The 144,179-nt window shown below is 39.2% G+C and overlaps 1 protein-coding gene across 2 annotated transcripts; it reads left to right on the plus strand.

Moving 5' to 3' along the window:
* The first annotated feature begins 15,237 nt into the window (after window positions 1-15,237).
* Window positions 15,238-111,370, plus strand: LOC150091260 (uncharacterized). Of its 2 annotated transcripts, none has more exons than XM_090382997.1 (3): window positions 15,238-15,517; window positions 35,243-36,683; window positions 111,219-111,370. In XM_090382997.1, the coding sequence occupies exons 1-2, from the start codon at window positions 15,488-15,490 to the stop codon at window positions 36,368-36,370; spliced, it is 1,158 nt and encodes a 385-aa protein (XP_090239123.1). In that variant the 5' UTR covers window positions 15,238-15,487; the 3' UTR covers window positions 36,371-36,683; window positions 111,219-111,370. The 2 variants fall into 2 exon arrangements, with proteins under 2 accessions (XP_090239123.1, XP_090239128.1); XM_090383002.1 differs by lacking the exon at window positions 111,219-111,370 and adding an exon at window positions 71,676-71,793.
* The last annotated feature ends 32,809 nt before the right edge of the window (window positions 111,371-144,179 follow it).

Consider the following 144,179-nt stretch of genomic DNA (forward strand, 5'->3'; position numbering starts at 1 on the left):
ATAGGAAAATGAAAGTTAATTTTCAAAGGAGTCAACATAGGAGTGCCTGTGAGTACGTCCATCATCCTCGAGGCGCTTATTGGGGTGGGTTTTCATGATGGCAGAGCTGCTGTTCACGAGCCTCACATCACACTAAATGTCCTTTGCAGTGGTGTGTGTGTGTCCCATTTTTTTGGACTATGAAACAGCGAAACGGATCCTACTGGGCAACGAGTCACACCATCTTCACATCGGGTGGAGGTGCCGAATTATTAGGGAATGTTATCTACCTCAATACATTGTGCCCACAATGAGGTCTGAAGAAGGTATGGTTGTGGTTTAGTGCTGCTTTTCCTCGCAGGGACTCGGACCATTGGTTGTTAAGGCCAAAAAACAATAATGTCAATTTGTACACTGTCGACTTGGACAATTCTGGGGTGCCTACCTTCTACCAATTCTATAGAAACGAGCCCAGCATATTCCTGCATATCAATGCTCCGTCCCATACAGTAAGAGTATAAAAATGCTTTTAGAGAAACGAAAACCAACAGCTCGCTTGGCTGCCCAGAAGCCAGACTCGAATCAGATCGATTCCGAAACGCCGGATAAAGGCGTGACCAACTTATGGTTTCGGTACAATCTGAACAAAATTTTCAGTGTGTATACTGTCAATAGAATTGTAACTATGATCCGTGTATAGCTTGCGAATTTATAATCCGATACAAACCAGAAATACAGTATACAGAAGAAGAGTATCCTGCACTCTGAATGTGAGATACGTTTATTTGGAACCACCGTGATATGTACCATACCCCTGCAAACGTAGCTTTATTGCAATTATGGACTGCCATCCGGCGAAGCTGACGTTTTAGAATTTATAAAACTCGATGGATATTCAACGAAAGAGTGTCACAACCAAAACGAGAATAGATCCTTGGGAATGATTGCTTCTTTCTTACCGAAAAGTAACAGAAATTTATTAGCCGTCGATGAAGGCAAATTTACAAAAGACATTTCAAACTAAACCGAAGAGTTTATTTGCATGAATTCATTAATGGCAGCCTATTTGCATGCTTATGAATACGTTAAAGGATTTTTTAATTGAGATATCCAAAGAATGCAATTGATTAAAGCCTTCTGGAATTGTAATGCATGCCTCGTAAGCCTTGAACCTTGTGAACTTTAAAATTACTTCAGTTCATCGATTAAGACATTTTTAAGGTGTAAGAAAGATGTACAGTATAGTGGAAAAGACTTCGGTTGGATTCCTGTCTTCAGCAATTTAATGGCAATGGGAAGTTACCATTAAAAATATATTTTCGTATGTTAGCTTACTTGTTTTTGTATCAATCGTGTTAATAAACTAATATTTTATTTAAAATGACAGAATAATTTCAAACATTGATTTCCCATGATTGCTTGCTGCATTCTTCTTGAGAATTGTGGGTGTTTGAACCAAACCTAGTTAAAGCTGAACTTTTCCATCATCAGAATCTCCTTTATAGCAAGATCAAAGGCCTCAACAGATGACTATCTTGATTTATTTAGGATGAGCGCCACTTGTTTAGGGTGAGGGCAACTAAAGCCATGAGTTGTCGATTTGGAGTGTCCTGTGATTCGTATGTCTATTTTGAGCAATGCCCTCGTGGGGTAGCACAGTTGGTAGGATCGCTGTCCTTCCCACACCGGGTGGAAAAGACCTGAGTTCGAATCCCGTCGATGCTGGGAGGAATTTTTATGTTTTTTTTTTTTTTTTTTTTTACAAACGTGGCCGAGTTAGTCGGTCTCAGGCGAGGGTAGCGTGGTTTTTTCTCCAAGAAACTCGGGTTGTTTTTTTTGTCCCGCAAACAGAAAATCGACCTCAGAACACACGCAATTTACGGACAGCATACACGGAGCAGCACAGCCTTAGTTGTCGATGCTCCTAAAATCTAACAACAACCAACTAACCAATTTTTAGGAAAAAAATGTCATGCAATATTCTCCCGAGAAATAATTAACGGACTAATTTAAACACAATGTGAAAAAAATTAAATAAAATAATCCCCCCGCTTCAAAATCAAACTGTGAAACTTTCCATATGGTATCAAAGGAGAATAATCGTAACCATTTTGCAATTTAACGCCAACTGCAATGCTTCTAATAATTTTTCTAGGTAGGATGAAAATCTCTTCACGGGAAATCTGGTCACCGTTTCCTCAGGAATGTTTCTCCCCGTGTGGTGCTGTTAACAGGTGGTTCTTTAACATTTAATATGCTCGTGCAATATCTGGACGTTAGTTGTGCGCAAAAAGGTCCCGGTGTTTACCGTTCTGGTAGTTACTAGTCCTTCTCTCAAGGTCAGCAGCATCGCACCGGTGCCGTACCGACTATACAAATGGCAGGGCACTTCTGAAAGGACTAAACAGGCTGTTTCCTGTTTCCGGCATAGACATACTTGACGCTACAAGGCTGATAAGGTCAGGGTGCGCAAAGAGCTTTGGTCTCATAGAGGTGTGCTTCCGCTGTCTGACACTATGTTGATAATCTGTACCGTCCCCTTCGTACACAAACTATCCACCTGTTAGGATAACAGGTCAATTAAAATCGTTCGCCCGAGTCCGCTTACAAATCACAGTACCTGTATCATGTGACTTCTGGTTTATTGCGTCACGCTCTTCACTGCAAACACAATGAAGGTTGAGAGGGAGAGTCCATCAATATCTTTGAGTCGATGTTAATGTAAGATGGAGGACGGAGAAGAGAAAAATAAATTTCGCAAAGGAAACTCATAAACATTCTTTAGACTAATAAACTGATTCACCTACTATGATGCCGGATTCTATGCAGAATAGGTGACATACTTGAAACTGGTCCTACTGACTTAATTCATGGGGCAATCGGGTCGTGATGGAGGGATCATTCTAAGATTGGTCAAGCGGGTCTTCCGATTTGGAAACGGAAGAGGACGTTATCAAAAGAGGCGGTGGGAATGTTTATCCTTTGCAGACAAAGATGCTAGACTTACAAGGAGAATGATAATCCCTACTGTATTCGGTAGGCTCCCCCGATCCACAACTCCATTATCACGACTAGCGTTGGTCGGCTTTGTTTAGTATATCGGCCCCATAAATTACTAGAACAGGTTAATGATAATTAACCCGTTCTGGTAATCAAACTGATAATGAAAGTTCAACCATTCTTCTAGGTTAAACTGTACATTTCGGAGGGCAATCCGGTCTAAATCACTCTATATATGGCTGTAGAAATTCCATCCTATGCTCTATTCAGTTTTATCACATAATCATGGCATTCCATTACAGCTCAGGTGTTCTGTATGCTATGTAACCAACAACGTCCTAAAACTAACAGCACTCGGAAAATTAGAAATAATTATAAAAACACATTGTTCTGTTTATCTGAAAGTGAATATCAACGTCGTGTTTAGATTTATTTTCCACTGATTTCCACCATATTCTGTTTACTTCAAATTGTGTGTCAGAGTCTCTTTTGAGATGCTACGCGCCTTATGGGACTGGCTTACCTTTCCGTGGTATGGACGAGTACCCAGAATCATCTCTCCAGATGACTGAAGCTTCTGGGTAGCCAAATGTCCAGAACATAACAACAGAACATGCACACAATACACACCGACCTACACTACTCACACATCTGGCCCTTTTACAGTTTACTGTTCTTCCCAGATATACGAGGCGAAGTTGAACTGACGTTCTAGGAGCCGCCCCTTACAAAAACACATGTCCATGTCCCTCTTCCGAATGGAACAGGGGGAGAGTTGTTATAAAGAATTCCAGAACCAGGGGAAGAGGGTTAGACTAAATTGTAGGAGGTTTTCTTTTAGCCAGCGAGTTGTTGACTACTGGAACAGGTTGCCTCCGCAAGTGATTGAGGCTGGCAATTTAAAGGTCAACTGGATAGTTACCTAGATGAGGAGAAAAGTGCATAATTTGTATTTTTTTATTATTTGCCTATTTTTTTGGCGGTGCAGCAGAAGCCTGTGGCTTCCTTGCACTCTATGGCTATACTAATACTATACCCTTCCCCACGAAGAACCACTCAACAGGTCTTTCCTAGCCACTAAGTTTGCCTCAGTTGTTAGGGGATGAGTCAGGAGTAGCCTTCGTCGAATCAATAAAGCTTTGGCGTAATCTCGAAAATAATGGAACACGGTAGGATCTTCAATGAACTCGTGCTCCTGACCTTTTGGAGAATTGCTAACAAAACAGTTGGCCGCCTGTAAGATCTCGGTTCAGATGTAGAAGTTCCAGGCTTTAGAAGTAGTTTTAAAAGTGCTGACTTCCAATATGTGGGAAATCCTGCCTTTTGTTTGCATTTTTTTTTTAAATAATAAAGTAAGACAAAGAAATATCTGGTGAAATTTTATTATAAATTCTCCATCCAACATATCTGACCCCGGATATTTCTTTAATTTTATTTTTCAGATGGCGAAATCGACCATGGGAAAATGTCATTGTACTAATTCGAGATTTCTGTTCAGTTGGCATGTTTTTCGATGAGTAACAGAATCAGTAGCAACACCATCTTGTGGGAATATGAATTCCAGAATATTATTTTCAATTTCTGTCAAAGTTTTTGTTTCTTCTCCGTTTGTTATGCTTCTGTTGGAAATGTCAGGTAGATTTAACTTATATCCAAGTAGCTTATAAATGGGTTCCTCTTTCCTGTTTCAACTAAACTGCTCAACAAAATTAAAGAACACGTAGAAAACGGGGTGTAACTCGTGCAGCTTGCGATGAAGCAGCACAAAAATTGGTACAACCGTGTACAGTAGAATAACGATGAAATAAGGAGACAGCGAGAAACTTCGGACTGGTATAAGGGACATTTACAGGGCTTAAGAATTACCTAAAAAAATCACATTACAGAAGTCGGTACACGACTCTCGAATAGTCACATGATATCAGTGCGACGTATGATACCCCCCTCTTCAACAGCTAAACAGGCCTGACGGTGGTGAACCATACTCGATATAAGGATGTCTGTAAGATTCTGGGAGACAAATCCTATTCTTCTACCAGCTCAAAACTTACCTTACCAAGTAAGAGTTGGCTGTCGGCGTGTAATGCGACTCCCAAGGGCGTCCCACACGTGTTCGATCGGATTTAAGTCTGCTGATTGTGCTGGCCACGGCAGTCGTTTGATATCTTCAGTTTCAAGGTGTTCCTCCACCATTTGAGCTCTGTGTGCAATGGCGTTGTCGTGCATGAAAAGAAAATCTGGGCCAAATGCACTCTTAAAATGTCGCACATAGGGTTCGAGGATCTGTTCTCGGTACCTCTGCGCATGTACGGTATCCTTATCAAAAACACGAAGAGGGGTGCAGCCGTTGATCATTATTCCGCCCCACACGAGAACACCACCTCCACCGTATGTGTCCCTTTCTTTGATTTAATGGTCTTCAATACCTGATCATGTTGATGGCATGGTAAGGGTATTGAAGACTATTTAATGTCATTAGAAGGTGAACAATAAATTGAAATTATATAGATTTTGCCAAAGTTCCTGTAAGAAGAACACAGGTTGCAAATTGCATGCAGAGACTTGTGAGAACAGGGACATCCAGCCCTTTATTATAGATGATTATGACAGTGCGGGGATCATCGTGATTAGTTTGTACTAGTCAAAAAGCTAGATGGTAGCCTGTGATTTTTCTCTTTCAACTAATACGGCTCTTAAAGGATAAGCACATCCATGCATTTTTCTTGCGTGATCTGGCAAAGTTCGTTTGCCACGTCTCTTGCGTCTGCAGTTAAAAATGCGGGTGCTTGATCTTTATTGGGGCAATCGGCAAAGATATGTGGATACACTAAGAAGAGTCGGCAAGCAGTTATGCATCGTGTGCTGGTACTCCAGAAGCATTGCACGACGATTGTAAATGACTTCCACTTGTCATCTGTGCATCCAGCATAGATCCGTTCTTATGTTTTTATAATGCTGTAAATTTTCGGCGTGAATCCGATTGCCCAATTTAATGAATTTCTCGTACAAGTGTAAGTGCCAAGCCTAAAATTAACTTCATATTTAAATTCTCCCAGGAGAAATCATAATCGTTAAAGTTCTTGAGAGATAACTTCTAATTTCTGTTGTTTTGTTAGGGTTTTATCAGTGTTATATATCATAACTGTGGAATTCAGTAACTTAGGATGGAAAGATCTTATCCCTTTCTGGTTTAATGCAGTAGAGGAGGCAATCAATTTTATTTCTTCCTTGGAAGCTGTCTCGAGGACAACGCCTGTATGCTTAATAAGTCTGATCGATTTTATTCTGATCTCATTGAGATCTTATTTCAGTATTTTCGCTATTACGTCATTAACTTTGGAAACTAGAATTATACTGACTTTTATCACTTGCTTTTGAAATTTACAAATGTTTCCTACCTGGACTGTGAGAATGATCTGTTGTTACTGGTAAATTGCTGATGGCTGAGAGAATATGGTTAAGTGCTTCCGTTTGTGATGCTATGAGGGTACTGTTGTGACTGGCTCAACAACGGTTGAACAACCAGCCAAAGGTCCCGAGTGGGACAGCCAGGTATGGTAAACGCCCGTGGTGGGCGTCGTAGGTCTTGTCTTGTAATACAGCAGCCATGCAGCACAGAGGCTCAGCTAACCATTCAGTCCAACATAGGAACAGCAAAACCAATACCCACATAGACTACGCACCAGACATTAGTTTGTATAGGCTAAGCAGTCCATTGCCGTCAGGGGTACATGTGCTCATTGAGACACACAAATCGCTGCACCTTTTGGGCACATCAGCACCAACACTGGACCACCGACATGTGGAAATCTGGCGTCTGGTCTCATGAATCCCGTTTCCAACTCCCATGCCAATGAGCGTATGTGCATTTGGAGAAAGCAACGTGAGACCTGGCACCTAGATGTTATGTTGGTGTTGGGCAGGCTGGAAGCGGTGTTATGGTTTGGGAGGCTCTTTTCATGGTATGCCCTGAGTCCCCTGATCACTGTTAATCACTATTCAGCGGGAACGCCTAAGTTTCTATTGTTGCCGTACGAAGAACACTCATTTATGATGAGTGTATGCAGACAACTCCGGTATCTATCAACAAGACAACGCGACATGCCACAATATCCGGCAGATTGCTAACTGGTTTCAGGAACAACGAATTCTCCGACCTCTCTGGCAGCCCAATTCAGCCGATCTCAACTCAACTGATCATGTTTGGGACCTACTGGAAAAGGACATTCGATGCTACGACCATCCACCAGATAATATGCGGCGATTACTGGGCATATTGTGCAACGCATGGGTTGTACTACCACAAGACACCATACATCACTTTGCGGAGTCCATGCCATGACATGTTTGGACAAAAGGTCGCCTCACAAGGTATTAAGTAGAGGTGTTGCTAATGCAAAGACATTTCAGTGTATTTATGGCCTGGAAAAGTGTTTGCTGATCTTCGAGATTCTGTTTGCGAGATTCTGATAAGTTATACTGATGTCTTAAGGTTGAGTTTCCTGGGCATTTCCTTTCACATTAAACAGTTCAACCGTATAGCCAGGGATTTGGATGTGGCCATGCTAACAGCGTTTCGTTTTTCATGAAAAGGTCAATGGAGATCGGAAGTCGGAGTTTACGGCTTCAATGATTTTGATTCGCCAAAGATTTAAGGATTCCTTTGTGTAGAACTGTGTTTTTCAATGTTATCCCCTCCCACTTTTCTTTTCTTTTTACAGGAAAAAAAAAAAAAAAAAGGAAAACCCTGTCAGCTTTTGGTCGTTGTTTAAATAAAGAATTGTTACTACGTGCCCAGTTAAGTTTCTGTTTTGTTAGAGCTGTCTAAATTCATCCATGAATGCACAGATTGAATCCAGATCTTCATTACATCAAAGCATCAACTAAAACTTGCTTTACTGCTCCTGCTTGTTCTAATTCTACAAATACTCCAAATAAAATTAAAAAGAAATAAAAAATTAATTCTACCGACATGTTTTTTACCTCATCCTCAACGTCTGGCGAGACAAAAATCAGTGAACCGATAATGGTGACCTCCGATCACCCCCGACCTCTTCGTCAAAGGCAGAAGGCGCTATTAGGTAATGAGACGTCCAGGTATCCGGGGGTTTAGGCTGGATGAAGTGGTACAATCATCCACCGCACTGTATTTAGCGTTTTACCTGAATGAACAAACGATACTCTTAATGATCTCAGACTGTTCTGCTTGGCGCAAATAAAGTCATTAGCGAGGTCACATAGTCCTTCATCAAATTCGGCGGGTTCGTGTCATTGTAAATCATTCGGTGAACTTTCTTACTGTCGTCGGAGCGGAGGACAATACAACTCCCCAATCGCACTATAGGGAAACAGTGCAGCGCCCCTGTATGAGATAATTATAGGGACATCCCCCTTCCTCATCTTTTCTTCTTTCTTTCCGTCCTTTTCCCGGATGAGGCCACGTACTCCGAGTGCTTTGATTACCTCTTTTCTTGTAAGGAGAGGGCTCTCACACTATTTGAAGGGAAAACTCGTGATCATCCCGATTACGTCAATAGAATAGGCAAAGGTCACCTTCGTAAATCGAACTTTGACCTGGGTATAGTGGCCGTCAGATTTCCAGGACTGTTCAATTAAAACAAGCTTAATTTTTTTTTTTTTTTTTAATATATATATCGATTCTTTCTGTGTGTTCAGGGCCGCTTACTCTGGATTAAAGTTGGCATTAAATCTGGATTAAAGCTGGCGATCGATAATGATCAATTAAAAAATATGGCTGTTAAAGAAAATGATTATTGTCATTTTTCCTGTAAATCGAACTTTTTTTGACGCACACTACTGTAACAAAGAGCAGAAGAAACAAAGCAGACTTTGTTATAAATGAGCATGCCAATTTGTTAGTTTTAGCGAAAGTGCTTCCATTTTCTTTACCTTTCAGAGAACTGGCCATACGTCGAATATTTTTTAACTAAACAATCCTCGTATTCTGATAATAATAACAATGTCATCATTTTATTTAAGTTTATATTAATTTAAATAAATGAAATACAAGAAAAGCATCAATATTTTCCAGCCTAACAACCAAAACAATTTTACGAAAACTGGCTGTTGTTGTTTAACCAAATTTTATTTTGTTTTCTGTTAATAAATGGGCGTACGAAAAGTAATGCTTCTTAGTTTATAACTGTAGCGCTAAATGGTGCACCAAGTTCTTTCTATATTCTTTATAATATTAGCTAATATTTTCTAATTACTACGTGCCCAGTTAAGTTTCTGTTTTGTTAGAGCTGTCTAAATTCATCCATGATTACTGGCCATGGGTAAAAATGAGACCGTTGAGTTAGTTTTACGAGTCAAAGGTAGTTAGGTTGGCTATTGTCAAAGGGGATGGAGTCATTCTATGAGCGTTACCAGAGCGAATTTTTGTAAAAAATGACCGCGGTTCAGTCCACAAAATTGAATAATCATTGGAGATGATCGCATTATTGAATCTTGCGCAAAAATTACGAGTCACATAAGCCAACTTGCTCTAGGATTGCCTCAATTTAAATACCAACAATCCTAAGGAAAAGTTAACGTGACTGATAATCGCACAAGACATTGCCAAAGACATTACAACTATTGATGAATTCAGTCCATTAGCTGATAACAGAGCAAGGGCAATGCCAATTCGCGGTAGAGTTGCTAAAGTAAGCTCTCTCTCAAACGTATCTCAAAAAATTACACGCCAAAAGCTGCGAGTTAATGCGGCATTTAAGGTCAGTTACGTTTTCAGCAAATTAATATATTCAGCAGCGGTCCCAGAACATCGGACAAAGCAAAGAAACCGCACACGCACGCACTCCTCCCTACTGGAACGCCGACAGTTTCGGAAGAAGCGAATAAAATAGCAAAAGAACAGCGTGTAATTCTCACTATTAATGTTTCGATAACTTTCCCCGCGTTGCACAATGCGCGGAAATTAAAAAAAAAAAACACAGAAAGAAACAAAAAAATAATAGAAAAACGCCGCCTGATAGAAAGCCGATTCGTACTTTAACTTAGCGTTCCAGCGCGAGGCCAATCGCGAGATGTACGTGTTGTGCACGACCGTATCTCCCCTTTTTGCGGTGTCCCGCAGTCCGCGAGCGGCTAAGCGTGAAGAAGGCCTGTTTCCGCTCGTTACCGCGAGAAAGAGAGAGAGCTCAAACATATTTGTCGGCCATCCTTTCAGCGGTCTCATTGAACAGAGGCGGTCTGGTTACCTTTGTCACCTATACTAAGCTGTTGTACACAAAAGTTAGCGGTCGCCCCTCAATTTATTGTTAACGGTTTATAATGAAATGATTTACACTTCATTTGTGAATAATCAATGTTAAAAAGTTTCCTAAACTTTTTCAGTAACGTGTAACAGTAAGTGGTCACTGGCATGGTCCGTTTTCTACACTTACAGCGCTTTTCATCGTCTGCTAATACCAATCATTACCCAAATTGCCCTTTGCGACTGCGCTACGTTACAGATGCATTTATTTACGCCAAGAAAAGGTAGATTTTTATTCACAAACAGGAAATGTCATAAATACGCCCACACAAGACCAGTCTTTCAAGAAGAATGTTGGAATACGAGTAGTTTATTCGTCCATTAACTTTCCACTAAAAGCCTCTATTTATTTCAAACGCTCATTGTTTTTGTAATAAATAAAAGACTTTCTTGAATTACCCTGCGTTACTTTTGACTTGACGAGATAAAGGTCTAATGCCTCACCGACGTCCCACAAGAACAAGGAGGGATCAAAGGAAAGGCATTTGGAGAGAAGCAGCGCCATCGGAATGGTTTCATACCACACATAAACCTAATGACTTCATTTTGAGGCGATTTCAAACGTTTTTTCACGGTGTGACACCTAATGGATGCTGACAGGGTTAGCAAACACACCTGGATACAAAAGGCGCGTGACCTGAATTCTTTCCGAAGCAGGAACACTTTTGTTCGAAGGTGACAAAAGGTATTTGGTATCTCTTTTCTGCTAGTTGTGGTCGGTGATGGGGAGAAATTAGCCGGGAATATCTCCTATTGTTCAACAGTTTTCCTGACGCCATTATGAATTCTACTGGAATGGACTGGACGGGAAATTCCAACAGAAACACAGTTTCCTACATTTTTTCTTTATGTAAACAGAAGTTGCAGATACATAAGTGGTGTTCTTAATGATGTCGAAAGAGGCTAATGATTTCAGAAGCTGAAGAATAATAATTAAAATGTTTCTTAGACAATGAGCAACAGGATGAGTGAGAAATAATTCACTTAAGGAATGTGAATCGAGTTCTCACTAAGAAGTAGCGAGTATTAGATGAAAAAGAAGTAGAGCAGAGATTGGAAAGCTTCTTTTAGATGACTCCCGAAAAACAAAATCAGGTAGACTATCTAAGTACGCTATGTTACAAATTTCTAGCTCTTTAAATACTCCAGAGGACACTGCTATAGCACAGACGTAAAAGTGAAGCTACAGAGATGTCTTTATAATCGACAAGCCATGACGAAATGAATTCAGCGAATTTGAACTTTAACAGATGGTGGGCTGATGCAGGCAGGACTTATTGCAAAGCGGAATTTTAAATTTCTCAGCATTTCGATGTCCGCCATTTGGATCATTATACGCAAGTGGTGATCAGTTGGACACTGACCTAATGGACTACTTATTTTAACAACAGCACATCTACTAACCATCATTTGCGCTTTGATGGAAAACCGCGCCCAAAGTTACCAAAGAATGAAGCATTTTTCAGTTCGTTGAATCAACAGGTGTTCCACGGACGAGCTGCCTTCTTTAAATATTTCATCTTGAAAGTTTGAGCACAGAAACGGGTGCGTTGGTGAAACTGTCTTTGAGACACATTGTTATAGAAACTGTTTTGGAAGAGTGAAAAGGATTCTCTTTGCTAAGAATCCTGATATATACGCTGGCCTCATCAGATGGAAGAAGTTGGGCATAGCGAAAACCCAGAAAACGTTTTTAAATTGACTTTATCATGACTTCTCCAATTAAGCTGCTGGAAATCTAGTGGTTTGGACTTGCTTTTCTTCGGGCAGTGTTGGACCGAGGCTTTTGTGTGGAACTTTGCAAATGGTGCGATATCCTAATATTCTCGATAAAGCTGTTCTTCCGACAGGAATGCAATTTTACAGTATCTTGGGTTCTTTAAAGGGACGATTTTACCACTGATGGAGTGACCCACTCACAGCTCTGATCCGAATCCAATAAAACGACTGTGACACAAACCGGAAAGACGCGTGAGGGTTTCTCCACGGAGATCACATTACTTATCCAATTAAAAATACAGAAGAACCTAATAAATCCTGCACCCTTCGGTCATAAGCACAATGCTGGATTTTTGAAAATTTCAGTCCTTTTGTAAGTTACACATAGAGCCTAAATATTCAGAGGCTATTCGTATTATATGTCATTTATATTCGGCAAGCTAAGAGAAAGATATTATGCCATAATTTAATGCAGTCACATAAATCCGCCACCTGCTGTGCGTTTTTTTTAAATCTAGACAGCCTGTTTCCTCTCTACTATTGTACGGTCGACTACCCTCGCAGAAATATTCAAATATTCCATTTAATATCTAAACTTACCCAACCCTACAGTTGACACCATGAAATTAGTCTATTTGCGAGTCGAGTCTACTTGTTTTTGCAAATTAAGAACTGATTCAGGACCGATTCAACAAATCTATCCTCATCATCACATGGCAATAAACCATCTCCTAATACATGTACCGATGGATCCATTAATCCAATTTGGATTGAGGAATGTTTCGATTCAGTACCATCGACATTCTCAAGAGATTCTAAATTTGCTGTGAACAGTTATGAACAAAAAGGTCCTATCTTTATAAGGTTAGCTGCTGTTTAAATTGTTTCTGAGTGAATGCGAACAGTATCTCAGAATGAGGTGTTAGAAATTGTATTTGCGTGTCTTATAAAGCCGCTTTTTCTCTGAATAGTACAAAGACATGGAGAAAATCAGGAAATATCCTACACTTGAGACAGGCCAATTAAATCCTGGCAATATCACACAAGAGGACACTCATCCTCTTGTATGGACGTGGTTCGTCCTAATGTGGAAATAGGTGGTCACACCTGTAGACTGTTAATAAGCGGTCATCCGGCCATCCAAGGGCAGTGAATGAATTTAATTTGCCTATTCATTAACGTTCTGGTGTTAATGAGCTTCTAGAAGGATTACCTACTAACAAAGCCTGCTAATTGTTCCAGTTATTCAACTTTCAAAAGAAAGATGTTTATTCAACACTAGAAACTCGAATAGGTTTAAAATGAGAATATTAATAAGCATTCACGTCCACAAAATAATCAAGTAAATACTGAGTGAGCATGTCTGTTAGTATTAGCTGTCCTTTTTCGTATCATTTTAAACTATGAAAACATATAACTGACAATCACATGGACAAACATCAAGGCAATTTGGATAGTAGTAGACAACACGGTAATTCGACATAAGAACAAAGAGTGGTGAAAATATTTGAAAGGATCTTTTACGATTCATTTTCTTATTCCAACCAGGAATTGCTTAAAGATGATAATATAAATGTAAACGTACTTATGATGAATTCTTTAAAAGCAGTCATCAAGGAGATCTTTTAAAGACTATTTCAAATTTCGCGTTCAGAGACATGTTCAGATATGTTTCAACAACAATATTCATCCATGGAGTTCACAAGGACAGCAATTATTTTTGCGGAATTTATAACTGGCTATGAAATATGTGAGGTTGAAACTGATCAGAAATAGAATTTCTTCGGGAACTATTCAATCCTTGAAAGAAAAGAAATCACGCATATCAAAATCAGAGGCGAATGCAATGTTGATTTATTTCTTCGATGTGAAAATCTTTGTTATGAATTCATTCCTGAGGGCCAAAGAATTCTTCTTATTAGGATTTATTCCATTATTACAACGGTTCTCAACCTAACATCGAAAAGTCATTCCTTTATTCTTTTTTTCCATTTTCTTCTATCTTCGCAATCTTCGTCCGCAAGTCTTCTTCTATTCATGGTTCTTAAGTTGAGAAAGTCAGAGAATGGAAAATGTCAATCCAACTCCTCAAAAAGGAGGTGAAATTAACAAACAAATTTCAAAAATATGGATTACTGCCCAAGTCCGAAACGTATTGATTCTTATTCAATATTATATACAACAGAATGTGAAATGTTTATTTTTAAGCATATTTATTTAAACATTTACGTGTTTAATATTAAATCACTGAAATAATTGTTAAAAATTAATTAATCATCTGCAGAGACAGTTTCTCAAATTCAAGTCAAATAAGCGTAAAATACAAATATTGGACATTCTCGTGCTGCACATTTGAAAGTACAATATCAGCTCCACGTGCTATATTAAAAAAAAATGATAATAAATAAAAAAAATCCAACCCAAGATCACTACTTTTTATTTTAAAACAGATCTCTGTCAATTGGTAAAAATAAGCTCAATACATTCCCATAATGTATTGAGCTTATTTCTATTGTAGGGCGAAATAAAACCGGGCAAAATTAGGTTTATAATGTGCGATTTTACCTAATTAATTAATCATTACATTATCTAAATGATGCGCCTAAATTTTTCGGTTACTAGGCAACTCCAGAAAATAATTGCCACGCAACTATTTGAAATACAAACTATGCTATATTAAATAATAATAAACAATTTTTGAACTTCGAAAATAGAATTATTTAAAAAATTTCTATTCTCGGTTAAAGGGATCATTTTCATTTTGATTAAAATCGTCCCTTTAAACAATTTCATTTAAGATTTGCAGTGTTTCCAAGAATCATCAGACTCCAAACTTCTGAGCCACTTAAAGTGGTAATGAAGGAAACCCGATCGAGGAAACAGAAACACTTTCACACTTCGCTCGCTGCACTTACCTGGCGGGCCCTGTTAGTGGCACGTGTCTCCTGCGTGGATGGCTTCCCCGCACGTTTTGCCTCTACCTCTCCAACAACTTACCTGCCGGTAAAACGAAGCAGTTGGCTTGTTGCCTGAAGCCATGCGTGCAGGCTGGTCTGTTGCCAAGCGCGTGCCCTCTGGCCCCTCCTCGCCCATCCTGATTGGAGCGCCGACAACGCCGCTTCGCGCGTGTGGCTTCTTCCCTCCGCAAAGACGGCCTTTTTTCGACGAAGGGGAGGGAACCAATGAAAGTGGAGAAACGGACACATCGACAGTCAGTTGCACAGGTGAGAGCTCGACCGGCCGTCAGCACGCGCGGGCACCTGTGAGTTCGCACAAAAGTGACGGTGCCTCCTCCGTTCAAAGTGAGACTCCAGGTATTTTTTTTCCGTCACCGCAGTGATACGCACGTATACGACGCCACGCTCAAGGGGCAAAGACAGTGACTCTCCTTTTACGGACGCCCAGAAACAAGTCGTCGACAACGGTGACGGTGTCCCATGTCGACGGGTACGGCCGTCCTGACGTCGTTACCCGCCGGATCGACCAGCCCTGGGAAGCCGAATCACCAGCATGGCAGCAGAAATGGCCGACTTCCATGATGTAAGTCTCTCTTTGATTCATTCAATAAATCAGCGCTTGATTTTAACATTATCGCTGGAAAGGGGGGCGTCAAATAAATATTACCTTTAGATGGGGCAGAGGGGGCTGTAGTTGCTTTAAAAGTGAGGTACTATTTTAGAACAGCGTTTACATTAGCACAAAAAGTAAAATAAAGCTATGATATAGCAGACGTTATAAATTGCGCGTTCTTTAAGGTCTGTTCGTCTGATAAAGTTTAAATATGTTCGTCTGACAGAATTTAAATATGTTCGTCTGATAAAGTTTAAATATGTTCGTCTGACAGAGTTTAAATATGTTCGTCTGATAAAGTTTAAAAAATTAAACTCGCAATTTTTTTTTATGGTCAAACTTTTTATTATCGTTGCGAAAGACTAAATCATTGAGTGAAGCTCTTAGAAAAATTCCTGGAGCCAGCGACGAAATTTGAATCTTATCAATTGTCAGAGCTACTGATAGTCTTTCGCTTCTCGTGTGGTCATTTTCAAAGTTCCCAAACCTCCAAAAGCAAACAAACGAAAAAGACGGGAGCCAGGTTCATCCTCTCACTTCACATTTAAAATTTTAACAGATAGTACTCCTCTGAAACTCGTCACGCCCCCTAGGAGGAGGAAATAAATGCGAAAATATCGTGTCTAACTAACACGTTTTTGATTTTTAATTTAGAGGGTTTGTTTTTATTAAATATCTATTTCAGGCGTTTTCATTGGTCCTGTCAATGCGCTGTTATGCAAATAGACTTCATCATAAAACTTTAATGAGATTTTCTTATATGACAATCGGGTTTTATTCATTTAACCATTATTGGCAGCAAAGTAAATCCATAATTTTAACTAAATATTAAAATTATTTTGTTAGGAAAAGTCTCAAAAAGTAGACAAATCGTTTTATATGAAATGCGCAAAGAAATCAATCTAATTGGCCAATTTTTAATTTCTGACAAAGACCTCTGGTTGTTTTTAAAGGAACCATCGCAGATGGGTTCGTTTTTTATTGGAGTGTTAGAAAGTATGGCAGAAGATAGCTGCGGATGAGATATCCTTCTCAGAGATTCCGAGTCCGTGGCCAAGAGCAAAACGCCCCAATCAGAAGGGGATGGGGGACAAGAGAAGTGCTCTTGAGTAATTTTAGATTTGTATGACTCCGGACATTGAAATACTAGAACATAAACAACCCACACCTCAATACCAAACCTTATTATGATATTTTATCAACAACCCTCATATTCCTACAAACTATGGATTAATCTGTAAAGTCCAGTAGCCAGATATGCTTAATATTTTGCATTATTATTTGAAGAAATATATTATTGTTTTGATTATTGACTCCTTGGTCTTGACGATGATGAAACATCTCTGCTAGCAGTACACACGTTTACCAACGCATGCGCGTATGCTGTATAACAATTAAGATAGATATGCTATAATGCACATATCACGTGCTGTATATTAATGCGCCGCAATAAAAATGTATTGAGTTTGCAAGTAATAAAAGTACTGGTGCAAAACTGCATGTGTGATTCGAAACACGTATTCACCATTACCACGCCACGCCATGTTTGCTTTTTCTGTATCTGCCAATAATTCAATACGTATCGGTTAAGAGTAGACGACTGTTAACATCACGTGCGCACCCTGAAAGGTATTGTATTTATGAAGTTGTTATCAACCTATCTTTTTGGAGTTCACTTCGCATCAAAAATCAAAGTTAAATTGTTATTGTGGATTGTTATAACAATCCACAATGGTGTCTTGGTATATCTTACCAGCGCGAGTATTGCTACAAGCGTCTTTAAAAGGGAAGGTCAAGGATTAGAAAAATTCCATTTAGATCAATTAATTCGATAAAGAATATCTACTCCTAAGAGATTCCACGTGAATGCAGTTGACTCCAAGGGTCCTGTTGCTACTTGAAAATCACAACGGACCATATTAGCAAGAAAGACGTCTGTAGTAATGGAAACTGTTGACTTCCTCCATGGTCTTGTTCCTCCATGGTGTAATATAAATGTATTTTTATTCAGAAGATATTTTAGATCCCTTACTTATGACCCAAACCAAATAGATCTCATGGTCGCCCCTCTTATTTGACCTTGACCATACCAATAATAATCAAAATGGATAAATAAATAAATTTTCTGTTTATACTCCGGGACATCCCGGAGTATAAATCTTAGTCCTTTAATCTTAATCCTCTGAATTAAGATCAAGGAATCTCCTGCCAGTAAAACTGGCGCTATGCGTCCGAAGAATTGGGTTAGTCAATATCCGTGGGGCATTAAAGCTATTAGACAGTGTTCTTATAAGATTTTATTGAAGTTGCATCCAGCATACGGAAAAGCACGAAATAAATCCACGATATACGTGCAGTCTGTATTATTTCTGACATCCCTACTGTCTTGCATTTCTTTCGAAAGACAATTATGATATTACGATTCTAAGGATGATGATTCTAAGGCTGATAAAAAGCTTTTTGATTGTCAATTGCGCTATTTCTTATGATAATGATCGAGACTGACAACTGGAAGCCGATTTATTTTGTCTTATTTATTTCAGATTTTCTCCCTTTCTTTGTAGGTGTGTTTGGAGTTTGACTCTGAGCCTATCAGTGGTGAGAGCGTGGTGACGTATAATTAAAAGGGTGTGGTAAAGGTTGATGGATTTTAGAAATTAAAGAAAACATCAGGACTTTTGAGAGACAATTTGGTCAGTTCGAAATGTCTGAAAATGTGTTGCCTTTCTGATTCGCATTTCATGCAGATTAAGAGTAAATTTCTGGCAGTTTGAATGGTGGTGCATATCTAACGTGAAGGTGAGGCCATTTTATCTTTCAAAAGAAAAGTGTAAAATAATTTCCTTGTTGTTTGCTTCGTTTAGGACTAATGCCATTTCAGTCGACACACTGTACCATACACCTGATTGTAATCTGCGTATAGGTCCTTGACAGGGTGATTGGAAAGTTTATTGCGGTTTTCGCAGTTTGGTTGACTAGCTCATTCTCTATTGTCTCATAGGTGACCAAGAATCTAGCAGTGGCCATTTCTTGTTTACTTTTTGTAAGGTTACTTAGCGTTTTCAGAATCTGGGTGAGAATATACTTTAATATTTTTTGCTTGGCAACACTTAATGAATCACTCCAATCATGCTTTTTCGATAGATTGTATTTTGGGGATGAAGTACTTGTATTGCAAAGAGTTCAGCTGTCTATGGACAGTTTCTGATTTTACTCCATTTATGTATATTTGGCATATATTTTTAAAAATGGTAAAGATGAGCTGCATATACCATAATTCTTCATTTTAAAATGCCTTTTCCGACTAGAAAGGATATTTTTGTTCCAGCTTTCAAAGGGCAAAGCACAAGATAGACTTGGAATAACTCTTAATAAAAAGGAATATGTCTTTGGGTGAGTTATAAGATTGTATGATACAATTGTGCTTTATATCTCTGCATCCTGTTCATATCAGATTTATTTTCATTTGTGTAAAGAAAACTGCTTCCCAGGTAGGATGTTTTGGTGTAGAACTTATCTTTCAGGCAGTGGCGTATCCAGGTATCATCGTAAGGGGAGGGGGGGAGGCTGGCGACCAGGCTTTCGAGTTTTTCTTTAGAACGCCTCCTGCGTTCTTTTTCTTTAATTTCAAATTTTTCGTTAATGGGGGGGCATATGCCCTCTCCGCCCACCCTTGAAAACGCCTCTGCTTTCAGAAGTTACTTAGTACAAGTAGTTTTGAAGGATCAGAGCTGGTTCGTGGGTCTAAACATAAAGGCTTACTACAGCGGACGTTCAATTTCTGTACGTAAGGCGTTGTGGTAGATTGGATCCAGCCACTGTAGTCCACTTTTACATATGGATTTATAGATGGTTGTGTTGCAGCCGTCCCTCAGGATATGGAAGTGTATTGCATCTGTAATTATTCTTCGGACAATTTACAGGAGGCAATATCCGAGTTTCCAGTGTATAAAATTATGCAACCCCCCTCCCGACTCAGACTAAATCGTCTAAGATGGAAGGGAAAATGCAAAAAAATGGTTTATTTTCTGTTTATTGAGGAACAACCATGCCTTCCGCGTCTTAGACTCACGAACTCAGCCACGGTTGTGAAAAAGGCCATTGGAATTCCTCGCGTCATTGATGGGATTCGAACTTAGGACTTCTCCACCAGGTGTGGGGAGGACGGTGATTATACCAACCGTGCTGCCCACGACGGCAGCAGAAAAATTATATTCCTGTGCGCGTCTCATTATTTTGCTGATAATATTCTAAATATATGAGTTGCATTTTTTGTGTATTTGGCTTATGATTTATAAAGGTCATTTTTTTATTTTTATAAAACAGTAGGTCTAGGAAGGACTTTTGCCGCAAACTGCGTTTGCGGCAAAAGTGCACAGAGATTACTTTTTTTTTTCTGTCTAGACAATCCTAAACTTCAACACTGTCAAAGGTCCAATTGCTAATGGCATGCTACACTTGTCTTTCAATTGTCCTCATGTTCTATGGTGAATGGTTAGAAAATGCTAAATTCATCTGCATGCGAATATCGTCAGTGGTAACTCACTTATTTTGTAATGGAATTACAAAATAAGTAATTTACTTATTAAGTAAATTACATTTTGATTGCATGAGAGTTCTGTCCATTGCAGCAGTAATGGACAGAACTCTGATGTATTTCCTCTTCTTGATGAGACTCTAGATAGTGTGCTCGTATTTTGACCAAAAAAGTTTGATTCTTCAGAAAAATTTCTGTACGTACGCAAGAAGGTGCCCTCGAAGTCCAATGTAATGAATGTTCCTCATAAACAATATCTCCAAGAGCTGCCATGAATTGACAAATACGGTTACTAACTGCTGTAATCAGATTAAGACATTACCAACTAGTTTCAATTCGACTGGATTCGTCAAGTATTGATCTGTTTGTTGAAAACCAGAGTTAAGGAGCACGTCGTATTCTTCCAAACACCATATGAGGTATTTGTTGACAATTTTCCCTAGTACTTTGTCAATGTAGCTAGAAAGAGTATTTCTGTAGGTCTGATCTTTTCCTAATTTTGAAAAACCAAAATATTGCACAATTCCATCCACTTAGAGACTTAGAGATTAGAATATTGGTCGTACATTTGGGGAGGGCCTCAAACTGATACCCTCGCGAGTAATGCAGTTGTTATAATTACCGTCCTCCCACACCGGGAAGAAAATACCTAGGTTCGAATACCATCACGGACGTGAGGAACTTTTACAGAAAGTTTTTCTTCACGGAATTCATTGCATGATTTTTTCTCCTGGAAATTTGGGTTTTTCATCTAGCAAACCAACCGAACACTACACGCAATTTATACACAACATAATGACGCCTCATACCCTTAATTGCTTTGGCGCTTCACACACGCTTAACCTCCTACTGATTTTTTTTATTAAAGTATTTTATCATTTCTTAATGTCTTGCACAGGAGAGTGCTCTATATAATTCATTTATTGTAAAGGGTTGATTGTACCGTTGATTATATGATTCTTGTTCTTCATTAAACAAGTTCCCGACTGCATCTATTTCCTTTCCACTTGCGTATCGCAGATGGATGATTTTGATATTTGCCTGTCATTTTCCAGACTTTGTTTAATAGTCCTTGTTTTAATATAGTTCGGAATTGAGTAAACTGGAGGCTAGCGGCTGGCAGCAGCCTCTGTATGGCCAGAGGATGGGTTCTGGTAAGGTTACTTAATGTTTAGTGATTTAGTTAATAGCTAAATAAACTATCTTAATATTCAAGTGGTATAAGAGTGGTCATTATAGAAATCTAGACTCTTTGTTTTATCGTGAATTTACTTATTATGGATAGAAACCATGGTGTTTTCTTGGTTTATTTGCTTGGCTTCAGAACGTAGACAAATACTTTAATAAGATTTTCGGTCATTAGGTATCGAAAGGGGTTCCAAGCCCTAATATGCTGTTCCAGCACTTAAGTTGTGGCGGAAAGTGGATTGAAGTTTTCGGGATGATTTGTGCGACAGCTTTTATTATTATTATCTTCTTGACATGTTAGTACCGTATGAAACAGATCATTTTTCATGATTTTTGGATCTAATATTGCTGAAGACCTCGCGGGTAACACATAGCGTATACGTACCGTTCTCCACAATGTGAAAACAGCACCAGTTTAAATCCCGTCAATGAACAAAGAATTTTTATGGGCTGTTTCATAACCTGGCCAGGTTAGTCGGTCTCAGGGAAGTAGCATGGTTTTCATTCGGGAAACTCGGGTTTTTCGTCCAACCAACAAGCAAATCGACCACAATATAATGTGCAATATGGTCTAAGTTTCTGATGCGCCTAGACCACTACAAAACATCTAATATTGCTTCTGTACGATATTCTTCCCATTTGGTGATTTTTGTTTTCCAGATTGGAATTCGTTTGGACCAAAATTTGAGATTCTAAGTAAAAGTAGCAATCATAGGGAAATGGTCGCTGCCCGGGCTGTGTTTCATTTACATCCCAGGTCAAGTGCCAAAAGACGACTAGACAACAAATTGTAAGATCTGTTACTAAAGTGGATCTTTATTTTTTCTCTATATTATAAGAATAGCCCTACTATTGAGGAACGTTAAATTATGGAGTTCTAGAGAATCCCTCTGTGATTTGACCACTATGATTTGTACTGGTAGTTCTCCATAAGCTGCTGAGACCATTCAAGTCTTGTATTCATAGGACACATACAACAAACTCGGTGGTAGGTATACAGAACACAGTAATTATATCTCTCAATGCTGCCACTACATCTCTCCATCTCTTCCTCTGCAAAAATTTCCAATTCTTCCTCTGTTTTTCTGTTTCATTTGTTCAAGTTGGTTAATTTCTGGGTCAGCCTTTAGCTACATTATCTAACTCTCGTTGTATTCATATTAAATAATCTTTATTATTGTTCCAAAATGCGTATACAACAGAAACAATACAACTTATAATTAAAAAATATATTAACTATGCTTAATTTCAGAAAAATATTGGTATTATAAAATAGAAACATAAAACTATTAATCTCTGGCAATTTAGAAATTATTCAATTTATTCCCAAGGTTCTTGTGGCATTCGCATGAAAATTCTGCATGACTCAAATATAAAAATTTACAGCAATACGTTGTTTGGGATACCAATCTGTTAAAGCAACCATTTTGAATTCTCTTATGAATATTTTCTTCGCATATTACCATCTGCGTGCGTATTGTTACTAAGACAGCAAAGTGATACGTGCTAAATTCATTAAGGAATTAAAAATCGTGCGCTACAATTGATATCAGCTTGAACACTCTACGCTGGTTCATGATGACTCTTCCAAATTTGTTAATTGGTCTGTTGACAGTGTGTTCGAGATTCTGTTACTGTTTTGTTGACTAAGCTTCTAGTGTATGTGGGAAAAATAGGCTGAAGGACGTGACTTAAGCTAAGGATAATTTCCCTCGAGTTATTAGTTGTATTGCTTTATTTGCTCTCACTTTTGGCACGCGCTTGAATATGCAGGATGCTCTTTACAATTTGGACATCTTGGGCAGAGCAAGGTCTTTAAAATGGTCGATCCTAAGGCATATTTTGGTAGTTCCTGGTGCATGAAAGTGATTTTCCCTTATGGTGCGAAAGATTTCCAGTTCAGGATGAGCAAATACTTCTGCAAGCATCAGTGAATGTAATTTTTGGTAACAATTTCTTTTATTGGTGACTGTGGTGTATTGAATGAATTAGATTTTTTTGTGGGCATACCGCCTTTTTTTTCGAGAGAGATCCATTTATTTTTTGTTGTTCCTTGATTTCGAAGTTTATCAGTGATCCCTTCTTCTTCGATTATACCAAAAGTATAAGAGAAGTTCTGTTCAGAAATTCTCCCTTTTGAGGAATTTAGTGTATTTCTCCAATGCATAATTTTTAAAAGCTTCTCGGAATGTTTTTGGTTTTATTATTTCGACTACAATATATCTTTCCAGGTCTGAGGTGTCTTACCGTTTTTGAGCATCCTGTTTTGACGGGATTATAAATAGGGACAATTCTCCTATTGTTTTTTTCTCCTGTCGGATGTGTAATCAAAAAAGATGCTGGAGGGATCCATTTTCCGATTGGCCGACTTTCGTTTTTGCGGGCCTGTTCTACAGACTCAAAAAGGGAAAAGCAGACTCGCTGCTGATGTTATACTCTTTTGGCTTCATGAGAATTAATTTTTCAGAGTTTCCATAGAGGCTGCCATGTAGAGGAAAGAGCGATGAAAAATTTGGGATTCAGTTGTAGAAAATAAGATTGAGAAGTGGCTTTCCTTTTTGTGTTAAAACTCTATATAACTTTGTCAAAAAAATTAAAACTTATCAAGAAAGTGTTTACAGTTTGAACACTAAAAAATCACTGTCCCACATGGGGCCATTCTGGGCTTCATCTGATACTGGTTCATTTCATCAATGCCTATTCTTCATCCTTCGCCAACCTTTCAACAATCCATCCATTACATCAATTCCTATTCAAATTTTGTTATTTCTTGCAACTAGTTCTATAGCCATATAAGATAAATAAATATTCTGTTAATTCTCTGAGGCTGCCACGTAGAGTCAAGAGACTTTACTAGATAAAGATTTTTAATTATTATGTTAATGGCTCCCGAGCATAAAACTATCAACAATATGAACAAAAAAGTCAGGAAAACCTTAAAAATACAATTAATTAATCTAAATTGATCTACATTAATACGATATACAAAGAGAGAAGAAGTAAAAACCAACTTGGTCTTATGCACACAGTTAAAGAAACTGGATATCACTAAAGAAACTATTCAACGTGACCATGACCAACATACTGTAATTGTATGTAATCTCCATTATGTTCTTTATCAATATAAATCATGTCGTTATGTCGTGTATTATTAAATTCGAGCTGTCTCAATTAATAATATAATTATCGTTGACGATTAGCTATTATGCTAATTATTAATGATAGCATCGGTCCTTGCTGTTATAAAAGCAGTACGCATTCAGTGAAAGAATAGTCCTTCATTTTCCCTTCTTCTTAAACGCTAAGAAGAGGACCCTTATTCTCGATGTACCCAATCGTATGGTGTTTATGCGAACTGCTATAACATTTGTGTCGTCTCACTTCACCACTCGGCTACACGCAGGTATTAGATTAATTACATAACCATTGGTTCTCAACAAGAAGTTACCACTGCCTTGTGAACATCATAAGAATCTTGGGGGAAGTGTTGGGGGGATGGATACACAGATATATAAATGTAAAGCGCTAAAACAATTTCGGAATTGATGCTAAATGGGGATATTCCACTAGACGTTGGAACCACTGATATAAATAATAAAAAATGAATAGCGGATGGTAATTCCCAACTCAATGAACAGAATATTCACCCTACGGTGAATATTCTGTTCATTGAGTTGGGAATTACCAGCGGGAGACTCCAGCTATCGCAGTCCTAAGCCGAAAATCACGAGGGGATCGCACGATAAGATCTCCCTTTATCTTCCAGTTGGACATTGAAATGAAACGTAAAATGCGTCCGCGTTGCGGACACATTTCATCACTTTTCTTAAGTCTACGTCCCCCAACGCTACAGACACTTTTTTTCGATTTTCTTCATCTTTCTTAAAGCATTAGCTGTTAATGTTTTTTACTGCTTTGGGTGGTTAGCCTCTTAAAGCAAAAGTTTAATCTCTAAAGAACTGATTTGTCCAAAACCAACACAAAATTGAAGATTGATTTATACATTTCGCGATGCATTTAAATAAATGGAAATTTAAACATTTTAAAAGTTAATTAAAACAATTTAAAATGACCGCTTTTTTTGATTAAATACGTTTAAGTTACCGCTGGATATTAGTTGGATTAGTTGATGGTCGAGCTACCGCAGTATATAACATCATAAAGCAAATCTTAGTGGTAGGTGAATTAAAGTCTCGAGGAAGTGAGTGGACACGACAAGGGCCTTCTGTTCTTTTTGACAGCGAATTAAGGTACGGTTTTGTCGTAATTAGATGGCAGGATACGGTCGGGCTTTACCTTGGAGATAAATCGACGGTACAGTAAGTATCAGACACCTGTGGCAGCGGTGTTCATTTGAATTAGAGATACTCCGGAAACTGGAGTAATACATTTGTTGAATTAAACAACTTCCCTTAATACGGTTGCAAAATCCAGCTGTTGTCAAACGCAAAGGTGCAAAATGTATGCCGCGAAACAGTTGTGTATGATGCATTTGTAAAACGTACATCGCATGCATGCTGTCTCATAACGATCCGCTGTCTACATTCCATTCATCTTCGTGGCAGGACTTGATGTATTCCTTCCTGGCATGAATTGCCAAAAATAACGCGACAGTTAATTTACCTTTTCCAGTGATCCCTTTGTCTTTTTGTTAGTACTAAGCAGTTGACGATAGCGCGTTCTGAATACCACGGGCTGCTTATCTCAGAAGGATTCCGAAGCACCTGGAGATAAAACAACCACATCGACTAAAACCTAATGATGGACAACACTGGCTGAAGTAAAATCGTTGGTAAGAAAACTCATTTAAAACAAATCATCATTAAACTAAGTCCTTGTCACGATGATCTTAAAGGAACTTTGGCAACCGTTATTATCACGATCATTCCAAATGAATCCAGCGGTTAACAACAATGACGTAATAAATTTCCAAACTATACTTATTTAAGTCAGATTACATATTCCTTGCACTGCTTGTTGAGTTCAGACTGACTTGCCAATAGATGGCACTCCCACTTAAATCAAATGCAGCCATATGAAAAAGCCTTCGACACGTTTGTCATACTAATTAGGTTTATAGCTTCCAAAGGTTAATCAAGATAACGGATTGCATGTATCTTTTCACACCACTCGCATACAACTGACTTCTAAACATGGGAATTGATTTTTAGATGTTGCTCTCTACGATTTGAATTACAATTAGCAACGTATATTTCTAATCTTAGCTGGACCAGTGGAATGTTCCTAAATCTAAATCATAATCTTAGATGCTTTTTACACAAATATAAATCTGTCCACGGAAATATAAATAACAGCGCTGAATTTATAAGACTGTCTTGTTCTAAATTCTGGCAAGTGATTAATTTCTAACATCTTTTATATTAATACTGCACGTCTGTGCAAGTCATCCAGCTAACTGTAAATGAGCTAAGAGTTATTTCTTACTTCCTTTTATTACGACACACATTAGTGATTGTATTTTAAGCAGCCATCACTCCATTAATTCTTCTAATGAATATCTGTGCATGCGTGAACCAGAATGCAAATAGGAGGCCGACATCTTGTTGGGACATTGCATCGAATAAATTAAGATGAGTTAAATGTTTCATTTTTAACTATATATTCTCCTTGTTGATGATCGATGTCTAAAAAAGATAATAACAGAATTGATAAAACGCCGAACCACTGGAATTCAACTACATAGGAACTGGCACCTCTGCTTCCACAAATATTAACCTTGGGAATCTGCCATAAAATCTTTTGCTAGTGAAAGAACTGTAAAAGATGAGCGAACGCACGCGACCGTTACGGACCTGTGAACCCCTCTCCCCAAAAAGTCGTCCGTGTTAGCTGCTCCTCTATCTGTCTTTCCGAGGCTGCCTTCCCACGGGACCTTGTTCCACATTGTTTAAAAGGCTCCCATTGTGGAATGCCGGTCTTAACCCCCCCCACCCCGTGATCATCTTAATTTCACAGGCACCAACCCTTATGGAGACGATTGATGTTGGTGTTAATAGGGTCAAAGGTCATTTTACAGAGACTTCAACCTTACGGTTACTCTTCATGTTTTTTATCGAAAGGAAAAATAATGATAGTAGTAATCCATGATGTTCGTTCTATATTAAATTCTGGGATCTTCGTCTATAGTACAGACAAAGACCCCCAGCTTTGCGCCGTAATTTGGGGACCCCCTTGTCTATACTGTAGATGATAAGTTTCAACCCCAGTTTAACGCACTGATGTAAGATTACATTACCTTTTACCTTTGTTGGAAACACCAGCATTTTGACTGGAGTATCTGAATACGCTAGAAAGATTTAACAGAAAGTAACGTCTTGGAGTCATGCCGATAAAGGATGACGTGAAGAACAAAAATCAACCATCCGACTCTGTCATTTATCAGCGAGAAGATTCAGATATTAAAACCTACCACGCATGTTCTTCTGAGATTATAATGCTTCTTCGAATCTATTCAGACTCGAAGAACCATTATAATCTTAATGTCTAAATTCTCTTTAAGAACTTAGGCATTGAGAAATTTTACGGAAATGCGCACCCTTGTCTGTACGTGTTACTGATTAAAAATTGATGGATGAGTAATCAATGAATTTGTCAGTGAACTGACTGTTCTCTAGAGATGAGAAGAGTGCTTGTTATCAGTCTGTGATCAGTCAATTCGTTGGTTAGTTGACAGGAAAGGGAAATTCTCCATAGAGCACATTTCGAAAAGACATCACAAGGAGTAAATATTCACGATGGAAGAGTGGAAGCAAGAGTAAATATTCATGGCTTGTTTGTAAGATTCTTCAACTATCTGATAATTGTTTTAAAATGAGTAGCGATTTTGTCATTGGTCATCTTAGCTTAAATATCGACACCCAAATGCATGAAAGCTTAGTTAATCCAATATTTGATAATAGAACCGTTGGTTGTTTGAATATAATCGATATTTAGAACGGGAGTATTTGTAATTCGAAGTTGCAGTCCCGAGAAAACATCGATTTATTCATATAATTCCAAGTCAGTGCTATGGCGTGAAAATACAAGGTTTGCCAAGTTTCAGAACGAAGTCAATTTTAGAAAACCAAGATGTTATAAATGAAAAAAAGCTTTAAAAATGTTTAAAAGTATTGTAATTGTCTTCATTGGCTAGAACTTGTAAGATCACTCGTATAACTGTTGGGAGCAATTTTTAAGCACATTTGAACTGATAGCCTCCAATTTTTATGTCGCATTTCTTTTAAAGTCTTCTCCACCGCAAATTGTCATCCCTTCGGCACGGATTTGATCTTCAGGAACAAGAAGTAGCCTAGGAGATTATAAATCAAGGGAAAGGGGGGTTCTCCACAATCGTAACTTTACAAAAGCTCTTTGATAAGGAGAAGAGAATGCAGCTTAGAGCTGCAACAGAAACCAGATCCATTTTATTAGAAACAGACTTTACTCGGTGAATTGTTTTAACCAAAACTTGCGCATAGAACTTCTTATTCACTATGCTATCTCATGGAACAAATTCTTTACGAATGAATCCCTTGTTTTTAAAGAAAAGATCACTCCGGTTTTGATTTTTTCTATTGTGGATTGTATACAAAGCACCAAGACTCGTTACCTGTTAAGATTGAATCCAGCAAGGACGGATCAATACCAACAGCTTGACTGAGCTGTTCGCATGGTGGTGAGTGAAGGCAGCTTTTGTTCACCTGTAAAAAAAATGCGAAGACACTTGTTTTAACAATTCGCAAGTTTCAGCCCCACTTTTCTCTAACTTAGACAAAATTTAATAATTTTGTTCTATCAGTTAACGCAATGGCAACGCTTCGAACAACATGACAGCTATAGAACAACTGCGCGTGAACGACTTACGTTACGCAAATGGCCGTGTAGAGGAAAGCAATCACGGAGGTCAGCTGCCATGACGGCTGCATATCGGTGGTACATGCTTTGACATGCGTGCCGTGGGTGCAGTCCTGGATCTTGATTGTCAGACCTTACATTACAGCACTTTTTCTGTTGACTCACACTTCTCTCACCTCTTGCGCAATCCGACATTGGTCACCTTTAATCTTTTACGACACACTGTAAGTAACAACAACGGGAAGAACGTTTATAGCCCTTTTTTTTATTTCGTTATAAAATTAGTCTACCTCTGGTAGTTCTTGTTGTAGGGTTTTAGGAGCATCAGCGACTAAGGTCATATTGCTTCGTGGCTCCATGTATATTGTCTGCAAATTTCGTGTTTGCTGTGGTCAATTTTCTGTTTTATTGATGATAAACCCGAGTTTCCGGGAGAAAAACCATGCCACCATTGCCTGACAACGACTAACTCAGCCACGTTGTGGAAAAAGCCCATAAAACTTCTGGCAGAGGCTGCATTGAAAATCCAGAAACGCCATTTTTTAATCCAGCAAGTGGAAAACATACACTGTGTTGCCGCTTTATTAGGTACACCTACCTAGTAGCGTGTTGAGCCCACTTTAGCCTTCAAAACAGCCTGAATTCGTCTAGACATGGATTGAACAAGATGCTGAAAACGTTGTGCAGGAACAGAGTACCGTGCAGACATGAGTGTGTCACACGCAGTTCCTTGATATTCGACGGTGGTGTAGGTATGCAGCGAACAGCCCTTTCCAGCTCATCCCAAAAATGTTTAATAGGACTGATATCCAGGGACTGAGCAGCCCACTGCAGCAAAGAAAAGTCATTGTCATGTTCCTGGAACCATTCCATACTGATTCGGGCTTTGTGCACTGGCACATTATCCTGCTGGAAGTAACCATCTGATTGAGGATAAACTGTCAACATGAACGGATGCACTTGGTCAGCAACGATGTTTAGGTACGATGTGGCATTCAGACGTGAATCTATGAGTATCAATGCACCCAAGGTGTGCCAAGAAAACATTCCCCACAACATAACACTTCCCCGACTACCTTCCACAGTAATCGTCAGACATGACGGGTTCATGTTGTTTTCGCCAAATTCAGAATCTTCCATCAACATGGTGCACCAGGAACTTCGACTCGTCAGACCAATGAACTATTTTCCAATCCTAGATAGTCCAGTGCTGGTGTTGCTGTGCCCACACGAGGCGTGCTCTCTTGTTCTTCATTGATAACAAAGGTACGCGATGTGGCCGTCGGCTGTTGTAGCCCATTCGTGACAATGTGCGACTAGTGGTCCGTTGCGATATTTTGTTCTGCGCACCAAGGTTGTATTCTGATGTAATGTGCGACATTGTGGTGGCCCGTCTGTTTGCTTGCACAATTCTAGCCATCCTCCTCTGACCTCTCTCATCAACAAGCGATTTTCTTCCAGAGGAGTGCCGTTGAGAGGATGTTTTCTGTTCGTTGCACCATTCTCGATACACACTTGAAACTGTGGTGCGTGAAAAGTTCAGGAGAACTGCCGTTTCAGAGATGCTTTGTCCAGCACGCCTTGCACCTGCTACTGTGCCACGTTCGAAGTCCGTTAGATCACTCCTTTTCCCCATTCTTGCTATGGTTTGTACGCTTAACTGATACTAGAAAGGTTGTTCTGCTGCATTTATATCCACAACTGTGGTCATGTGACTTGCAACGTTGTGGAACAAAACATTTGTGTGCACCGTAGGGGTGTATCTAATAAAGTGGCAGCACAGTGTATATATTCCAAATATACACAGTATTAATACATACCATACAAAATACACCCCACGCAATGCCTCCCGTGATCTTCCGACAAAAGTAGAATTCTGAATAATGTGTCCAGATGACATTTCTACTTGTTCACAAAACCTGTGCCTCTCAGCTTTCTACTTTCTGTAGAATTTTTTACACTTTCTTATACCACTGGCATTTTTCCTTTTGCTTTTATCCGGCCAGTTCCTAAAAACGGTAAAAAATCCCTCCCATTCAATTATCTTCCCACGTTTACCTCTACCCTTTCCAAAGTAGTGGAGAACTTCACCAACCACCAACTCTTAAACTATTTCAAAACCTTCCATGTGATCAATGATCGCCAATATACACTGCCCTACCATCAATATCCGGACACCTGCCTTTAGACAAAAAAGAGCTTTTATTGTATCATTTAATATTTTGTGCTGAAACGTTTTGTTTTCATGACGATCTTCAATCTTCGCGGCATACTCTCAACCAGCTTTTTATAAATGTCAGGTGATATGTTCTTCCGCTCGGCCTTTAACGCAGCCACCAGTTCGGCCTTGTTCTTTGGGCCATCTCGACGTGCTCGTACCGACAATCCAATACATCCCAAAGATGCTCGATAGGGTTCAGATGAGGACTCTGAGCTGGCCAATCCAACTTTTCCACGCCCATGTCCTCAAGCCACGAGCCGAGCAGTAGTACGGCATGGCGCGTTGTCTTGCTAATACAGGTATGGACCTTCCCCGAAGTACTGCCATAACATTGGACATGCATAATTGTCCAGGCCGTCCTGGTATTGCACAGCATTCATGGTTTTGTCGATAGCGACTAATGGGCCCGTGCCAAAACATGAAAGGATCCTCGAACCATGACACTGCCTCCACCAAACTTCATTATTGGGAGGATACAATCAGGAAGGAACTGTTCCCCTGGCATTTGCCACACCCAGGAACGGTCATCAGACTGTTAGAGTGCGAAAATCGTCTGTCCATAGCACTGTTTTCCACTGCTCTACAGTCCAGGATTCGCGCTCCTCACACCATGTTTATCAGCGTCTAGTATTTGTTGAGGTGATCAATTTCTGTTGAACCGTTGAGGTAATTCTGTTGAACGTGTCATCTTGCGTGCCCACTTTTGCAATTGTCTGTTCCAGTGTGAATATTTATAGCAGGTTCTGTGGCGTGTTGCATGTATAGGACATGTTTCCACATCCATGGAGGGGTGTCGGGATATTAATGGTAGGGCAGTGTAGATTCAATCAGTGTCCATCCAGTCATAATATATTGACTCATGTTGCTCATCCTTGGACAAATTCGATGGAAAAGTTGGATGAAACTGAAGCAGTTGCTCTCCAAGGCTTTTGGTCCTGTTTCACATAAAGTTCTGTTAAGCAAGTTCTCATCTTATCGATTTCTGTCTGTTTTTTTTTTTTTTTTTTGCAACTAGATACCCAGTTTTTGCTCTGACTGCTCACTGATGGTCATGATAGACGGCTCTCTCTTTGCTAAGTTCTGCTCTAGTGCATCTCAGGGTTCAGTTCTTTCTCCGACTTTTCCTCCGTATATTAATGACCTTGTTCCACTGACTGGAAACCCTATCCATAGTTTTTCTGATGACAGCACCTTACAATTTGAGAAAACTTGTATTGCACAAATAGCCTCAACTTGTCCAATATCCACCGCATCAACCAAAGTTTCTCAAATGCTGATCTCCAGATAACTCTCCAGTGGTGGTGAAGAAAACATAGTTGCCTTCATGTATTCTAATAGTCAGTCTGTCTTATTTTCACTAAAAAAAGATCTACTGCTCCGTTTGCTCATCTTATATTACCCTGATAATTTTTACTGCGATAATCACATCTTAAATATTGTTTCTTCCCAGTCAAAGAAAAACTACACTTTCTTTTTCGCTCTCGGCGATATAAAGTACAAATCTGAAATCCTCCCTATCATAGAATATTGCTCCCATATCTTGGGATGGTGACCCAAAAACCACCTCGAGCTCCTAGACTATACCAAAAGAGGACAGTGCATAAATTTATAACCGCCTCTTACGAAGATTTTCCAATGGATGGATGCTTTTCTATAGATACTTTGATGGACATAGTTACTGCTCTTCTGAATTGGCATCTGTAATTCCACCGCTCCCTTCCAAATTACTCCTAACTCATGCTTGAATTAGTCAACAACAACTTGAAACTCATAGAACCAACTGTTCATCTTCCTCATTCATTCCCTTCTTTAATGTAATTACGTTCTATATTGCTTTGCTTCGAAATGTTTCTATTTGATCTATATATGTTCCATTGTGGGTAGCACAGTTGGTAGAATCACCGTCCTCCCCACACCGGATGGAAAAGACCTGAATTTTTATGGGCTTTTTCACGACGTGGTCTCAAGCCGTTGGTCTCAAGCGATAGTAGCATGGTTTTTTTCTCCCAAGGATCCAGCAAAACAGATTTTCTGTTTTGCTGGATCCTTGAGGAACACCATTGTTGAATATGAATGAATAAGATTTTTGTCCCAAAATTATTACTCCATATTCAGGTGATTATAAATATATTTTTAGCCAATTCAGTAGAAGGCCTGGATACAATAAGCGTGCAGTTTTAACAAGAGGAGCTCGTGATTTACAGAATCAAAAGCCCTGGAGAAGTCGGTGTAAATAACATCCACTGCATTCCCTGCCAACTGCTGTGGTAACACGTTGCAAAAGGAACACTGGTTTGTTATCACCGATCCTTCCGGTCTAAACCCGTGCTCTGCATTACAATATACTGTTTAAGATACTTTGTTTAGCTTCTGTGATATTATGGAATCAAATCATTTAAATAAAGAATTTGAAAGAACTATAGGACAAAAGTTTTCTATTCCATTTCTCGATGTTGTTGTTTTTTTAATGATAGATTGCAAAATATTTCGTCCGGCTCTACTTATTCATTTCAATATGGGAGAAAAATGTTTCAGTCGAATATTTTGCTTTCCATAAGCTGCAGGTCCATCCCTCATTCCGAGGAGTTGCACTAAGGTAAAGCAGAATCAAGAAATTGCTTTTTTTTCCAAGCAGATCTGTTAATTGTCCTTATGACAAATCGTAAACTACGCTTGTGTTAACAAGAGCCGTTGCGCGCGCGATAAATTCGTAGTATACACTTTGAGAATAACATCAACAGACACCTCGTAAATTAGCCAAAAGGGCTGTCCCAACAAGACCAGACATAGTTAAATAAAAACTGATAAGAGTCCAGCAATAAAGCTGCTCACTGGTAGCTGTAGAGGTCACTCAATGGCAGATAAATATTGGCTTCAATCCGGTCCTGTCTCGAGTGGGCAAGAACAAACGTTGTTTTCTCTGGAGATCTCTGATAACAGAAAGCCCTACGAAGACTCCCATTATGTAATCCGCAAATGTTTTGCAAACAGGTGGCCATCCCTGATTCAGTGTGACACTGGTACGCCCTTCGTTTTTAAGTGCTCACAAATTAGACACTCAGGACGTTCGTTAAATGGTAAAAATCCTAATGTAGACCTATTACGAAATCTCTACAACGCGTAGGAACTTTGCTCAATTCAGTGGTGGCTTCTGGTCTTGTCGGGGATTCAGAATTATTCTTGTTCTTGTCAAATAAATGGAGTAGCCGTTCCAGAGGTGCATTTTGCTTTTGAATGGTTGGTCGAGAGACAGTTAAGATTATCGAAAAGGGGGAGGGTGTTGTGGGGGACACATTTAAATGGGAAAAATTCTTATAGAGGCAAATTCGTATACATAAATGATTGCTGAAATCTTTCTTCATCGGGGTATGTTGACAATATCGATGAAAGGATTCGAAGTCAGTTATGAATTGGAACAGAAATTTTGAAATGGAGCTGGAGCAGGTTTCCACAGTTAACTTAAGCTCCGCTAGTAGCATTATTTTTATTATTATAACGCCATTAAGGAATATCGACTTTTTTTTTTTTTAATATTCTACGTTATTTTTTTAAGATGTCTCGAACGCCTTCTTCAAGGCTAACAAGTTCTGAGTTTTGAATGAGCGGTTGTTATTAATTTAAAAAAGGCCCGAAGCACTGTCTCGCCTACTATCATTTCATCTTTTTAAAAAAATCCTTTCCTGCTTCTCCAGCGTTTTTTTTTTATCCTTGTATAACTTCACGAAAATGGAACAGAAATTAGTAGATCCATCTAGCGAGAAAATGAGCCAGGTCTTTTCTTTCATTCGCGCAAAACAAGTCAAAAATAAAAATAAAACTTTTATATGAAGAAAGTCCGTGTTGATTATTTGACATCGTTTTGTTTCATTTAAATCCTTTCTCTTTTGTGTTCCAGATGTGGCAAGATATCGAGAGTGTCCTACTGGGTGATGCAGTTCATCCCGATGCAAGAGGTCCTTATCATCAAGGCGCGATAGTCAACAGCAATCCGGATATTCCGACACCGAACATGCGGGGAAATGCCACTTCGCACTCGAACCCTTCAGCCACTCCGGGTCTCCATCATTTTCCCCACCACGGTTCCAGCGGCAGAGAAAACGCAGCTCCGGATGGAAACAACAACAGCGTATTCAACAGCTTCAGGGCATGCTGTAAGCGCGAGTTCATGAACGGCTACAATCACCACCACTTCACTGCCAGAAACTCGACGGAGTTCTCAGCGTCGGGTTACAACAACGGATACAGCGGTCACTACTTACACTCGTCATGTAACACCGACAATAAGATGACCTTTCCCTCCGCAGGCACGCCGGGCATGACGCACTCTGCTAACTCTGCTGTGACTTCCAATTACGTGGCCCACTGGAACGGATACAGCGGACCTTTGCCGGCGCTTCACTCCCACATGTCGCCGCCGGCCTCGCCAGAAACCTCCGCCCAGGGGTACTCCCAGCCATCCGGCATCACCACCATGGAGATGTATCCACCCGTGACCTCGCACATCACCGTAACGCACTCCAGGCCGGCTGGGCCATCAGCGCCTCACCCTTATCCAGCTACCTCCTTGCCACAAGCCCCTCACCTGCGCATGGTAACGCCACCTTCGTCGCCGCATCTCGCCGACCTCTTGTCCGGCAGTTCCGCAGCCTACGGAGTCCGGGCACCGCCTTCGGTTACCGTTTGCATGCCCGGCCCGCCACCTCCACCGCCGACAAAACCCCGTCGTGGTCGTCGCAGCTGCGGACGGAAGAAGGTCACAGTGCATACCTGTTCTCACCCCGGTTGCTCTAAAACGTACACGAAGAGTTCCCACCTGAAAGCTCACCTGCGGACCCACACGGGGGAGAAGCCGTACCAGTGTAACTGGAAGGGATGTGGTTGGAAATTCGCCCGCTCTGACGAACTGACACGACACTATCGTAAGCACACTGGCGACCGTCCCTTTCAATGTCGGCTCTGCGAGCGCGCTTTTTCTAGGTCCGATCATCTGAGTCTGCACATGAAGAGGCATGCGTCTGTTTAGCCTTTGACGAATCCCCCTCAACTTCCTTCCGTCTCCTGTCGGCCATCACAGACTAACATCTAACATTTACTTACGTGCAGGGCCCAAAAACCCAAATGACCGTCTAGTCAGTGTGCGGAACCTGCCCCAGGGTACCGCAGTGACCTCTCTCTCTCTCTCTCTACCGCATACACGCCCCCAAGACTGCTGAACTGTGTAAGAAAAGACTTCAAGGGAAGAGAAATGGAGATAGCAGCTGTGGTAACAACATCCCTGACGCCTGGAATAAGGTGCAGCAAATACCTGGACTCCACTGAAGACCCCAGGGTGACAGGTAAGTGTTGGCTTTCATTATTTAGTCGTTCGGGTCATTGTCAAAAGGTCTCGTTGAAATATTCGCAAATGATAGTAATAATACCGGCAGATGTCAATTTCTGAATTTAAAAGCAATAATTTGCAATACGAATTATTTAAATTCTAGACAAATGTAAATAATATTACCCGGTGGTCCCTCGATGTTTTATTTCCTTGAGAATTGCTTAAATTTTTCTTCCTGTCTGCTTTTTTATTCATTAACGCACAAGCGTACAGATAAACTTCTGTAATGTGGAGCCCAACAGCTGTGACTTGCACTTATCTAACCCAACCTATTCTCGTCTATATTAGGGACCTGGAATTAGCCTTCCCCTCATTAAAAACAAAAACCAAAATCCAGTCAATGACAGCATAAGCGTTTAGTTGCCAGGTGGTTAGGATACGACCCTGTGATGTACAATCGGTATGCACAAGTTATCCACTAAATTATGGAGTTCCTCTTTGTTGCGAAACATTTCATTAGATTTCAAAACAGTCCTAGCGTGAAACACGATCATTTTGATTATGAGTAGAAGTAACAGAGTACAGGTCCACAATACCGTTTCACACCATCGATTCGATTATTTATAATGTTTTCCGGTAAGAGTTGCAAATATCCCTCGTGGATAGAACAGTGGTTATAATCACTGTTCACCCTCATCCAGTGGAAAAGGCCTGATTTCGAATCCCGTTGCATCGTGGCCGAGTTAATCACTCTCAGTTTAGCAAATACATGTTGTTGTTTTTACAAAATTCGGATTGTCACCCAGGAAAACACAAACAAATCACATAGAACACGCGCCAATTTACAGATACCATACAATGCCACCTCATTAGCCACAGTTGCTTTGGCAGGCAATACAACAAAGCAATTTGGAGCTTAACACACCTAACCTGGATGGATTATGAAGGTTAGTTCCAACAATCTCTTCGGCTGAAAGCAAATTTCCGCATATCTATCCTACAGTCATCCTTTTTCAGTTTATGTGTCTTCTTGTTGTATTTCCTAGAAAGAGTAAGGATGCCATGAGGCATTTAGTTTACTCAATCCATTTAAAGTTTCAAACACTTCAATCAGGTGTCCTCATAAGTGCCTACTTTCCTAATAAAGTCTCTGCAATTTTCAGTTTATCCTTTTGTTAATCTGACTAATCTTATTGCTCTCCTTTACTCTAATTACAATAGATTCTATATCCTTCCTAAAATGAGGCCTCCTGACCTGTTAATGATGCTCAAGATGAGGCTTAACCATTCCTTACACAAATTAAAAATGACCACACTCCAGGAGAAGACACAGTGTTCTTTGAAACCAAATGTGATGTTCAGGTGGAGGGTAGATTGCGGAAAAAATACCAAAGGACCATCACGTAGACGGCATAAGACATCATAAAGACTGGAAGTGTCTCACCGCTAAGATCCAAGAGTGCATGCAAAAGTGCCAAGATGTGGAATGGATCGAAGAATCATTTGGAATCTACCATTCACGGTTACACGTGAGTAGTAGATTCCACATTCAACAGTGCATAAAGTGCTACTGTTGAACGTAGAATCTACACAGGAGCTTGAGACTGCATGCATTCAGGATTCAACTTGTACAGACTGGCAAGTCCAATAATTGTCTACAGCACTCTGCATTCGCCAAGGACATGATGAAAAGGCTGGATGAGGACAAAGGATTCGATTCGTGTGATGTTCATTGATGAAGCTACCTTCCATGTTTTAGGGAGAGTCATTCCCCACAACATTATGATCTAGAACTCCGAAAATCCTCAAAGTCGTAAAATGAGGTTCGATATTATCTTTATGCAACATTTCAAGGTCGCTGGATCAACAGAGGGAATTCAATCATTTGGTATTCCCGCTCTCCTAACATAACTCAGCTTGATCACTTCCTCTGGAGCTATTTCATTTCATTTACATGGTCGAGCGAAGCTTGATATCCTCCGGTGGACAAGTGAGGCTCATATCTAAGTGGACTAAACTGTAGGACATCTGCTGTCCAATATAGCCAACCCTATTGAAATCCGTGTTATCGTTCCCTATTCACAATGATTCAAAGTTGTAAAAGTTCCATTTGAGTACCCTGTATATGGAAGTAAACACATACGTGCATACCACGGAGGGCACTCGATAATTAATAAAACATTACCGCGTCATTTCTGAAGGGTTGTTCGTTCAAACGAAACGGGTCATTTCTAACATAGGAAACAGCCAAAAATCACAGCAATAGAAAACATTCCAGTATATGATTTACAAGCAATAACCTTAAATTTTATGATCTTTGGACTTCCTCAACTAATATTTCATTTGCAATAATTGAGCATTTATTTCATTTTTTTTTTTTTTAAATTTGTTAATAATTTTACATCTCTCAGTTTTATGTCAGAAACATGTCTCGCTAGACTTCACCCTTTGAATGGTAAACCGAAGGGCCTATACATGGAAGAACGAGCTTGTTTATATTTGATTTACTACCATTCCGCTCCCGTCCTGTCATCCATTAATAGGAAGCTTGTTTTGAATACAATTTATCGCGCGGTACTTCGTAATGCTACAATTTATTCCCTCTGTTTTACAAGGATTACTTTTCTGTTTACATAAATAGACTAAAGATGCTTTAAAGGACATTCCAATTGAAAACACGCGTGGTAGAATGTAATACTCATTTTATGCACAGTATTTTATTAACTCGATCTTAAACAGACCGAGACTGAAGAGGAAAGATGAGGTCAACCTCCTAGTAACAGGCTGTCCATAGGATCATCTCTTTCATTAATAAATAAATAAATAATTATTTAAATACCACTAGCGCACTTCTAATTGAAGAGGAAATTCATATGGGTGTAATACTTTGGTGGGTGAGGAGTATATTGATTTATAAAGCCTTTTGGAAAATGGTTTCAATAACTTATAAATTAATTTCTATTAGAGAGGATTGTTGGGATAATGCGTTTAGTTTTAAAACATTTTTCATCAATCTTCTAAATGAATGAGGATTTCATGGAAACTCTGAAGCGAATGCAACCAAATATTATTCTCTGTGCAGTGCAGTGAATTCGAATTTTATAAATTGGTATATATTTACTGTTGTAATAACCAAATGCTGTGGACTTTTCTACGTGTTCAAATAAATAATTTTTATTACCTCAAATGAGATATTTGAAAATCTGTTTCGAGCATGTATCCATAGTTTCCGTTCAAATGTTCAACAAGGCAACTTTCTATGTTTAATATGAAGGAGGGTCGAGAAATAAAATTACACATATATGTACAGTTATTACAGTGCTGTAAATCAACACTGAACTCTCTCTTCCAGTGGCATGCTTCATTTGTAATAAATTTGTAGTCTAAAATTTGTAAACTTGGTCTTTCAAGGAGCTCCATACCACGAAATGAATCTTGCTTTTCCACAGCACGTTAACTAGCCTGTTTAGATTTTCATCTAATCTTGATGAACAGATGCAAAAAACTTCACGGACTAAACTAATTGGACAGGTTTGGCCTTTGTACATATATGCCTCGTGAATTGTAACGTTTAAAACCGTCCTGCGTGGGAGTAAGGCGACATCCCTGGAACTTGAAATGCCTAAACTTAATGCAATTTTAAAGAGATTTCTTGAACAATTTTACAAATATTCCAAAGTGTTCAATAAATTAAAAAATCTGGGCTATTTCTTAAGCTTGAATTTTTTTTTCACGAGGGATTGTCGTTCTATAAGATTTTAGAAACCAAGGCCATATTGCATCGTATACATTGTCTGCAAATTGTATATGTTCTGTTGTCAATTTTCTGCTTGCTAGATGAAAAACCACAGTTTTCGGGAGACAGAACCATGCCTGTCCTCGCCTGAGACCGATTAACTCAAACAGGCTGTGAAAAAGACATGAAAACTCCTCACATCATTGACAGGATTTTAACTCAAGTCTTTTCCACCAGACTTGGGGAGGACGGTGATTCTACCAACTCTGCTACCCACAACGGCTCACCAGGAAGAGTGAGTGGTTTAATTTATAATGGAGCAGAACCCTTTCTCAATCGCTGTTTTTGTTTTATTTATAAACCCCCTACGTAAAATTTTCAATTCACAAATTGTTGCTCGATGATCAACTGATGTCAAGTTAAAGAGGAAATTATTTTATGCTCGCCCCGTAAAGTTTAGATTTCCCACAGGCTCACAAGTTTTTCTTGAAAGTGTATTAAGTAACTTGCGAATGTTTTATCTGCAGGAATATCGGTCAATCGCGTCCTCCTTGACAGTATGATGATTTCCCCACTTGTCTCTTGTTTAGAAAGGTCTCGTTTCGATTCTCGTCGGAGATCTTGGGAATTCTGAAAGCCCCTTTAAGTTCATAGAGGCGGATCTAGACTGTTTTGATTGGGGGGGGATGTAATTATCAAATTTTTGTATAAATAACAGTAACTGAAAACTATTTGATGGTCAATCGAATCTAATAAAATTCAAGAAATTCTTAGTCATTTACATATCACTGGAAATCTGATAACCCTTGTTGGTGAGAATTTAATTTTTGAAAAACACAAAACAAAATACTGAAAAAAATTGAATTGTTAAATCTTGTTAAGAGATCGCCTCCTGACTGGAGTTCCGAACACAAAGAACACAAAAGAGAGTGTTATCTGAGGTGGGAGAAGGAAAATGAAATCAGACGCACAAAGTACTTCCGCTCGTAAGTCTTCACTGTATAAAGTGAAAATCGTAGACTTATTTGACAGACAGTTTTCAAATCGGAAGAATTTTTAACCACTCTTCAGGCAACTCCAAAGTTGTAATTGTAAAAACCCGTATATACATTTAAATAAAAAAAGTTCGCTTCCTTGCATCATTTGGCTTAAAAAAGCACTATAGTAACCCATATGGACCCCATGACGGTGGATCGCTACTGTGGCTTGTGATCTCCTTCCAACGCTTCACCTAAATCAACCAACCAACTTAACAAGTTTTGTGTCCCATTGGCAAAGAAACAATCAGTTCATCGAGGTGATTCTGAGCATTGCCACTTCGCGCTGAGGATATTCTCCAGTCACAGGAGAACGTGTTCCCATGCATCCCACTATGTCTAATTGATTCATAATACCCCACTTGGGTTTAATTGAGGTCCGAAGAGCGAACTTTTCATATTATGCAATAGATATCTTCCTTATTGCATAATAAGAAAATCTCGCCTCTTCGGAATTAGAATCCCTCCCATCGAGACGGGATTCGAACGCCCACGTTCCAATCTTTGATGGGAAGAAGGCGAAGGTTTTTTAATCACGGTAGCCCAATTAATTGGTCTGTTTTATGGCTTGTTTTTCTCCTGAAAGCTTTCTTTTTTTTTTCATCCATCAAAACAAGCAAATCAGAAGTAGCATAATTTAAATATTGAGTTACTACAGTTTCATGGCCTTAGTCACTTCCTTGCAAATCAAAACAATTCGACTGAACTCATGAGGTGGATTATTTATCTATCACCTATGAATAAGAACCACCGTTCCCCAATTACTAAGCCGTACGAAAAAAACTATACATCTCAGAATCTCCTCTTAATATTCTGTTAATGATTCTTTTCTGGTGGCATAAATGCAGTTACTGCCAACACTAATGACGTCTAAGACAAAATTCCACCATACCATGAATCCGTATTAAAACATCAGTCGATATGCAGTTGGTTGTTGTAGGATTTTACACGTATTAGCCACTTAAACCATATTGCACCGCATGCAATGTGTCTATAAATTGCAAGCGTTCTGTGGTAGATTTTCTGTTTGCTGGATGAAAACCCCGAGTTTCCAGGAGAAAAATCCGTGCCACCCTCGCCTGAGACCGGCTAACTCAATCACGTTGGAAAAAAAAAGTCCATAAAAATTCTTCGCTTCATTGACAGGATTCGCTCAGGTTTTTTCCACCTGCTGTGGGGAGAACGGCGATTCTATTAACTGTGCTACTCACAAGGGGTAGATAAGCAATCAGGAATACTCTGTATTCTAGGCTAGCCTAGTGTCTACGATCCTTATTTATGCACACCGTGTGGAATAGACCAGTGTTGGGGTCCCATCAAAAGGAAAGGAATTTTTATACGTTCAGCTACAGTGTAAAAAAAAAACTTTTTTTTACATTGTAGCTGAATCAATCCGTATCGGAAGTGGATTGCCGGATTTCTCCCCTAAAAACTAGGGCTTTGAGTACAAGATTACAAATTGCAGGATTACTTTGATTACAAACATTGAGTACAGGGTTTTTTTCAAAAATTTATATTTTGGAATTAAAGTAGAACGAATGAAGAAAGAGGGTTAGATGCGAAGATTACATGGGCTTGATTATATATACAATTAATGAATATCGTTGGGACCAACAGGAGCGGTTTGTGACTAGGAACAATATTTAAGATCGGCTTTGTTTCCATGCTTGTTTTAAGACCAGTAATCTTTAACGCCTGGGCAAAAACAGGATGTATAAACTGTTCTTCGAAAACTGCTCTGGCCATCCATGTTTCGTCATTTTTCTCAATGTAACAGGAAGTTTGTCCTTGGCATAACTTTAAGAGTCCTTATTTAAAGTGGTTCGCAACGAACGATTCATCTTAAAGTCGTTCGTTGCATTTCTACCAATAAACAACACCGGGCACTTCATAAGTGATTTAAAGGTTGGACAAATTTTTCAACCCTTGACGATGTCCAAGAAGACATCGTCGTCTTCTAAAACAAATACCTAATCCGTGTTGTACGCTTCTCAAGGCTTCTCCTCAAACTTGATGGTTTAGTAAAAGTTTAAGTTGCCTAATCATCAGCAATTTTAGCTACGCTATCTTTAGCGCGCACTCTTTTAATATATCTTAAACCATCTCCTGTTAGCCTGAAGTTCCTCCACCAATAAAAATGTCATCATCTTCTCGCTCCTTTGAATGGTCACCAAACATGTGTAACTTGATTAAGATTTTTTAATTTGACTTACTTTAACTTTTAAAAATGAATGTGATGACCTTGGGGACACCATTACAAGGCTACCCAAAAAAGCAAATACCATTAAAGAGTTCGATGGCAGCGTACTGCCCAACGCCAAAGGATGTTAAGGTAGTGACCAACGAATTTGACTGGAACTGTTCCAGGAAATATCTGTAAGGTGTTGTCGAAGATCTTATAAAGAACAATGAATCTTTGAGAGGGAACTGCCAGATGAGTATGTTGGATTTAGGAAAAGGAGCGGTATACGAAATTAGATATCAGCAAATTGCATGTGATCTCAAATCGGATTACTTGTTTTGCTTGATCAAAATCCCATGTTTCTTGGGAAAAAATATTGCTGTCCTCTCCTGAGGCTAACTATCTCAGCAACAGAGTGAAAAAAGAAGGAAATAAAAGTTCTCATTGTCATTAACGGGTTTCGAATCTAGGGCTTTTCCATTCGATATGCTGAAGACAATAATTATAAATTGGGCAACCTACGAATACTCCATCAGAAAGATAATGATGAGAGAAAGAAAGGCAATGTCTTATGAAATTTTACTTGTATTTAATAGACTATAGCGTTGCTTTCCCCTACATGGATGGACACTGGGATGTATTGAAGAAAATAGGTATCGGAACCTATGCAGAGACTATACACAGGGCAATGGGCTACGGTGAGGCAGAATGGCTAAGTAGAGGAAGAGTGAAAAAGCACTATCTCTTGACCACATATATTAGAACTTACGCAGCTAATAAACATTCCTCGACAAAATTAACAGAACAAAATATTTTTCATGAATATTTTATTGTGAACAGTGTCGCCAAAAGTGAATATTTGATGTAATAGGCATCCTGGCATATAAATCCCGAGTATCCAAAAGAAATTGATATACCACAATTTACACAGCCGCTCATTATGCAAATTATTCATGCCTATAAAAACACGAGTTGCGACCACATCATTTCATTCCCATTTTTTGGCTTGCTCAGTGGGATAGCTACATCTCCAGTACTCAGGATGGCAAGTCATCATCGTTTAAACTATTCATTAGAGTCACTCGGAAAGTTATTGAATCTACACATGTGTATTGTGTCTGTAAATTGCGTGTGTTCTCTGGCAATCAATTTGCCTACTTTTTCTGGACGAAAAACCTTGCAATATGCGCCTGAATCCGACTTCATTATCGTTTAGATGATTCTTTGAGATGACCGTTGGACAATTTGAAACCAAGCAGTCTCCAGAGGAGGTGGCACGTTGGCTTAAGTGTCAAGCAGTGACACTTAATCTCGGCACTATGGAAGCAGTTTCAGAAGAGAGGAACCAATTCCAGAAGTGCTGGCCAATGTTGCCCGAGGGCTAGGTCACCCAGAACAGACCCCTATCAGGCTCTAACAGCAAGATGGAATCCTACGATGTCCTGTAATCAACTGTCTCTTGAGGTTGCTTCGGCAACAGGTGAAAATATTTCCAAGCGAACTGTATTAAGAAGGCTCAATTCAAGTGGACTGGACTCTACTCAAGGAAGCCAGTGGTTTATATCCCATTAACCCTAAACCAGAGCTCGTCGAAGCTGGTGTCATGAACATATGACTTGAAACCCTGACACATGGGGGTACAGTTCTGTTCTCTGATGAGTCCTATTTTAGCCTACAAACAGATTCTAGATGTTGTTTCATCTGGATGGAACGAGAAATGCAGTACTATCCTTGCAACATGAGAGAAAGGGACCTTTACGGTGGAGGCGGTGTTCATGTTTTGGATAGTGGTACAGTAACTGCGCAGCGGTACCGTGAACAGAACCTCGAACCATATATGTGACTTTTTAGTGGTGCGGTTGGCCCAGACTTTATTTTCATTCATGACAACGTCACTGCACATGGAACTCAAGTGGTGGAGGAATATCTTGAAACTGAAGATATCCAACGACCGCCGTAGCCAGCACGATCACCGGACTTAAATCCAATTGAACATATGCGAGACGCCCTTGGGCATCGCATTTCACGGCCACTGCCAACTCCTCGATCACTTCGTAAGCTGAGGTAAGGTGTAAGGTATATTGATGTCATGCGGCACCAGGGGTTTCCCCCATCTCCGCGTTGCTTTCATTGTGGGTGTACCAGCTTGCTGGGAATGCCAGAGATTTAAAAGTGTGTGGGTATTGTACATGTGTAATGTCGTGTACCGTTGTTCATCTGGTCATTTAGCCGCTGGGCCCCTGTTGGAGCCCAACGTTGCCCCACCTTCGCCCCGTGGAGGCAGACCAGGAACCCAGTAGACTTAGTTACTCTGGCAGGTCCTGCCGCTTAGTTTCCTGAGATTTCGGCGGCTAGGACCTTTTAAAAAAAAAAAAAAAAAAAATCATAATATGTATGTATATGCACATGTATATACTCATTTCACTTGTCTGCATACACCATATGTTGTATGCCTATACACACCGCTGGGGGTTTGATATTACATAGATGGATAGGCCGAAACTGGGCGAAGATTATTTTGAGTGTTGTTAAATTTAGTGTGTGGGGCGTTCGCATTGTATATAGATAGAGTAGGAGGGGAGACAGAAGACTGGGGGGTAAAGATAGAAATATGGGAGCGATAGAGAAGATGCCCCCAGTTGGTCAGTGAGGCATGCCCATGCCTCACCAGAGAGGAAAGGGGGGGGGGGTTCGGCGAGGGGACACAAGGAGTCTCCGCCCCGCCGTGGTAGGTTTGGAAAGGAATCGAGTCAGGTGCTCGATTCTGGTCCCCAACGAGTCTTGATGGCAGTGAAGCTGCATGGTTCAGGTCCATGTGGGCTTTTACAGATTCAGGGTTCAGTCAGTCGCAGAGTTGTAGGCCATGTCCTTTTATTCTCATTGGAGGTATTGAATTTGTTGTGGGAATGGCTTGTCCCATTTAGTTTCCAGTTGTGTTGTTATTTGCTTGTTGGGCTAGTGTGGCTCGGCGTCTGTTAAACAGTTTCTGTGCAAATTCGGTGAATGCCATGTATGGTCCTTTATCGTCCAGAATGAATTGCTCCTGATTCTTGGGTGAATGTTGTAGTCTTGTCACCAGCTGGCAGCGGATGTCGTCGTATTGATGGCAGTCATACATTAGATGCGACCAAGTTTCTGGAATGCCACAAGTGCAGTTTGGATTTTCAATTATTCCCAGAGTTGTTAGTTTGGCGTTTAAGGCACCATGTCCTGTGAGTAGGTACGTCACAAACAGACCAGGTGCATACCAGGTTGGTAATTTAGGTTGGAATCTATGTATATTTGGAAAGAATTTATTTGTAATCCGACCTTTAATGGAGACATCCCATCGTGCCTGCCACGCCTGCAGCAAGTGGGTCTGGAGTCTTCTTTTTTCCGCAATGCGGTTATTTCCTGGATCTCCGTTGAAGTCAAGGTGTGTACAAGCATTGCCTTTAGCGAGCTCATGGAGGATGCCTCTTCTCACTACCTCTAGGTCTAAGGGGAGGGTTCCTGCGATGACTTGCAGAGCGTGTGTGCTCACTGTGCTGCAGGCACGAGTAGCAGTGAATAGCATGATTCTATGTATGGAATCAAGTATTCTTAGGTTTGCAGCTGTGCTGGCCTTTTTGTACCAGGCACCAGCTGCGTATGTTGCGATTGGTAAGAAGGCTGCTTTATAATAAAACATCATCGTTCTTTGTTTCAATCCCCAGTCTCTTCGGGCAATTCTGTTTATTAAGGCAGTGCAGTTTCTTATTTTTCTTCTTACGTAGTTTAGGTGCGGTTTGAAGGATAAGCGGGTATCCAAGATGACGCCCAAATATTTGAGCTCTGTGCTGAGCCTTATTGTTCTAGTGCCAATTTTAATTTGGGGTGGTCTGTGGATGTTCAGTGTTCCCTTTAAGAGTATGGAGTTGGTCTTCGTCGGTGAGATTTGTAGTAAATGGTGTGTGGCCCAGTCTTGGAGAATTTGCACAGCGCGGTTTGCCAGTATTTCCAGTTGTGCCCTGGAATTAGCTTCTATTGTTAAGATGAGGTCGTCCGCGAAGGCTTGTGAGCGGACCCCTTCCAGATCCTTGTTTAGAAACTGGTCCATCAGGAGGTTCCACATTGTTGGTCCAAGTACTGACCCCTGTGGGCACCCTCTATATATTTTTCTTTCTATTTCTTTGTAGGGAGCTTTTATCTTGATTGCTCTGTCGGTGAGATAGCTTTTAAGCACATTGAAGAGGTTGCCAGGAACCCCTGCCTCCCGGAGCCGACCCAGGACGCTCGGCCACCATAGGGTGTCGAACGCCCCGGCAAAATCAATTGAGATAGCTAGCACGTATTTTTTCTCAGATTCTTGTGCTTGGGCAATTAGGCTTTGGAGTGCATCTACTGTAGATCGACCTGGTTTGAATCCGTACTGGTTTGGTGAGGATAGGTTTGCCTGTTGGTAGTGGTGATTTATTCTGGATAACAGTAGCCTTTCAAAAAGTTTACTTAGTACTGTGAGTAGTGTGATCGGTCTGTAGGAAGATGGCTGTTCTGGTGGTTTGTTTGGATTCTTAATTATTAGTCTAACATTGGCCATTTTCCAATCTTGCGGGTATGCTCCCACTGTGAGGCATAGGTTAAAGAGCTGGAGCAAGAGTTCCGGTTCTATTTCTACTACTTTTTTGATTATTTCCGGCTCCAAGAGGTCTGGACCTGGGCATTTTTTCGCTGCTATACGTGAAGCCGCCAGGATGAGCTCATCCGTAGTGAATCGCGGTTCTGCATTATCTGTTCCGTACTTATCATTTTCCCTACAGGTCTGGATCTGCTCCTCCGTTTGTGGGTCTTTGTGGGGATGAAAGGTGAGATCTAATATATTGTTTATTGATGCCTCCCAGGAACAGGTTTCTTCTCCTTGGGGCGTGACAGTGGTTGTAAGCACTTCACCTCTGGGGAGCTTTTTTGTGACAACCTTGTACACAACACCCCAGGGGTCAGTGTTCCCTGAGTTTGCTACTAGTCTCTCCCAAGTTTCCTTTTTATTTTTCCTTATGAGGGCGGTATAAGCATTTCGTGCTTCTCTATACAGATTTCTGAGCGCGTCCACCTCCTGCTCAGGCCAAGTTCTTCTTGCCTTTTGGAAGTTTGTCCTTTTGGTCTGGACGTCCTTGCGAAGCTGTTGAAGTTCTTGGTTCCACCAAGGTACAGCACCAGGTTTGGGCCGTCTCCGTTTGATTGAGGTGTTTGCAGCCACTGTTATAATTTCGGTGATGGTCTTCTGGAGTTCATCAGGGTTCTCAGCTGTGTTGATTTCTTGCATCTTTCTGTTTTTGTTGTCTGAGAGGGTTTTCTGGAACAGGTCCCAGTTTGCAGTTTGCAATGCATAGCGTTGGGGCATTCTTTCTGCTGGCGGTTGTCGATTTAGGTTCCTGTTGAGTTGGAATGTCAGGGCCCTATGGTCTGAAGTGGTCCAGGCATCCTGGACCATCCAGTCTGTGATGTTTCCTGCTATGTTTCGAGTGGCAAGAGAGACATCTATTGTAGCCTCCCAACGGAGGTTGCAAAAAGTTGGCAGCTGGTTTGGTTTATTGAGGACTACGATAGATGAACTCGTAATAAATTCCTCCAGTCTCTGGCCATTCCTAGTACCTTGCCTGTCGGGGGTATGGCTGTGCCAGGCTGGTGATCTACAATTTGCATCCATTCCGATGACAATTCTTTCCCCTCTTAGTAAGTTGGTAGCATGTTGGAGGTATCTGGTGGCTGTGGTTATGTCTTCACCAGGTCTGCAATATAGCGAGATTATGTATAGGGCACCTAGCGCGGTGATAATTTGGGCGCAGGCCGCCCAGTCCGTGCACAGGTGGGAGACTTTGGTTGCAGTGATGTCGGGATTTCTAATTAGGATTGCAGCCCACGGGGTAGTATCATCTGCTTGTATTAGTTTGTACTTGAGGGGGTATCCTCTGACTAGTTTGGAGTGGGTATACGGTTCTTGTAATATGATTACATCTGCATTAATTTCATCGGCCTTGAGCCTGACTTGGTCAGCTACGGCCCTTGCCCGTTGTGCATTCAGTTGGATGAATTTGATTTTTGTGGTATTATAGTGGTTATGGTGTGCTGCCATAATTGATTCTGGCTTGGTTTAAACTCTTGTTTTTGACGTAAATAGGACATTTGTTGTCACGAACTGAGTGTGAAGCGTCCAACTTCTGACTCTTACAGTTGGCACATGTTGGTTCCTCATCTTTCTTTGGGCAGTCCTTGTAGTCATGGCCTTTGTCGGCGCAGTGGCCACAGGTTGGAATGTTTTGGCTGCAAGTGTGGGTAGTGTGGCCAAACTTGCAGCATCTGTAACATTTTGGAACTACTATATGTTCGTGGAATCTGTGGCTGCTCCAGTTGATGAAGATCCGCGTTTGTTTTGCTAGGATCTGCCATGCTGCGGGACTGAGCTCGACAACCCAGTTCCTTGTGTTTCCTGTCGCCGGTTTTATGGCGAATCTAGGCATTATTTGCTCTTTGATGTCGGTTTCCGGTAGGGATCTCTGTAGGTTCCTGGCGTATATTTCTGAGGCTAGGTTTTCTTGTGTCATACTGGCATCCAGGCCATAGATTTTTATGGAGGGTCCTTTCCTTTTTGGTTCCTCCGCTTTTAACCCTATGTTAGTTATCTTGGGGTTGGTTATTATTTCGGTAGCTTCCTCTTTGGTTTCGGTCTCCACGACTATGCCCGGGTTCCTGGTTTTCCTTATTGTTTTAATTCTTGTTGTCTTTAAATCATTAGCTAGTTCCTGAATGAATTGTGTCTTGATACTTTCGCTGGAGGTATCATTATTTGTGGTAAGCGGTCTCAGGACAACAATGTTGGGGGTAGGTAGCAGGGTTTTCCTTGAGGCTGATTGGCATTTTATTTGTGGATTTTCCGTTGTATTTGGTTGTTTCCTCAGCGTTTCCCCGTATGTGGGCGCACGCTGTAGCATTTTGTTTGCCCCACACTCCATGTAGGCTTGAAGTTTAGCCGTCGCTTTCTCGCTGTTGAGATAGGTTTCTGTCAGTAACGCTTCTAATTTATTAAATATGGTAACGATATGGGACCGAACTCCACTCGATACTCTATTGGGGTAGTCTTTAAATATAGTTTCTAGTGCCGTTTTGAGGTACACTGTTTTTGCCTGTAGCGTACCTTCTGGTAGGGTGGGGTCCAAAGGTTGATCCTGTGGTCTTTGCTCGTTGGGGTTCTTTTGAGTTGGTTGTGGTATAGATTTACCTGAAATACCTTTGGTATTCATTTTATGCGCCGTAGTATATAGCTGAGTAGCCTGAGCATAAGATGATGTAGGCACAGCTGGCATGGGTTGAATGTCTTCTGATTTACCAGAATTTTGTAAAAGTTTGTCCATTTGAGAATCTTTTTCTTCCAGTTTTGCCTTGAGGCGTTCATTCTCCATAATTACATTAGATAGAATCTGTTCCATGGCAGACCAGATGTTTTGGATTTCTGTGGTTACTTGCTTGGTGAGTCTACCACCATCGGATATAATGCCAGATAGAGCAAACCTGAGAGTAAAAACTTGATGCATGTGGACACTAATAACAGGATTTGTCAAAGATTGGTCTGTAACTTCAGACAAAGCCTCCATAGAAACAACATCCTGATCCACAGGAGGAAGTGGAGGAATCTTCTCCTTAGATGACATCGGATCAAGCCTAGAAGTTTGTATCCTGGTTTCTTTACTTATAGCACTTATTCTATTAATAGAGTCTCTATCCTCATTAACTTGAGAGGAAGAAGGCAACGTAGGAAAAGTATCCAACGACTCATTCGGTCGATCCGAATTCATTATGGTCTTAAAGATTTTAAATTTATATGAATTTTGAGATGTTTTGTAGATTTTTAGTCGAATTCTATGGAAAGTTATGAATTTTAAAAACTAATTAGGCTTAGCGATCAGAGAATCCTGTGGGAGACTTAAGTTTTAAGCATTCTTCAAATTAGTCAATTCAAACAGGAGTACTGAAACGGTGCAGTTTGGTTGACGCCGATCACGAGATTTTATAGTTATTTCGGTGTGGGAGCACGGAAGAAAAGTTGTAGCTCGCCCATGCAATGACTATTGGTAGGGGGAGAACTTACTTATTTACTTCACTGTGTTGTTTACAAGGTCATAGAGTGAAGGAGCACAATCCCACGCTACAGCAGCACACAGGGGGGCACTAATCCCCAGTCTATAAGTGTGATTCAGGCGTGGTGACAGTATGTTGTCACGTGGTCACTCTCTCCAATTCTAAGACAATGGCGCTTTTAACGGCAGACCCATTGTCGTTAGCGTTGGATAAATAACGCAAACAGAATCTCACTTCTTCCCAAAGAAAGTTAAAACAAAACTCACCGAGGTGTTCCAGTTCCTTAATGGCTTTGATCCAACACAAATCCAGAGTTTGGCGCTAACTTTAAACTAGTAAACCAGGTCACAATTTACGGAGCTGTCACACACACGTGCACGCTTGGAAGCGGCCATTTTCACGTAAGCTGAGGTCTGAGCTGGTAGAAGAAGGGATTTGTTGGAATGGATTTGTTACCACAGAATCTTATAGACACCCTTATATCGAACATGGTTCACCGCTGTCAGGCCTGTTTAGTCGTTAGAGGGGATCATATGCCGTAGTGATACAATGTGACTATATTTTCGAGTAACTACTATCGACTTTTGTAAGGTGACCTTTTTGGAAATTCTTATATAACTCCTATAAATGTCTCTTATATCTGTCCGAAGTTTCTTGCTCCTCATTTTATCATTATTCTATGGTACACCACCATACCAAATTTTGCCCTGCTTCATCGCAAGTTGCGCGAGTTACACCACGTTTTCTACTTGTTCTGTTAATTTTGTCGAGCAGTGTATTATGAGAATGGATGAGGAGACAGCCGGAATCAAGAATTGGTTGTTTGTTTTTGTAGAGTTTTAGGCACATCAACAATTAAGATCATACTGCTCTAGGAGTAAAGATTTACTCTGGGATGTAAAGCGATAGAAGCTTGGCAAAATCATGAAGGATAAAAATGTATCGATAAGAACTATGATCGAAATAGTGCGAACGGTAGTTCTTTTGTACTGATAATTTAAAGGTGTGCAAGCCTGCTACAGAGAGAGAGAGAGAGAGAGAGAGAGAGAGAGAGAGAGAGAGAGAGAGAGAGAGAGAGAGAGAATTGGCTCCAAGTTCTGGGAGAGCTACTATTGATGACGGACTTCGAGAAAAACCTATTATTCATTCCTGTAGGAAATGCCTGGATTTCCTTTGAGGCCATGATAATGAAGAAATACCTAACAGAAATTCTGATGTGCATGGTGGAACTTGGCTTAACTACCTCTGTCGCCCGATTGAAACTCGTGTGGCTGTTTCCTATGGAGGCTATCCCAAAAATGAGGTATTAAAAACCAATCCTATCACTGTTTCTTGGTAAGAGACAATACATCAAGCTATATTTCCGATCTCCACTGAAACTTTGCAAGCTGCATTTTTGAACTCCGTTATTACTATTTGCTTTTATACTTCGGACACGTGATATGTGCAGACAGTGCACTGGAACAGGACGATTATATATGGCAAGATGGTGGTAGGGAGTTGAAACAGAGTGCAGAGTGTATTTAGTGTCAAACGGCACCAGGGGTTCCCCCCATCGACACGTACTATACATGGTGGGTGTGAAACAGAACACTGTCAATGCCAGAGGTTTAAAGATGTATGGATTTTGTACATGTGTAGTGTCGTGTGCGTTGTTCCTCTGGTCATTTAGCCGCTGGGCCCCTAATGGGACCCAACGTTTTCCACACTCGAAGATAATGGAAAGATGGATGGGATCAAGGAACTACTGAGCTGTAGGTCCTGGTTATAATCACTGTGCTTTCCCATAGCAAGACGAAAAGGACGGGTTCGAATCCGGCCAATGGCGCGAGGAACATTTATGGTCTTTTTCATTGCGCGGATGAGTAAGCCGGTCTCAAGAGAGGATAATAAGGTTTCCCTCCCAAAAACGGGGGTCTCTTTTCAACAAAGCAGTCAAAACAACAAAAGAAGGAATGCAATTTATGAATATATATTACATAATAGTGAATAAGGTTGTTCACGGATAACTCTAGCATGGCAGTTTTATCGTATTCCATTCCTGGTGGTCATCGTCATCATCATCATCAGTCATTTTCAATCCACTGCAGGATGAAGGCCTCTCCAGCAACTTTCCAGTTCCTTCTGTTTTGTGCAATGGCCATCCATTTGCTACCCACAAACTCATGAATTTCATCTGTCCATCTCCGTTGTTCTCTTCCAGGTTTTCTTCTAGCTCCTCTTGGGTACCATTCAGTTATTTTCTTAATTCATCTGTCATCACGTCTTCGAGCTATGTGTCCTGCACAAGACCATTTTAGTTCTTTAGTTTTGATAAGAATGTCCTTTACTTGAGTTTGCTACCTAATCCATGTGTTTCTCTTCTTACCTAAAAGTCTGATTCCCAATATAATTCGTTCCATTCTTCGCTGTGTAATTCTCAGCTTCTCTTCCATTCTTTTGGTGAGTGCCCAAGTTTCACTTCCATAAATCATGGCGGGGAGTATACATTGGTTCATTATTTTGCGTTTCAGACAAATTGGAATTCTGCTCCTCAGTATGTGACTATATTTCCTGAATGCTATCCATCCAAAATTTATTCTTCTCTTGACTTCCAGCCCTTCATCATTATTACAGCTAATAACTTGTCCCAGATAAGTATATGACTCCACCTTTTCAATTACTGCTCCTTCATTCATAATTTTCCTTTCTGTGGCATACTTGTTCATCATTACTTTTGTTTTAGCCATATTCATCTTTAGTCCAAAATCCTTACTAACTGCGCATAACTGATTAAGATTTTCCTCTAATTCTTTGGGATCGTGGCTTATGACCACAATGTCATCTGCAAATGGTAAATGGTTTAGGTACTCTCCGTTCACATTGACTCCTTTCTGCGACCAGTCTAATCTTCTGAAAGCTTCCTCAAGGGCAGCAGTAAACAGCTTCGGAGGTGTCTCCTTGTCGAACTCCTTTCTCGATTTTAAATTTGCTACTGTCTTTGTCTAGTCTAATAAAGGAGGTAGCACTCTCATATATTTTCTTCAAAATCATAATATATGGGGTATCTTTGCCTTGTCTTTCCAGTGCCCGAAAGATTGCCTTATGCTGTATGGAGTCAAATGCCTTTTCATAATCCACAAATGCCAGGCATAATGGTGTTTTATATTCATTTGCTTTCTCCATTAGCTGTGATATTACATGAAGGTGATCCATAGTTGAGAATCCTGTCCTAAAGCCAGCTTGCTCTTTCGGTTGATTCTCATCAAGTATTCTTTCTAATCTGTTAGTAATGACCCTTGTGAACAACTTGTAGATGTGGGATAACAAGCTAATTGGTCTATAATTTCCAATTTCTGATTTATCTCCTTTCTTATGCAGCAAAACTATGATTGCATTATTCCACTGCTTAGGCGTCACACCTTTTCTAATGCACTTTGTGAAGAGCCTTGCCAGTTTTTGTGTTATGTCTCTTCCTCCCAATTTTAACAAATCTACAGTAACTTCTTCTTCCCCCGGGGCTTTCTGATTCTTCATTTTCTACAATGCATGTTCTACCTCATAAGGAAGGATACCGGGTATGTCGTATGTGAGGCAAATTTGTGATTCTTCTTCCCCATTGCTGGCATCATTCTCTCACTCCTTATATAATACTTTATAGTAGTGTTTTGCTATTTGAATTATGTCTTCGCTGCTATTTATAAGTACACCATCGCTATTCTTCAGTTTCAGTATCATTTGTCTTTCTGTATTACTGCTCATGGCTGCTGGTTTAAGTCCTTTGTTTTCCCTTAATGCTTGTTCTACTTTTCTTGTGTTTAATTTTCTTATGTCCTCTCTGAGTCTCTTTCTAATGACTTTGCATAACTCAGTATACTTAATTTTCTCCTGGTCAATGTTTATCTTGCTCTTCATTTGTCGTCTTCGATTCATCATGACAAGTGTTTCTTGACTAATTTTTTCTTCTTTGGATTTCTTTTTACTTATAGATTTCTTTGGCTTTATCACTTTCAGAAAGTTGTAATATTCTTTGTCGATATCTTGGTCTTGAGCAGTCTGCAGGAGCTCAAACTTGTTAAGTTCCAGTACATACTGCTTTTTCTCCTCCTCTATTAGCTCAAAGACCTTCGTATTATTTACTCCAGTCAGCTTTTTCCTTTCTTTTCTTACATCTATATCAAGTGTGCATCTCACCAATCTGTGAGCACTTCCAACATTTACCTTGTTCGGGACGATAACATCATTCGATATCTCCTGTTAGTGAGGATGAAGTCGATTTCATTAGTTGTTAATCCATTTGGACTCTTCCATGTCCACTTTCTGTTCACTCTTTTCTTGAAAAAAAAGGAATGTCTCGAGAAATGTCAGTAATGACATTCCTCGAGAATCTGCAAATTCCACAAGCCTTTTACCTCTTTCATTTCTTTCAACAATTCGAAAATTTCCTATAGTTTCTCTTTCTGCGCTGTTTTGTCTCTTTCCAACCTTAGCATTGAAGTCCCCCATAATGATAGTGTAGTGGGTTTTCTACTCAATTTTGGTGTACATTTCTTCAACCTCTTCATCATCATGGCTCGATGTTGGTGCATAAATCATTATAACCTTTAGCTTGTACCTCTTAGAAATCCTGAGTAGTCTTGACACCCTTGGTGATGTACTTTTTAATTCCAAAATGTTGTTTTTTATATCTTCATGGATCAGAAAGCCAACTCCACCTTCGCTCCTTTCACTGTTTCCATTGGTGTACAGCAGATTTCCACTTGATAAACTTATAAGTGATTCATTTCTTCTTCTTGTTTCAGCCAAACGGATGGCTGAAACAAGATGACCTTTTCCAGCTCCTGGTGATTATTTAGTCCAAACATCTACCAGGAATCGGAACCGATTTGATGGAACATAAATCTCAGAAAGCAGTGAAGCCCCTAAATGAAACTGTGTTCGATGGACAGTAGTGGGTAATGCAGTAGGATTCTGCTCCTGCCCAAAAGTCGAAAATCCCTGAATGATTCGAAAAAAAAATTATATATTCATCAAGACCTCAAATTGGCTAAGTAGAAGCTCGATTATGAACCCATTGGAATATTAATTGTGGATGAACTTAATGTGCATCAGTATTTTTTGATACTGAAAAACTAAAACTATGAATCATAACCATTCGCCATTCTCAGAGATATTGTACGTGTTCTCAGAGATATTGTACGTGTTCTCTTTGATGATTAGCTCACTCGTTCGAAGGTTTATATAAGAAAGCGAAGAGGACAAAATGTACTAATTCCCCTTTTTTTCTAAATCTTTGTCATTCTCGTATAGCTACTCAAATGCCAGATAAAATCCTTTGGACAGCTGTGTCCAAAATGCATACTTTTAACAATCCTAACCATTTGAATTAGCCAAGGTCTAACAATATAGATTTTATGGGCGTGAGAGAGTTAAACTCTCTCAGTCCAAACGTTTCAATATAAAATAACTTTTGATTCTTTAAGTAGCTTGTCAATAGTGAAACGCAAATTTATTTTCTCAAGTTTAAAATTATTAAGACAAGTTTTTAAATTATTTTTTAAAATTATACAAGCTGAGAAAAGTAAAGTAACATATCGTAGCTAATTCAACACCGTTTCATGGAATCTTTACACTCAAAAATGAGCACATCTGTAACGGTCATGTGACAACGCAAATGATAGCGCATCTTGGGGAATAAGTGGGGCGAGAAAAGCACTGATTAACAACCTATTAGTTGAAACAGCTAGGACACTTGATAAAATAAAACAGGTTAACAACCCTCGTGAATTATTATCAAAATTACTCATATGCCAACGGACCTGACATCCAATTATTTATGAGACCAGTTCCAGTGACTTGCAAAAAGAAGCAAGTGACATCTCCAACCTCATTATTAATTTCTTTCTAAAACCCTTTAAAGTAAGTTGGCTATTCATTACAAAAGGGAATCTCGTTCCCAACGAGACATTGGCTAATCACGAGCAACCCACTAAAAATAATGTCTCCTAATGATAAATTGCAGTCATGTACATGCATGCTTGCGCACGTTCTAATTCTGATGAGTTCCATGATCAGAGCTTTTCGTACAATTTTAGGGAAAGCGGTCAATATTAAAAACAAAATTCTGACGGCTTTTTATTGGGCTCAACGATTTCAAACAATGACCATGTCTGCTATGCCCAGTTCATAGAGGGTTACCACAAGAGTTTCATCTTTCTATCATTGATCTTGTCATCTAGTTTTCAATCCACCGTACCATCTTTAACCTCACTTACCACAGGAATAATACGATATTATTTGTATTCGTCGAACCATTATAGCGAGACCTTTCCCTAATCTTAGAATTAAAAGCCTCTATATACACATTAATAATTTATACTGGCAACTTTTGAACTTCAAACCTTACACCATTTCAACTCCAAACCTCATGCCTGCTAAAAGTGTGCAGAAGAAAGGTTTTATCGTGAAAAAGTACAACAGAAACGGAAATTCTGTGATCATGGTACGGAGAAAATTCCGTGAAGAGTTCTGTTTATATAATGCACCAACAAATAATACTGCTTGGAATTTTGTTACCTTGAAGAAACTGGTTGGCTTCTTGAATAGGAGAAAGGACGTGCTTGGCATCGATACTCAGACCAACATGATGAACAGTTCTAAGGAAAGTCTTTGCAAAGTCTTTAGCAAAACATGAATATGAGCAATAGTATAGCTTGAAAAATCTACTGGTCTGACTAACTCTTACAAGATGCACTTATTCCAACTTTTAATTGAAATCGGTAAATAGAAGCATTACAAAGAGATTTCAACGAGTTTCCCAAAGTTCGTTTCCTGTGAAAACAAAGAAAATCCTCGTATTTCTTGCCAATCTCTTGTACTGACACTTATTATTGACAATCTCTTGTATTCTGAGAGAGCTCAATGTAATGTGTGTCCTTTTCAGGAGAGATATCTCTTGTCCTGTGTTCACTGAAGGTATAGTCGCTTTTGAAATTTATCCGGATTTTTTTACGAATTCCATTATTCTGTTTCTTAGGGTTTAGGGGTTGATATCACTGGAACCTGGGTTTAACAATATGACACCAAACCTCATGCAGGGGACATATTGTGCTGGGAATCTGAATGAAATATTTGGGAACAGAATAGTCTTAAAATAGAATAGCCAAGTAGAGTAGTCTTAAAATAGTCTTGGTTTCCGGAATTCGTTCATGGTGAAGCTTAGCTTGGACTTCCCCACATTCATTAAAGATTCTGAACAAATTAAAATCGATTGAGCGGGAGTCAATTTTTCTCTACCACCATCTCAGCCATGAACTGAGTCGCTCCTGAGTCTTAGATTGATCTCATTAGAAGAGTTGTAAGGAAAATAAGAATCTGCAAAAAGGCCAGACCCAAATAAATCATTTTTTATCTCTAAGAAGAAGACCAGAAAATGGCAACAATCAAGGTCTCCATATCGAGAAACCTTCGTGGAATATAAAGAAACAAATCGCAATCTTTCTCTGTACATTTTATACACTGCTGGACAAAATTAACGGAGAACATAGAAAACGTGGTGTAATTCGTGCACTTTGCAATGAGGTGCGACAAAATTTGGTATGGTGGTGTACCACGAAATAACGATGAAATGAGAGCACAGCGAAAAACTTCGGATACGTATAAGGGATATTTATAGGGGTTGTATAAGAATTACCAAAAAAGGTCACATTACAGAAGTCAATAAAAGATGCTCGAAAATATGATCACATGATATCAGTACGACGTATGATCCCCTCAAACGGCTAAACAGGCCTGACAACGGTGAACTATGCTCGATATAACGAGCATAGTTCATATAGGTGTCTATAGGATTCTGTGGCAACAAATCCCATTCTTCGACCAGCACTGACCTTAGCTCATCGACCGAGGAGTTGACTGTAGGCGTGCAATGCGACACCCAAGGGCGTCCTACACATGTTCGATCGGATTTAAGTCTGCTGATCGGCGAGCCACGGCAGTCGTTGGATATCTTTCAAGATATTACTCCACCACTTGAGCTCTATGTGCAGTGGCATTGTCGTGCTTGAAAAGGAAAGCCTGACCAACCGCACCCCTAAAAAGTCGCACATAGGGTTCGAGGATCTGTTCTCGGTACTTCTGTGCAGTTACGGTACCCCTATCAAAAGCATGGAAAAGGGTGAGGCCGTTGATCATTATTTCGCCCCAAGGTACACTAACGGTGGAGGACACCGCCTCCACCTTTCTGTGATGTTGGAGGGATGGTACCGCATTCCTCGTTGTCTCCAGATGAAATAAAGTCTATAGTTTGTTTGAAGGTTAAAACGGGACTCACCACAAACAGAACTCTGATATTTCCTCCATTTGTCAGAGCTCAAAGTCACATGTTCATGGTGAGCTCTTTGTTTTGATGAGCTCTGTGGTGGTTTGAGCCTTCTTAACACAGTCCGGTTGGAAATGTTTTCAACTATGGCTGCGGCAACTTCAAGAGACAGTTGATGACAGGGTTTCGACTTGCCGTTAGAGCCAGATGGCGGTCTGCGCTCGTTGACATAGCCCTCGGGCGACTTTAGCCAGCTCTTCGTGTAATGGTTACTGTTTCCCGAAACTGTTTCCATAGTGCCGAGACGACACTGCGTGACACATTAAGCCAACGTGCCACCTCCGCATGCGACTGCCCGGTTTCACGTCATTCAACGGCAAACCATCGCAAAGAATCATGTAAACGAAGATGACTTGCCATCCTGAGTACGGAAGATGTGATTATCCTACTGTGCAAGCCAAAAAAAAAGGGGGGGGGGGAAATGAAGTGATTTGGTCGCAACCCGTGTTTTTATAGGCATGAATAATTTGCATTCTGTGCGGCTCTTTAAAGTGGTAGATCGAGTTCTAGTGGGAACTCCGAATTTGCATTCCAGGATGCCTATTTTAACAAATATTCTTCTTCGGCGACACTGTTCACAATAAAATATTCAAGAAAAACAATTTTGTTCTGTTAATTTTGTCGAGCAGTGTAGAATCTTGGAAACCGCCAATTTCCTCCACAATGGAAGCAATATTTCATTAAGACGATCCTCAAAAATAATAATCGTAAATCTTGGAAAGACTATAAGCCAATTTCTGTGGAATGTAACTTGTTAAAAATCCATTACTAGGTATATCCACAGCCAATGCTCTCGCCATCACTAAACCTACGCACACTCATTAATCAACAACAGGCCAACAATCACAAATCTTATTGGAAGAACACAAAAATAGCGCTAAACAGTAAAGATCCGGTAGACAAAACCTTTTTCGACATCAAAGCCACCTTTGAGAAAATCATGACTGGATCCCTTCTTTGCTCCTTAAAGATGCATAGCTGATTATGAAACCCCATAAACAATACATTCCTCCACAAGTAAGACGATCCAAATGACAGTACAGATGGAACTTCCAACTGTACTCATTTCATAAACAGCAGTAGGCTTGCAATTTCCGCCGAACTGTAAATGGCGTCATTTCATCCTCAAATTTCTGGGATTTCTGCACTCGACTAGCCCCTGCGCAATGCTTGAGATCAATGCTGCTTAAAATTACTTAGACTTAAACTAAGATACAGGTTCACATCTGCATAGTCACTACCAGCCATTCAAAAACTGGAATACAATGAAATGGATATAGATGAATTTCAAACCCAACCCACTTATAGACGCTGAATCGCAGAGAGCGAGAGCTCCGGCCATACTCAGACCTCAATATCAAGCCTTGGAGGCTGCGAGTTATCACAAGATTTTTTTTGTGACGCTTGCTCCACTTCTCACCGGGAATCTAGCTGCACCAAAGATCGACAACTTAATTTTATTACTACATCCCAGTGAGAGGCTCTTCAAACTTCACTCAACATACTCGACACTCTTCGGCGATGCTTCTTAGCAAACAAGTTCAATATATTTAATTCACTGAAGATTGAAGCCCAAAGACTTTGGGAAGATACCGCATGCTAAAGACAAGTGTGTGGGGACTCTTTTCCTCTCGCTCAATTGTGAAGAAAATCTCCAAATTGGTGGTCGTTGTTCAGTAGCTCTATATATGCAAGTACAACAGGCTTTGTGTGTCTGCAGAATATTTCAAGCTATCGCAAACTAAACTCTAGGAAGAGCCTAAACTCTTTCTATTGAAAGCAGGTTTTCGCTCAAGTTTAATGGTGTCCATATCGATAAAGACTGTTGTATAATGTTGGCTGTCTTGTATATTGTGTATATGTAACCCCATCTGCATGTGGTAATCCATCATTTAATGAGAACACTAGTGGTCTCTCATGCTAACCCCCGATCCTAGTGATGGCACCCAATCCGCGTTGAAACAGTGATCACCAAAATGCGGTGTTTAGAGGTACCAAGCAGGCTGTAAAACTGTTGCCGGCCAAACTGAGTGTCTTTATGCTTTTCTTCCGTCCATAGTGGTACAAGTCGTTATATTAGAAACTCAATGACTGACAATGACTGCAACATCTAGTTTGTATTTTAAATGGATAATCTTGACTTGTTGTGGTATGTGCAAGTGGTTAACTGTTTCGAGAATTATGATTGTGCAATTGGAATTGAGTTTGTATATATATTTGCAATTATATGTGATCTTAAAGTAAATGGTTAACATTTTATACTTTGATTATAATTTATCTTTCACTTCTTTCACTTTTTTTTAGAAATTGTTAACCTGTTTAGATTACACCTAACTTTTCATTATCATAATTGTTATCATAACCCACCAATTTCCTTACTGTTATGTCACCAACATTGATCGACTTTTAAATTTTCAAACTTTATAGCCATGTAGGCTGTAATGGGTATTTATTATCCCATTGTGTGGTAATAAAAAGATTGTTTATTTATTTGAATGTACCAGAGTATATTTTATATGGTGTATTGCCAAGTTGCAATATTTCGGGCTCGGTGAAAAATCCAGAATAATATTCAAGATATAAACTCAAAGGGGTGGGACTTCTACTCCTTCCTCCTGATATGGGCTAACTACAACCTCGACTGAAAAGGACTTTAGAGATTCTTCCATCAACACGAATCGATAACGGGCTTCTCATAACGAAGAGAAAAAGGCGAAGTAACGAGCCAATTAAGCTGCCATGGCATATCCATAAATAAAGTAGTAGAAAATTGTCCAACATATCAAATCAGGAAATGACTCTCAAAGTTCTTTGACCAACGGCTCTTGTTAAAACTACAAACTGTATCCATAAACCATGAAGCCTTCTCTGAATTCCATATACAAATTCAGTAAATAGCTTTCCCCAAATTCGAGCTCAGATATTCGACTTGAGCAGTTGGTAGAACTTTGCTAAATGGATTCCGCTTCCTACCAGAGCTCAAGAACGACAGCTAACGCACAGTTCCAAGCAAGGTGTAGGGTTACATAAATATTAGGCTTGTGGACAGTTGATCTATCATAAAAACTCAAGGCTGTTCAACTCATACGTATAATAGACGTGGTTACCGCTATTCTTGCTGATGCCCGGACCTCGGATCTCATTGACTGAGGAGACGAAAGCATAGCCATCGTCTTCAAGGATCGTCGGTCCCTCTCCGTAAGAAGGTTTGGCCTACCAAATCGTGTACCACCTCGTTCTTCCATGTTTTCACAATGTCCGCTGACATTTTGAAAACATCGAAGAACGAGGGCTTTGGACAGTTCGAGTGAACTATAGTAGCTCTTCCAAAATGGATGCTACGATAACTAGCAATCAAACCTTTTTGAAACTGCGCATTATTTTACCATTCCAACACATTTTTTTCTGAACTTAAGAATTAACTTTAAAAGCAATATAATTTATTTGCATCTATTTAAAACTTTCGAGAATCATCTGGGGTTATGTACGACCATTAGAACAGGTCTAATTTATTCGAACGCTGACCATCGTGTCAGAAACAATTCAGCGCAATGTTTGGCACGAATTAATTCTTAAAAGTATTCTAAGACAGGATCCTTGCCCACATTTTCTTTATATAACCATTGTTTTAGCAGCTGTTGTCTTTTGAATTATATGAGTTGGTGCACTCTCAAAATTCGGTGGTGTTCGTTAATTATCGAGGTTCCGAGCGTGCATGTCTAATGAGCCAATGCCCCCAACAACCAAAACAGAGGATCTTTATCCACCATAGATTACACGGCGATGACCGATTAATGTATAATGCACAAAGTCACGACCGTAGTGTACTTTCCTCAGCGTTAAAAAAAGTAACAGGAAGAAAACATCATCAATTACGTCAGGGTTATAAAGGGCGCTAATCACACATCACGAAAACAATGGTAAAAAATTATAAATTAATATTAAGCAGACAAATAACTTAATGGAGCGCCACATTACTAATTCCAAGTAATTTGAGTCCGGTATTACAGGACGTTATACGCATCCAATCGGCCACGATTAAGGGTCATAACTACTACAAAACATCTTATTTTCTACTTAAATCTTTCCTTCAAAAAGTTCCAAGTGTATTGTTTCCTAATCTGTCATCATGTGAGGATACCCTACATCCTTAAGTTTTAATTCAGCAAAAGATCACTCCATCTAGCTACCTTATCGGTTGACTACCTTCCCAAATGAGAAGTAACTGGGTAGGGAAGGGGTTGGGACTTTCTATCATCACGTTATCAATTTCAAATTTCTCCTCTTTATTTTTCTTTTTCTCCTGAGATGACCCTGTAGCTTTAGACGACTGAAGTCGATATCCTGTCGTAATTACTCCGTATTTATGTGTATTTCAAGGCCGTCCCTAATGAACTAGGAACGTTCTTCGACGGAGTGAATATCAAAGTAAAAAAAATAGCACGACTTATATACAGTTGTCGTGCACCTCTTTGTCCATCAAACCAGGCCAAGGCATCGAGTCCCTGTTAGAAATGATAAATTATTCTGTGAAAACGACAACTGCCACAAACGGAGTACCAATGACACGCTATTTACAAATGTAAATAGCCAAGTAGTTTCGATGAACAAATCTATTTTATTACTTCAGCGCAATCTGCTGTGGTACAGGAGTATAACTAAATCGAAATAACTGCTATTAAGCTGTAATTTTAAAAATACAGAGATGCAAACGATGCTTCACGTGCACCAGGCAACCAGCTGGTACTGGTCTTCACCCCACCTATCCCTGATCGGAGGCGTAAAAGTTGGTATTGCAAAGACCAGCAGAAGAGCTATTATGAAAGTCATAATGGCGTGTTTATAGACATACCTTTCATCGTTTCTTTAGCAAAAGAAACAGTTAATGTTTCTGTTGAAGAGCCAAGGCATCCTCCCTTACGTACGCAGCGAAGTCAACGGCATCATTCCTTAAGACAGGTCAGTAGGGTGGCCGGCCCCTATTGCGACTAGTTCTCACGCCATCACGAGAATAACATCAGAGTAGTTCATTCTGATAATGTTGCCTTAACTGGTTTGGAAACTGTAATAGTGGAGTGAAGCTACTTCGCCTTGTTATACATTCTTAAAGATTATTTTACCAGGATCTTCACTCACTTCATTAGGCTTGGAATTCCTCAACGGTTGATCATAATCAAAACAAAAGGGGGAAGGGGATAAACTCGCGTCTATATGCATTTCAATGTGGCGCAGCAATTTAAACCTTCAAGTCAGCGCGACGTGCAACACGAGCTTCTGGAATTTTGGTCACACCTTTTGATCTTAACCACTGTGGAAGTTATGCAACGCCTTCCATACGTACTGTATGAATAAGAACCGAAATAATCTCTGTCTTACTGAAACAATTTCTGCCTGTAAACAAAACCGAAATAGTTGGAGAAATGTGACTTGGAGCATTGTAAGCAGACTGCGTAACCGCTTCCAAACTCTCAAACTGTCTCTCGAAGACCTGTCAGAGACTGTCCAATTGCACAAAATGACTATTATCTGGCCATAACTTCGGGGAGTCATCGAAATTCCAACAGAACGGGAACTTGCTTCAGAACTTTCTGAATCCACAGAAGGTGGTATCCAGGCGTACCACCATAGAAGGTTTCATGACGGTGGTCTTTATTCACGAATACCAACTGTTCGTTTTCCTTTGACCCTAACTGACGTGGACAGTATGTTTACTGGGCTCAGGAACAATGGACCGTGGTGCTCTTCAGTGATCAGTCAAATTTTAATAGATTTGGCTGAAGTCTTTGTAAAATCAATATGAATTTTCCTGTGTGTAATAACGTTTCTTAAAGTTAAAAAGGTAAACTGCAGTCGTTATCAATCCACTGCAGAATGGAAGACTCCTCAACGAATCATGTTGAGGGAAATGGACCATAATCTGCCATGCTGGTCCAGTGCAGATCGACCGTATTTAGCCGTTAAGGAGCTTGAGCTCCGTTCTATTCAAAGAGCATGTGCTACTGCACACCCGCTCCTCACCACTCGGTCTCTTTCTTAAAGTTAGGTTGCCTAAAATAGTGGTGAGATTTTAATTAAGCAGTAGCCGAGTGGTCAGGAGCGGGAGTGCAGTAGCACACGCTCTTTGAGTAGACCGGGGTTCAAGCCCCTGACTGCTGAATACGGTCGATCTGCCAACCCGCACTGGACCAGCGTGGCAGATTATGATCCATTTCCCTCAGCATGAATTGTTGAGGAGGCTTCCATCCTGCAGTGGGTTGATAATGGCTGCACTGTACCTTTACCTATTAAGTAAATCAAGGTTTTAAGGAAAGGACTTACAAATCCTTATCAATGCAGCTTCATTTCTGCAATGATGCTTTGATTGGCAGCAGTTATCAGCAGAAACCAATTATTGACAAACATTATTCAGTGAGATTGTCAAGCTATTGACTAATTCAATGAAAGCTACGGGAAAGTTGTTGATAGCGTTTTCCATTTTCACCTGCTTATATTTTTCCATATTTTCTTAAGCGTTTCTTAAACTTTGCAGGATTTTGAATATATCTACTTGTTTTATATGAACTACAACTTGAAAATGTTTATATATAACTATAATTGGACTTTTCGCCCACTAATTCTGATAACTCCTTTCTTCTATTAGCCAGGTGTATTGATATTTTGATTTATGTGTTTATAAATATTAAACAATAATAATCTTCAATAATAATATAACTACGATTGTAGTATTGCAGAAGACAGTGATGATGCATTTTTAGAAACGATATTGAATTTTCATATTAATAATGCTATTAATGTTACCTAAGTATCTATTTCGTTGAACTTCAGTGACACTGCTTTGTCAAAAGTGCACTCTGAAATTACTCAGTCATTTGGAATTGCACACCCTGATTTATAAATCAAAACAAAAAGAAAATAATCATATGGTGTATTGTTGTAAAATATTGATCTCAACAATGATCTCATCAATGATCAAGAATTGATCACAACAATGATCTCAACAATAATCTCATCAATGATCTCAACAATTGATCACAACAATGATCACAACAATAATATCAGGAATAGATCTCATCAATGATCTCAACAATTGATCACAACAATGATCTCAAGAATTGATCTCAACAATTGATCACAACAATTATCTCAAGAATTGATCACAACAATTATCTCAAGAATTGATCACAACAATTATCTCAAGAATTGATCACAACAATTATCTCAAGAATTGATCACAACAATGATCTCAAGAATTGATCTCAACAATTATCTCAAGAATCTATTATCGCTTCATTGTTGCGATACATCAGTCGATATCAAGTGCGTATGTGATTTTTACCACCTCATTTTTATATTTCACAATGAGGCAGTAAAAAGAGCAAAAATTATAAAAAAAAAACAAACTGTTTTTGTTTTTATTCTGAATAAGTCCTTATACAGAATTCAAACGTCACCCTACCTGCAGTAACACGTCTTCGAAAATAATTCAGGCAAACACGAAAAGCCAAATGTCAACTCTTACTGTATGCATCACCGATAATAGCTTATTCTCTTTTCGTTCATAATACCACCTCCCTATAACAAGCAAACGAGACAATTCCTTCCTTCCTCCCTTCCCAGGCAAAGTCATAAGAATAGTGATGAATTATTCAGCGTGCTCGCATAAATAATTAATTAGCATTCCTGCCAGAAATGCTGTTAACGTTCCAGAATTTTGATTTTGGAATTTTTTTTTTGTTATATTTAGGAAGTTGTAATGAGTTAATATCATCAATCAATCACAAATAGAATAGTGGCGGCCCGAGTAAAAGATGCTACACGACAGCTGTTTTGTAGAGGGCCGGCATATCAGCAAAATAAAAGCTCTTAATCTCTTTATCCATGTACTTAATTAGATGCCCGGGCTAGCTTGGGGGAGATTACTTGTAATACTCCATTGGCCTAATAAATAAGTTTCCATAGGGACCAATTAAAGTTAGTTAGATTTAGGGTTGGGACTTTATGAGATGTCTAAACTTCTAAAATCCATCGATGTAGCAATGACTTACCGTGGAAGATTAATTTATTGGCAGGTCACGTGACCGCTTAGAAGTGGCCACGCCTGCAAGTTGCCGAGAAGCTGGCCAGGAAGCGACGTGGACTATTCTTAGTTGCCCGATTTTCTGTTAACTGCTGCGCCAAAATAAACTTACGTGCGGGTATTCCTCAGAGATGGACGCGTTTTCATTTCACGATTATGACGTCATAACTTATAAACCCCCCTCAACGGGTGGACGTCATAACAGGTTTTAATTTTACAACAGCAGATGCTGCGCTTGACAATCATAATTCTTGTCGTGTGGAATTAAACACCTATTATTATTAAAGTATTAAAATTATTTATTACTTACTAATAATTAGTTAATAATTACACGCAAATTATTTATTTAATATAAACTGTCTAATTTTCCAAAACACAGTTCCGGATAGTTCTGGTCATTTATGGCCATAATGGAACTATCCGGAACTGTGGTAGGAAACTTTTATCTTCTTTTTAACTTTTATTAAATACTATTCAAACTTTAGCTTCAACCGAAAGACTAATTATGTTTTGGGACGCTACTGCTAATAGTCGAGCCAGCAAAAATTAAAATGTGTAGGAAATATTGTTGAATATTTCTGCACCCGACTGTTTCCAATGGATGGCTGACTCATTAGGACACTGGTTGCAGCCTATTTGTACTGACTTGGATTGTTCAACGCACATACAGGGGCAACTAAGACCATAAAGGCATATTGTTTGTGAATTCTGCGTATTCTAGACGCGTTTCACATGCAGGAACCTTCCCTCGTCTTATCCACAAGAACAGTCATAATGTACGAGTACTTTGTTTTCCACTCCAAAGAAAGAGTTCTAAGAATGTTTGGTATCGTGAAACATTTTTCTAAACGAAAACTTTTCTGCTGATACCTTTTTGATTTCAGCCAGAACACCCGGCCATGTTCTGCTACCTGTCGCTATTGACACAGAACCGGTATACACGCCTTATGGATCTTTACGTTTATTAAGGGCAATTTTCCGTTATCGCTGTAGGGCGGATCTGCATTCTTGAAACTGTGGTAATGGTAGCAGCAACCTTCTTCAACCTTCTGAGGCCATTTGCTTCCGTTATTCAATGTGTAGTTAACTGGTCAGCGTTGGAACTCCGTAAGAAGCAAACAAATACGTGTATTATTCCATTTCCCATTAAATTAAATTTGTTCTTTAAATACACGAAACATTTCAATTAAAATGGGTTTCACACCCTTTCACAGACTCTTTTAAACTCTTTTGTTAACACTCGTAAATGTAATAATTCGTTAGGTTTTAAACATTATTGAAAACTGAAAATTTCTCCCGTCAGTTGATATCTCTTATCTTGCAATTTACATCGATACTGAGTTGTCAGTTGCACTGGTGAGATGCTTGATCACCCTCCGAAATTGCAATAACCATGGAAACAAATATCAGAAGCAACTTATATTACATAAAAATGGCAATTATTTGCCCGATAATGAAGCTGCTAATTATTTATAGCCCAATACTCATGGCGACAGAATCGCATTTAAGAGACTGATCTCTGGTACTTCGTAATCGTTACTCATTGGGATCTTCCAGTGCTGTCTGGCTCATGGATCACCTCGTAGGTAGCACAGTTAATATAGCCACAGTCCTCCCCACACCGGGTGGAAAAGTCCTGAGTTCGAAACCCGTCAATGACGAGAGGAATTTTCATGGGTCTTTTTTCACAATGTGGATAAGTTAGCTTCATGCGAGTATAGCATGTTTTTTTTTTTTCTTCTGGACACTCGGATCTTTCGTCCAGGACAAAATGACCACACAATACGGCGCAATATGGTTTAAGTTGCCGATTCGCCTAAAACTCTACAACAACAACTTCTTGTACCAGCCTGGCAAGTCGCAGAGCTTCCCCGATAGTACAGGACATAAAAAATAAGATTTGTGATGAGGTTGATCAGCAGTCAAAGGGACAACAATCAATCTATGTCAATATTATCAAAGGGACCTCAAAGATTCACAATGTCCGGTGGAGCTAGCACCATATAAAGGAAGCCTTGAATTGCATTACTTGATTTTAAACTTCGGATGATTCAGGAAAACGCCATCTTTTTCCTAATTGATTTTTTTTTTTTTTTTTTTTGTTATGAACTTCATATTCGGGAGAATCTCTGAATACAATCTTGTTTCATTGGTCAAAAAATTCCTGTCGAGTCAGTAATAAGTAAACGTGTCATGATCTCCGTGCCCAGCAACAGAGAATACGTCCAGGCTGTGACATCACACATAAATTGTTATAAAGAAATTGGTTTGAGATTTGATCAGCCTATTCATTGCTTATTATCCCTCATTTGCTTTTCAAATTCATGATTTAGCATCCACTTTTATGAATAGAAATGTCATTAATAAGCTTCAAACAGAAGTGGACGTCCGTTCGACCTAATGCGTGGGACTATCGAAACCTTGACATCAATAAAGACAGTAAAATGGGTTGATAAATAACAGTCACATACTGGACAAATTAACGTAATGGAGAGCGTGTAACTGTTATTTGTGTGTTGATTTATTCGGTTCTTTCTTATTTATTGGTTAAGTAGTGATTGCCTCATCGAAATCACAAAGCACCTGTTTATAACGCCCACTTTGAATCCGATACGTTGTAACAACTCCCTATCAGCACCCGTCCAAAAAAAATGTACTTTTAATGGATGAAAAATTCCATCGCTTAGAGAACCTAAAAGAAAAAGACTCTTAAATTATGGTATCGCTGTCTGAAAAACTGCATATTAAAACACGCAAGCAAGACCAGTATCCTTCATCAGTATTCCGTTCAGCACCTCGTAAAAATCCCGGACGTTATCTCTATAAATAGATGTGACCTCGAAAAGTAATTTCCTATAATTTACTCTTTCGCTATCCAGATCATCGAAAAATCTACATATCTTACTTTATGCACTTTATACGTTCTTGCATGCAGTGATCAAGCAAGGCCATCACCACAGATCAAAATGAAAATGGTGCTTAGAACAGACAAAAAAAAACTGAAAGTGAGAGAGAACCAACTGAACCAGATAAAATCTCTAAAAACATGTCATTTGTTCGCAGTTATCTGGTTTATTGCCATCTTCCTTGGTCACGGACATAACAAGATTATTCCAATGCTACAGGAAATTTAAATAAGCTCTGACTCTACCTATTAGTTAGTTTCATTACATTTCATTCATCTCCTTTGGCAAAATAACTCTACTTTTTTTTCTCTCTCTCTCTCTCTTACTACTATATTTCGTACAGTATTTTGGCCCACTGGGATTCAGTTTACTGAAACTTGCACAGCTCCAGGCCACAAAATATACACACAGTGTATATTTTGTGGATTCTGTGCACTAAGGCCGGTTTGTCTGAAACTGGATTGAAAATTGATCTTTCCAAATGCTGAAGACTAACATAACTCCTAACCAACAATATTCTTGTCACTAATGAATGCCAGCCAGAAGCAGCTACATTGAGTAGCAGCTTCTGGCTGAACCCTTTCATGCGTATAAAACGTTATCCTTTTCTTTTATAACAGAAATCTGCGTGAAGCATATCAGCGGAAGAGCCCAAAATGAAGCAAGTGCGTATGAGCGGTGTTGGTGGCTGCAGGAAGTGCATCCCGACATGCAACAGATGCCGGGAAGTTCTGCTCCAGCGTATTCGACTGTTAATAAGTGGTGTGTTGAATTAAAACGTGGGAGAGCTTCGTAAGTAAATGCCTACCAGTCCGATCACCCATCGCCATCTGTTTCTGCGGAAACCGGGTACTGTTTCTAGGAAAATACGTGACCCAATCACCAGAGGTCATCAATTGACAGTCAGGTGTATTCTGAGTCTTTTGCTATTTCAATCACTGCCCTTTATGCCGTAAAGGGATAAAGGGCAGTGATTGAAATAGCAAACCATAAGGAACCCATACTCTCAACTCCTAGATCGAAGAAGAATTCCTTCCATCTCCGACAGGATTTAAACCAAGACATTGCCACAAACGAACGAATTACTGTGTCACTCACAGAGAACTTACATCTACATCGATTACTGTTAAAAAATGAACAATTAATTTAGTGACGTCATACAGAACCGAAAACAAAATCAAGTGATCAATTACGATTAGATCCTGAAGGTTTTACTATTCCTCAAACAGCACAATAAGCGATCACAGTATGAGTTTATTTATCATGCATGTACAATTTGAGTTTAGCATGATGTACAATTTTATAAGAGAGAGACAGGTGTGACAGAAGGGGAGGAGGCGTTCTGCTTTTAATTGCGGAGCGCACAGATTCGAGTGGAACGTATCCAATAGATGGGAAGCGTCAAGATAATATTGTCAGTTTGGTGTGACACAAGGGATGGGAATACAAAAGAGACATAGATTAAATCGGTGATGAACATGAAGACAATTTAAGCAGACATATCGAGTGGGAAAGCAGATGTATTATTATGAAGGGCTTTAATTTTCTAAAGATGGCCTGAAGCTGTTGTCTGTTATTGTTGTTGTTTTATGTTAACGCCAAAAAACGAAGGCTATGAGGCGTTAGCATATTGTATCTGTAAATATTGAGCAATGTGTGGTCGGTTTGTATGATATCTCGACGAAAAAACCCAACTTTGAGATGAATAGGCATGTGTCCCTTGCCCAATTCCGTCGGTGTGGAAGGACAGCAATCATAATCAAGTTCAAAGCGACCACAGAACACACACAAACATAAGACACTAACACCCCATAGCCTTACTTTCTTTGGCTAAAAACAAAAGGACAACAGCAAAGGAGAAAATTATCCTTTACCCCTTTTTTTATTATGGATTCGTCTAACGTTCAGAAATTTCTTTTAAGGAAGAAACCATTAGAAATTAGGGATCACAGTATACTGATATGGTATATAACTAAAGAAATAACTGGTTACAGAGCAAAAGGAAGAGGCTTCATTTGTGAAGGTCAGAAAATTTTATTTTTTTATATTCTGTATGGCCTCAATAAATTACTTATTCAATTGTGATGATCTGAGGTGTCTCTGGAGTTCAATTCAATTAGAATGGTTGGTAAATCTAATCTATAGATTGTAGATGTGAAAATGTCTCTCCAACTGACATTCCAAGAGCAAAATGGACAGCACAGACCTCATAATTTAACTTCTATCACAGATAAAATCACGGAATCCATAATTACGAGTGCACTGAAAGCGTTACACAAAAATAGCATGCATATTTTCAAGGGAAATCATATCTAACCAGTCTAACAAGCTAATAGAGATAGTCACAAAAGAACTGGATGCAAAGACTTATTCTGATGCAGCACATTTGGAATCGGAAATTGACAAAATTTGTCTTTGGTGGAAAGGTAGTGCAATGCAGTGCATAAAAGGATGTTTAAACAATTGTTGAGGGACTTGAGTGGAGGTTATACAGGCAAGACCGACCGAATTTAACAAAGGTTAAAAAAGAGAATAGAAATCACCCAGATCATCCTATTTTGCACCTTGCAATGCTAAACGACAAAAGGATGAGAATGGCCATGGTACATGCTCCAGTGAAGAGGAGAGCGTCATCAAGTTGTGACCATTAGTAACAGCTATAACTTCAGCATCTGTACTAGTAGAGTCCGTACAACTGGGAAATTGAAACCGACTGGATAGATCATTGAAATCACCAAGGAAAATTTCCTCAGTGTTATGGAAATTATAAAAAGTGGAGAAAGAAGGTTCAAAAAAAGGAATTCGAAAATTTCGAGTGATTTGGCGAATTAGGAGAACGACAGGGGTAACATGGGTGAGTGGCAGTTCAGGCAACCGAAAATGTGTGACTAGACAGATTGTAAGTGGAAATCGATATCATTGAGATTGGAACCGAAACCACGTATATTTACGAAATTAATGTGAAAGTTTTCAGTAGGTTTAGTTTCTTTCCAGTGAAGTTTGTTCCATTAGTTTGAAAGTTCATGATGTATAGACATCAATGAGGTAAAAGTTTGGAGGGTTTGGGCATGTTTTATGGATTGTTGAAATTTTTAGATACGTCGTACAAACGCAAGAGATTCTGGGACTGCCGCCAGTCACTATCTGGCAGAAAGATTACACACTAGCTAAGTACTCCACAAAGGCTTTATAAAAAATTTCTCTTTGTCTGCAATGGAAACCGCACTTTTTACAAATAGCTAGTGGCATTGCGTGTCCACTGTTCTACCACAGAGGCCACTAAATTCTGATGGAGGCGAACTCACAAGTAGCGAATTTATTCAATCTCTAGACCTGTATACGGTATTTTAGACTGAAGTCGTTTAAGATTCTCAGCTACGTCTATTCTTGCTTTTTCGAAAGTTTCGACCTGAAACAAAAATTGCAAATGTATGGAGATTACTTTCTAGCCAACGTAACAATCACTCTTATAACGTATCCTCCAACTGAAAGTTGTAGATGCTCCAGGGATCACTAGATCCAGCTGACCTACATTTTATAATCTAAAAATTACTGGTATTCAACAGTTTTTAGAATTATAAAATGATGTACGAGGGCAGCCTGAACAAACCTTCGTTATCGACTGGTATTTGACGTACCGGTTGTTCAGAAGATTCAAAATTGACTTGTATTTACAAAACTAAACTGTTAAAGCTCTCGCCAAATTTGAGGAAGTCTTAACTACCATAACTACGAAAGTAGCACTTTTTTTATTTGTTTTAATACTTCCTGATTCTGAGGTAATCAGGTTACGTCTCGATACTTTTAAATTCTGCAATTTAGAACTCCAATTTTGGTAATATCGAACTTTCCATCAAGTGTGTATTTCTGTATACCAAAGAACAAGATAAACACTCAGGTTAATTTATGTATCTCTGTCACTTCAGCCTTCCTCCGCTTTTCTAATGATTGACAAAATATACAGTAAATCGATATAATCTCCTTCCTCCCCACTTCGGGATATTTCCTTCATCATTAAAGCTTCCTGGAGGTTGAGTGGAGGGCATAGAAAAGGATAAATTTGTATGCAAGAAAGCGAAATTTTAATTCTACAGAACCTGCAGCAAAGCTATTCGATTTTTATTTTTAAATTATTATTTATTTAACCGCACTTCGTATCAGACGTCCGTCAGTCATTTTCCAATTAAAATGCAAAACATCGTCCATGCTATTGAGGACAAGAGGGTTTTGGGTTCGTTTCCGACTGGCAATTTATCTTGTTAAGGAAAATTAAAAAGAAAAATAGCAAATTAAGGAAATACCTTATAAAACAAAGACATTTGAGGCATATCCTTTTCTTCTAAATCTGTGCTTCTGAAGTGTAATTCAGGTTGGTCAATATGCGAGTCCTGATTGGATCAAATCTTTCGAAGATGCCTTGATAAATAAGATATACTGCGCTTTAACTTAAATCAATTCTACGCGAAGTGTTTTTGTTCACGCATTCCCCCTCCCTTCTAAAATAAACAGCAAAATCCAGACTGTAGAAGATTCTGTTTATTGGTTTACACGTTCTGTTTATCTCAAGATAGAAAACGAAGATTCAAAACTGACATTAATTAAAATTTAAAGTCAAACACCTAGGTAGTGGGTAAAGTTGTTTGGCGAGGTCATCCCTGTCGATGTATGAGGGCAGTCTGAGCAAACGACGCTGTCTGTGACGATGGGTTGTACCTGTACAGTAATGACAAGCCACCGCGAATACGCCTGTCTTGAGAGAAAAACAGGCAGTACTGAATGAATTGCTGATGAAATGATAAGGCAGGACGGCAGACAGGGAAGTGGTAGGCAAAGATTTAAAACTCTAACCTCACACACATCATTCGACCGTATGCACGTGTTCTATACCTGCAGGGTATTGTCTGTCCGAACTATGTGACCCGGGGTGTTCGTCCTTCCATTGTTAGGGTCCCTCGGCAGTCCCTACACGTTTTCTTTTTCTCTTTTCGTCCAGTGTCTTTCTTACACAGCCAAACTGACGTAACCTTAATTCAGCGGCGAGTATAACCACGAGGCAATTGATTACTGTGATTAGTTAACGGCTGAATAACAATGACTGAACAGATGGACAAAGGGACAACCAATGAAACAGCACTCTGATCATCTGAGCTGAACCGTACGTGGGAAGAGATAGCACGCGCTGTGGTTTGAGCATGAAATATTCGAACGACTTCGTTGTTTACAATCGAATCGCAGCCTAAGAGAAGTCAGATTCTTTTTTTTTTACTGGACTCAATCCGATTTCTGGGCTCTTCGTAGAAGAAGGCGACATTATACAAACCCGTTAAAGAAATACGTGGAATCACACATTTAGTTTACAAAAAAAAACACATCGACATTTTGGAAGTAATTCGCGCGTGTTGACTCCATAGAAATGGTCAAACACGTATTCCCTCGAGTTACCGTGTCCCCATCGACCAATCCAAAATCGCGGCGTAAAAACCACACAGTAATAACTTTTCCATCATGGAGAGGAGCTTCAACGTAACCATGTGGATAGAGGATTCTCCTTTGCCCAAATAACACAACTGTGGGTGTTCACAGTGCCAAGAAGATAGAGATGAACCTCGCCTATCCACAACTCATTAGCTAGCTAGTCTGCGTTTTCATCTAATCTTGATAAACAATGTTAGCCAAATCCCTCCTACTAGCATGATCATTGAGTTATTGATTGAACATATTTGGGAGGTGGGGAGAATTAGTTAGCCGATCTCAGATGGTGATGTAGGATCTCTTATGCGTTTTTCATCCTGCAATTTGCAAAACCGTATGCTTATAGACGTAGACCTGCACTTGAAATTATCTGATCTTTCTAGATTTAAATAAATAAAACAAGTACTGCTTAAAATATTTATGAAGAAATAATTTTTAAAAAACCGAATTTATTTCTACGTTTATATGCATCAAGGGAAAAAATCGACGGGCGCTGGTAGTTGGGTATGACTTTAATTTCAATGTTAAAATCCACACTGAGATTACAAAATGGGATCGTAAAGAAATACGTAGTGACATTTTTTTTATAAAATGTATGAATGTTGTCGATAACATTAACTGTTCCATTATCTTGATACTTCTTTATAATGAATTCGAAGTATCCATCGGAATGACCGATCATATAAGATACACTTCTCGACAAAATTAACAGAACACGAGCATCAAGATTATACGAAAACACAGAACAAAACTCGGCAAAATTATCAGAACACCACACAGAAAACGTGGTGTGACTCGTACAGTTTGAGATGAAGCGAGATAAAATTTGGTATGGCAGTGTACCTTAGAATAACGATGAAATGAGTAGAGAACAATAAACTTCGGACATGTATAAGGAACATTTATAGGGGTTGTATAAGAATTACCAAAAAAGGTCACATTACGGAAGTCGATACAAGATGCTCGAAAATATGGTCACATGACATCAGTACGGCGTATGATCCCTCTAACGGCTAAACAAGCTTGGAAACCAAGAACCATGCTGGATATAAAGGTACCTATAAGATTCTGTGGCAACAAATCCCATTCTTCCACCAGCGGAGACCTTAACTGACCAAGTGACCGAGGAGTTGGCTGTCGAAGTGCAATGCGAAGCCCAAGGGCATCCCACACATCGGATTTAAGTCTGTGATCGTGCTTACCACGGAAGTCGTTGGATACCTTCAGTTTTAAGATATTGCTCCGCCACTTGAGCCCTATGTACAATGGCGTTGCCGTGCATGAAAAGAAAATTTGGGCCAACCGCACCCCTAAAAGTCGCACATAAGGTTCGAGGATCAGTTCTCGGTACCTCTGCGCAGTTACCCCAGTTGCCCTATCAAAAACATGAAGAGGGCTGCAGCCATTGATCATTGTTCCTCCCCACAAGAGAACACCGCCTCCACTGTAAGTGTCCCTTTCTCTGATGTTGAAGGTGGTAACGCATTTCTCGCTGTCTGATGAAATTATGTCTAGAACAGTAGGCTAAAATGGGACTTATCAGACAACTGAACTGTAACCTATTTTTCAGGGCTTCAAGTTACATGTTCATGGCACCAGTTTCGATTAGCTCTGCGTTGGTTTATGGTTAATGGAATTCAAACCACTGGCTTCCTTGCGTACAGTCCACTTGAATTGAGCCTTCTTAACACCGTCCGGTTGGAAATGTTTTCACCTGTGGCCGTAGCAGCCTCATGAGACAGGACATCGTAGGGTTCTGTCTTGCGGTTAGAGCCAAATAGCTGTCTGTTCTGGTTGACGCAGCTCTCGGGTTACCTTGGCCAGATCTTCTTGTAATGGTTTCCACATATTAGTCCGAGAATGCATATTGGCTTAATGCCTGCGACTTCCCAGCTTCAAGTTGTTCAATCGTCCACCATCTCAAAGAATCATCTAGACGATGACTTACCATCCTGAGTACCGGAGATGTGGCTATCCCACTTTGCAAGCAAAGAAACGGGAATGTAGTGCGTTGTGGTCGCAATCAGTGTTTTTATAGGCATGAATAATTTACATAATGTGCGGCTCTGTAAGGTTGAGTTGTATTGGATAATCGGAATTTGCCTGTCTACTGTATCAAATATTCGGCTTGGCGACACTGTTCACAATAAAATATTCGTGAAAAACATTTTGTTCTGTTAATTTTGTCGAGAAGTGTACTACGAGAGTACACAACTCCCCCCCCCCCCATCCCCTAAATTCAAAGTAAATCCATATTTTGGATTTGGGTTCAAAGTATTTTAAATCTATATTTTGAATTCAAAGTAAATCCATATTTTGGATTTTCTTTGAATTTAGGAGAAGGGGGAACAGTAATTTCGCTATTACCATTCAAAATTAAGGGGGAGCCGAATTATCACATCTAAGGCACGATGAAAGGAAGTAACACATCTTACCTCAATACATTCTCTTGGTTGCAAAGTATTTTAAAGTTAATTAATCAATAAAAAATGGCGCTATATTTTTTGAAAGAAGGTGCATATAATCAAGGGATTATATGATAATGGAATATAGAAAGAAGAATCAGATATTCTTTGTTTTTTTTACCTTCCCCCTCTTTTCCCTAAAAATCCTGCATAGCAGCTAGAAATGGGATAAACAGGACCGAAGAAGAACATTGCTAAACACGTGCGGTGGTGGTCAGCTCTGTGTGAAGGGATTGCAAGATCAACAAAAGGAAACAGGAACAATGCTGACAAGCATTACGAAACGGAAAAGGTCGCAGTGAACCTAGGAGCCAGTTCAACGACAACTGCCAGGAATCAACGGTGCACGTGAAGTTTCTGTAATTGTAATTAAACATGGACATCTAAAGGAAGTGGGATAACCAGACAAGTTGACACGGACAATGGAACTTTGACCCGTGCGCCCTAGATATGCTCAAGCAACACTTGACAATGCGAAGTTAGTTGTATATTCTTGTGAACTAGTAAGGCAGAGGCATGCTTTCCTCTGTTTTGTATACTCGCAGGTTCGGGTATGAGAACTGGTACAGTACAGTATTGACATTTGTAGCTTTTTAATCTTAGTGTTTTATTGAACCAAATCTTAATCTTATTTCCATCTCAAAGACACGTCATTACAGGGTTGCATACCCTTCTACTTCTTTAGCTGTCTCGGCAACGAAGAGGAATGGGGGTTCCAAGTAATAATGCGTGCATACGTTCTGCTGGAATTTGACCAGAATTATAAATTTATATTTAATATGTTCTTTTAGAAAGGGCTCATTCTGAATTGTAATAAATCATGTCTGTTCTTTTTTTTTAATGACTAGGATCACTTTTCATTTGAGAAATATTCATTAAAACCACCCGCCTATTGTTATCCAGCTTTTAATATCGACGTCCGTTACGGTTTGATGGATTCGTAATTCATTTCGACAGGTTTGGATTCAAATCCTACCGATTACTGGAGAATCTTGTTTTTTTTTCCTCGCTTTCTTTATTTTCTGGTGAGATATTCCTGGTTCTTCAACCAGCAATACATTGAAACAGGTCCCTCTTGAATACGTTTTACTAGCATTTTCTTCTGGAGTGTGCCAGAGAAATGACTTGTCGAACAAGCCATTTTTAATTACAACCCCCTTCCCACATTCCTTCAACAACGGAAGAAAACGTACAGTGCTCGTCTGCTTTATCCTATCCTCAGAACTAAAATCATATAACATCCAACGCCTCACACTTTTTCGAATACTCCGTGGGACACAGAGGACATGTACCATAGCTAGTGAATTCACGATGGTTGTTTTAGTTGTGTAAAAATTTTCGAAGATGGAAAATTGACTTCAATGTATGGTCCATATCCTGTTTCAGGGGATGAAAAACCATTCATGTCCTCCTACCAGAAACCGGATAACTTGGTCACTCTTTGGAAAAAGCCCTTATGCTGAAATTAAGTGACGGAACTATCATGCCACCAGGCGCGCCAACAATTTATTTCCTCCTGCGCCTTCAATCTAGCTGAGGAGGAAATAAATTAGGTTCGATTCTGCTCAAATGCAATGCTGCTTTTTTCTGTTTGCCTGTTTTTCCAAGCAGCATGGCAGCAAAACGATCGCAGCATGTTACAAGCTGGGAGGGTACGTCATCAGACCAGAATACTGCGAACTTTTGCCTTTGGGAAAAGTGGAAGGTTCACATCTCAATGCTTTTCAATTTTATTTTGACATCGGTACCAATTTGCAAATCTAAATCTTCCGCGGAATTCTAATATCTTTAAAAAGAGTAATCATTAGCAAATAAAAAACACTAATACATGTATACATATTAAATAACTCCAGTGGCTAAAAAATTAATGTAACATTTACAGAACCTCTAGATCCTTAAAAGACACACTTTGAAACCTATTGCTCTAAATAGTTCTGAACTTGTACCTTGTACATTTCTTAATTGGTGAGTAATATAGTGTATATTTATCTCAAAAATGCTTATTCCGCTCTTATTTCTATTCCTCTTTGATTAAAAAGACTTAGTCAAATGGTCAGAAGCTCGAGTGCAGTATAAAACGCTCTTTGAGTGGATCGTGGTCTAGTTGAGTGCTAAATACGATTAAAGAATTGTATTCATGATTTATTGTAAACTCCTTTGACCTGATGGTCGTGTCAGAGTATAAACAAGAAAAACATAACAAAAAATCGTAAAACCATCTCTCTCTGTCATGCAAAATTTCACAGTACCACCTTGAGTTCGATGGAATTCAGTTTTAAACCCGTGGTTTACAACAACGAAGTAGTTTTTCTTGGTTTTTAGGCACATCAGCAACACACGGGCCATATTGCACCATTGCACAACATGTCTGTATAAGTATGTGTATGTTCACGGGCCGATTTTCATGTTGTGCGGGCTGAAAAACTTAGAATAAGTCACAAAATAACCCTACTTCCTCTACCAGAGATGGGATAACTACCAACAGATTGAGGAATCCTTTAGAAGTTCCTCCAGTCTTTGATGGGGATCGAACCCAGTCCTCTAAACACGAATGACAACTGGCGAAACAACTATAGAGAGGACTTAAAAGGCCACTTAAGTCTGGGCTGCAGTTAACCAATCTCAACCACGAATTATTCTGGATATTTCAACCCAAACAACATGCAAATCGGCCCTTGAATACAAACTTGTACATCATACACACAACGCAATATTGCCTGAGATGTGGCCCTAAAAGTAGTAAGGCACCAATTATGTTAATCAACTGACCTTTTCTCCTTTAGGAGAAGGATCCAAGTTACATCTGTTTGAATCCAAACTTTTGACACATTTCGATGCGTCAAAATTTATGCTAGATATTTTAAAGCGATTATAGAGACTATATAGTAAACGCCTCAACTGTACTTAATACCGCAATAAACTGATCTTACGCGTCACAAAAAACGTGTAAAAAATTTTACCCGCGTGCTCACTTACTGTTAAGGGTACCTCGCGTAGCAGGCAATTACAACCCTAAGAGGATGAGATAGAAAAGCTAGAAAATCATGTCTACAGGAAATAAGTCGATTTCCGATACGGGAAACGGAAACAAAGCATGCGATAAATCTTTGTAATGTGCTCGTGCATTGATCGGACCTGTCCCTACAGTTTCCTGTTGATCCTTTGGTGGCATGTTACTGACCTCTTTTCCCACACTAATCTTAATAAAGACCCCAAGTCAATCATTGGCACAAAAGTAGAAAAAAAAATGTATTTCTCTTTAATTATCCAAGCCCTGTTTATTTATTTATTTTTTTCTTTTTGTTGCGAAAAACGTGATGTTTTTGAATACACGTACAGTTGATACTGTAACACCTTTGCACCACATTAAATTTCTTATTAATTACAGTAATAAAGAATGACCGAAAACATGATGCAGCAAAATAAGTACAAAATCATTGTTTTTCTATTTCTGTCATAGACACCACCATCAATTGTTAGATTACTTTACAGATCATAACTGCTGTAACATAAAACTAATAAATAAAATGAAATTATTACAAATCTTAAGTTGAATACGCGGTATTTTTATACATAAACAATCACGATTTAAATTTTTTTACATTATATTCCTACCTCTCTAAATATAATGTATAATTTTATGAAAAGTTTACATAATTACGTGAATAAAAAGTTAAAAATATCTCTAAACAAGAGGAAATGCAAAAGATGTCTATTTAATTTAGTGGACGAGAAACATGGGTTTTGGAAAGACTGCTATAATAAATAGTGCTCTTGTAAAGATATTAAGATGCTAATTTCTAACGTGAAAGAAAATCCGTCCAAAGAGTAAAGATTCTGATATCATTCAATATGAATTTTCAATGGAGGACCAAATAGTAGATCTACACTACTAGAGGCTACACTACTGAGGCTTAATATCAAACACATTTGTCCTGTTGTCGTAGGAACCGGATAAAAAACAAAAAAGTCCATGAAAGTTCCTCGCGTCATTGACGGGATTCGAATCCTGTCCCTTCCACCCGGTGTGAGGAGGATGGTAATTATAACCACAATGATATTCGCGAAGACAATAGGAACCATGTAGTAGGACTACAAGGTACCAGAAAAAGGAGAGTCGTTGTGGTTTGCTGGTTTCAGGAGCATTAACGACTTATACAACATTGTGCAGCTGCGCATTATATCTATGCAAATGTGCATAGATATAATGCGCAGGGGATGAAAAACCTGGAAAAAAACAACTCACTGGAGAAATCTTACTTCCTCCTCCTTAGATCGGCTAAATACAGCCCCAGATTGAAGGGATCCTTAAAAATTCCTCCGGTTATCGATTGGTGCGGGGAGAGATTCGAACCCAGATCTCTCCGAACGCGACAAGTTGCGACACCACTCTATCTGTCACGAAGGTCAGGAAGCCAAGGACAATTATAAAATCGATGAAACCCAACCTAACATTATTGACAACATTAGACTAACCATAATAACACTTTTTACTACCAAAGCTTCAAATCGAACTCATTCACGGATTCGTGAACTTCTCTATCTTAACCATTCCTCGTTAATAAACACACACATCGCTAAGATTAATGGCCCGTGTTGGGAAACAACGAGTATGCCACCGCCTAGTGAAATATGTTTCCATATATTATCCTCGTACCAATATTGATTTACCGATCAATCTTTTCCATTACAACATCCCTTCTCTGCAAACGCTTCAGAAAGCGCATGTAAGTAATAAATATGCAGCGTCATGCGCTCTTTGAAGAAAGAAAAACAAAACAAAAAAGAAAGTTCGCCATTATTGTGTGCCTATACAATTCCGTTGTATGTGTAGTACGCACGTACTAAACATGTCGCTGTAGTGCAAATAATTATGTCATGTAGCCTACTTCGATATTCGCTGCTGCTGAAAAGCAAATGCAGTTAACTTTTGTTTAAACCACAGTTTTATTACGGAAACTGAAAACATGCCATACTGTTATTGAGTATGTGTCTTTGTCACGCTAAATTTCTAGCACTTGTCTGGTAATCGGTGAAAACAAATTAATGGACGTATTAAATACATTTCCATGTTAAAAAGACGATATTTTTAACCCGTCTAAAGACTTCCGGATCTTTATCGCATTTCAACAGAGAAAGTCCATCTACGATGAGCTGTTTTAAATTAAATTGGCAACTTGGGCCATGCGGCATCACTGTTTTTGTCTCTTCATTTGACGCTCTAAAGCTGGTTTGTCTCTCTTTTGGGATGAAAAACTCAGAGAGAGAGAAAAGAAACCATTTAAAGTCAGAGGAAAGGCAAGTCCCTCCCCCTCTTGTTCTTCGACTGCACTTAAGAAAATATCTTAAAGTGAATGGGTCTCTATGGCTAGCTCTTTTTATCAGCTCTTTTCATACGTGGCCGAAGGTTTGTCTCGGGAAGGATTGCACCATTCCTCACTGTTCCTGAAACTTGGGTTTTCGTCTCCAAACAAGCAAATCAATCGAACAATGCACACAGACACTATATACTGAGGCCTAGTGGCTTTAGTTGCCTTGGCGCTTAACTCACACAACGGCTCTCTGTTCGTTCACAATGCTCACCATACCATGAATGAAGAACACAACAACAGAGGATCCTTAAGAGTGGAAAAAAAAAAAGTAGGTTCTTTTCTGTGGAGACTTCTCGTTTATTCATCTATCTAATGAGTTCATTGACCCGTTCAACCTCTTTCTTCTTTAAACACATTCGCAAAAACTGCCTTATCATGCAATAGACAAATCTTTCGCTACGGGTTCGTGTTTTCTGTTAAGCACACTCCTTAAATTGTATTGATTATTTGAATTAATCGCTACTAGAAAATTGCTGCAAATCCAAATGTTCATTTGAACATTTGGATTATTTAAAACATTTTATTTTATTGGTTAAAGAAAGAAAAGTTTTACTGTTAGGTACGCATTAAAACTAATCTCGTTTAGAAAATTCGAAACCGTATAAATTTATTTTTAAATTATATAGTTTTATTATAAATACCGCATAAATTCAAAACCACCGGATATCAATAGAGCTCCATTAGGAGAAACCTGTTAATTTTCAGTACGGGCTATAGATTTATTATTCGAATCTATGCGATTCAACATCCGAGTTGCATGTAACGCGATATCCTTTGAAGGAAATAAGTGTAATACTGTAGCATGCCACACTGATAAAACAGCTAGAGACATTCCAGAGTAATATGCATCCAATGCTCTGTAACCAACTGCATTCTAATTATCATCAATAAAAAACGAGGTCACTCTTTCTGTCGTATATACAAAATACCACCCCAACTCAAGATGCTGACTGTTGACTCTGTAGCTGCAAGCTGACCTTAAGTGAACCTAAATAGGGTGGTAAACACTCTCCGATCTCACCTTAATACCAGGTTTATTAACTTGCTGTGAGGATAACGCCAGTCCTTTGCACTGCGCATGACAGCTTTGAACGTTTGTTTCAGTTAGGGATGCGTACTTGCTGTCTCAGGCATCAAAGAGTTTGAAAGATGTGAAAGGTTAACAGGTTCCTCAGCATTTCGGCACGTCATAAGGGTACGGTGAACGTGTCGACATTATCTTCCATTGAAATACACCAAAATGTACAAAACTACATTTTCCTGGATACAGTTCCTCTCTGGATTTCAACATGCTCCTAAAATTTATATTAAACCTTCTAAGGGTCCAATAAAATCCATACGGTTAAGAATTATGAAGGATAAAATCATTTATAGTTAAAGAGTGAAATGTAGTTTGATGCTACTAAATCGTATTTGATATTTGCATAATAAATTATGCAATAATTTATGTAAATTATGTAAATATTTTATGACGAACCTCACTTAACGAAAAACTTATTTGAATACCCTGTACGACAAGAATACAAGAAAATAAAAATAATAATAATAATAATATTCAATAGAAGACAAATTTGTAAGTAAGCCTGCGCATTTTAATAAGTTTCAAACTGCGTGTCATGTGGCAATGTTATGGATGATAGCTGGGCGTGGTCTCATTGGAATAAACTGAATGGCACGCGATATGCTGCTTCAGCTAAAGTATTTTTTTTATTCTTCTTTTCTTTTTTACCCTCTGTACAGTTGTTTTTTTATCGTTCAATATGCTAATTTCATCAAAAGTTTAATGTATTCCTGTCTGGATGTAAAACCTCTATTATTTTAAGAGATACGAAAAATAGCTACTATGTAATGCTCTGTCGCTGGTAGAAAAACTAGTTTTGAATGACAAATTTAAAATTACTTTTCAGGTTTTCTTCTTAAGCTGTTTATTATAGTGTGATAATTTTTTTTAAAAGTAGTAATGAAAGCAAGAATAGCAGTGTCACAACTACACAAAATGATATAGGCGAAGAGAGGTGTTTTAAGGGACTGATATATCGATTGGAATGTGATGTGATGGAAAGAAACCTGTTATTGTGCAGTTTTTGTATAAATATCGTCAAGATTACATATAGTAAAAAAAGAAATGGCTGTTTTAATTAACAAAAAAAAGCCTATGGAATTTTTTTAATTGAAAGAAATAAAAAATTATAAAATAATAATCAGAAATACACCTATTAAAATGTTTATTCATATTTATTTTTATATTTTTACCATTAAAACTCCATAGCCATTTGTTTTTAAAATTAACAAACAGTATATCTTAACTGTTTATACGAACTTACTCCAAAAATTTTATGGGACAATTGACAAAACACCCTATAAATTCAAATTGTTATTTTAACGGTAACAGAAGTTGTCGCTCACACCCATATATATGTATTTTGTCTGAAGCAGTGTATGTAGTCACGTGCCAATATTTTATTGTACGAAGGATGAAAAATTAATTCTTCCACCTGAGATCGACAACCTACAGCGTCGATTAAAGAAGACGTCACAATTTTTTCCAGTCATCGACAGGAATCGAACCCAGACCTCTCTACACAAGTGGCACACGGCGGCTTATGGTGCCGAATAAGCTATCATGGAGGACAAACATCTTGTACATTTTTTCTGGGGGGGGTGAGAAGAAACCTTGCTGTCCTCGCCTGAGATCGGCTAACTCAGTCATAGTGTGAAAAAAGGTCTATAAAAGTTCCTCGTGTCATTGATGGATTTAGAACACAGCCCTCTTCTACGCGGTGTAGTGGGGGGACAGTGATTATAGTTACCAATGGATAGCGCGATTCAGTATACCTAAATCTATAAATAAATATAGCCATCCGATTCTGATTGCAATATACCACACTATGAATTTGGGAAAAAAATACACTGATGTTTTCTCAGAAAAGGGTATTTCTGAATCATTTTCCAATGCTGAATTCAAATATCACTTCTGTTTGTTTCCATCACGTCAGGTTCCTTCAAAAATCACGAAATAATTTTAATTTTGAGCAGAATTTGTGCACTGCAACTATAACAAAATGCTGGGTACCAGACTTTTATATTTAACTACATGTTGAAAACACTATTATAAAGGGCAGAGTGGTAAAAAGTCCACTAAACACTCACCTCTGATTTTAAAAACTTATCTACGATGGCTCAAATTTTATAGAAAATTTGACCCATTGCAGACCACTTAAAAATACTATACAAAACATTTTATTTGGACTCAATAATATGCCAAAAGCATTCTGGTTATAACATTGGGAGAGGTTCCCCTTACTATTTCATGGTTAAGAAGAGGGTAGCAGAATTTCAACGAGTGAGGGATAGCCTGGAAGCTATCCATTTGATTTTCTTGCAGATCCTTTTATTTTACATTCCCTCTTTAGCATCCAGCAATAGTCAGCCATGATGTTGACATTCCCCCTCCACTGGTACCTCACCTCCATGTGTTTAATGTCCTAGTGAAACCTGTCACCGTGTTCTTCACTAATAATTTCTAGATTTTCTGGGAAATAGTCGATGTTGGAATGTAAAAAATGTACCTTGATACCCATGTTGCAACCCAGCTTCTTGAAATTGGCCAACATATTTCCAATTATATTCTTGTAGTCTGGATCCTTGTTGTTACCTAAGAAATTTTCAGCAATAGACCTAAAACTAACCCTTGCCTATTTTTCTCTTTTATTCATAGTTCCTTCAAAATCACGGTCCCTCATCAATTTGCGAATTTGAGGTCCAACAAAAATACCTTGTTTTAGCTTCTCTTGGGTGATCGATGGGAATTTACTTTCCTGGACTTCTTGACATAACGCTTTCACAAACTGTTTCATCAAACCCAGTTTGATGTTCAAGGGTAGAAAGAGGACAGTTTTGGGGTCGACCAGTGGTTCATGAACTATGTTCTTTGATCCAGGAAAAAAAAAGTTCCCCTCTTTGGCCAGGCCTTGACATACCAGTCCCACTCATATAAAAAGCAAAGCATTTCTGTGTAGCCAGATTTCTGTTCGAGTAACATGCCTATCACTTTAAAATCAGCACAGACCAACCAACCACATTCTTCATATTTAATATTTGTCAATGTTTTCAAGTTCCCATATATTTCTTTCAAATGCACAGAGTGGGCTACTGAAATTGACCTATATTTATTTCCATTGTGGAGCAACACACCTTTGAAACTCCTTAAAGTCAATAAAATGTCTCCATTGTGTAGGATTGTAATTAATTCCTAAATAGTTTATTAAGTCCTCAGAAAAGTAGAGGACTAGTTTTCGTTCTCTGTGTCTGTACCATGAGAAAAACCTTTCAAGCGCTAGAAGATTTTTTGACTCAATTCTAGAACAAAGGAGTTCTGCAGATTCCTTTGGTAAATTTAAATCTCTTACCAGATCATTGAGTTCGTGCCGTGAAAACAGTCGAGGGCTGGACTCAATGTCTCCAGGCGTATAGACTTCAGTTTCATACTTCAGAAACTTTACTTTCAGCACTCTCTTCTGCTACATTCTCCAATATAAGTGAGGGCATGGAATTGGCAGGTTATCTCCATATGGGATTAGTCTAATGGTCACGATACCCTTTTTACTCTTTGCATTGTATCCCTTTATATTAATTAAGCAAAAGTAGCAGTCATCACAGTGGTTCGTAGGCTCCCGTTAAATCATTGGAAATTGAAAAAGAGCATAACCTTTACCATCTTTCCACAATCTCTTCGCCAAACGTATGTTATAACAATTTATTAGCCAACTGGCAGTAACGCAACTAGCTCTAGGGCTAAAATAAATCAAAGTTGGTCGTAGTTCGAGTTTATTTGACTACTAAATACTCTTACTGATTATATTCTCGTCGAATTGATTAGTTGTAAACTTCTCTGGCTTATGTGGTCCTCCCAGAGGAGTATGAACAGAACATTTATCTATGAACGGAATGTGGTATTTAAAGAAAACAGTTGATTGTGGGATTGTTACAATTTTGTAGCAGGTCCACATGCAATGGAATGCTAAATAACTTGAATACTTTGAGTTTACTGCGTGAGTTCGGAACTTGTAGTGGAGATTACTTGGTTCATACAGATGAACTAAACATTGCCTCCATTGATCAAAAGATGATTACAGCCAATTAAATTCACAGTTATTATAAGCAAAATTTAAAAAAGTAATTATCTATATTTTGCCTGTCCCTATAGACATTCTAAATACGCAACCGACAATAGGGAGGTACTACTTTTTGTCATATGAGTGGCGTGGTGTATCTCATCACTCTCAGAGAATGCGACGCTAAACATGTAGGTCAAATGTCGATTAATTAAGCGCTTTGAATTTCTCAAGCTTCAAGAAGCTATGGAAAGCAATAATTCAAATATATTAGAATTGGGAGATTTTTTATTTCGTGTAATTAATGAACATGTGCATTAATTCAGTGGAAATTAATTCAGTTTTGTAAATCACGTGAATGATCACACTTAAGTCATTTTAGAATTAGCGATAAGGCCTCCTAATCAAATCTGGTCAATAATAAATATTGACCAGATTTGATTAGGATTCGGCCATCAGGGGTACTCATTTTAAGCGATCTTCTTAACAGAAGATCGCTTAAAATCTTCTGTTAAGCCAAGAGTCGAATACAAGATTCCAACACAAGGACCCCAATATTAATCCACTGTGGATATCCTCGTGAAACATTTCTGGAGACCTGTATAGAGCCACTCTTGATGTTCTGCCATAGCCTATACGAACTAATGTCCATTGCATAGTCCATGTGGATATTGGTTTTGCTATTCCTATATCTTCCGTCGCTGCTGTGTCAGAAGACGAGACACACGACACTCACCAAGGGCGTCGACCACACGTGGCTGTTCCATGTGTGATGCTTGGCTGATTTTACGACCGCTGTTGAGCTATTCACGGTGGACTCGTAACAAGGGATGTAGAAGGGGAGCACCTACCATGTTGACTGTTGTCGAGATGTTGTCATCTGTACTGTCTTGTCCCCACAATCAATTCACGTTTATAGTCGGAAGGATCTCGATGCCGATCCATTAAGAATGGATCGGCGTCGTGTGCGAACGACAATCTTATGACAGCTGTTCCCGACTTTGAGCATTCACCAGCATCACAAACCCGTCCATTCCTACACAAAGGGGTGTTGCTAATGCAAAGTCACTGCTGTTTCGGGTTCAAAGTCATAGAATGACTTAAACTCTTCGTATTTAAATAAATATAAATAAAATTAATAAAATAAATAACTGAAATCGCGAATAAATAGATGTACAACGTTGTAATTTTGTAAAATTTAAATTTTCGGAGTCACAAGCGCAATTGCAAAAACCGTTAAGTACGAGGGGATTTGAAAAGTTCGTGCTCTGAGTATGAAAAGTTACTACTACAGAGGTAAAAATATCTACACTTATTGTATAACACTTCAAATAATGACCCATCAGCTTCAATACATTCTTGTTCTAATTACAGGTCCCGAAATCAACAATGAAGAAAGATGGGCAAAACCAGTCACCGGGAAGTGATCCAATATTTGGGGAAAAAAAATAGGCTAAAGTCAAAGGCAATTCATAAGGATGTGGTTACAACATTGGGAGAGGATTCCGCCTTCCTATTTCATGGTTAAGAAATGGGAAGCAGAATTTAAATGAGGGAGGAAGAGCCAGGAAGATGGCTCACGTCTTTCACATCATGGAAAATAAGAATGGTCTGATGGTCATGAGCGACAGTTCGGTACCTTACTAGCGTCTTTAACATCTCATCTGAACGTGTGTGCCACATAATAACAGAGATTCTCGTTATGAAAAAAGTCTCAGTACGATGTGTTCCAATGTTTTTGACAATGGGTCAGAAAGACAGAATAGTGAAATTTGCATCGTTTTCAAGCAGATACACAAATTTCCTTGCAATGTTTGTGACCATAAGTGAGATGTGGGACTGTCAGAGACAAAGGAGCAGCACAAACACTATAAACAGCTCTTCTCCCCCTCCCTCCCCCACTTTAAAGAAAGCCAAGTCAATTCCCTCTGCTTGTAAGATAATGGAATCGGATTTTTTTTTTTTTTTTTTTTTTTTGGGATGCTGACGGAGGGTTGCCAGTGGCCATACAGTCACAGGGGCATATTACGCAAACCTTATGAGGTGTTTGTATGGAAATATCGACGACTAATGCCGAGGAAAACCAGCAAATGGCTCTTCTTCTTCTACCAGTTCAGCGCGCCTACTCACAAAGCTGTCATTACAATGACTGCACTGCACGAGTGCGGCTTTGAAATCTAGCACATCGGCCTTTCACCTATTTCTCAATTTGAAAAAATACCTAACTGGTATCTATTTTCCCACCGACAGTCACGTCCTTGCTGCCGTGGATTCATTCCTGGAGGCCCAAGAGAAAACTTTCTTCGCAGCTGGAATCAACCTCATTGCAGCTTTAGTGGCAAAAGTATGTTGACTCCAAAGCGGACTATGTTGAAAAGTAACATGTTACCATACTCAATTACATACACCATTCATAGTCAGGCCACGAAGCCCTTGCGTTTAGCACATGTAATCCCGTGAATGAAATGAGGGATTTTTATGGGTCTTTTTCACAACGTGGCTGAGTTAGGCGAGGGTATTATGATTTTTTCACCTCAAAACTCGGATTTTTCATCCAGAAAAAAACCGACCACAGAATATATATAATTTACAGACATATTATATACAGCGAAATATGACTTGAGTTGCTGATGCACCTAAAACCCAATAACAACAACAGCAAGCCACGAACTTTTCAAGCAACCCTGGTAGATGTGCAGCGTTGTAAATTCGTGTTACATAAATGTTTTTCTATATGTTTTTTTTATTTAAATGTTCTATGCCATTTTATTGTAATTTTACCACCCATTAAACAATGTATACCCTACCAGCAACTCTGCTGCTTAAAGGAAAAAACATTTAATTAAATAAACTGAATAACTTCCTTTTTTTAGACTATAAGTATTTAAGGGCAAAGGCCTCATGCTACGAGGTAGCATGACTGTGTAGGTTAGTGCAAATGCATCATTTTAACATAGTTATCTACCAAAGTAGTTAAATTAATTAATTAAACTGGCATCGTTTTGGTTATATCTCATATTGTGATTGCCTTCACAAAGAGTTGCCATGATATTGTACTACCTCGAATAAATAACACTTCACCAGTGGAGAAGACTAAAACCTACATATTAGTCATTCTACCTCGTAGCATGAGGCCTTTGCCCTTAAATACTTTATAGTCTATATAACTACGCACCATCAGGCATCTCTCATATTGTGAAGTTATACTTCATAACTGGGTTGTCACTATTGCAACACCAGGATACCTGCCCACCCACCGAAGAGAAGCCAACAAGCTTTGAAATGGTACCGTCTGGGTGGTGGTATCCGCTGAGAATAAATAACAATAGTCTTCTCCAATGGTGAAGTGTTATTTATTCGATGTAGTACAATACCATGGCAACTCGTTGTGAAGGCATTCACAATATGAGATATAACCAAAACGATGCCAATTTAATTAATTAATTTAACTACTGTGGTAGACAGCTATGTTAAAATTATGCATTTGCACTAACCTACATATTAGTCTTCCTTTTTTTTATTAAATAACACAACACCCGTCTCATTTGGTTTCATTATTTCATGTAAAAACAGCTGTTTTTACATGAAATAATTTAGAAAAAATGTACTGTGTGGAGGATCTGATTAATCAATGCTTATTCAACAACTCTGTCCATGATGGTTTAGTTCTGCATGTTCAAAGTTGGGGGACAGCCTGTAGTTAGATAAGTAGCGAATTCGTACGTACACCATTTGGGGAAAAAATGATAATATAATTTTTTTTTATCGTTACAGCGACATCGAAGTCGGTATTAATACATGTCATTGAGATTTTGATTAGCAATTTTACGTGAACTGACTTGTTTTTCATCTTAATTATTCCGTCATCAGGATTCTAGATTTCTTTTCTTTATTTTACATTACTTGTATTCACCATACTTATATATTATGTTCCAATTATGTCATGCAGGTGGCAGGACTAGGATATGTCCAATAATCATAAACATGTTGAATGTAATAATGGGAAACAGAGCTTCTTGATGCCATGAACTTATGCTCAGTTTTACGCCAGTCAGATAGTATAAAAGCGCGAGGCATAATTTGTTGGGAGACACTGGGTCCTCTAACATCCCATGGAGTAACACCTGACTGGTAGCACCTACATAAACATCGTCGCCGAAAAGTTAACCGTTATGTATGAACCTGTAGATGCTGATCAAGTTCACTCGCACCTGATACATCCATCTTAAATTACAATATTCCAACTCGAGAAATTTCCTCCGGTAGGTAAGATAACGTTACAGAACAGACCTCCTTGTAAGGCATTCACTGCTCACAGTTCGGGGAATTTGCTATTCGTGAACTCTTCAGGACCATTATCCCCTGCTCCCCTCCGCAAACTGAAAGATACTACTCAATAATATTTCTTAAATTTTTTCCTTGTTTAATTTTGATGACCGCCTATCCATCAGTGATCAATACGAAGATAAGGGCCACTAATTATATTCTTAATGACCAGTAACTGGTAATTGATGCTGCAATATTACAATTTTATGTTATAAAAAAAATAAAGTTTATAATGAATAAGCAGATAAAAAATAACCCTGTTTATTCATACCAGTTTGCAAGTTTAATGATATATTACTGCGGTGGTAAAACATATTTCCATTTTTTAAGTGGTACTTGAACATTTATTTATTTATTTATTAACACACAACTGTATATACATTCTCAAGTTATCTTAATCAATTTACATACAATATTAATCAATTTATATACAATATTTATATACAGATTTATATACATGCTCTTATATATACTGTAGTCTTTCTGTACATTGATTGTGTGTGTCCTGATATGAAGGGTGGCTCCTAGACACAAGCCCATCTCCACCTTTTACTCCTGAGAAAGCTCAGAACGTCTGCAAAACAGGCCTGAAAAAAAGAGCATTATGTCAGGCCATTTCGCCACCAGGGATTAACTAACACCTGGATCCACCATTCTCTATGTGTGCTGTAATGCACAAATCCTGCACCTACCGGAAGTAGTGCTATACTGGTAGGTGCCAGCAATCCCGCCCCCAAGGCTGCCCAAACTTGGAGGCCAGCGAAAAAAAAAAAAAAAAAAAAAAAAATTAATAAATAAAAATAAAAATAAAATAAAAAATAAAAATAAAAAATAAGAATAAAAATTTTCCAACTAAGAACAATGTACACTTGTTGAAAAAAAAAAAAAGCAACATTATACGATTATTTACATGCAAATAGCAAATACATACACTTACATTAACTTAACACTTAGAAACATTAACATTATCTCCATTTTAGAGTCCATCCACAAATGCAAGCCTGAATTGGGTGTCCAGGAGCAGAAGATCATCTCGCTGTAGACAAGAAACATCCTATAAAGATGACATTACACGAAGTGTTCTGTCGTCAAATGTGCAGCACTTCCCTTAATTGGTATCCTGCAATAGATTTCTTAGCTCCTGTCTTCTTTTAAAAACTTTGGCCGAGAATTCCTGAAGCAAAGCAAAGATGTCCCACCTCTGAACCAAGAGAGGTAAATTATTCTCCGTGAGGTTTGGCAACCTATTTAGTAATTCCTGCCTGTCTGAAGTATACAGTCCGCATTCAAGGATGACATGTCTCCAAGATTCCACCTCACCGCACGAACAGTAGGGGTCAGGTTCTAATCCTCTTTCAAATAGTTTGGCCCTTAAGCCATGTCCAGTGATTAAGTAACTCGTTGTCATGGTGGGAGCAAACCAAGACGACACCCTCCTGTCCATTGCAAAGCTTACGGCTGGAATGAAGCCTCTTGTAATGGTTCCATACTCACTCAAATCCCAACGTTGCTGCCAGCAATTCACAAGCTCGCCCCAAATTCTACGCTTTTCCTCCTTTATGTTGTTATTTGGATTAGAGGTGATATTCAATATTTGTAACGCCCTTCCCTTCTTTAAGTTATATACAATACCTCGGAAAATAATGTGTAAATCCAAGGGGATGGTACCTGCAATAACCTGTAAGGCATTTGTCGACACTGTCCTTGGAGCGCGTATAACTGTAAGCAACATTGTACGTTGCAGGGACAGAAGCTTGGCTTTAGTTGTAACCTTGGTAGCAGCCGCAAACCAAATACCAGCACCATAATCTACAATGGGAAGAAATATCGTCTTGTAGTACAATACCAGAGTTTTTTTGGATAAACCCCATTCCTTGCGGGAAATTCTAACAACTGCAGCTACGAACTTTTTGATTTTTTCATTGATTTTAGTGACATGTACATGAAACCTGAGACGATCATCTAAAGTTAAACCCAGATATTTGGTGTTCTGTACATATGGAATTTGAGTACCATATAGGGTTACCTTTGGCGGCCTTCCATAATCGAAGTGGTGTTTAAACACCATGAAATTGGTCTTGGTGACAGAAATCTTTAGTTTATTCAAACCCGCCCATGCCACTAAATTATTCAAAACTGACTGAATTTTTTGTTCGAGAATTTGTCTTGATCCTCCCTGCACCGCCACCACCAAGTCATCTGCATATGCAACTTTGATGAACTCATCGCTATCCTTCGTGAGCCACTGGTCTAGCACTGCATTCCAAAAGAGAGGTCCCAAGACTGAACCTTGAGGGCATCCTCTTGAAACGGTAGTCGTGTATGATAAATGCTTTGCACATACTCTAATTTGTCGATCCTTAAAGTAAGATCTGAGGACTCTGAACAGGTAGTCATCACACTTTGCCAGTTGCAGTGACCTGAGAGCACTCTCCCACCAAAGGGAATCGAAAGCGCCCTCAAAGTCAATAAAAACAGCAAGAACATATTTGCTGTTTGCCTCCTGAATGTAAGTCAGCAGGGTTGAGATTGCGTCCTCAGTGGAACGTCCTTTTTTGAATCCAAACTGGCAATCAGAGGAGAGATTATGTTCTGTAAATAATTTAAAAATCCTTGGGGCAATCATCCTTTCAAATAATTTGCCAAGATTTGCCAATAAAGAGATTGGCCTGTATGCTCTGGGGTTTGTTTTTGGCTTTCCCGGTTTATGCAAGATTTTTAAGAGCGCAAGCTTCCATTCGAGAGGGAAAAGCCCTTCTAGCAGGCATTTATTAAATAAGTTTAATAAAATCTCAGGGAAGAATTCATAAAATTTTCCAATTACTTGATTCTCAATGAGGTCAATGCCAGGACATTTTTTATGGTTCAATTTAGCTACTGCAGCACCTAGCTCAAGCATATTAAAAATGGCAGTTTCGGTTGTCCCCTTATATTCACGATTAATGCGTCTAATTTCCGCTTGATCAGGGCTGTCCATAAACGGCAAATCTTCCGGAAATAGGCTACTCACTATCCCTTCGACTGTAGATTCCCAGTCCGAAGTTTCTTGATTCTCTCTAATTATCGTGTTGTAAATTTCACCACACAAAAGTTTATTTCTTGAAAGCTTATAGATTATACCCCAAGGGTCAGCATTTCCTGTTTCCTTCACCAGACGTTGCCAACAATTTTGCCTGCTATCAGCAATTGCTTTATGGTACCTCTTCCTCAAGTCTCTGTAATCATTTTTCAAAGCCTGAGTGTCTGCGTCCGATAGATGCCTATTCCTTTGGTATGCTTTTCGTGCTTGTTGAGTTTGTTGTCTCAATTCAGCTAGTGTCGAAGACCACCATGGGACAGAAGTTCTTCCTGTCTGTTTTCTTTTCGTCGAGTAGGCCATCGCTTGATATAAATGATATTGAACCAGAAAAACATATTCTTTTGCTGTTAAGGTGTTAATGATTACTTTGTTATCTCCATTAAAAATTGTATTCAGATATTCACGAAACTTGGTCCAGTTCACCCTGTCCATCCGAAAACGCCTTAAATCCCTTATTGTTATATTCACTTGCCTATCCTCCGGTAAAATCGAGAAGGTGATTGCTCGATGGTCACTATTAATTAGATACGGATTGACGTCCCAATTTTGCACCCTATCCACCAGATTAATGGAGGTTAAAGTAGCATCTATATTAGATTCACCATTTGTCGTCGAGAATGTATATGGTTTATTTGGCAAGTTCTTTACACAGAGATTATGATCCAAGATCAGATCCACCAACTGCTCGCCTCGAGCATCAGAAAAGCCGCTGTTCCAAAGTGTAGACTTAGCGTTGAAATCTGCTGTAATTAGTAGGTTTTTAGCTGAAAATCTGCTACATACCCTGTCAAGTCTGTGTAAGGCTGGCTGAATATCTTCTGAGGGAGGAAAATACTGGGAAACCAGATAAAACGACTGGTCCCTGGAGGAAACCAGGATACAAACTGTGGTAGCAGAACATTCACTTGATATAGTTGTTATTACTAGTTCACTGTTAAAGATAATTATGGCGGCCTTGGGTCGATCGTCACTTGAGGCAATAATCCTTGCCGAAATTGGATATCCTATAACTTTATACGCTGAACCCCCTACCTGAGAAGAGTAATACGGTTCCTGCAAGCATACAATATCAAACCCCAGATCATCAACAGCTTTCCTAATCTCGTCCGCCGCTGCACGAGATCTTTGCCCATTAATCTGAAGAATTTTTATTTCGCCGTATTGCAGGTTAACACTTGTTGAATCAATTACCGTTGTATTATTCATGTCTGGTTCTTCGGTCTGTCAATTCAACAGCTTTAAGATACTCAGGGCATTTATTATCCCTGACCGAGTGATTACAATCCCTACCTCTACGTTTACAATTAACACACTGTGGTGGTTTCTCCTTGTGAATACAGTCAGAAAAAACATGGCCTCCACCCCCGCAGTGGCCACAAGATACAGCTTTATGGGAACAGAACTGCGCACTGTGACCATATCCTAGACATCTGAAGCATTTGCTTACAAGTGTAAACTTACGAAATCTATGTGACGTGAAACCTAGATAAATTTTGTCACTCTGAATCACGTGTCCCATAAGGCGTGGGCTGAAACCAATAACCCAATTGGTCACTCTGGTTCCGGTGCCAGAGTTAAATCTGAATGTAATCTCATTCTTAACTTCCTCCTGGCTAAAACCAAAGTCTTTTAAATTTTTATTAATTAAATCCTCCAAAATATCCTCCTTAGAATATTCCTTCGGGACACCGTAGATCAAAATTGTAGGATCGGACAATCTGGGTTTTTCTATTGATAATCCTGCTTTTTTTAATGCAGAAGCACTTGAGATCTTCTTGGCATCATCAGGATTTGTTGTCTCTAACAACACACCTTTATTTCTCAAAAGACGTACACCCTTGATTTTCATGTCCTTGTGATCTTTTTTAATCACTTCAGTAACTGCCTTCCTGATATCCTGGCTAGACGCCAGGGAAGATTCTGCTGAGGGCCTAAGTATTAGTATGTTTTCGGAATCAGAGATCCCACTTCCGGAATCCATCCTATCTTCACCAGCAATTGGTCTGCCCGAAGAAGCTGCCACCTCCACTGAAGACGTTAGCAGAGGAATCTCTGTTATTTCAGGAGTCTGTCTATTTCGCTTTGTCCCACCACGAACAACTTCCGTAAAAGTCTTATGAGGATGTAGATCACGTTGGATCTGTATCATCTTGTCCAAAAGACCTGCTCTGATTTCCAATTCAGATGCTTTGGTCTTAAGTCGTTCATTGTCAATTAAGATTGCGGTGGTAACTGCCTCTAGATCCGCCCATAGACTATGAATGCGGTTAGAGGCAGACTTAGTTATCTTGCTAGAATCCTTTGATAGAAACTCTCCCAGAGCTTTCCTGATTTTGGCAACCGTCGCATATACAATTGAAGCATTCAAAGACCCACCCAGGTCCAATCCCTCTGTTAGAGAAAGATCTTCAGAAGATTCTGTTGGAATCGAGTTACTATCGACAATGACCATCGGCGGCTCAGAAGCCAACGAAACAGAGGGACTCTCCACCACAATGTTTTTATCTCCTCGAGCTTGAGTAATTCTAGGAGTTTTGGGAGTTTTCTTCCCCCTGCATCCCTTTTTTTTCTTAGATGAATCCGTAGACTCTGATCCAGAAGAATTCTCAATGTCAATATCTTGTGTCAGTATCCTAACTTGGTCATGGTCCAAGTCAGTATCCATGTCAGATAAGTGTAGGCAAAAAAAAAAAAAAAAAAAAAAAAACCACACGACTATTGTCTATCCTCTTGTTCTAAACTTGTCTTCTCAATCCTAATAGGATACTCATTAGTACCCTAAAGACAGAGTTATATCAATAGGTCCATGTTTAATATGTATTTCACTTATCCAGCTGGATGGAAAGTGGAAGGGAAGTTCTGAAATCTTCGAAAAGCAGTGTCTAGATCTCAGTCCCTAATAGCCTGAGGGCGCCAGAAAAATTCTTGAAATTAAGTATTTTTATAAGATCCTCACCTACCAATAACGGGGTCCCAAGGACCAATAGATGAGGAGAAATATCAACTTTAAGATTGAGAAATGATAGCCCAAACAAGCCCACAATGTTATCCAGCAGAAGGCTTAAGTAAACTAATGAACAAACGATATTAAGTCAAAATACTGCGATGGCGCTAGTAAATGTTTTCCGTCTCCATGACTAATTTCAAAAAAAGGAATATTTCAAGTCGCCATTATCATCCATACAAAGTCTATGGGATAATGGTATCTCTATGGGAGATTTCAGTGATATATGTATAAGCACTATGAAATCAATTACTCAGTTTGTAATATAATCTCATGCAAATAATTCCACAACCCCACGGTCCCAACAACCAAAAAATCACCTATGAACTCACCACAACTTTAACTTCTAGGAAAACATATTTACACATAAGGGGGTTGTCAATGAACGCATTAAATATCTCAAAAAGCAGGAGCACATTCAGAACACATGAGCCACACTGGACGATACAGCGCCCTCTCCTCTCAAGTGGTACTTGAACAGAAAAAAAAAGGGTCCAGAACCCATACACTAGGATAATGTTTCTAAGCTGCGTTTCTCTCCCTATTATGAATTTTGTTGTGACGCCATTTTTTATTTGTGTTAATAAGTGACGTAATCTTTTCTTAATGAGTAAATAAATCTATGAGTGACTTTAGATGGAATCATAAAGATTTACGAAAGTCAGCAGTCGTGAGAAATTCTAAAGGAATTAATTATAGGATTGCTGATTACTTACACAAGTAGCAAAATCCATTTCATTATTTCTTAATTTTGGCACTTATAACAGATATCACTATCATCTTTTTTTTCTTCCTTTCTTTCTTTCTTTCTGGAGTTTTTAAAAAGATCCAAGAAAGATCTCAAAAAGACCCAGAATGGAAACGTTTTAAAAATATCCAATTCTTTTTAAAAGATCTGAATCGGTTTAGTAACCCTTTAGCCACAGAAAAGATCGAGAGCAGAAATGGATTCTCTACTGCTGCTCACTTACAAAAGAGAATATTTAAAATTTATGACGTCTCGTACCAAACCATCTCATCAAAAGATGCACGGCTAAATCCCATGGTAGACCACGCTCTTACAGAATCAAGAGAGAGAGAGAGAGATATATATAAAATGCACGAAGGTTGCCATTGAAATAATCTTATTCTAAATTACATATTTCAATAATTTAATATTTCTCGTATATACTAATATTAATAAGCTCTATTTCTGTATATTTGACAACTTCCGTTCCTCACTATTACTGTACTTCATTCGCGTGTATTACATTATTAAAACAGACTGGTTTATCTATATGCTATAATTGCTTAATTTCCCTGTTTCTATGCCCAGAATATACAGTATATGTCTGGTGGTTAATAGAGTTTGCCTGTATGTCACTTTGTACCTACATAAATAAATTTGACCAGTTCGAAAACCAGCTATTTATTATTTTCAGAAAAACTTCGATTCTCAGAAAGATGCTTTGAAGAATTCCGAAAAGTGATTTGCTGTAAAAATAAAATGGCTTTGTGATTTTTGCGTAAATTTGTAGCATTTATCTAATAAACGTTATAAATTTCCACATTAGCAGGTAAAAAACCACAATTTCTCCTCCTGCTCAGTACGCAGATGCACGTGTGTCAACTGCCATGTTGAGATCCAGTGGGCTCTTAACGATTCATGGACCTCCTCAGAGTAATTGGTGCCTGGCGCACCTGCCACCAATTACTGTCATTATTCCCTTTTTCTCCAACTGCGACAAAATACTGGCGATCTGCGATCCATTGTGGCGGCAACAACGCCGTTGAAATCAACGGAAGTTCTTTAAATATTGCAACAGCACCCTAATAACAAATCAGTTATATAATATAACAATTAATGATCGAAAAAATATTAATACTATCATAACAAGTTAGTTAATGTACTCAGTGCGTTTCATTTCAGGCGCGTTTGATTTTTTCTTAAATTAAATGTTCTTTTTTTTTTTCTTTTTATACAATTAACAGAATGAAAATAGTAGTAATAGAGGCATTTGATGCAAGAAAGCAAGCTTATGTAGCAACAGCCAAAAAAAAAAAAAAAAACATTTCACACATTCATTAAGTAACTCCTTGAATTTATCTAAGCTATGAACTTCCACAACGACAGAAGAAAGTTTGAACCACCCGCTGGCTAAAAGCAAACTTCCACACATCTATTCTACAACTGTCTTTCCTCGATTTGACTTTATGCCCCCTTAGGTTCATAATGTGAGCAAGAGGAAGAATCCCATCAGAATTGAAACACACCTCAATCAGATCACCTCGCAGGTGATCTGATTGAGGTGTATAAGGTCTCCAGACGCTGAAATTTGCAGAACTTAAGCCTTTCTTGGTAAGACCACCCTTTCGTTTCCCCTCACCAATCTCGTTGCCCTTCTTTGTACTCATTCTAGCAACTCTACATCTTTCCTAAAATGGGGCCTCCAGACCTGTACGCAGTACTCAAGGTGTGGCCTGACCATTGCCTTATACAAAGGGATAATCACCTCCGTTTCCCTAGCAAAATTACTGTAGTTATTAATGTAACTATAGGAATTACTGCAAAATTAATGTAGTTACCTCCTTATCAATTAATTATAAGATAAATTTTGGGAATATTTAATAAAATTGTATAGTTCTACGTTCTCTAAACTTAGCCGTTCAGTTTAATTGCAACTACATACAGTAATATGCATCTGTGCACGAGAGACACCACATTCACGATATTTAAAAAAGAATACGCGTGAAGCGTGCACGGACTGTCTAAAGTTAACAATATTCCATTAAAACTACATTTAATCCTGTTATTTTTCTGAGATTAGAGCAATGTGCTTCTTAACCCATTAAATAAAAAACGCTTCTTTACTTAACAAAATTAAAAACATTCCTCTAACGACGAAAACCATGTTTTCGAGATACAGTAATTGGGGAAAAAATAAACTGAACTCCATCAAATATTCTTAAATTTGTATTAAATGCGACGTCTTGAGTGTTTAGACAGAGAAATATAGAAAATATCCAGAGAAATACAAAAAATTACGCGATACATTATAGGAGAGAAAATACCGCTTTTAACACACTAAAATATAATCGAGTAATTATTGTATTGACACTAACGCCCAAGTTAATATCCCTTGCAAATGTTCCAGTTTACAATATCCATTGCAGATATTCCACCTCCCTTAGCAACATACTCATACGTATTTGCATTCTTTCTAATGCAATTTCTAATGATTCTGATGACCACTGCGACTTTTAAAATAAGGTTCGTGAGGTCTCGTTCCTTTACCATCTCCAATAACCAAAATTCTTAAGCGGGGTCAGATCCTCTTGATGTGCATGTGAACACACGTGTGGTGTCTTATGTAGAACGGCACCGGAACACCGGACTTTGACGTTAATACACCGAGTTGATTCAGTGCTTCTTCCTGATAGCAAAATGGCCAGAAATAAGTGTAATGTTGTGTTGTTTAGTTGTTTCTGGCCACTTTGCTACCAGGAAGCAGCGATCACCAACGCTCATCAGTTTCCGTCCAAAGGGAGGAAAAGAGAGAAGGGAAATAGGGCAAATAGAGGCTCCTGCTGTCCCACCCTAAAGAGAATAAAAAGAGAGGAGGGGATTATAATAATAGTCCTGCAGGAGGAACATAATCCTCTGAAGTCCTGTACCACAAGGAAAGAAGGGATTGAAGCTCAGGCAGAGCATGTTAGGAATGCAAGATAGTTCAAGATTCATGAGGAGCTGTTGTGGTGTCAAGGGCCCTGCGAAGGAGCTTTCTTCAAATGAAAGCTTTGCTTGCAATCTCTTTGAGAAGGTGAAAGTGGTCATTAGTTTCAAAAAGTTTATCCTCAAGTCCTGGGGAGAAATCTTCGAAATCCTCCAATGTAAGAGGAGGGAGTTTGAGATTATCACAAATGTGACACGAATAGAGGACGTGAGCCTAGTCCTCATGATCTCCACACTAAAAAAAGGTCGGAATCTGAGCTCCCAAGACTGTGAAGTTTGACTTCGACTGAACCTTGCGCTCAGGAACAAATAGTTAGAGAGGTAACTATTTGTTCTGAAATCAGACTGGTGATGTGAAATAAACAACAGGCGCTTGTCTGATCCCGTCATTCTAGTCCCTTTAAGGGCCACAGTCCTTAAATGGCAAGCCACAACCAATCTTTTTGGTAACAGCTTTATTAAGTAATATCTGGCTGCAACACGTGTCTAACAAATCTAATTTAGAATTTTTGAGTAGATATCAATGTGTCCAATATTTGTAAGTTAGGCCTAATGGTTATTTCAGAATAGCCTGTATAATGATAAGGAACGCGTTAAAAATATAAAGCACGCTTGATATAAGTAATATCAACGATTCAATAATTTTAGCTCATCTGCGAAGACTGCTATGGGTTTAAAGCGTGATATTTCCAGTATTATAGAATTATTATCACATAAAATGTATCTAAAATGTAATCCCATTTATAATAATTGATAAAGCAAAGAATGGGCATACTTCGAAATAGTTTGATTAGCATTCCCGACTTTCCAATCCAGACACGTGGATCAGGACTGGACATCGAGAATCGAGCATCCTATTTTGTTTTCGATTATCCTATGAATGTTAAAAGCTTCAGCAGGAGTACTGAACAGCCCTCTTCAATTCAAGAGACTAATTCACAACAGATTGTGAATTAGTCTCTATTCAAGGTACCCGGATCTTGTCGTCTTCACTAATGGTTCAACAGGCTACTGTGTCGCCTCAATCAGCACACATTAGCCTACCAAAATTGTACGGCAATTCGTTTAACATATTTTCCAGTCGTATGAAAGACAGCTTCAATGGTTAACCTAACAGAGAAGACCGGAGCTCGCTATCACGACTTGTTCATCACCCCAAAATCACAGCTTTCAAACGCAGGCAGGACAGAGGTTTCTCTCGACACGAAAATCACGTATGGGTAACACTTCAAAGAACTGACGAGACAGCTCTCATCACTTCGTAAAAACAGAGACCCACTGTCAAGCCAGTCACGGTCTTGCAATACATCAGGCCATAGAACGCTTGACATTGAGTGGGCAGATAAATGGCTCGTGCTTTTCCACCTAATCCATAAAAACCATCATAATATGGGGATCGTTAAAAGGCGTACTGACATCATACATAAGTACAGGGTCTGTAGCCTACAAAGTTCCCTTATGAACTAGGTTAATGTTAATATGTTAAAAGAGAGGTCATGTTTGTCACGAGCTGATCCTTTGAGGGCAATGCGTCTTTGCTTTTTTTGTGGTCATTTCAAGCTTCCATTTTTATTATTTCCTGGATTGACGATGACCGCTTACATCCTGATTTCCAAGCACGCTTTTTCGGCAGAGAACAGTCTGCAACCTTTTACTCTTTTGGCCATAGCAATGTCTATATATTTTATTTTCGTCCCTAGGTATTTTAACTGAACTGCTTTTGTTTCTCTTAGCCTAAATGATTCCTGTTTTCTTAATAATATAACATTTTATTCCCTTAAGAGATTTGAATCTTACAAATAGAAACATTTAATAGAGAGTGCATAAGTTCATGTGCTTTGGGTGACAGGGGTTCAAGCCGGTGACTGCTAAATACGATGCTGTTTCTCGTAATCTCTGTATCTTGTGAACTCCTCTGACACCGTGGTTGTCCTGGAGTATTAACAGAAAATTGATTAAGATGATAGCATCATAACTCCTAGGATTTTCTGCACATCTCGAACCGTATATCTTCAATTTGATGAAATTCGTTTGGATGTCAAAGTTTCTCTTCTTCATTGGTGAACATCCGAAGAAGCTGCCACAGCTTGCATAATCGGACATCAGTCCCATTGAGAGTTTGTTGAATCATCTGAAACGGGATTCAGTAAACAGCAAATCTGATGTATCTAAAGGGAAATGAAATATGTATCCAGAAGGAATTAAACGGAAATGGAGGTACAGTGACACCTGTGGACGTCTAGTCAAAATCTTAGCCATTCAAGACTGCCACTTGCATCATCATAAGGGTAATCCTACATTCTATTAAGCAAGTTGTCTAATATTTTGATAAGGCAGTGTACATAAAGGTCAAAATGCATGTATTTCTCCTCCTCCTGATTGCAGCAGTACCAAAAAACATATCCTTTGTTGAGTTGTAGAAACTGCATTGACCAACAACAATAGAAGGTGGTATTTAAACTGTACGTAGCCCATTATGAGAGTGTAATAATTTTATCGTGCTCTTTTTGCATTTAGGGTTATCTTGGGTGGATAACTGCTACTGTTTGTGATTTGGGTCCTTCCACAGACGTACTTCTAGTTGATTGGTTCATAAACCTTACTTTATAGAACAGAGGGCATAAATGTAGTAACTATTTCATCGTTTTGCAACATTACTATATTGTTTATGCTTGAATAAGACGATAATTTTTTTAATGTTAGGTGTTTTGCGCGTTGCAAGTTATGGTTCGCCTATTTTCTTTATCTGCCCTTTAGCGATCTAATTTGTTTCTTTCTCTCCACTTTGTACAAAAATTCAAGGCAAAAAATCTCCGAATTCTAGACGTACAGTAATTGAATTATTTACCCTTTTCAGAAACCTGTCCACTACTTTTTTTTTTTGCTCTCTCCTTCTTTAGCCTGTATTCTTCAAAAGCGAGAAGAGCAATGCGTATGGCTGTGAATATCAATTAGACTTCATTTTGTATTTCAACTTTCGCAAAGTTCAACAAACCCCAGTCTGAAGAAAACATTCCATTTAGCTCAATATTTGTTTTTTTTTTATTTTTTCTTAAAACATTCCTCCATAAATCGTGAGTAAATCCGCGGGGTTCATCTCGCAAGATATCGAAGAAAGCTCCAGCTGATAATATAGTATTTTACGATGAGGTATCTTGTAAGGTTTTCATCTTAATAAAAAATAAGGAAAAAGCGATCGCAGAGCGACAGGGACAACAACACCCGTCAAAGCAGGTGCGCAGAATCCTAGAATATTCATGCATCTCACTGATTTATTTACAGTACCTTAAGGAAAGAAACGCAACAGAGAATGACAGACCTCAAGCACGAGATTTCCTTCCACCCACTTATAAGTCGTGGCAGTGAATGCGAATTGTCTGCTACAGCCACAACTACTTAAGGTATTTACTTCTATAAACTCCTCAACGTCCCGTTTGGACAGCGGCGTTCCGTCAACTGCAGAGGGCGCTTTATAATAATCCTGGAATCTGCTTACCAATTCTATATACGTATCTACTTTATTTCATTGCAACCCTCTCGATTTTTCTTTCTTTCCTTCACCATCCATCACCATGGGACCGTTCCATCCGACGTGAATCTGAATGTGGGTTTAATTTCCATGACAATGCGATCCTATTGTTTCATCCAGTTTGTTTTTCGCAATAGGTGGATGTATACCTAATTGTCATCCACCATTGAGGCTTTCTTATTTGCTTAAAACTGTGACCTTTGATACGGTCAGCCCCGGTGGGGGATTTCATTAAGATTACCATAAGGTGTTGTTTATGTCTTCAAGCCACGTGATCTGAATTAACCGTAGGAGCTGGGGAAGGGGGTTAGGAAGGATAATAGCCATGAATGGCGCGAGCTTCATTACCAATATGGCCATGTAATTACCAAACCCACGATACATAAAACCGGGTGCAGATGGGAACATAATGACACCCTGCAATATTATTCGCCTTCATCTCTGCAGTCTGTGGAAATTTGTCACGCTTTGTAGGTCCCAGATTTAAATCTTAGGAGCAGGCTTGTGCCTGATGATTTCCGGTCGCTGGACTCATAGTCACTTGGAATATAAAAATGAGAACTAAAAATACTATAATCAAGAAGATACCACTGTGCTTTACAACTTTAAATTTATTTTCTGTTTTTTTTTACGGTTTCACATTAAGTATAAATAACAGGGCAGAAGGGTGGCAATAAAGCAAAGTTAGATGCAATGACGAATTCGCAGAAAGTCTAGACAAATGATCCATTAGCTCAAAGTTCCATCCCATAGACCCATCCGGTTCCATCAAACCAAAACAGTAGCTATTATCAATCAGCCACAAAATGTGATATTACTTTGACACGATACGATCTAACAAATGGATATATTAAGTTATAACGATTTTATTGCACTTAATAAATCTCACGCATGACTGTTTTTGAAAATTTTCGAAAAATTATTGACAAAAATGATCAGCGTAAATCTCAGAACGACATATATGGACATAGATAGAGGTGTCGAACAACTGTCGTAGATCCCTTCTGGCTTGGCACGTGTAATGACTACAGAGAGTAGAGCAATAAGAAATCAGTACCATCAAACTGCTGGATTTCCATAATAAATGAGGCCTGACCTTTACGCGTAACATATACTAATTAAGAATTAATCGTAATGTTAGAAAGTCAGTAACCGCTGCTTGTAATACACAATGTAAAGTAGGAACTATCTCTCCACCCCCTGAGGGATAATCGCCATACATAAAGAGTTCATCTGTTTATGTACACAAAATTCCAAGTATCTTTTTTATTCAAATGGAACAAAGTTAGCTGAATTAATGGTTACGATTATGCAACTTGGAAAATTTAATAACAGGTTGTATTTAATGGAAAATAAAAACAAAAAGGTCTTCTGTAGCAGCGCCAACGGGGGTTAAAAGACCCGTGAGCAAAAATGGGTCATTTGTATGCGTATATAATGAAAAGTAGTAAATTGTTTGGAAAAGAGCGACCTCTTTTACGTATAGGAAAAGGTCTTTATTATCATTAAAAATAAAATCTACTAAACTGTTTATTATCCTGAATTCTATAACGGTTCACTTCTTAGTACATTTAAATAAATTTTCTGTTTATACTCAGGGATGACCACATAAGGTCAGAGGAGTTCGCAAGATGGAGAAAATTGAAGGACATCACCGTATTTAGCAGTCATGCGAGCTTGAACCACGATTAGTTCAAGCCAGTGTACAAATGTACCCTTGCGTTTAAAGACTGTTTATTTTATGGTTATACTCCTGGACGGCAATATAACGTTACAGAAATGTACAGGAAGGTAGAGCGTACAAGAACATTACGCATTTTGTAGTATTACGTGTAGAGGTTGGACATTTTGCGAAATGATGCTACGTAGCTTTCTCTGAATTGAAAAACAAATTACAGTATGGTCATCTGCATACCAAACTAAGCTCTTGTTCGCGAAAAACAGTTTCATCATACTCTCATAAATGTTGTCTGTCTTATTTACGCAGTTCCAGCTCAATACAATGAAGTAGGGAAGAACAGAAGAGAATTAAAGTAGTCAACCCAAAGGAACACATTGAAGTTACTAAAATGGAGCATCGAGCCATCAGAAGATTTTTGACAAAAAGATGGGAATGGACCAAAAGGTTGTATATTGTGATGCTTTCCCTTTTGAATACCAGATAAAATATTAGTCTAAGCAGCTTAAATAAGGTCAAGAATCCATAGAAAATGAACTCCACGCGAGATAACCAACGGAAATGACAACTCCATAAATGTGGCAAAAAACTGAATACGTGATTATGCAGGGATAGAAGTATTAAGGTGTGATATTGCCAGAGGATGTAATATTTCGAGTGATCCGCTGATCATACTCCATGAGCACGTGGCCATGTCAAAAGTCATCCACCCCTCGCGAATAGCACAACTGGTACAATCGCCGTTCTCTCCACACCGGATGGAAAAGGCTTGAGTTCAAATACTGTCGATGACATGCAGGAATTTTTATGGGTCTTTTCCCAACGTGGTTGAGTTAGTCAATCTCAGGTTAGGGTATCGCGGTTTTTTTCCCTCAAGGAAACAGTTTTTGGCCCAGCAAACTGGCAAATTGACCACAGGAATTAACTGACATAATATGTACAGTACAATATGGTCTAAGTCGCTGATGTACCTAAAACCTTACTACAACAATAATAACAAAAGTCAACTCTCACTGGGTGCCAAGGATGCTCATACCTCTTCAGAAACAGCGCAGGTCTCAAATTTGTGAGGAAAATTTATGGATGTATGATTCACAAAGGGATTCTTTCAAGAATGGTAACTGGTAATGAAACGTGGATTCGTCGGTGGGATCCGGAAATAAACCAGAAGACCACGCAATGGATACATCACGGATCACTACTATTCAAAAACATGCAGTACTCAATTCTACGTCGAAGATCGGCCACCATTTTTTGAGATAAAGAAGGAACTCTTTGACATATTACATGCCTCATAAGAAAAAAATCACTGGGGATGCCTGTGATGCTGTTTTCAAAAATTTAAAAAGTGCCATAAAGGAATAGAGATGAGGGAAATTGACACCAGATGTCTTCTTCTTGATAACAATGCTCTACAAAATTCGCATAAAGCAATTGCTGCTCTGAAAGATTGAAATTAAGGAGTTAAACCACCTGCCACCCTAATGTTCTGATCTCGCTTCCATTCGTTCTTTTCTCTAAAGGGACCTGAAGAAATAAATACCTGCGTGGACATCAACTTTCAAGTGATGACAATCCCAAGGACGCCGTAAATGGCTTTTCAGGGAAAAAACAAAGTTCCCTTCGAAATGGAGGTCATATATTGAACTCGAGATGATATATATATATATATATACTGTCGATCTCTTTGGAATGACTATAAGTAGGAGGGTCGATAGCCGAAGCAGTGGTTGTTTTTCTTTTTAAGATTGCTTTAAGTGGTTAGAGTATGAATAATAAAATTAAATTAATTGACAAATGGCTTTTAAAATAAAAGTCCTTAGTGGCAGCGTTGTTCGCACAATACATCGCCATCTTCCACGCATGTGAAGAGGACTGAGTTCGATTCCCGTCAGCGACTGGGGGAATTTTTAAAGTCCTCTTCAATAGACGCTGTAGTTAGCCGATCTCAGGCAGAGAAAGCGGCGTACCCAGTGAGTTATTCCAGATTTTTCAGCCACCATAACATGGAAGTTGACTCTTAAACACAAGCTTCTACAAACAAACACACATATGTGAGTATGCGCAACAAATTCCAGTGCTTTTAAAATAATGATTTAAATTTTGAAAAATTTGTTAAGTAAAAAAATTTCTGTAGCACGTGTCAGAAAACTTATCGAGATTCCTCTGAATCTCATCAGATCTACAAAAGGATACAAACTTCGTTGGTATTAGAAAATATTCGAATTTAAGAGCATTTTATTTCACAGTACATTTTTAAAATGAATAACCAAGTGGTTTTTTTTTTTTTTTTTGAATTTTTAACATCTGTTAAAAAAGAAAGAAAACTGCTTTCTACTAATGAATGTTATTATTATTTTTTAAATATTAATTTCTATTTAATTAACTAAAAATATTTAATTTTCTCTGCAGGTCACTGAAAATAAAATTACAGTAGCCAATTACAAGTATCTGAACGGCACGCCATTTCTTCCCAGCCTCTCCAAAAGGAATGATGATCGTTGCCAAAACTGATGTAGCGTATCAGCAATGAGACGAATTGTATCCAAAAAATATCACGAAAGGAAACGGAAGTTCCAGATTTCTGATTCGCATTTTGTGGAGTTAAACTTTGAAAAGAATGGCGATACTTCGATGAAAGTTATTTGAATTAAAAAAATAATAATAAAACTGTCTTCACGAAAGAAGAAGAATGTGCCGTGCACGTTCACCAATGTATATTTACTGCTGTTTTCTACAGCAATTGTAAAAATAGTTTTTTTTATTTAAAGTACTGTAAATAATAATCATTTAGGATTAGTCTGTTTTAAAATGCTAACTAAAAATAATTCTTGTTTATATTTTGTAATCATCCAGTGCTTGCTTATTTGGGATATAAAAATGGTAAATTTTTCAGTTTTAATTTATTTGTTTTCTTTATCCACACAACAGAAATAAAATAAAATAAAAAAAAAAAGACTGAAACAATAAAGAAATAAAAGATTAAAAATATATATTATATGAATTAAAATTACTTTGAAATTAGAGTAATAAGCATCGTCTCTCATCAAAACAATAGACATTATATTAAAGCTAATTTAAATTTATTCTAATACACTAACGTTTCAAGGCTAATTGCTCGTCTTCATCTTCAGAGTGACAGTTAACTGATCATGAACACAAAAATATGCAACAATTGGTTTTGTTGTTGTTTTTTTCAGCGAGAGCAGATTTAAAAAATCGGTATCGAATTTATAACAATGTAAAGCTCGAATGAAAAACAAAAGTTTGTCTATTTTTTTTTTTTAATTAAAATAATTCAGCTCCATATACCCTAAGATGACATAATTTAAAATTACACATTAATATGGTTAAAAACGTCTGAACATCTTATAGAATAAAAGCAAAAATGTTAGTTGTTAAAATGTTAGCTTTTTCATGTTAGTTGCCCACAATTCCCATCATAATGCAGAATTGGACTTTAAGTAACTGCTTTACTCCACTTCCCACCTCCTTCAGATCTTAGGGAGAAGTCAGCAAGGAGGAAAGAAAGATTTATTCTTTATTAGTGTAAATATATCCATTAATGAAAATTCATGCATGGTTAAAATAGAAACGAAATTGTATAGTTCAAAAAATTAAAGAAGCATCTGTCATGATTACAAGAGTTTTCTTACTGAATCTATTTGAACCTGTCAACAAATAAACTTTTACGAATAATTCAGTCCAGTTTCTGCCTTGTTTGAAAATGCAACTACCTTTACTCTTTCCTTCCAAGGATGCAGTTCAGACTGCGGCGGCTCGAAGGTCAGTCACGAAGAAAAACGAAACATCCAGAATATCAAGCTACAGCGCATTCCCACGTCATAACACCAGAGAAACATGTCACTGTATCTCGACAGCAGCTCAGTCGCCAGGTGTTACACATTTAATGCCAGAGATGTTTGCATTTCAAAGACACGCAAATTGTACACAGAATTAATCGACAAGGTGGATACAGAATTTCAAATGACAACTGCGTCTATTTAAGAACGCAGAAGCCGTGCTTCCGTATTTTGCCAGCGACATCAAGGCTTTAGTTTGCACGCCCGAGACAGCTGTTTCCAGAATTCAAAATGTGTTTTTCCAGCATTTAATTATGCTGGAACTTCGCTGTTATGATGACCAGGGTGGATCTTTTCCAGTGAGAAACAGCGTTATTGTTCTAGTGTCCAGTAAAACACTGAATACAACTTCATTCTCGAGACAGGGAGGGCAATGCACTTGATATTGATGGTGACAGCTTCCAAAACATTCTACGGAAGGGCATTGCTGAAGTACAAAGTTCTGATACGCACATAGCTTGGCATCCTCATTTTTTTGCACTCATACCAGGCGATCCCTCGCTAATGCAAATGCCAATCATCGGCACGAGCTATATATTATTTCCTTTCTTACGAAGGGCCACTTTCAACGCCACCAGAACATAATCTTCAAACAGAAAACGTGCGAAGTCTTGGAGCATTTCTGTTCTGTCTTTCCTTGCCAACAGGTGCAGATCCGAGACGAAATCTTGTGTTAGCAGCGCTCCCCTGCAGAGTCGACGTAATTACTTTCGCCGGTTCAATTTGTCCCATCTGGGGAAAGGGGGGGGGGGTTGTACGCGCACGTGTGAAGTAGGAATGCGCCGACGCCGTGCGCGTTGGCTACAGGAAGCATTTATCAGCCGGCGGCAAGAGGCTGTGAAACTCATAAGATACCTTTTAGTGGTCACACAGAGGCCGGCCTTGACCGCATACCTCCCGATCCCAGGAGCCATCAGTCTCGTCGACGAGCAACAAGGCACAAGAGACGACGACTTTCGGGACGTGGGCAACAAGTGCATGCGAGCGCGTGGTTGTCAGACTTCCAGTTGGATGCCCATGATGCAAGAACAAGGGAAATTCTTAATTTCTTTAAATGGATTCTTCGGGTGGTATAAATGGCTCGAAAGGCTTTTAAAGCGTCCCACCCCCTAGTAATTTCGTCAGATGAGTCTCACGTTTCTTCCCTCGAAACTGGTTAGCTACAAGGATTCTTCACCACACACAAATGCATCAGAACATAAATCCAACGTAAAAGGGAACTTTTGCTATCCATTGACCCACGAGTTTTAAGGTTAATGAACTTGTTTCATTTAAGTACCGTGGAGGGGTAAGAAGCGGGGGGAGACAAATCATATAGGCAATTTTCCGAGAATAAACATGCAAGATTATGGCTGAAAACAGAAATGAAAGGGAAAAGTTAGTTTAAAGTTGAACATTGAAAGACTTATAGTGATACAAGGTCACAGTTAGCCCAATTGCTTTTCTCTATAGGTAGAGCATTTTTCCCCGAAAGATTTTAGAGCAGTGATGAAACAACTAGCTTAGTTCCCAGGGTTGTCACAGCAGGAAAACGATACAATTTAATATGGTTGTTAATGGACAAGGGTGCGTTCTAAAATCTCACGGGGACACTCAGCTGTTGCTCTTCTGCTTTAGAGGTACCGTTGCAGACTATGATAAAAATACAGTTTTAACTGCATCGGGACAGCCTAGATTGAAGAGGGCGTTAAAGATTCCTCTAATCTTCCACGGCAATGGAGGACAACTGGGAAGAAAGATTACGCGTCGTTTCCTGGAAGCTGATGAAGCTATAGATGCCACTTTTATGACAAAGATTCGAGTAACAGAACCTTCAACTAATACCAAGGCAACTCGGCCATGAGGTGCTATACTGGGAATAATGGATTAATAAGAAGTATGTATATGGTTATGTCGAGATAATTTAAAATAAAACGATTATTAGTTAGAAGACTAAAACATTTAATCCGTTGATATATTAATCCTCGAAGTTGCATTAATTCATTGCCTTAAAATGAGCAGAATTACAAGATGGCGCTAAAAAAAAAAAAACTGCATGGTTCAGTCTTTAATGCGTCCAATATTTATCTGGGCGTATTGTGACTCTCGTGATCAAGTTGCGCATTAATTGTCTACTAACACGCTGCGAATATGCGCGAGTATTTTTTTTTTTTTTTTTTCTTTCTTTGCTGTTGTGCAAATATGAGGCGTGTATCCAACCAGTGACATTTTTATATATCTGCTGCACGCGCGTCACCACTCACCCTGCAACGATGGTAAATGGGATGGAATGAGCTACTAGCTGTAAGCCTGTAATCTCACGTCCTCGAGAGGCGTGTCAATCACACGGCGTTGACAAGTGTTTAACAAACGTGTCATTTGCGATCATTTAGAACGCAGATTTTCCTTTCTTCTTGTCGATAGGCGTACTCTGTGACAGGAAGGCGGGGTTTAAGGCTGCCGGCAACAGCTCAAGGGATTATCATTGCCAGTGTGGGTCTTTAGAGGTAGAAGGATTTGCTCCACTCCTAAGTGAACTTTGCGCTACAAAACGAGGTCATGTGGAATTGCAAATCATCCCTGCTTGAACATGCTCACACACACACCCATGCAGTGTCCACATTTTAGATTCATACCTGACCCTTATATTCAAATAAATACAAACATTTGTGGCTTCATTTTGCCCGAATGCAAGTTACTCATTAAGTGAACCGATTTGCTGAATGTTGTATTTAAACAAAAACATTGTTGTAAAACATCACTCTACTTAGACAAATGGGAATTCTGTGTACGAGTATATTATACTGTATTTTTAAAATTCTGCGCCTTCTCACTTAGGGAATTTCAGAAAAAATTATATTGCTGGGTCAAAGACGTTGTACATGCTGTTATCATGGGTCATGGTTTCAGACTACCTGACGTGGAAGGCTGTGCATTGAGATGACAAGATACTCGTAGCAAAGGGTGGACCAACCTAATTCCAACTTGTATGAAATGCAGGAGCATCTCTACTGTACATCTCTTTAGGTCATCCCCCTTCCCCATTATGCTTCACCCGCAATTTAACATATTCTTCTACGAAGGCCCAAACAATTTTCGCTAGCAGAACTTCGAACAGTCTTAGTGACAATCTGGCAAAATAATATAACCATTAAGAACTGTGCTAGTTTTTATTAAAATCCTCATCCACAAAGAACAAACCCTACTGAATTTTTTCAGAGTTTGCCGGAAAAGATTCAGTTGGGCTTGTTCATTATACCTTGGCGGCTATCACTTGTAATTGGGCCAAATTAAATGACTCGATTTAACTTATTTTTATATGAAATGCTTGGAAAATGCTTCATCATTTCGAAAGCTTTAAAACTTGATCAAAGTACTTTGCTGGACCGCTGTTTATATCCCTGTAAGCAAGGAAGGGGATTTTAAAGTAACCATGGATTTAAAATTTTATGTACAATATAGCGTCAACCTGGATGAAAGAGTTGGTCAAGGCTCACTTTGGTTACACTGTTCATCTGAACAAAAAAGACACAAACTTGGTTTGATTTATAAGCTATATTTTAGATTCTAGGTCTCGATACAAGAACCTCTTTGTAGATACAAGAAAATGGCAAAAACCATATTTAAGAATCACGTGCATTAGAACCACGATCAACTCAAACGCGAGTGGTATCGCATTCTCCCCCGTACCACTTAGCTACGGTCTGTAATAATGATGATATTCACGGCCCTACCAAAAGTATCAGGACACAATTATGTTTGGAAAAACATGAATTTTAATGAACAAATTAATAAGGTATAAGCATGCCTTTGATCCCAAAGACAGCAAGTCTGTTGTGGAACACTTGCGATCAGTTCCTTTCACCAGGAATTTGTGTCCATTACTCCTTCAGTGAAATCTCAGTTCAACAGTAGAAAAAAAGTGCATTAGCCATGGTCTTCCCAAACTTGTCCAATCGGATTCAGGTCAATTTCTGATCTGTTAGATATTCGACTGAATTAGGACTGAATTCAAATATGATTATTTGGAAGACTGTTGATAGCATCTAGAAGATATTCTTAGGTTGTAGAAATAGGCGAAAGCATCTGCCCAGGCTATTTCATATTTAAGTTAGATGTCTTGGGTCAGGTGGAGGTTAGTTCAAAGGCAGAGATATCGTCCCGAAATACCTTTCTTTGCATGTGGAATTGGTCGTTGCATTTTCTTATCCGAATACCATCAGGGTACCGCAGACATTGGGCATTTGTTCCTGGACAGTAACCAGGAACAAATGGCGTAAGTATAAGAAAGCTACGAAAACAACCACCGCTGCAACTCATCGTATTCTGGTCTCATAAAAATCATTTTGTTAAATCAATCACCCCACGGCATGGGCATTAATAATGTGGCAATTAACTTAAGTAAGACACGTAATTTACAGACACAATATGCTGACCTTTTAATGTCCTTTACTGATTTGGGACAAAATCCTAAACAACCAGCCGAACAAGCTTTACAAGACTAACGCTATTCTCACTGCCTTCAAAAAAAGCGAGGACATGATGCACTTAAACAAGTGGTTCTCCTTTAGTGTGTCAACGTCTGTAGCAGACATTGTCCTTTTCTAAAAAAGCTGTAATTTTCTTCTTCAGGGATAAACACCTCAGTCATCAGATCAAAGTCAGAGCGTTCCAAGACGAGGCATTACCAGTCTTCTGTTTACAGCCATTTTCGTCCCATTCTCTAAAAACCGTATCTCATTTGCTTTGCAGATGACCTTAAACTGCTCACCAACATCGCCCTACGAAATGACAGCTTCTTAATGAGTGATGAAATCAGTCGAAAGCATGTCCTCCTATTTATTTACTTGTTGCAGTTTTGGAAAGATATATAGAGGGCGTCTCTAATCTTCAGCATATTGTAGGCTGCAATGTTTGCGTTAAAATAGCGCAGGTGTTAAGTTGCTAAAAAATTTCAAATATACCCCAAAAGTCTTAATTTACCAGTTCAGAGACTCCAAAGATTATGAAAATACTTTATATATGAATAAAATGGCTCGATGAATAAAGAAGGAAATCGTGGCCAAGTTAGTCGGTCTCGGGACTGATGGAGCGTTTATTCATAGGTGCATACCAGGAAGCTCTAATATTTGGAAACTCTAAACCGTTGACGTATACATCCAAACACAACATTTTATCAGCATTGACCACAATATCATGGTTTGCTTAGATCACTCGGGGTACTAAAGCGCTATAGAATTTTATGGTCAATGCTGAAAAAAAGTTGTGGCAAAGGCTGCATGCTTTTGGGCTGTTTCCCTGGAAACCGGAGCATATTCATCCTTGTGTGGAATGCTTCGAATTGTTCGAAAACTATCGGAGTGCTCTACTAACGGGATAGCGTTAAGAGCCTTGAGATATTTCACAACAGAAATATAGTTGATTTAAATCGGCAGAGCGTTCAGGTTATGCTGTTGGTCCACCCCTACCAATGCAATGGACAGGATACTAATTACCGAGAAAGTCTCGAGCAGTGAGGCTAAAATGTGTTGAACTGCCATCATGCATGAACTACATTTGATGGCGTATTTGCAATGGAACTTCGTCCAGCAATGCAGATAATTCTTCCTTCAAGAAAAAAATTCCTAATTTTGGATGTTAGGCGTAGCAGGAAAAATGGACTAATCAGGTGGTCATCAATGATACCAGCCGAAATGTTAACGTGAGGATTTTCCCCTACTCATTGATGCCCCCCATCGGTATTTAACAACCTCTGGTGAGTGCAGGATTTGTGCATTCTAGCAAGTACAGTGCATTGTACACCCAAGTCGGCTCCTCGTGCCTAGGGACGGGCACCAGGCAGCAACTGCGCAGGTGTTGGCTGCTCCCTGTGGGAAGTGGCCTAGCACTAACAACATGTGGACATGTGTTTTTGTAAAGGGTGGCTCCTAGAACGTCTGTTCAACTCCGCCTGGTATCTCTGTGAAGAACAGTATCACTACAAATGGGCCAGATATGTGTGTGACGTACGTTTGTGTGTATTATGTGTGTGTTCTGTTGTTATGTTCTGGCCTCTTGGCTACCCAGAAGCATCAGTCACCTGGACAGATGATTCTGGGTACTCGTCCACACCACGGGAAAGTGGGCCAGTCCCAGTAAAACACGTACCGTCTCAAAAGAGACTCTGATCACCTGACGTTGTCAAAAGGTGGACCAGGTTCCTCTGGAGACCTGTTCCAGAGGAAGAGAGAAAAAAAAAAATCCCGTGGTGTAATTAAAAAAAGAAAGAGAGAGAGAGAGAGAGAGAGAGAGAGAGAGAGAGAGAGAGAGAGAAAAGCAGCTACACTAGTGGAAAGCGGGGGGTGAGGAATGAGGGAAAAAAAAGTACGCTAGTGCAGAGCGCGAAGAGAAATGAGAAAAAAAATAAAAAATAATAATAAACAAAATAAATTTAAAAACATAATAAAAATAAAAAAATAAAAATAATTAATAAATAAAAACAAATATAGATAATTAAAAATTTTAGATTAGTAAAAAAAAATTTAAGCTGCAGTCTGGGGATCCCCATTCGTAGCCTGCGTTATTCTGCAGGAAGCTTTCCTGCGCGTGAATACTTGCGTCGAGAAGTTCTGGAAGGCAGCAAGGTTCTGTGGTGTCTGTAACAGAATGTCCAGTTGATTTTCAGTGAGAGTAATGGTATTTGCTAGGTCCTGCCTCAGGTCCTCGTAGAGAGCGCACTCGAAGAGAAGGTGGAACCAATTCTCCTTGGCCCCGCAGTAGCAAACGTCTATGGGTATTAGGCCTAGTTGGAAGAGCTTCTCGTTCAATGAGCCATGCCCAGTGACTAGGAATGATGTCTCAAGAGTTAGAGAGAGCCACTTCTGCACTGACTTAGAGGAGGAGGGGGAAGTCACATCCGGCAGAAATCTCCTTGTAACTGCTCCCTTGGTGGAAATGTTCCATCTTGTCTGCCAGATGTTTATCATCTCATTATAACAGCGTGCTTTCTCTGCCTTAGGGTCAGTGTCCAGGTTTAGCTCAATGTCCGAGATCTTGGGCGGAATTTTCTTGTTGATTCTAAAGGTCAGGCCACGGAAGGTTACATACAGGTCCAGTGGAAGGGTCCCAGCTAAGACCTGGATAGGCAGTGGATACTGTCCTGCATACCCTATGGGTAGCTAGAAGTTTTGTCCGTTGTGTAGAGCTAATTTGCCTATCATGTTTACCAATCTAGCTCGATAGAACCAAGCACCTGCAGCATATGTCACGATCGGAAGGAAGACGGCTTTATAGTACAGCTGAAGCGACCGCTTGGACAGGACCCATTCGTTCCTGGTGATTCTGATGATTGAGCCTGAAATTTTTTTCACCTTGGAGCTGAGATGGATGACAACAGAACACACAAACGCTAACAATTTTTCAGGCCCGTTTCGATGTGGTTCTGCGCCATTGCAGGTGAAGAAGGTGGAGATTGGCTTACGCCTAGGAGCCACCCCGATACAAGGACACACACACATTAGTGATTGTTATGCATATTCATAATGACTTACTTGACTTTGTAACTTACTATGAAAAGTAGACAATAAGGGAAAAGAAAGTGCAATACACTGCTGCCATTGTCAAAATACGAACTGATGGGTGAAAACCATTTTTTGAGAGGACCTACACTCGCTGCATGTGATATGGGTAGAGTTGATACTTACGAATAATTTTCTTTACAGTAGTTCTTCTTTCTTGTGTTGGGTTTTAGGAGCATCGGCGACTAAGGCCATGTTGCTTCGTGTATATTGTCTGTAAATTTCGTGTGTTCTGAGGTCGATTTTCTGTTTTCCTGACGGAAAAAACCATGCTTCCCTCGCCTGAGACCGACTAACTCAGCCAAGTTGTGAAAAAAGGCTCAAAAATTCCTCACGTCATCGAGGGGACTCGAATCCAGGTCTTTTCCACCTGGCGTGGGGGAAAAGACCGTATGGGACGATTCTACCAACTGTGCTACCCACGAGGGCATGTAGAGATGGCAACTTCCACTGCTGTTGCCGTTCGCTAATACATAAATGAAATGGCATATACCGTGTCACTATCAGAATACCAATGATTCCTGGTCAAGGTAAAAATAACGCATGCATTGATAATAACAGGAACACAGATTCCGTTTAGGTAACTTTCTGGAAAAGTGATGAACAGGACAACCGATTGTTGTTGTAGTTGATGGTTAAGGGATTTATTGGGCGCATCGGCAACTATGGCCATAGTGCGCCACAGGACAGCCGATGACTTACTTTAAGAACAGTTGCCAGAATGAATAGATGGATTCGTTCCAAATTTGCTTGCGTATACTGTACAGTAACGTCAGCCACGCGAATGATTCATTACCGATCATCTTACTTATTGAAATGCGTCCTTATCTTCGTTCTATGAAAAAAAAAAAAAAAAAAAGAAGAAGAAGAAAACAGACAATAATTGAGGGAAGTTTTTAAAAGGAAATTTCTACCATTCGTTTTGAAGGTCTGGGTTCAGTTTTCGTCCAAGAATTTCTAAAGTAATTTTCAATCGAGAGTTAACTGATCTGAGGCAAAGAGAGTAGGGATTTCTCCCTAAGTTATGACGAGTCTTTTAGCTCGCACAGCATTCAAATCGGCCAGTGAACTTGTACAGACAAATGTATATACGGAAAGCAGTAACAAGGTTTGGTGCCTTTAAAATAATAATTTCAATTTCAGCTTCTTATAAGGTGAAGACAGCAAGAATGGTGGACCATTTTCGTGAAATAGGAACTGTTCGCGACAATAAACGTAATGAAAGACCTTCCGGTCTGATCTAGTTAGTGGATTAAACGATGGCAATGTTGAAGCTGCTCATTAGGAAAGTCTCAAAAAAAACTGGTCAGCAGCTGAAGAAGCAAGATCAATAAAAACCCTACTCTACTGTAGATGGTTTCGGGCATTAGTCGACGAACACGAAAGAGATAAGCTTGAAACAGTTTTCTTCACTGATGAATCTTGGTCCACTCAGCAGGTTTCAGAACCAACGATTACTTCAAGGGAACCGATAAGTTCCCTTGAAGTAACCGTTGGTTCCGTTGAAGTTTCCCGTTGGAACTGGGACGACTATTGCTTTTTTTTGAATTGAGCAAGGAATTTACCAGATTTAAAGGAGAGATTGAATATATACTTCAATTACCCAAATTAGTCGAATTAAATTACCCAAATCTCCCTATAGCGAAGGGGAAAAAAATCAAATGCTAATGCCATTGCTGTTGCCGATATGATGGCAAAACACCATTTCCATTACAAAGGATAATGACGTGCTCGCATTGAGTTTCAGTCCGATTTACTTATTTTATAGTCGTTGTAACATGACACAGCAAAATCATTATATTTTCGTGAGATTAAGTACGTAGTAAAAAAAACACTCATTATATTTTCATTCATTCGGGAAATGTTTTGTTAAGTATGGAAAATCCATTCAGAGTGGCCATTTTTCATTTTGTTAAAGTGGACAGATCGTTATGAAAACAGCACCGGAATCGTTTGGTGCTGTTTTGTGGTCTGCTTTAGCATCGACAAACGTATCCCTCATCAACGGCTACATCATTTTCAGGTATTACCTTTCTTGTAGGACGTCTCTGTCCGCTACACGCAAGCTCGCTTCCGAACTCAATTGGCCCCGTGCAACTCCTTCCACTTCAGCAAATGAAATCACTAGTTACGGATGGCAACGTGAAAGAGGTATTGTTTACGTCAGAGCTGAATCTCGTTCATGTCTACATCGCAAAACTTACATAAAACGCCACGCACATGCGTGCATCTCGTTCTTTTGTGTGCGCCCGTGCAGCTGCGTGCAGCTCTATTATTGCTCTATTACTAACGAAAAGAAAAAAAAAAAAAAAAAAAAAAAGCTCAAGCATTCAATTGCGCATGCGTGATATTAACTCTTATTACCACGAAGGCTTGTTACGACTTTGCGCAAATTTATTTAATGAAATATACTTATGTTACAAAATTCCATGATCGTACGATATGTTGAAGCCCTGTCTCTGTCTTCTATGTTCTTCGGGTTTTTGTGGAGAAAAGGACAAACGGAGCAGGAACCCTATAAATTCTTCGAAGTCCGGCTGTTGTGCGGGGAGTATCTTGTCCTCCAGCTTGTGGGCTGGGATCTCAAGTAGAGCCTGAGAGGTTCGTACTTGTAATATCACCAGGTATTTGTAGGTTTCTTCCCTGTCATGGCTTCAATATTTTTACAAGTCTACAGCCGGTTGTTTCGTCCGAGTAGTTTTCCTTGAGAAAAGCCTGGGTCGTGCATTTGTCTAGTCCAACTTCACTTCTGATGTAATTGCCCAATTTTTCAGTGATCCGAAGTAGCTGTTGGAGTTTCTTCCCGTTTGCCACGTAGAACTTTATGTCATCCACGTACATCAGGTGGGGAAAGCGTGTACAGGTTGTTCCTCCTTCCTTTTTTGAGATTACATCCGTACTTGCTATTGCTGAGCATGGTGGATAGCAGGTTGAGTGATAGACAAACACACAGTGGGCTCGGGGCATCACCCTGAAAGGTTCTTCTCCTGATAGGGATCGGTCTGGTTGTGATATTTTCGACCTTGATGGTGGTACTCCGTTTCGCCATGGTTGCTTCTAGGAAGTTTCTAACCGTCGAGTTGACTGTAGATCTTCAGCGTCTCTGTTAGCCAGACATGAGGCACGGCGTCGAAGGCTTTGGGGATTATATTTTTTTGTTCCACCTCGTGACGGGTATTGCTACCAAGTACACAGGGTGGTTGTAATCTCTGGTGTTACTGTTGGCCGAGGAACTCTCTGACTATCTTACAGGTATTCAGAATTGCGACTTTCTGGAGTTCCTTGTAGGTGTTCGCTGGGAAACCTATTGCTGCCAGGCTGCTATGTAGGGTTTTTGGCACCATACCTGTGGTTGACACGATGATCGGGATGGTCGTTACTTGTTGCATATGTCACATCTCTTTGATCTCCTGTTTTAGATTCGTGTACTTCCTGATTTTTGTCTCATTGATTATTATTATTATTATTAGTTTATTACTCTTTCCAGGCACCCTTTAACTTTTTACTGGAGGGTATGGTCGATGTTGAGATTTAAAGAGGGCAATGTTGAAATCATTAAAAAGTTTAACTGTTTTTGCCGGAAAAAATTTTCCCAGATTGTTCAATTATGTCACGCCGCACTTGAGTTTTCTGTTCTTCACCATTTTTTTTTCCGTTGCATTCCCCGAGTTCGAGTTATCGAACTTTCCACTTCAGGCACATCCAATGTATTGTAAATAACTGAGCTAGATTTAAAATGAACTGTTATAATTTATATCCAATGTATGATATCTAGGTTGGCATGCAGTACTGCTCTTAAAATTTAAATGGTTTCCCAGCAATTCTAATTGACTATCTGAGAGCCAATGTTCCACGCCTAGGATAACCTTGACGCTACTCTCTGGGACCAACGACCAGACAACTGATGAATAAAGTGGAATAGGAGTAGCACATTTAACGATTATTGTATTTTGTCATTAGAGTATAGTTTATGAAGACGGTGCGCTCCTGTCTAGTGATCCAGAGTACTGCATACGTCTTATTTTTTACATATCCAAAATAAGGCATGAAGGTTCATCCTTCATTTCATTTAAGCCCAGGTCCACATGCGACAGAAATTTTTGTATTATAGAGCCATTCTCAAAAACTGTAATTCGCTTTTTTTTTTTTTTCTTTTTGTTGGTGAAGACTATTTGGTCTTCACCAACAACATTATAATTTTTTGGGTTTTTCAGACCAGCACTACACTTCCGCAAAGTTACCGGGAAATTTTCTGCGGCACTACCTGTGCGCAAAGTTCCTGATAACTGAGGCTAACGTAAATCTATATTATTAGAGGAGGAAGAGGTCTGGTTTAGAATTTGAGCAACCAACTAAGTCCAGGAGGCTTCAGTACTTTGTTTCACTGGATGAAAAAACTAGATTTTTCAAGAGACAAAACTGACAAACTCGGATACAAATTAGGAAACTCGGAAGCTTCTTAAAATTCCTTCAGCAGTCCTGACAGGAAGAATTACTCAATGCTGATCGACTGCGGGAATCTAGTAGATGTGTGATCAAGCAGACACACAAGCACTGTGGCACTATCTTGGAAGAAATGGACTGCTGGATAGCCTGATAACCTCAGGCTGTCCAGCAGTCCAACTACAGTCTTGATTGAAGAAACACTTAAGAATTCCTATCCATCCTCGGACGGGAACTCAAACCTCTCCATGCGACGTAGTAGGTTGGAACAGTTTATTGCGTGCCAAAAGGAAGGGGCTGGTCATATTACAATGGCCACCACACAAGCTGATATGATTTTTCAACCATACAGTCAGATCATAAGAGCTAACCACTAATCAATACTGATGTCTTGCCTCATTCACCCAGAAGAAGTATAAAAGGACTGTTTTAGTGACATGGATTCCAGTAGGAGCCGAAGGGCATCATGTAACTTTCAGTCTCTGTTGTAATGATAATTGCTAGTCCCTTCCGTGAGGGGCTCCGCACTGGTTTTACCCCATCCTAATGTATCCTGCGTATTTCAAGTGGGATTCATGAAGACGAGGGGAGAGAAAAGCAAGATGTTTGAAAAATACATTCATCAAAACACTCACGAACAGACCTATAAATACCGCACAAGGGATAGTTGTATTATTATCTTGAAAGATGGACCTCACGGTTCTACGTAAACTCTGCAGTCCATTTCTTGTGTTATGGTCTTTCTGCCGCTGTTACTCCTTCCGAAAGTACGAGTTCCGTCTTCAGACAACTACACATAAGTTATGAACATCGTTGCCTTGCGCAATCCTATGAATGCCAGAGTCCTTACTATTGCAGCCCAAGCTTCTCCGATTATAAACAATGTCCTTTTTTTTGGAGGTCGATTATATCAAGCAGTTTGCCTATCTGCTAATTAACTAATTGATTAACTTAATTATATTCCTCAGTTCTAGTTAATATATTTCCCAGAATAAGCCATTTGAGACTATCATGCATTATTCCATGCTTGTTTCTGTGTAAGCCGGTCCAAATGACTTTCAGGGCCCTATTAGACCCTTGCCTTAGGCAGGGCTATTCCTGATATAAGATCTGACGCTTATGATGCTAAAGATCCTTTAATACCTCGGAATAATTCAGTTGATCTTTCAACCGTACTGGCTAATGGAACGCGCACTTGAGTAGCCCTTAAAATAATACCCCCATCCTCTCCCCCGGTTTTTCCCTCACTCTCCACTTCCTCTATGTGTGTGTTATATGCCGGACCTGTTTAGTATGCTAATATTTATTCTTCGAAGAGTTTTAATGCAGTCTTTATCATTAATTTTCAATGGTTAAATGTGACAGATTGTGGATCTCCCCACTGCAATCCTAATTAGCGAGAGAAATTAAGGTGCTAAAAGCTGACTGGACGCACTGTGATAAATGATCGCAGAGATAAGACGTGGCCGAGGCTTGGTTTGCGTTAAAAAAAAAGTAATGGTGTGTTAGAAATAGAGGGAAGGGCAATGAGGGATAGATGGAGTTTTATGCTACCCTAAGAGCACCTCATTAGTAAAGGTGGAGGTCAGAGGGAGAGGCGACATATACATATATATACAAAGGTGTATGCGCAAAGTCCGGAAGAAAATACTACAGTACTAACCATTACCTTTGTGCGGTAAACCAAATTCTAATTTCCTTTTTTATCTTGGGGCTAAAAATGAAATAAATGAATAATTTTAAAAAAAAAATTAGAAGACAGATAATGAAACTAGACCCATAAGTTGGATCGCAGTCGTGATTCCAAATTTTACTGTTCCTGTTGTGGCCTCAACGTCGCTTCTCGAAGAAGGTAAAAGAGGAAACTCTGAACCTCAGTCATGAAGACAACTTCGCAATTGGGATCTGTGACCAGTGTGATCTAACATTGATCGGATTCGAACACAACAGCTGACCTTTCTGCAGAACCTGGAGCCAGGCCACATCTGGTCTGCTAGTTCGAAGTGTCGATGATTCGAATCCAAAGTACTACAAATACTCAAGTCCATGCTTTCAGTTATTGGGAGAGATGCAGGAGTGACTGAGGTATCCCTATTTGTATTATGAATTGCAGTCTGTTCGATAAGCAACAGGTGTCGCTAACTGAATTTTACCTTCCTTCTGAACGGTGGTTTTAAATTTGTCGAAAAAATATTTAATTTGTCGAATTCAATATTTTTCATAAAAAATGCGTGCATGAATACAGGAAGAATTACCATGAAATTCCTCTTGATCGTTGTATCCTAACTTCTAGGAGAGGTTAATCACCAGAGAGCAATTGAACCTTAGCCTCTTCTTACAGATTTTAGAGACTATAACCTGTACCTAATTTAAATCCTAGCAAGAGAGGTTTCATGGTATCTCACGGAATCTCCCTCTGATCGGTATATTTACCGATGTTGATGAATCTGTTCCTCGCAAGACCATAATTAAGGATGGACTTAAGTAAATTCCTCTAACCCATGGTGGTCCCGTAGGGTAAATGTGGAACTGTTACTGACATTGCAATTTATCACAACTGCAGACACAGTTGAGGACCTTGAGGTGGCCCTGGAGGAAGAGGTATTTTTCAAACCTCTCGGTGTCAACAGCAGTGTCGTTGTGTGGCCTCCATCTATCTACATTTTTATGACGGTGTCGCACTAGGAAGGAAATTCCGTCGTAGAGCGGAAGGCGGAACTTAGGCCCAACTCCTCTGAAAACAGAATAATTTGAATCTTTCGAGATCAAGCAGGGGCCTTTTTATAAATATTGGTAGAATCAGGAGATGAACAAAAACTATTTATAAAAAGGTCTCTACTTTGTATATGAAAATTCAAATTTTTGTACAGCATCGAATATTCCCTCCCTGTGAATAATTTAAGGGAATTCAAACGGATGAAAACAAGCTTTGTTTGGCAGTGGGCAATCTCGGCGGTTGCACAGGGCAAGGAAGTTAAACAGGGACTAAACTTTTCGTGATGTCTGTATTTTGTTATGTTGTATAGTCCTTTTCTATAATCATTCCATTATAGCCCCATACTCGTTTTCTCTCGAAGAATTAACTTCTAGAAATAGCAAGTAACCCTGCACTTGACTAAAATCAATGCAAATCTATCATACCGCAATTATCCCAGAGGATAACAAAGCACTAATTTCAAGGATTTTCACAAAATCCATCATGTAAACACAAATAACAAGTTCCATGGGTGTACATTACTCAAAGCTCTTATTTTAAAACAAACTCAGCCCTGAAAAGCATTCGGGCATAAGCGTACGTTATAGGCACACCTGAATGTTTCATCAATGTGTATTCTGGTGTGGTTTGAATAGAACTTTCATCCATTAATATCTTTCGGTGGTTAATTTTGACAGATTTGTAGGCCTTGTCAAGAGATTCGCAATTAGGGAGACAAATTAAAGAGTTAGGAGCTGTCTCAATTTGGGTTGATAAATGATTGGGTAGACGCCACAGGCTTGGTTTTCCCAAAACTGAAAATACAGAGAAAAGAACTGTTGGGTGGGGGTGGTACACACACGAAAAGGGAGATTTATGCCAATGAGGTCTTGAATCATTTCCTTGGAACACCTACCTAACTGACTGGGAAGGTATTTAGGTTTGGCAAATCACTTGTTACCTCCTTACCTTGGTGGAAAAGTCCTTCTTGAATTAAAATACGAACGTGACTCGAACGGTAAACTTTAAAAGACTGTGTGAAAAGATTTAAATGCTAGTTAAATTAATGGCAGGACATTTATCAAGTCAGCAACTTCACGGTGATTCATCTCGACATACTAAGATGACCCATCAAGTTCAAAATTCCCCTAGACCTGTCTAATTAGTCAAATATGGCAATGGTATTTCAGAGTTGAATTGCTATTTCTGGACTGAGAAATAACAATTCTAACAAGCTTGAAAAATCCATTTCAGGAGAATACATTGAATTGATGTATTCAGATTCTAGCAGATGGACCTACACTTGTGACAATTACAATCATAATAATTATACTTGAGTAACGTTTGTAACCTTGAAAGTTGAATTCTCCAGGGTGTCCGAAAAGTCTGAAACTATAGGAAGTTGATTAAAATTAATTTAGACATTAAATTAATTTGCATTTAAAATTAATTCTTTGTTCTTCTATTTCATGATATCGCAAATAATGATATTAAGTTTATAAGGGTGTAATGAGATTATTCTTCTTTATGGTGATGGCTGGTCCAATAGAACTGTGGCTGGCGCATATAAAAATTATTCAACAAGTTTAAATAAACTGGCTCTGTAGTAGACAAATTAAATCGAGAATCCCCAAAACATCTAAATAAACTGGAACAGTATTATGCTGGTTCAAAAACGTCACTGAGGATTACCAGCTTGGCACTATTGCAAAGTTCGCAGAAATAATGTGCCAATGTCCCCTCAATACATATGGGAGGATCCTACAAAGTGATGGGCAATTCTGGACCAGCAAGTTTGACTTCCGTGGCTGGTAAGATTGTGGAATCTATGGTAAATGACGCAATATACAACCAACTAGACAAGAATAACATTCCGAATAGGTCCCAGAATGGTTTTGTGTAGGAAAGAGCTTGAACCGTTTATCAGATTTCTGATCTGATAAACTACTATGACGTGCTGGTTATATAAAAGCAGTTGGTGCGAGAAACAACTTTGACATTAAATATCTGGATTTATTTATTAGGGGTTGTATGAAGGACAGGAGACAAAAGGTGGTCATACATAAGTATTCTTCAGAGTGGACTGGAGTAGCATGTTAGGTCCCTCAGGGATCGGTGTTAAGACCTCTCTTGTTTCTTATATTCCTAAATGATAATGATGAGAGAACACAAGGGAAGCTAAGTTTGCTGAAGACTTAAAAGGAGGAGGACACGGAAAGATCAGAAGTAGGATTTTCTGCTTAAAAAATCTCGTCAGATTACAAGTATGGTCTGAAAAACAGTAGCTAAAGTTTAATACTGCCAAATGCAGAGTATTGTACTTGGGGATGAGGAACCGAAAAGTAGTTTATAGTTAAAGGCGTTGAGGATTACGATACAGTAAGTCACGAAGTTCAAGTAGGCACCAAAAAGGGCACGTGATATTTTATCCGTGATTTATAGGAATTTTGCAAGAAGAAGAAAGCAAAATTCAAAGAAAAAATATATTTATGTATGTATAAGGAAGCACCAAACCATCTAAGAATAGCTTGATGGAGCTAAGGTCGGAACATTGGGCAAAGTCCCCCAAATAGATGAGACATTGTTTTCTACAAACTGTTGCAGCAAGATCTCTCAAGATGCCTGCAAATGAGCGGGCGTTTTCCAATCGAGTGAGAGAGAGAGAGAGAGAGAGAGATCCCCCGTATAAGTTTTGAAAAGTGGTAGTCCGACGTTTAACGAAGCTACCAGGAATGTCTAATCTGTTTGTACGTTCCTGATGGTGATTGCTAATCTGCTTACATGGGCCAAATAGAGTTCGTGGCCCATGCAGCCAGAATAAATCAGATTACCTTTGTAATGCTTTTAAAGACATAGTGATATATGCAAAAGAACGCTCAGTGAAACAATTAATTGAAAATAAAAATAAAATCTTATTATAGGCTAAAAATAATGTTTTAAAAAAACAACTCAAAGAGGAGGAATAGTACCTGTCAACAACGCAAACTCAAAATCCTAAAATAAACGAAAGAAAAAAAAAAAAAAGAAGCCAGACCCGCCCACATGCTGTGATGTATTTTCGTATTTTTCTTATTTTCTTTCGATCCGTTGTTTAGTAGCAGCTGCAGAGCCCCTTAACTACGTCCACTTATCATCCGTAGGTGTTAAGTTTGACACTTCACCTTCGACTGTGTGGCGGGTCGCAGCCAATTATCAACAAACTAACACCCTTATCTCTCTCTTTCCTTTCGCAACTTACATTTCGTTAGGATCAGATCCCGTTAATTGGCAGAGCAACCCCGCTTATTCGGAGAGGTCTATTTACGCTGCAATCCAATTTACCAGCTTTAGCTCAATCCTCTCCTCCACCCCTACAGGAAGAAAAAAAAAAAAAAGCGCAGAGGGGAGACGAAGAGCATCTTAACAATCCTGCAATCGAGGGGAGGCTAAAATGTGTCTCTGACAGTATCTGTGCAACAGAAAGCTGAGTAACGCGTACTCCGGAAGGGGGCATGGTGGTCAAAACAAACCATTTGTAATCAATAGGGGCCATCGATTCCGCATTAGGCCCTGATAGCTAGACTTTTAAGTAATCAGCATCTACTGGGTGTGGTGAGATCTCGCTAGAAAACACGTTTTCCCTCGGGGGCCGTGGATTATCGGTCACGCCGAGACCAGACGACAGCCCTGCATATGTTCTGTCTGCGTCCGTCGGACTATTGCGGGTTGCCGGTAGACCCCATTCATAGGATAACAGCGTTCATTGAGCGTTTGCTCGACTCTTCTCCGCCCCTCAAGTGGTTTTTCTGGAGTGCATGCGCGCTGGCGCGTGTCAGTGTTCGTGCCAAAGGTCAAAGCATCGCGGCAATTGTTGCTAGCATCGGCTGCCATCCGTCCCCTGGACTTATATCAGGTTGATGGGGAGCTGGAGAGGATTGGAGGGACGGGGGACAGAAAGGGAAAGAAAATGCCGGTCTCGGACTGAGACTAGCGATGCTGTTGTCAGGTGCTTTTGATAATCTCGACTCCAATCACACTAACGCCCATGCTAAATGGACGGCCAGACAGCCCAGCTCCTTGTCCAACAGTGATGGTTGCTCCTCTTGTGATGAATCACGAGGAGGTACTTGACACCGTGTCGGAGCGGGGGCGTAACTCTGGGATTAACAGATACCTCCCGTCACCTGCGAGCTTCAACGTCAAGAAATGAGCGACACCTGACTAGAAGACTTAAGATTAGCTGAGGAATGTTTGACGTTAAATTAAGAAGCGGGTCAAGACGAAGAATTCAGTCCATCTACAGGTTGCTCGGTTTCGTATAGCTGGAAATACTGTGGCGACACCTATCGCAAACCAAAATATGAATTTAATTAGATACATTATATGCTTTACTAAGATTTTTTCCACTTCTTCGAATCCTTTGTGGTTTTTGACTTTCCTTGGGTCAAGCAAGGTTCGTGGATACCCACTGTAGATGGAGTACCCAATTCGATGTACTTTACCACAACGGGTCAATGTCCTCTATCAGTGTCATTTATAGTAGAAGATATTCCGTACTGATTTTCGGTGTTGCCGAAAAATGAATTGGATCGGCGCAGAGATAAGTCAGGTGGTGAAGCATCTGGTGAATTGTTGATAAAAATTGAGAGTTAAAAGGTCGGTTTGTCCGGTTTGCTGAGAATACCCAGTACTTCTGCTTTAATAAAATACATTAACTCAAACGCTCGCAAATGGCTGATGTGAGGATCCATTCCAGTCATTTCCAGTTGCTTTCGTTCTGATTTTGAGGAAGTCGAACCCATCCTCAATCTTACTTCTCAGAGGGCCGTTGAACATCAAAACAGAATAAACATCGAAGGTGTCACTCGTAGAAAACATCTGTTAGCATGCACTACTGCCATCTGGAGTTGGAATTGTTTAAAACTATAGTTAATTTACAACCGGTCTAGTTAAAATAACCTAATTCCTTTCGATGATAATACGCCCCCTGTCGACGAGTTCTGAAATCACGTGAAATGGTACGAAACGGCAAATGCTCCAATGGAGTCCCAAATATCACATCGTGATCCTTCTCCATCCTCGATTTGAATTGATGACAAAGTAATTTGCCATATTTTCCTCTTCCTTCAATCCTCGATCTTTGCCTCTGCCCATCCTTTAACAAAAACTATGTTTATTTGCTTGTCTGAATGTCTATCTGTCTGCCTACTGTCTCTGAAGCGTGCTACGACAGAATTAGCCAGACTACTTGTCTCGCAGTTTGAAATTTTTTTTTTCTTTCCAACCGCGCATTAGGTTTTCAACAAAGAATCAACCGGCTAGGTACACACCTGTTGTTAAGCAAATAAAAGCCACATGAGATCCAGCGTCCGTGACCAAAGGCAGCCGACAAGAGTGGAACAAATACATACTGACGAAGGAAACGCACGCATTTCACCAGACGAACAGAGTTATGGTGAATAAACGCTAGCGTTTTCTCTCTCTTTCTCTCTCTCTCTCTCTCTCTCTCTACACCGGTTCACGCGGCACCTACATACATACATACGCACGCACATCTCAGACTTTGTATTTTTTTTTTTTTTTTTTCTAATCTCCAGTAGACGGCCGACACAAAATGGCACATACAAAAGGAAGGGGGCGGGGGACGAATGAGGGGGGGAAGAGAGGCAAATATTTACCACGACACATAGCCAAGTTTAGTGCACCCTCTAGCTAGCCATGCCGGTCGTAAATTTCACGCCTCTTTGCTTTTCGAACCAGTAAAGAGTGGATTACAGGCGTTCCTGCTAGGCAGCAGTTATGGAGCTTGCCCCGCCGGAAGTCAAATGGCAAGCTACAGTCATGCGCACAATGCGGCTAGTAAAGTGGATTTTTACAGTTGACTCTGTTTAATTAATTCTACATGCGGTGAACAAACAAATTATATTCTCCTCTGTTCCTTTCCCCTCCTCTACTCACGGCCCCTTTTCCTTTTATTCTTTGAATGCGATGCTCCTTTAAAATGTATAGACATATTTCTTAGAAGGATCGAGCCCGCATGAGCTTCTGGTGTGGTTAAACTTATATAATGGACTCGACAAGAATGCACCGCTTACAGGCTAATCTTGAAAAACACGGGTTTTGGCTTAGATAATGAAATTTTTTTGTTGTGGATGATTCTTGCTATATTTCCTTGCACAAAAGTTCTTAAATTATCAGAGAACGGGATGAAAATTTCGAAAGAAACAGTACATATTGAATTAGAAGACCTATGATTTTTAAAGGGATTCAAAAAGTAACTGCCCATTTCTTTTGCCAGCGGTGGAGACTCCTCCCTATTAAATCATGACTCAGATACTAACTATAGGCTCACAGAGACGGACAGATCTGGAGAATTCTTTAGATATAAGCAGACAGATCCATAGACAGGGATAGACAGATCCCGGCAGATCCATAGACAGAGTTAGAAAGATTCGGGCAGAACCACAGACAGCGATAGACAGATCCGGTGAGATCCACAGACAGCGATAGACAGATCCGTTGAGATCCACAGGCGATAGACAGATCCGTTGAGATCCACAGACAGCGATAGACAGATCCGGTGAGATCCACAGACAGCGATAGACAGATCCGGTGAGATCCACAGACAGCGATAGACAGATCCGGGCAGATCCATAGACAGGGATAGACAGATCCGGGCAGATCCATAGACAGGGATAGACAGATCCGGGCAGATCCATAGACAGGGATAGATAGGTCTGGTGAGATCCATAGACAGCGATATACAGATCCGGGCAGATCCATAGACAGCAATAGACAGAGCTGGTGAGATAGACAGGTCCGGGCAGATCCATAAATAGCAATAGACAGATCCAGGAAGATAGAGGTAGATAGATCCAGACAGATCCATAGATAGAGATAGATAAATCCGGGAAGATCAAGCCAAATTATGTCAGGCAAATAGACAGATCCGGTGAGATCCACAGACACGATAGACAGATCCGGTGAGATCCATAGACAGCGATAGACAGATCCGGGCAGATCCATAGACAGCAATAGACAGATCTGGTGAGATAGACAGGTCCAGGCAGATCCATAGATAGCAATAGACAGATCCGGGAAGATACACAGACAGAGGTAGACAGATCCGGACAGATCCATAGATAGAGATAGATAAATCCGGGAAGATGCAAGCCAAATTATGTCAGGCACTGAAAATTTCAGCGTGTGTGGTGCAAGTTTTGTTGCTAACTTCTCTGTGCAATAAAGTAGAATATATTTTCGAAAATTCCACATATGACAGATGAAAAATTAAGATGTTTCTGAAAACTGCCTTCCTTTTATTTCAGAAATATCACAATACAGACAAGGCTTCTTTCTATATCAGAGCCAAATTTTCAACAGCTGTTTTTCTTCCTTCAATCAAAACCACTTCGGCCTATTTGCAATTTAATGGAGCTTGAATCACTCTGAGCACGATATTTAGTTTCGCAAGACTATGGAAATTTAAACGTGAAAAATACTGAGCCTCCTAGTCATGAGATTTGGATTGGCTATTGATGTCTCAAAATCGGAGACAATTGTAGAGCATATGCTACTCTACAAGAACTCTGGACGATCCAAATTCTTTTTTGCAAAAAGATGAAAAAGGATAAAAATGGTTTAACCATATTATATACGCCGAAACTTAAAATTAATTAATTTAGTAGGGCAAGCAGAAATTGTGAGGATATGAAGTGGTTTTTGTCTACTCCAACGAGAAAATATTCCACATTTTATACATGGCTTCCAAATTCCCGATGTCGGCTGCAATGCAAGACTTCATTTTATTGACCAGTTGAGGGTTATTCGTCTTCCAACCCAACAGCAGGTGCCGCGAGAAATATGCTAACAGAGCACACGATGCCATTGGATAGGGATTGAGATAACTTTAGACAAGTGGCAGACGGCAGTTTCATTGTGATTGGGCAAGCGATATTAAATTATTATTGAATGCCAAGCGACATTCAGCAATAGATGCTCAGACATGTCTGTTCCAAATAAGCCAGCCGTTCCTCGCACTGTACACAACCAAACTTTGTATAGTTATATTAAATGCTAAAGAGCGTTAGCGTTGGCAAATTACACTTCCAGCACATTCGGTGACGAAACTGGATTGGGCTGCACTTCAATCGGATAACCCACGTGTTTACCAACGATCAAAACACTGTTGCTGCTTGTGCACGAGGAATAGACAGATTGGTAACAATACACTTGGTGGTAGAGGAAGAAGTACCAAATTGCTCAACCCATCTACAAGAACGAAGGAAAAAGAGCACTGGATCTGCAAGGGTTTGCTTTAGTAATGGAAGATTACAGGACAGCAAGGGACAACAACTGACTGCAATGTATTTCAACAACAAAATGTTAAGTCTTTTGTTCTTCTATAGAAAATCATGATAAAATGCACCTCATTTCACAGGCAACAGCTGATTGGAACAGGAACATTGAGCTAAAAGATGATATCCATTCTAAAATATTTTTCGTTTTTTATTTTGTCATGTCAACCACGAATAAATTTTTTCCAATCAACATAATTGTTATTAAAACGTGTAGGTAGACACATCCGGTGTCAGTGTATGCCGGCCTTCGGTAGACCTTGTCTACCCTTGTGTATTGCCACAAAAAACGATAGGCGATGAAAACTGGTTGGAGAGTATTTCTCACTCATTCGTTTCACGTAGGAATGTTTGGATTAAATGCCATTTTTAGCCTTTCAGCATGTTAATAAGGCTTTACTGTATACGGATATCACTGAAAGCATTTTTATCGTGGAATTCTCACCGTGAAGGTCAGCCATGTTTGGACACAGTACAAGCAAATTTAATGATGGAAAACAGACGAGTTTTATATGAAATTATTTAATGACACTTTGTGGTTTGTTTCTAGAGCATCTTTTTCAATTAGTCTATATATTATCTCCTGAAGATCATTCGGTTTCTTTCATCAGGTTAGTGATAATTAAAAGTAGACTGGTTTTTTTTATATATCTTTAAAGCAAATAAGATGTTCGTGATAACGAAATACAACCACTTGATTTTTTCGCTTTCTTTCCAGAGATGGAAAGTGGACTCCTGAAATTACCATATCTATGTGTGGGCATGCACGTGTCCTACTTTTTTGTGTTTACAGTCAGATCCAGAAGCCTAGAAGTCTTCTAGGCTCCAACTTTCCTCCAAGGCATAATACTATAGTTACTTGTGACATGTTTGAAGAAGTCTTGGGTTCAAATCCCATTGGAGCCTAGAAGACTTCTTAAAGGCTTCTTCAAATGAGGATATAATTAACAGATATCAAAGAGGGGGGGGGGAGCAGGATTTTACCTGTGAGTTGTGGTTCAAGCTGACGTGACTGCTAAATACCCAAGTAATCAATGATCCCATAAACAACCAACCTATCCGATCGAACCAGACCAATAGACCAATTGCACAACCTCCATTAGTTCCATTTATAAGTTCTTTAAATGTCATAAATCGTGATATTTGTAGTATGGGATCAAGTTGGGCTACATTAGAATTTGTTACTGGTCTGCAGCAGAGGAGGGGGGAAGGAACTTCCTTCAAGGTCAAGCAAAAGACATTGAGATAATGGAGATGAATCCCATCACAGGAGACACTTGAAATTTTGAGAAATAAAGGAAGTCCTTCAATAAGAGCCGAATGCAAACTCGTCAACCTTCTGTTTATTCGAAGCTGACGAAAAGGAAAAAAATTGCACACTCCAGAACAAATCGTAATTTGCAGATGGGAAAAAAGATAGATTTAGAATGAGCAAAGAGAGCCTTTAAGAATTCCCCTGCCGTTGCTTCAGAGAGGGAACCTAATCAGTATTCCTGAAATAAATAAATATTTTATTTGTTTATATGTAAAAACATGTAGCCCAAATAGTTTCCATTTTTCGTGATTAAGATTTATATAGTATGAAACACTACAAACAGACATTTGTTTGAATCCTGAAAACAATACCAGATTAAAACAATCCGAAGGGCTAACAGCACAAAGTCCTGGAAAGATTATGGACTCAACCCGTTTGGTTGTGTCCATAATCATTGCTTAAAAAAGCATTGCTTTATACTTTCACCCTAGCTATATAAAAATATAAAATAAAATTTCTATTTATACTCCTCAACTACCACATGAGATCAGAGAGTTCACATGATAGAGAAAAAAAAAAAGGAATATGATACCGTATTCAGCGGTCACGCGGGTTTTGCAACCGTCACTGAAAGCGGTACACGTTTGACCACTGGGCTGAGGAGGTCTGTGCATAGCAGCAAAGATCCACTATTTAGCAACTCATATGTAGGTAATTTAGGATCCAAAGAGCCTTTGGAGCCATAGAGCCTTTGAATCCTTTGGAACCATGGAACCTTTGGAGCCATAGAGCCTTTGAATCCTTTGGAGCCATAGAACCTTTGGATCCTTTAGAGCCTATGGCTCTTTAGGATCCAAAGGATCTAAATATCAAAGAGCACGGGGACACAGTTAAGCGCATCATTTCGTTTTATATTATATAATGTACTGTCACGTGCTAATGCTTTTAAAAGCTATCAATATTGAATGTACGAGCATCCCTCCCGGCAAAATTTCTGGAAGTGTCACTGCAAATGGCCACAAACAGATAGTCGCATATAGATGTTAGATTCAATCTGACTAAAAAATAAAAGTAAACTAAAAATTAATGGTTATAATTACAACCTGATAAAATACTTAATAAAATTCTATAAATTTTACATTCTCTAAACGTGGCCGTTCATTTTAATTACAACTGTATAACATTTATTACTCTTCTCCCGTATACTCTTTATCTTTAAATGTCTATACAGTATATTTCGATTTTCACAGTAGTGAAAAACGAAACTGCCATCGCAGAATATCTAAATCAGCAGATCAGAATAATGCGAAAGAAACGTCCTAGAAGATTATCCGCCCAATGTATTCGGTTCGATATTCATCAAAATAAAAGCTTCTTCAAATGACACATTAACATACAAAGGCAGTAACCGAACAACACCGAAATATAATCATTAAACAGTTACCCGTCAACAAATACACTAAATAATATTTATATTAAATCAGCAATCCATTTTTCCACAATGAGAACCATCACTCGCGTAATCGTTGATATGCGTTATTGTATCCAACCGAGTCGATTCAATAGAAAGTAACCACGGGTTAGGCCCGCATTATCCCAGATCAGCGATGGATTCTGTAAATATTCACAACACGAAAAACACATTATCATTATTAAATTGCCTTTGTAGTAGAATTACCTATTCATTCGATAACTTTCCTTTTGTTGAATTTGACATTCGAGTTCGCTTTGCAGAGGACAATCGTTTCAGGAAATACAACGGCCAATATCTCATGGGCACGTGCCCTACGATTATGCTAAACGGCGAAATAGGTTTCGTACGTTATAGAATACTAAGTAATGATCGGTGAGGACGCGGATACACCGAGTACACGTGAAGTTCCATTTATTGACTTAATTATCTATTCAGATCGACTTGTTAAAATCATTCTATTAATTGTCGATCTAATCTACCTTCTTAGTGCTTAATCTGTCCATTTTCACGTTGAAGTTTTTGTCATTCCAGAGTGCTGAAATATGAGTAAAGAAGCGTCAGAAAATCCCAAACATTTGTATTCAAAGTAGATTTTCAAATAAGTAAATCACATTTTCTTCGAGAGAGCTACGAATTACCTGCCAAGAGGCCATGATGGATTGTGAAGAGGCGTTCCTCGGTGTTGAAACACATGTTAGTCGGATATATTCTAAAAGTTTCCGGGCTATGTTTACCAATTTCCTTTGGCATTGACACAAAACACACAGGGGATCAGTAAGTCGTAACCTCTACAGTTCTCACCTGCTTCACGGGGATCATCAAGAGTACTTGCATCCAACAGGACTGGTGAGAACTAATCGTCACCCCAGCATGGGGTGTACTCATTCAAAAAACTTTTTTCCTTGTTGGATTCCTGCGTTTTTGGAAGATTGACTCAACGTCCAAGTGTAAAATATTGTTGGTGGGGCGACACATCCAATTAAATGTTATTACGTCGAATGTTTAACGGCTTATGAACAATACAATAAGAAGAATTTTAACTTTGGAATAAGGCTAGCATAATATTTCCCTGTTGTTGTGGTTTTTGGTTCAAGGTAATCAATCAACAAGGATCCTTTTGTGTCTCAGAAAACTGAAGCTAACACTTTTTCTGCTGATGGTTGGATTCGAAACTTTTTTTTCGGTTGGTGATCCCTCTTGCATCTACTGCACGCTTTGTAATTTGGATCCAGGATCATAAATATGTAGTAAAAAACGGTTCCATCGCCACTCATCGCCAAATGGAATAAAAATCTATCTGGATCAGCTGGAATTAATTTCAAATTCTCTTTTGATGACTTCACCCTCTGACGTTTGTAATGAATGGAAAGCTTTCTGGAGACTCACCTTTCATAAATTTTGGACATTCCCAAAAACTCACGTGTTACTGCTAAAATACTTCCATCCAAGTACTTTTGCAAATTCAGTCACTTTAATTCTTCTGTTTTCTAAAAATTTTTCTAAAGAATATTTTTGGCAGTTCTTTCAGAAGATTGCTTCAGATGGCTAACCAGACCTTGGATCATCCTCAACTGACCCCCATCCTCCTTTGAACTCTGTCGACCATCTTGCAACAGTAGCATAATTGGGTGATACTTCTAGTGCACTCTAGACATTTTTTCATGGATTTCTTTAGCATTTATATCCCCTTTGGTCAAAAATTTGATTACTGAACGAAGCTCTATTTACTGGATGTTCATTCTTCTTCCATCTACCAACGTTAAAAAAATTAATTCTAGAAGCATAAGACAATGAAACAATTTTTCATGTTATTTTTTCTAAGACATTAAGCTATCAAAATAACCTATTCTATAATTTAATAATACATTTTATGTACTCTGTTCTCAAAACTTTTCACCTCCACCCTTACATATTCTATGAAAAAAAATAATAATAATTATTATAATTGCCGATTTCTACTTGTCTGAATTTAATTTAATTTTGGATGGTTCAACAAATCTTTCTATATGGACCAATCATAAAATTTCGTGAAAATCCGTCCGCTAGGTGTCCCACTGTCACATGCGGACGGACAGACAGACAGACGGATGGACATGGTGAAGACAATTGACGCTTATGCGTACATGCTAACGTGCTTAAATAAAAAATCGGAAACAGGATATTTTACAGGTTTGTACAAAGGCGCGAGCTACATATCCGTATTGTCGTCGTCGCACACCGTGCTACGTCTGGTCCATTACTCTAAGGAATTCTGACAGTTTCCTGTTGACCGCAAACACAGGTGGTCTTAGTCCTCATTTTTAGGCCACGTGGCAATAAACCACCTCCACCCCCGTCTGTCAAACCCTCAAGATTTCGCTCCCGATTTGGAAGACGAATTCTGGCTCTGCGGTCGTCCAACTCTTCTTCGAAGATGGTGAAGCGTTTGGGCGTTTAACGTACAGCTTCCGGAGCGGTATTTAGACCGCCCTCACCCATTGGTCACTTTACGGAGACCCGAAGACGTGCAGCGCACCCCTGCGGCGAACCAGCGAAGTACAGAAGCTACCGAGTGAATCTCGCGGTCACCTGCAGCGAAACCACTAACTTCGCGACAGGGGGTCGTGCAGTTGGTAATCAGTTGTCGGGGCAAAAGGCAGGTTGATGCGGCAGTGCTCGTCGCCGACTGCCTCCGTTGTTTAGAGCGCCTCATGTGCCCACTACGGAGAGATGATGAATAGAAATCGCACGGGCGGTGTGTAATACGGGATGAGCGTGCATGGTTTGCTATGTGCCCGACGAAATTATGTATTCCCCGCCTTCCGAATGCTCGTTCGTAATCATTCACGTTAGGGCGCGTTGCCCGTTTCTGGTTTTTCTCCTCTCCCGCGTTTACACATGCCCTGATACGGGCCCAACCCACTGATAAAACAGCGAAGAAATAAATGTTTAGAAAGCTTATAAATATCGCGAAACTAAGGGGAAACGGAAAGAGTCGCATTCTGCTCCCCCCATCCACACACACACACACACACTCTTATACCTTGGGGTGGAGTGATTCAGCAGCAGAGGATGTCAAGTCATTTCCCAGTCGTAATTTACTCAGTTTACACGCCCTCCCTAATATATGGGGGTAACTCGGTTCTGTTATGATAACGGCAGGTGTATTAAAATTCAATTTGCAGCTCTTTCGAAGTCAGTTTCTTAATTCGTTGTTCAGATTTGTTTGAGTACTCTGCAACAGATCGGCCCACAGATGACACAGCAGAGTACTAATCCTGGATTTTACCGTAGTCATTGCAGATCATATCAGAAGAGTATAACGAAATTCTTAAGACGACAGTGACTTAGAGAATGACAACTATCCTTATCAGGAATATTTTATAAATAAAAAACAAAAATTCAAGGATGGAAGAATGATTTTGGATCTTTGATGTTTAAGTAGGCTTATGACAATAATCTCAATTAATACTGTAAATCAACTTTTATTAGTTAAAAATTTGACCACGGCGTGCATAGTTATTAATTTAGAAATATAACACAAAGGTAAAAATTTCACAAATTTTTACTGAAGATCGAATCACATGCTCGCTATTGTTTCTAAGTCATCAAGATGGAACATTGTATTCTCCACAGCTGCCTTCAATTCAAATCTGCAATAATTCAAGGGAAATCTCTGTAAACACGGTTTCAGATAATCTAACAACCAACTGGGTTAGGTCGGTGATCTTGCAGGCCAGGGATGTAGAAAATGGCGACTGATGATTCGTTCTTCTGCCAAGGTTTCTCTTACGTATCGTTTTACCTTATTGTCAATGCATAGAACAATATCAATACCATGTTGTCAAGCATAGAACCATCCTGCACAAAAATTATGCTTCCAAGTAAGCCGCGTTCGTTATTCTCTGGGATAATTTTGGTCCACAGTAAGGTAAGATATTGTGTGCAGTTAATTAAGTGTCTCAAAATGCGCTCAATTGTTAATGAGCGCATTTTGAGACACTTAATTAACTTACACATGCCCTGATACGGGCATGTGTAAGTTAATTAAGCTTCAATGATAACAATATTAGCATGTGCAGTTAATCTACACTGTACCGTAAATTTTGATTTGTTTATTGGAAGGAATAAATCGCTCAGTTCCCTGGTGGATAAATTTCAAACAATTTTTTTTTGTATTATTATTATTATTGAAAAAAAATACCTTTATGTACATATTCGTTTTTTCGACGCTACCTATTATTAGTATCAGCATTAGTAGTGGAAAGTTACTCAAGAATGCAAGCTTATACAGCATTGGCAAAAAAAAAAAACAATTCCTATTTCATCTATCCATCTCCTCCAATAGTTTGTCTAGTTTTTGCTTGAATTTATTTAAGCAATCTCCTACCACAACAATAGATCAGTTGCACAATCAACCACGAGCTGGCTAAAGGCAAACTTCCGCACATCTATCTGCAATCATCCTTCTTCAATTTGCGTACGTGGTAGCACAGTTGGTAGAATCGCCGTCGAATCAACGTAGCTCAGTTAGTCGGTCTCAGGCGATGGTATCATGGTTTTTCATCCAGCAAACAGAAAATCGACCACAGAACACACGCAATTTACAGACAATAAGCACGGAGCAATATGGCCTTTATCGCTGATACTCCTAAAACCCTACTACTGGAACAGTAACACTTCCTCAATTTGAATTTGTGTCCCCTCATGTGAGGAGTCCGAGCAAGAGGAAGAATTCCATCAGTATTGAGCTTTCTCAATTCACTCAAAGCCTTAAACACCTCAATTAGATCACCTTGCAGGTGCCTAGTCTCCAGACACTGAAATTTGTAGAACTGAAGCCTTTCTTCATAAGAGCACCCTTTGTTCCTCTCACCAGTCTCGTTGCCCTTCTCTGTACTCGTTCCAGCAACTCTACATCCTTCCTAAAATGAGACCTGCAGACCTGTATGCAGCGCTCTAGGTGTACAATGACCATTGCCTTATACAATCGGATAAGCACCTCCTTATCCCTTCTAGCAAAATTCCTCTATATCATTCACAAAACCCCATGACCATGACTCAGAGAACTTCATTTCTGACTGCATAATTTCTCTTTCATAACAAATTTAAATTACCATTTCTCAGCCCATCTGCTTAACTTTCCTAAATCCTGTTGCAGTAGCATACTGCCATTAACTACCCTTCCAACCTTTATTTTGGACATTAAGCTTGATATACCTTCATCAATATCATTGATAAATATAGAAAATAACAATGGGTCCATAGTTCTGGAGTTATTAATTTTCAAAACTGGGAAAGGACTTGATAATCATCCTGTAAAACGTCTATTCGTTTATCTTTGAAACGAATAATTCGTTTATAGTTTCTTCACCATTCATCTATCTACACGTTTTAAGCAGATGCACTCTTAGATGCACTAAATGCTAAATCATTCGTAGCTTCCAGTTGCCAACGTTTTCCAGTTGCCAATTTAAATCCAGATCCACTAGAAAAATATTTAAGTGAATATCAAAATTCATTTGATAAATTGGCATCAGGTTTAGTTGACAAGTTCTTCTGTTACAAATTATTATATTTTTGTCAATGATGTTACTACTGAGCCGACTACTGATGAAGAAATAGGGCAGGAGGCCAAAAAGTGTTGTTATAGGGTTTTAGGAGCATCAGCAACTAGGGCCATATTGCTCCTTGTATACTGCCTGTAAATTGCGTGTGTTCTGTGGTCGATTTTCCGTTCTGGACGAAAAACCCAAGTTTCCGGGATAAAAAACCATGCCACCCTCTCCTGAG

Source organism: Mastigoproctus giganteus, chromosome 1 (assembly GCF_048544385.1).
Source record: "Mastigoproctus giganteus isolate SK-2022 chromosome 1, ASM4854438v1, whole genome shotgun sequence".
NCBI classification, from domain to species: domain Eukaryota; kingdom Metazoa; phylum Arthropoda; class Arachnida; order Uropygi; family Thelyphonidae; genus Mastigoproctus; species Mastigoproctus giganteus.

Coding starts and splice junctions, on each gene's coding strand:
- LOC150091260 (XM_090382997.1), top strand. CDS start 15,488: ATGGCAGCAGAAATGGCCGACTTCCATGAT. Junction 15,518..35,242: donor AAATGGCCGACTTCCATGAT/GTAAGTCTCTCT, acceptor TTTGTGTTCCAG/ATGTGGCAAGATATCGAGAG.